This window comes from Pelophylax lessonae (assembly GCF_965119305.1).
Source record: "Pelophylax lessonae genome assembly, chromosome: 1".
NCBI classification, from domain to species: domain Eukaryota; kingdom Metazoa; phylum Chordata; class Amphibia; order Anura; family Ranidae; genus Pelophylax; species Pelophylax lessonae.
The window spans coordinates 821,508,096-821,652,274 of NC_138768.1; the positions used below are offsets into that span (position 1 = coordinate 821,508,096).

The window sequence follows — 144,179 nt, forward strand, 5'->3', positions numbered from 1 at the left end:
CATTAAGTCCATCACTTCCTTGGCCACCCTGTGCCCCTAGTAGACACAGGGTGACTTACAGATAAGAGGGGCCTAGGGGGCTGAGAGTGGGATTTCTCAACTTCTCGAAGGTAAGCTGGGTTCCATGGGCCCCCCAACCAAAGTGATCCCCGTCACTGGAGTATTCTACCAAAAAATACATTTTTGTTGCAGCGGATGCCTGAAATCTGAATTGCATCTTAGTGCAGACTTCTGTGAAAATCAGTGATCCAATCACACAAGCAGGAAATTATGTTTCTGGGGTGTGTTCTGTATACATTCTGTGTACAGAACAGCTCCAGGTAGCTATATTGCATTGCACTTTACAGAAAATTACAGCACTGCAGATTGAAAAGGAAAGGTAATTTTTAATAACATTCAATTACAATATGACTTGTTTCGTAATTGTAAATCCCCTTTTTTTTTTCTTTGCTAATTTTTTCCCCACGAAAGTGGAGTTACCCTTTAAGACACTTTTTTTTACAGTTTTTTTTTTTTAAGCAATGCAGTGTGGTCACCATGTAACATAAAACATGCTTTAATTTTATTTTATTTTTATCTAAACTAAAGAATATACGTGCCCTAAACAAGTTCATTAACTAGGGCAGTGAGATTTATAGCCAAATGGGACAAGTAGTCATCCCCCATTCAAAGCCAAAGCTGTGTCACTGAAGTTTATTGGGTGTCATTTTGAAGTTGATGCTTGTTTACTATTTTATGAGGGATAATGACCTTGGTGGAATGTTTATGTTATATTTTAAGTGAATACTCAAGGTTAAAGAACAAGAAAACTTGTAAATGATGTGAATGTATCTGTACTTTCCTGTATATAAAAATAGGAGTTTTAAAAGGTTATCCAACCCTGTGTGTTTGTTCTTACTGTCTGTGATTGCCTATTAAAGAATACATGCATACACATTTCTTTTTCTGGGACTTTTTGTGTTTTTTTTTTTGGGAAGAATTTTTGGTTTCATAGCTCTTCATTATATGGAATACTTCTTTACTTATGAATTATTCTTTACCTCCTATTTGCAATTTAGCGCACTAGGGAATATCCCAACGTATTCCTTAATTTTAGCAGCAGCTAAAAGGACCCTGCAAACCCAGTAGGGAAATACAATTAACATAAAAATCATCGCTAAATACCCCAGTCCATATAAATGTCTTTCCAAAAGTTCTCAATCTTTCCAAGTCCAGGGTAGACCAAAGACTTCAACACCATCCTCTATGGTTATGAATCCCTTGTAGTGCTTCACTCAAGAAAGTGAATAATCTCGAAAAAATAAAAAAAAAGCTATATAGTGTTGTAGGTGTAACCCAACTTGTGTATCAACAATGGATCACAGGATGTGTTCTTATATATGTACCCTTACCCTTACCTGCCTATTTCTCAAATAAAGCCTTTTCCTCTGTGCTTTTATCTCCCCTCCAGAAAATTCTTCCTCCCCTTCCTCAAAATGGGTATCACAAGCTTCCAAAAAGGAAGCATAAGCACATAGTGTAATAATGCAAATCACATAATCACCACTAATAATAATCCTTGCAACTCCCAAAAGTGCGTTTATATATGTGTATATTCCTTTCCACTGTGTAGTTATTGGTGCATATAGAGTGCATCCGGAAAGTATTCACAGTGCTTCACTTTTTCCACATTTTGTTATGTTACAGCCTTATTCCAAAATCGCTTAAATTCATTATTTTCCTAAACATTCTACAAACAATACCCCATAATAACAAAAAGAAAGAAGTTTATTTGAAATATTTGCAATTATTAAAAAAACAAAACAAAACAAAAAAAAAAATCCCATGTACATAAGTAATCACAGCCTTTGCTCAATACTTTGTTAAAGCGCCTTTTGCACCAATTACAGCCCCTTTTTGAGTCTGATGCTACAAACTTGGCACACCTATTTTTGGGCAGATTCTCCCATTCTTTCCAAGCTCCATTAGGTTGGATGGGGTACATCGGTGCACAGACATTTTCAGATCTCTCCAGAGATGTTCAATTGGGTTCAAGTCTGGGCTCTGGCTGGGCCACCCAAGGACATTCACTGAGTTGTTCCATAGCCACATTATGTTATTATTATAGCCACATAACATACAAGACTAGCCGACAATAGCTTGTATAAGATCTGGAATTTTTATTTGACAAACTCACACAGAATATGTACCACACAGGAGAACATCCCCCTCCTGGTCATATTACCCTAACAACACAAACTGTAACCAGAAACATAATTAACATGCACTAATTAACTAGTCACTTAATCCAGCCTGGATAACTAGACTATTCAGCCCCTACAACAGTAAATACAAAGGACACATTTTTACAAGTATAAACACATCCCACAAGGGTTTGCTAGCAGAGACAATAGGTGTTCAAATTACCAATTAACCATGGCATCCACATCTAAGCAATGCTTTCATTAATCAGAAATTGCAGACAGCAAGGCAACGGTCTACAACTGGCTATATGGCAAAGCTCATATAATGTCCCATTTGAAGTAATCCAAACCACTTTCTCAGTGTCCATTAAGTAGCTGTCCATCATTTTCTTGGTCACTATGTGGCCCTAATAGACAAGGGGTGACTTACACATAAGAGAGGCATGGAGAGCTGAAACAAGGGTTTCCCAACCTCTCCAAGAGAAGCTAGGTTCCACGGAACCCCCCCCCCCCCCAAAGTCACTCCTGTTACATCTCTCCCCTTTAGGCAGGAGACTAACAAAGGAGGAGACCCCAGACGGGTTGACTTCGAAGTTATTCTGTGGTTCCAGTCCCCCAAAGGCCATACCCACACAGTACCTCAAACAAATTGTTTCAAACATATCATTACTCACCCAGTCAACCTCTGCCTCTCTCATAGAAATTACCCGCCGCTACGGGCCTCTCTCTCCATCTCTTTGGAGTCCCATCTGCCACTGGAAAGAAGACAGGGCTCTGTGTCCATTAAGTAGCTGTCCATCATTTTCTCGGTCACTCTGTGTCCCTAATAGACACCGGGTGACTTACACATAAGAGGGGCATGGGGAGCTGAAACAAGCCACACTTTTCACATATTTATTTGTACCTCATTTTAAAAACCATTTATCATTTCCTTCCACTTCACAATTATGTGTCACTTTGTGTTGGTCCATCACATAAAATCCCAATAAAATACATTTAAGTTTTTGGTTGTAACATGACAAAATGTGGAAAATTTCAAGGGGTAAGAATATTTTTTCAAAGTATGTTCCTCAATAGCCACAAAGGACATAAACTCACTTTGTGCGGACCAAATGCCTTTTGCAAACCTAAATATTACCTTTAAAACATAACAGTGACATCATCACTGGACTGTACTTAGCCTGTGCAGAGAGCAGAGCTGGGGGAGTAGGATCCACCAACTACAGGCTGCCTGCAGAAAACTACTGGAGGGGGCGGAGACAAGACCAGTCACTCTGCACAAGGAGAGAAAGCAGCAGTGACTGGTCCTTATTACAGGAAGCTTACAGGTAAGGTTTCACTCTGGATTACTGCACAGATCTGGAAGAAATACACAGAACTCACCAAGAATCAATATGAATATACAATACATGCCTCTTGTATTTGGGCAACATTTGCTTTATCCCCAAGTACAGCTTTAACTATACAGTAGGCGGGTATGTGGCATCTTTTCAAAGGCCCTCCTGCTTTATCTGAATTTTATGTAGCACCCTCCTAGGTAGGTGCTAGGAAAAGTATAGTTGTGGCCCTGTCTGCTTATCAGGGGGGCCTGATCTGTTAGCTAATCTGTCACATGCCTCCAGGTGTGACCTGTTGAGTCTGGGGAGTCTCCCTACTGTATCCAATGAGGGATATTGTTGGGCAGTGGAGGAAACCTAGCCAATAGCACACCAGGGTTTAGGACTGTCCCAGTGGGCGGGGTTTGCTGCAGTGCACCCTGGGATTGGAGATAAATCTGTGGGGAGCATGACAGAGTGTCCTTTGGCGGGAGCATCAGTCCCAGGAGGAGGTGACGGCTGTCTCTCCTTCTGTAAAGTGTGAAGGTGGTCCAGGCAGTCGGCCTAGGGACCGGAGGTTGAGCTGGGCTGCAAGGGATCCAGAGCTGCCGACCAAGTGGAGCTGCTGGGCAGAAATCTTCAGGAAAATCAGAATTGCAGGCATCCCAACCTGCAAAAACTCATTTCAGGGAGGTGGCACTCTGCGCCAGCGCCGGCACCCCCCCTCCACGCCCTTCCCGCACCAGGACTGCTCTATTTGTTACCCCCCCCCTTTTCCTAATCCTATGCACTGCTTTTTGGCTTGTCATCCAAAAATCACTATGATTAATACTACTACTTCCTACACTGTTTCAACCCAGTTTAATTAACTAACACACACCTCCTACTTCACTTCTGGTTTCTAATGATCTGACCACTTAATAATAAGTTGTACTACAGGAGGAAGAGGTCCTATGTGCCAGGTACAAAGATGCCTGCACCACTGAGGACACTACAGACGATATCACTACACCTTCTAGAGCCATATAAGATTTATAAAATATGACAAATACAACTTCCCAGAAGCAGGAAGCACCACAGATATGACCTGGAAAGGATTGTACTCCTCACAAATCACCAGCATTATTACCTCATATCTCTGTAGGAGGAGGGTAGAGGAGGACAGATTGCACAGTCCGATCTTCTGCCGCTGCTTCCTGTGGCTCCTGTCACAGGCAGAGTGCATTTCATATCACTCCACCTGTGACAGAGCCGGAACTATACAGGAAGCAGCGGCTCTGTCACTGGCTCAGCAGACAAAGTCTCCCGCCGTAGCCGGGAGATCGCACAAAGCTTGCGGGTGTCCGTGAGCCGCCCGCCAAATGCGGGAGACTCCCGCAAGTCACGGGAGACTTGGGATGTCTGGAATCGTGAGTACTCAAGGTCTGCCCAGGGGTCTGCCTAAGAGAGAGGACCACTTCAGAGAGGTCAAAGGGGGCGCAAAGGAAGGGCCCTGAAGTGTTCAGCAATACAGTTTGCTTCAAAGTCAGCTACCTCAGGAAGGAGAATCTTGGGGAGCTTAAAGGGACTTTTCCTACAGTCAGAGGTGAAGTTCTAGTATCTGGCCTTGCTGAGGCGAGCATCAGTCAGTGTTAACCAGCATTAGTAGAGTGTTACCAACGTCAGAGGCGCTCTAAATAGTGCCAAGTAGCATTAATCAGTGTCCCTGCCTAATTGTACATAGGTCAGTTGTTGGAGTATCCCACGTCTCCCTCCTCCCATCCAAGTTAGCAAATAAACCTTAAAAACCAAAGAAACTGGACTGGTTCTTGTCTGAGGTGCTCACACTTGAAAACATGTCTGAAAGTACTGATGTTGCTAGCGGTAAAGTTGCTAGCGGCAAGTTTCTCACATGTGCAGCTAATACGGCAGTCTCTTATCTAATGACTCTGTAACTTTTCTTTTCAATGACACAATGATGGTGCTGGGGGTAGTGGTGGGTTTAGACTAGGGATGAGGTTTGTATGCGTCAATACCCTGGGTTTGAGCTGAATCTTGTGGACGAAGAGGTCCCACTGAATTCATGGGCAGATTTAACCCCCGGTTCACACTATTGTGATGCGGGAACCAGCATGATTACAGTGTGAGTTCCCGCATTGCATCTGTCGCAGGCAGTTCACACTGCCCTCTGCGAACCGCTGCAGGTGTCAATGCAAAGTTAATAAAACCCCCAGATCGGTTCGCAGATCACAGTGCGAACCGTTTCCATAGTGGGGAAAAAAAAAAGGTTCCTGCAGAATTTTCGTACAAATGCAATACAAGTTCAGCCATACAAACTGCATGGCTGAATTTGCATTGCACAGACATCGCATGATGAATGAGTTCACAATAGTTCAAACCCAGGCTCAGGGCCAGTTCACACTGGTGCAATGCGGGAAACCCTGCAAATCCAGTGCAGGTTCCCACATCACACCTGAATCACCAGCAGTTCACACTGCCCTCTGCAAACCACTGCAGGTGTCAATACAAAGTTAGGCTCAATTCACACTTGTACAACTCCAAAGTTGAGCCGACTTTCCAGTGCAACTTTGACAACTTTAGATGAGTGCAACTTGGATATGACTTTGACCAGTGATAATGGACAACGTTTGTACACAAGTTGCAGTGTAGAACATTCAGGTATGACTTTCATGCAACATCTGAGGGTTAACATTGAAGTCTATGGCCCTCAAGCCATAGTGCATGAACTACTCTGAAGTTGCTGCAATTTTAAGTCGCACATACATGAATGGTTATCATTGGAAAACATGGTGAACCACTTGTCATGCAACTTTGATGTCCTAAGTTACACAAATGTGAATGGAGCCCAAATGACAATCCCAGATTGGTTCACAGGTCACAGTGCGAACTGTGAATTCGGACAGGATTCGTATCGCATGGGTGTGATCGGATTCTGGTGCGGACAAAAAAAAAAAAAAAAAAGAAGGTTTTTGGTCCGAACGCAATGCAAATTTAGCCAGTTTGTATGGCTGAATTTGCATCGCACATACATCTCATGTGATCTGCACAGCAATGTGGTGCGAATCACATTTGATGTCTGTCATCCCTACAGTGTGAACTGGCCCTAACAAGGATCATTTTTTTTTTTTTTTACAGCATGATACACTGCATTGCCAGCATTCTTAGAAAGCCAATGATTGGACTTTTGGATAAGGATAAGGGCAGTAAACAGCCATAGTGTGAGCGTATTGGAAGCTACTCAAGAAACGGTTAGGGAGAGCTGGCAAACTAAATACGGAGAGATTTGGGTCGAGTAGGAAACTTAATTTAATTGCTAGCGCTTTGGGCAATCAAACTTATTGTCCCATTTTGTTATTATTGGGGACTTTGTCTGTAATTTTCTTTTCTTTTTTTAATGCGGTTGATTTTTGCTGCCGTCAGGCTTTCTTTTTACAAAAAATGGGCTTTTGTTTCAGAGGTGCATTTTACTTATTTTATAATGATAATTTTTTACGTTTTGGGCGCTCATTGGTTACTTACCATCTTTTCTTGGAGGTGCCTTTGTTCTCAACACACTGCTTCATTTGAAAGACAGAAAAAACTAAGTGCAAGAGTAATGTGCACCCAAACCACCTCATATTATATCACTCACATATCTCTATAGTAAATATAAAATTTAGGCATACACCTGTTAGACCTATTATCCCTGATTAAATCCTCTGCTGTATCCTAAAAGTTTTTTTTCTTTATAACAAACATGTCATACTTACTTGTTCTGTAAAATGGTTTTGCACAGAGCATCCCCAATCCTCCTCTTCCCTGGTCCCCCACTGGCGCTCATGGTACCTCCCTCCTGCCAAGTGCCCCCAGAACAAGAAGAGGGCAGTGATGGCTAACCTTGGCACCCCAGATGTTTTGGAACTATATTTCCCATGATGCTTCACTACACTGCAGAGTGCATGAGCATTATGGAAAATGTAGTTCCAAAACATCTGAAGTGCCAAGGTTCGCCATCACTGCTATAGGGGCTCCCAAGCAGGCTAGCTTCCGAGCCGTTGTTTTGCATGTCTACACACACACACACACACACACACACACACACACACAGAGAGCCATGGCTCAGCCCCACCCCCTCTCATTGGCTGTGATGAGGAGGATGAGTCCCCGGAGAGCCGAAGCTCTCATGCACATCACTGGATCGCGATGGCACTCAGCTAAGTATCAGGTGGGACTGCTGCACAGAGAAGGTTTTTTTTTTTTACCATCATGCATAGAATGCATGAAGGTAGAAAACCTTGAGCCTTTAGAACCACTTTAATTCTTGTAGTAGAAACTGTGCTCCCTGTCTAATACATTTAGGCCTAGACTTAATAAAATTGTCCTGCTGATGGCCAATTTTACACTGCTGTGACATCTGCACTTTCCCTAGTCATGTAATAAAATACTTTTGCCTGTACTCTCTCTAATGCATGGCAAGGCAAGATAGTTTAGTATCAGCGAGAACAGGGACAGCCTCAGTGAACTGTTTTATCTGCTGATCTGTTAGATGAAAAATGGTGTAGCTGTGTTTAGAATTAGGCAATTCCATTCAAACTCATGTTAAATAGGAGTCACTACACACCTGCCATCATTTAAATTGCCTGATTAACCCCAAATAAAGTTCAGCTGTTCTAGTAGGTCTTTCCTGACATTTTTGCAGTTGTATCCTACAACAAAATGCCATGGTCCGCAGAGCTTCCAAAGTATCAGTGGGATAAAGGATACAAAAGAATTTCCAAGGCATTAGATATACCATGGAACACAATGAAGACATCCCCTCCCGCTCCTTGTAATGACAGCCACCATTACAGGACAGCAGATCGTCGGCTATGGACGCCAGTACCAGAGTGATGCCTCTAGCTGCAGGCATCACTCCGGTACAGCACTTCCCAAAATATTGGTAACCTCAGGGGCTGATTCGATCTATTGGGGCCCCCCGATAATCGGTGTTGCCAATCGGTCGATCCCTAATTTGTAGTTTTCTAATCGATCTGAACTCATTGTGAAGAGAAGCTGGTTCTCTTATATTTGAAGTTACAATTTTCTATTCAACTTTCAGAAAACAGCTATATTCTAAAACACATAGGGGGTCATTTACCAAAACTGGAGAACGCAAAATCTGGTGCAATTCTGCATAGAGTCCAATCAGCTTCCAGGTTTTATTGCCAAAGTGTAATTAAGCTGAAGTTAGAAGAGGATTTGCTACCATGAACAGCTGCACCAGATTATGACTGCAACCGTTTTAGTAAACCTCCCCCAGCGTCTGAAGAAAATCTGTAATACCTTACATTAAGTGGGGTTCAATATCATTTTCAAATTTGATTAAAATAATTTGGATGCAATTGTTATTTGATTCGTTTACTACATTGGTTTCTATTGTAATTTGGGAGCAGCCGAACAAACATTTAAACATTTCATGTGAATTTGGAACTGCAGGTCTAGTCTGAATAAAACGGACTGTCATATCCAATGACATGAAACATCCCATGCTCCCGTTACCCCAGAGACCGTATACACTTCTAGTCTACAGCTTAGTAGCAAGATTTTTTTTTTTTTTTTTTAAATGAAGAAATATACCAAGTTTATATATTAAAAAAAAAAAAAAAAAAAACCAATGTGATTTGCGGAGAAATATACGAGACAGATACACAAACTTCCAGTCCAGATAGGATTTGGGGGGGAGATCCCCCCCCCCCCAAAAGATGAAAGACTTCAACAAAATTCCCTTCCCTATTCTGAACAAATAGTTTGGAATCCTTACAATTAGGCCAACGCACACAGTTTATTTTAATTAATGCTTTATTTTACACAGTAAATATAATAAATGTTGCTCTCCTAGGAGACTCTCTTGCTGACCCTTGTGTAGACGATGTCCTTTACAGTCATAACCTGAAAGACAATATAAAGAGTTCATTAGTCAAACTTCAGCCATAATTTTTTTATAGTTAAAAGTAAACCCCTTTTGAATTTTTTTGCCACCTGACTCCATTGGGGAAATTTCCCCGTCTCAATGGCACTTGTTCTGCCTCACCTAAGTATTTTTTCTTTTGTACTGAACTGTATCAAAGTTACTATTGTTTGATGTATGGTGGGTTTGGACCATTACAACTAGTTTACAGTTTGGTTTCTTCCTGTCCTTCCTCCCCATTTACATTGTTAAAGCGGAGCACCAGGCTCCTTTAGAAGTCAGCTGCTGACTTGTTAGGACCCTTACCTGTCCACAAATCTAGCGGTGTCTTCACCCGAGCCTATTTTTCAACTGGCTCCTGGGTGCTGCTGCCTCCATCTCAGCTAAGGGAAACCGACATGAAGCCTTGCAGCTTCACAGCCGCTTCCCTACTTCGCATGCCTGAAGCAAACACAGACAGCAATAATAAAACTTTATGAACTCCATGAGTCACAGATCAATATGCATCCAGGTTGGTGGATCTACTAACTTGCCCACAATCGTTTCCCCAATTTCTTGGGATATCTGCATAGTAGGGACATGCTACATGTGCACACTTTTGCAATGAGGGCCCATTTATCTATGAGAGGAAAGTGTGAAGTTACCTAGATCTAGTTAAAAACCAAGGACACAAGTTGCCCTTTCTTCTGGTCATAGGAACAGCAAAATCTCACATTTGTTAGCAGTATTGGGAGATTCCCCCTGGAATTAATGTCAGCATATTTGGTCAGGGTTCTAATGAGGCCCCAATGTTACGAATTAGGATTTTTGAATGACAACATTTTTGTCTTTGTTAACTTTCTTAACCTAGTAAAACCCTAAATAGTTTTCAGGTCTTGGGAACCCCTTCTAAAACAATGCCCCTAAATTGGTTTTCAGTGGGAAGAATGTCCCCTTCCGGGTAGCTAAAAAGATTAGTGTCATAAGCCCCGTACCAAATGTCGGCTGAACGATCAGCCGTCTTTTGTCCGGTGCTGTCCTGTCGGCTGAAAAGTGCTAAAGACTGCACACGAATTTTGTCGGCCAACAACAGCCGACTGCAGAAGTGATGTCATGTGATGGTTAACTTTCCGTGTGTTTTTTCTTCTCTGAGCATGCCCAGTCTTGCTAATCTGCTGTTTGTCGGCCGAATTCTGTACTGACTGGCGAACAATCGGCCGTTCTGGTGACGGCCAACAAATATTTTAAAGTCTGCACGACAGATTCTGTTCGGCCGAAAATGCGCTGTTGGCTGTCGGAAGCATCATACTAACAAGCCTACAATCGGTCGGCGGCCGAATATCGGTACGTGTGTACGGGGCTATACCCCGACTGTGGTGTTGGCCCTGGAACTATGCAGACAAAATAGTAGTTCAGTCACAATTCAAGGACCCCCCCCCCCCAAAAGTGTCAGTTAGGGTGTCCGATCTGTCTGCCACAGTCCAAAAAAAAAAAAAAAAAAAAAACTTGGTCTAAAATGTTATTTTGGATTAATTTATTTTTGTTAAGGAATGTTATATAGCAGAATGTGAAAATATTGTTTCTCAAAATTGTCGCTCTTAGTTTATAGCACAAAAAAAAACCCCGCCAAATTTGGGTACAGCGTCGCACGACAGCGCAATTGTCCGTTAAAGTAACGCAGTGCCAAATCGCAAAATAGAACCTGGTCATTAAGCAGGAAAACCTTCGGTCTTAAAGTGGTTAAAGATGTATACCAAGCTTCATTTTTGCTTCCCCCACCCAGAGGTCAGGTTTGGACCTTTGCACAAATCTTACATTCGTTAGAAGATCGCCAGAAATTTCGGTGGTGGAGGTTACGCCTTTCAGTTTCACAACAAGCTTGCCACCCTCTAGATTAACGGTAGACTGAAACAAGAATAGAGAATACTTGGTTTCATATGAATTAAATATTTAAAAATGTAATAGAATCAACTTAAACACACGATGGGAGAAATATGGGGCAGACCTTGGTCTGGAAATGCTAGCTTTCTGGCCATGGCTGCAGTGCTTACAGACATTAGAACAAGCATGCAGATCAGGAATATTAGTAGTAGGATCTCCCCATCTGCGTACCTAGTCCAGGTCAATGATCCAGAAAGCATTGAAGCCATCGGATGAACATTGTGACCAGGCAATGTGCATTTTCATCAATTGCAGCCTGCATATTTATCTCGGTATAGAGGTCATTTAAAAAGCAATTTACACAGACTGCAATTTCTATATATGGAGCATCAGAAACATTTTCTCTACAAACAGTGATATATGTACATGCTTAAGAAGCAATTTAACATTGTTTTAATTTTGCCTCTTATTGTACTATATTTGTTGTGCTGTACAATTTTTTTTTTTTGAAGAAAACATGACAGGGGTTATGACTCTACCTTATGCTACCCAAAATAAAGAGAAAAAAAAAAAAAAAAAAAAAAGTTTTGCCTTCAGTTTTACTTTAACAAAATGATGCAATATGGAGGACAAACCTAAGCAATTCATTCCATTTATAGCCAATCAGGCACTAAATAGTAAATCAAAATGAGATTGTATACCGTAATCAGATTTTATATATGGTCAGCCTTAGATTTTCCAAAACAAAGCAGAATAAACTATAGCTTTGAATGTAGCCTCACATCCGTACCTTAATCTTATCGTCGTTTAGTGTTTCTAACTCGGTCTCCTCGCCAATATTGAACTCATTATGAAGAACTTTGGGTCCTGTGGTCACTGTGATCACAAAGTGATTCCCGGTCTGCTTAATTTCTGTTACACTCTTCACATCTTTTCCTTTCTGGATTAACTCGTCTGGAAGACCTGCAGAAATACAGAGATCCCGTGATCTTCAGACAAGATTGTCTACAGATGTGGATGACCAAGCTGATACCGCTCAGCACTTTTATATCCTAAACGACCATCCAGTTGCAGCAGATGGCAGCCTCTCAAAGCTTTTTACAGGCTACCAGCAGTAGGGCTTGACAGGGCTCCTCAACCTTCCACCCATACCCAAACGCTGGAGCCTCATGCACCGGGGTCAAGCACCCAGTGTGCATAAGTCTTAAACGTTCATGCATTTTGCATTCAGAGTATTTAATCTGGATGCACAGCACTCTACCCACTCCAGCTAAACTGAAAGCACCCAAATGCAGATAAAACCACATTATGAATTATACCAGTTAAAATCAATACATGCATTTACGGTTTATGAAATGTCCTAAAAATACATGCAGTATAATCACGTGTCCATGTGAATAAGCCTAAGGCCCCTTTCACATGGGCACCATCTATTCCATCTCATCTCAGCAGGGTATCCAGGCCAATCCTCTGCCGAGTTGGTAAAACACGATAAATGTCACATATATGATCTCTGTCAATTCTAATTTTCCTCCACCTTGTGATGGGAGGGGGAAAAAACAAAAAAAAAAAAAAAAAAAAACAGACCCATGTAATCCCAATGGGTGGCCGGATGCAAGCAGACGACATCAGCTCAGTAAATTGGACTTGGATGAAGAGTTTTTGCGTTTGGACAAAAGGACTTAAACGCACCCTGATGCGGTCAGATTTAGATGGACGCAAGTCCACCCATAGGGATACACGGCAGTCTGGTTTTAATCCATGTATGGACAGCTAGAATGCCCATGTGAAAGGGGCCTAGAAAGATAGCCTACTTTACTTCTCTCCACAATGAGAGACTGCCATAACACTGGATTCTTGTAGCATGTAATCAGTAGTGCAAATTTAACAAACCCAGCATATAAACATATAGTTGGCTTGGTTTGGGCTTGGTGCTAAGCATATCCTTTGAATCTCAAATTTCTTACAAATAGAAGTACTATTACACACAGGGCTTCTTTCCCCAGCAGGAATGCAAGGGGGGGGGGGGGGCAGTTCCAGTACTGAATGTATGCAATGGCAAAGGGTGTGATGGAGGGTCTACAAATGCTGACTGCTGGGGTATCCATTTTTTCTTGGCAGTCTATTATTACTGGGGGCTACTGGAAAGAACTACTCTGTTTAGGGGGAGGGGGGTCTACTGTTGCTGGCAAGTCTATTAATGTTGGCCGCTGGGAGATATGTTGCTGCTGGGGGTCCATTTCTGCTGGCTGCAAGGAGAGGGGGGGGGGTCTAATTTTTATTTCTCCTCTGATTATTACCAAATTTCATACAAAATTACTAACACTACAAAATTCTACCTGCCTCTATATTCTCTAAAAGCGACCGTACAGGTAGCTGGGTAGGGGGTGGAACCAAGGGGCAGTGCTCAGAGGTGGGTAGAGGGCAGAGACAAAGATTTAGAAGACGGGGAGGTCCTGCACTTATTCTAGGGAAAAAAAAAAAAAAAAAAGTCCTGACTACACATTACCCCCCACATATCTATGCTTTGCTTTTATGTTGTTGGATACTGTGCCGTTCATTAAGATCACAGTCTAAGTAACTTGTGCATTGATATTATATAGAGTAATCTTTTAGAAATGAAAAACTAGCTAGAGGTAATTTCCAGCCAATTACTAAGGATTAAGGCCAGATTGATTAGAACTATGTGTGCGCCATCACAGGTATATTCAAACATGCTGGCAGCTGCTAATAGCAGCACGGGTTCAATCAGCGACTTTATTTGTATCTGACCCCCGACCCCTCTTTACTTGGTGGTGTTCCAGGGAAATAATTGAAGGCAAATTCCAAGAAACTTGAAAATGATGCCTTGCAGTGGGGCACTGCAAGGGTTTACTGTTCATTTAGGCCTAAGGACTTACTTTCCCAATACTCCACTCCCCCACATTGCTAGACCAGTTCCCGCATCTTCCACTCTACACTCCTGCAGTCTAAGGTCCTGATGTTATCAAGACCAATGAAGGGTCCATGATGGCACAGCAGGGCAGTCTATTAGCAGACCATGAGGAAAGGCTACCTGCCAGGGGAGCGGAGGATCAAGAAAAAAAAAAAAAAAAAAAAAAACAAAAAAAAACAAAAAACAATTTCTAACTCTTCCCCACTATACCCAAAAACCAACAACAGATTTTGGGCTAACTTGTTTTCCAAGATCATAATAAAAAGATGCTAGTTACATGCATTGGCATAAGCATACTGGATATGTGAAGCCACACACTACTACCAAAGTGCCCCTGCTAAAATAGTCCTATATACACTCCCGATCTATAGGGAGTAGTGGTATGAAGGCATGTTAAAAATGGGTGAACCGAGTAAAATCATTTAATTGCATGCCATTGCTGAGCCTGTCATCTACTAGGACCACCAGATTTTTTTTTTTTTATATCCTGGATCCCCCCCCCCCGGGACGTTCTCCCCCTTGCATTCATATTTTTGGCACCCAAATGCATTACCTTACATTAAACCTCATCTGCCATGTAATTGCCCACCCCATCATTTTGTGCAGGTCGTCTTGCAAGGTTTCCACACCCTGCGTAGAAGATATTGCCCTGCTTAGCTTTGGATCATCTGCAAACACTAAGATGGAGCAGTTTAGGCTACGTTCACAGCTTGGCGTTGCTATTTACAGGCATTTTTAGGTTGACTAGTAACCAATGGAAAAAAAAATTAACGCCTGTAATCTGCCCAAAAAGAAGCTCATGTACTTTGAGTGTTGGGCATTTTGCTTAAAACGTCGGAACGCTCAGATGTGAACAGGGGCCATTGAAATGAATAGGATTTGTCTTGTTGGGTGTTTTGAGCTGATCCTAGAGCAGAAAAACTCCCCCAAAACGCCTACATGTCAACTTAGCCTTAAAGAGGTAACATCACTTAACTGTTCTTCAACAATACTTCCCATTGCATTTCTGTTTTTCATAAACAACAAATCTGCAAAATGCAGGTCTTTACCAACTTCAACCAAACAAGAAAACAGAAGCTAGCAAACTCCCACAAATGTAATCCCATGGCTGGCCTTCTATTGTATTTCCCATGCAACTTAATGAAATAATACAAATAATAATTGAGACAAAGTTGAATATCCTGTTGGTATTACCAATGGCTTTCATGAAAGGCTCAAAGTTCTCCTGGGACTGCAGCTCAAAAGTTCCTGCAAAAGCCATCTTAGAAGGAAGGGTTCACTGATCTTCTATGGAGAGTCAGAGAGAGAATGTGTCACCTCTCCCTTCACTTCTCCTTTATAAGAATCCTATGTAATCTCTTTGATCAGCAATTAGGTGATGTAATCTGCTTTACAACTAGGTTCAAACATTAACACCCGCCTTGCAGTGCATTTCTTATGCTGAGCACTTTGCCATCACTTCTTGTGATAAAAACAGTTAGACTGTCACTTGCACACCCACCCAGCATAGAAGAATAAAGCATAGACGCTAAGCGTACAATACAGGGCGTATCATATGACACTTCTACAGACACCAGGGAGAAATGACAAACTTAGAAACCATTCAAGGTCAATGCGAAATGAAAAGAAAGAAAAGAAAAAAGATGTGTACCTAACAACATTTGCTAATGCAAACATACCATGTGGTAATGGCAACAAGCTTTACACTATTATGGGGTTAATTACTAAAACTTGAGAGTGCAAAATCTGGTGCAGCTGTGCATGGCAGCCAATCAGCTTCTAACTTCAGCTTGTTCAATTAGGCTTTGACAAAAAGAGGAAAAAAAAAGAAAAATACTGGAAGCTGATTGGTTTCTATGCAGAGCTGCACCAGATTTTTCACTCTCCAGTTTCATATCGGGCCAGCTCACACCAAAGAAATGCAGTCCAGATGCATTTCAGATGCTTTCCTTCGTGTGCTTTTTTTTGGCGTGTTTTTGATGCAATCCACTGCATTTTTCCCCCCTCTTTTTTTTTTTATGGGCCATACACACTATAAGATTTTTCTGAAGACTTTTTCCTTTAGATTTACCCAAACAATATAATATGAGGTCAAACCTAAACACTTTCAATTTGTATGCAATCTGGCAGGCCCTTGCACTACATAGAAAAGGTAAATCTGAAGGAAAAAGTCTTCAGAAAATCTTATAGTGTGTATGGCCCTTTAGTCCCAGTTCACACTTCTGCGATGCAGGAACGCTGCGAATATGCAGCTTTGTTCCCACATCGCATTGCACCCCTGGCAGTTCACACCACCTTATGCAATATGCAGGGGGTGTCGTTAACTTTTAATTGAGATCGCATATCGCAGTTCGATCTGCAAGTTCGCACAGAATCGGATAGCACTAGTGTGAACCACCATGCGATCCGATTCTGCTGCGAATAATAAAAAAAAGGTCATGTGCGTTTTTAGTGCAATTGCGGTGCAAATTCAGCCATACAAATTGTATGGCTGAAATTTGCACCGCACAGGGATCGCATGTAATTTAGGAGCAGTGCGCTCCGAATTACATGCAATCTCTGTGATCGCACTAATGTGAACCGGCACTTAACCTTAAATAAGGACATATGCTTTCCAGTGCGTTTTTGGTGTGTTCCAACTTCCAGTGCATTTTTTTATGCGTTTTACAGCGTTCCAATACAGGAAAAATGCAGGATGTTCCATTTTTTTTTTCTGGAACTGGAACACACTGGAACTGCAAGCACTGGTGTGAACTATGCCATTGAAAACCATATAACCTACTTTCCATGCGTTTTTTATGCAGAAAAAAAAAAGTACTGGACTGCTTCTGGTGTGAACTGGCCCTAAATCAACCTCAATCTTGGCAAAGGTATATACAGGCATACCCCACATTACGTACACTCACTTTACATACACTCGCGAGTACGGACACAGCTTGGTCAGCTTGACATGGCACTTCTCCCGGTTGGTTTTAACATTGGCATCTATAGGAAATCTTGGTCGGCTTGGTAAGGTACTTCTCCCAGTCTAACGTTGACTTCTATGGGAAATCTCGGTCAGCTTGACATGGCATTGCTCCCCATCTAAAGCTGGATACACACTATACAACTTTTGTGGTTAGATTTCCTTTAGGCCTCATGCACACGGGGCATTAGAAAAAACGTGCTGCAAAGCTAGTTCTGATGCCGGGAAAAAGCAGCTGTAAAATGTGCTTTCAGTAGCTTTTTCCATTTGCGTTATTGCACATTTGGCCAGCGTTTTTTCTGCCTCCATTCAAAATCAATGGTTTCCTATGGGAGCCTTTTGATTTGAATGGAGGGCGCATCACTGGGGTTCCCCCCAAATCCATACCAGACCCTTATCCGAGCATGCAGCCCGGTACGGCAGGAAGGGAGAGGGGATAAGCGAGCGGCCCCACCCCCCCTGGACCATACCAGGCCACATGCCCTCAACATGGGGGGGTGTGGGTGCTTTGGGGCAGGGGGAGCTCTGCACCCCCCACCCCAAAGCACCTTGCCCCCATGTTGATGAGGACAAGGGCCTCCTCCCCACAACCCTGGCCGGTGGTTGTGGGGGTCTGCGGGCAGGGGGCTTCTCGGTATCTGGAAGCCCCCTTTAACAAGGGGGGCCCCCAGATCCCGGACCCCCTCCCTATGTGAATGAGTATGGGGTACATTGCACCCCTACCCATTCACCCCATAAAAGGCAGTGTATGTAAATAACGACAGGAGACGTTTTGGAAAGTTTATTAAAAATCTTCATCCTGTCTTCTCCACTCTGGTCTTCTCCCTCTCCGCTCTTCTCCCCCTCCGCTCTTCTGGTCTTCTGCTCTTTTGCCCTTGGCTCTTCTTCTTTCTCCGGTCCTCCTCAGACGATGTCTCCGGTGATTATGCCGGTCTCCGGTCTCTGCAGCTTGTTATATAGCCATTGTGGGCGTGGCCGCCCGGTGACGTCATCAGGAGACCCCGCCTCCTTATGTCACAGATGACGTCGTCTGTGACATAAGGGGGTGGGGGCCTCCCGGTGACGTCATCAGGATGCCACGCCCACAATGGCTATATAACAAGCTGCAGAGACCGGCATAACCACCGGGGACAGCGTCAGAGGAGGACCGGAGGAAGAAGAAGACTAGAGGAGGCAAAAGAGCAGAGGGCAGAAGAGTGGAGAGGAGAAGACCAGAAGAGCGGAGAGGAGAAGACCAGAGCGGAGAAGTTCGCTGCCATTAATAGTAATAAAAATAAAAACAATAAAAATGTGGTAAATCTTTCCTGTAGTTAGTAAACGCAATAACTTTTGCGCAAACCAATCAAAATACGCTTATTGCGATTTTTTTTACCAAATATATGTAGCAGAAAACAAATTGACCTAAAACGTTAAAAAATTTAAATTTTTACATTTTTGGGGGGGAATTTCATATAAAAAATGTGAAAAATATTATTTTTTCAAAATTGTCGCTCTTTTTTAGTTTATAGCGCAAAAAATAAAAATCGCACAGGTGATCAAATACCACCAAAAGAAAGCCCTGTTTGTGGGAAAAAAGGATGTCAAATTCGTTTAGGTACAGCGTCGCACGACCGCGCAATTGTCCGTTAAAATCACGCAGTGCCGAATCGCAAAATAGGGCCTGGTCTTTGAGCAGCCAAATCTTCCGGGGCTGAAGTGGTTAAATAAGGACATATGCTTTCCAGTGCGTTTCTGGTGTGTTCCAGAGCATTTTTGATGCGCTTTACAGCTTTCCAGTGCAGGAAAAATGCAGGAGGTTCTACTTTTTTTTCTGGAACTGGAACACACTGGATCTGCAAGCACTGGTGTGAACTATGCCATTGAAAACCATATAACCTACTTTCCATGCATTTTTGATGCAGAAAAGAACCCGTACTGGACTGCTTCTGGTGTGAACTGGCCCTAAATCAACCTCAAGCTTGGCACATACAAAGGTATATACAGGCATACCCCACATTACGTACACTCACTTTACATACACTCATGAGTACAGACACAGCTTGGTCAGCTTGACATGGCACTTCTCCGGTTGGTTTTAACACTGGCGTCTATAGGAAATCTTGGTCGGCTTGGTAAGGCACTGCTCCCAGTCTAACATTGACTTCTATGGGAAATCTCGGTCAGCTTGACCCATACAGATAGTGTATTTACATGCATTTATTGCTTGACTTTAACCACTTGCCTACTGTGCACTTAAACCCCCTTCCCATCCAGGCCAATTTTTAGCTTTCAGCGCTCTCACACTTTGAATGACAATTGCGCAGTCATGCTACACTGTACCCATATGACATTTTTATCATTTTTTTCACACAAATAGAGCTTTCTTTTGGTGGTATTTAATCATCTCTGGGTTTTTTATTTTTTACAAAAAAAAAGAATAAAGACAGAAAATTTTGAAAAAAAAAAAAGTTTTTCTTATTTTCTGCGAGTAAATTTTGAAAATAAATAAATTTTTCTCCTTCACTGATGTGCGCTGATGAGGCGGCACTGATGGGCACTGATAGGCTGCACTGATGGGCACTGATGAGGTGGCACTTATGGGCACTGATGAGGAGCTACTAATATGCCGCACTGATGAGCACTGATAGGCGGCACTGATAGGTGGCACTGATAGGCGGCACTGATGAGCACTGATAGGCGGCACTGCTGGGCACTGAGAGGCGGCACTGAGAGGTGGCACTGCTGGGCACTGAGAGGCGGCACTGATGGGCACTGATAGGCGGCACTGATGGAAACTGGCGGATGGCACTGATGGACACTGACGGGTGGCACTGATGAGCACTGATGGGCGGCACTGATGAGCACTGATGGGCAGCACCATCAGTGCCCACACTCAGTGCCCTTAGTGCTGCCAGTCAGTGCTCATCAGTGCCTAGATGAGCAGGCACTGATGGGCACTGACTGGCAGCACTATGGGCACTGATTGTGGGCACTGATGGTGGGCACTTTGTGTATGTTTTTTACCTTGTGTAATCAGGGCACTGGTGATCAGTGCCCTGATTACATTCTTCTGTGTCCCCAGCGGCTGTCGGCTCCCCCTCCTTCCTCACACGCAGTCTCTGTGTGAGGAAGGAGAGCTGGCGATGAGAGATGATCTCATATGTTTACATATGAGATCATCTCTCATTGCATGGTCCGATCACGTGGTGAATGGCCGCTGTGATTGGCCATTTACCACGATCTGTGATTGGCTGTGTCCAAGGGACACGGCCGACACAGATTTTCCCCGATGCGCGTTTGCGGGAGCGCGTGGGGAGCCTGTTTCTGGGAGGCCGTTTAAAGACGGCCTCCCGGAAATTCGAGTCCGTGCTACAGCCGTACTTCGGCTATAGCGCGGACCGGAAGGAGTTAAGTACATTTTCATTTAACATACATGCTCTCTGGTCCCATTGTGTAATTAAAAGTGGGGTATGCCTGTACTGTACTAAGATGCAGCACACAACAAGGTTACCCACCCTTGAGAAAGGGGCATGTGACCCTGAAACATTGGATTTGAAGTCTCAATCCCTCTATGCTTCCTATGCAATTGGTAATTGTTATCAATTTGCATTCTTTGCTGTATGGTGCACCTTGTATTTACCCTTGAATATGTATAAGTGGGCAGCTGATCTGCCTAGTCACTGATGGGAGGAAGGAGCAGAATGAGCTCAGATACCGTGTCACTGCTGGTAGGAGGATGCAGGGTAGTCAAGCTGCTAAGCTACTAAAGCCCCGTACACACGTACCGATCGTCGGCCGAACGATCGGCCGTCTTTTGTCTGAGGGCTGTCTTGTCTGTTGAAAAGTTCAAAAGACTGCACAAGAATTTTGTCCGCCGACTACAGCCGACTGCAGAAGTGATGCCATGTGATGGTTAACTTTCCTGTTTTTTTTTCTTTTCTGAGCATGCCCAGTCTTGCAAATCTGCTGTCTGTCAGCCGAATTCTGTATTGACTGGTGAACAATCGGCCGCTCTGGTGTCGGCATACAAAAATTTTAATGCTTGCACGACAGATTCTTTTCGGGCGAAAGTGCGATGTCGGCTGTCGGAAGCATCATACCAACAAGCCGAAAATCTTTTCGGCCGACAATCTGCACGTGTGTACGGGCCTTAAGTCACTGCTGGCAGGGGGAGCAGAGTTAGCTGAGCTGGTGAATCACTGATGATGAGAAAAAAATGAGTTGAACTGAGTCACTGCTAGAACGGGTAGATTGCTGAGCTTCAAAATCACTGCTTGGAGGAAGGAGCAGGGTGAGCTGAGTGGCTGCCACTACTGGGTGGGGGGAGCAGGTGAGATGAGATTGCTGGAAAGGGAAACAGGGTGAGCTTAGCTGAACTCCGAACAACTTGAATGACTTTGGAGCTTTTGCTATGACCTTTGAAGATAATTTACCTTCATTACTTAAATGTGTCTGACAACACCTTTTTCTCCACTGGAGTGTATAAAAATACATATTCAGTTTTCTTAGTAAATTGAGATGTTTATTGTATTTTGCACTGGTAGTCAACAGCAGATGGAACATATTTTACAAGGGAATGCACTGCACTTCAGCCCTGCAGTGTATGACCACACTTTTTGAAACAATGGCACATACACTCACCAGCAACTTTATTAGGTACACCTTGCTAGGACCGGGTTGGACACCTTTTGCCTTCAGAATCACCTTAATTCTTCGTGGCATAGATTCAGCAAGGTGTTGGAATCATTCCTCAGAGATTTTGGTCCATATTGACATGATAAAATCACGCAGTTGCTGCAGATTTGTTGGCTGCACATTCATACTGCGAATCTCCCATTGCACCACATCCCAAAGGTAAGGTGACCAGATTTGTAAAATGAGACATTTATATATATTTATTTTTTTTTGGCAAATGGTAAACTATTTTATAAGCATAATTTTCTCAAATGATATATGCAGTGTATGTGGTATGTGTTTATGGAATGATTGTATGATATATACGTTATTTCTCACATTTCGTCCATGGGATAAAAAAAAAGATACTTCTTAGAATTTTTTGAGATAAAACTACCAAATGTTATGAAGATAAGGTAGAGAAAAAAACAGAGTGCAGAGTTCAGGAGTGCATTACATAAAGAATGCAGGGCTCAGGCGTGCGTTATAGAAAGAATGCAGGGCTCAGGCGTGCGTTATAGAAAGAATGCAGGGCTAAGGAGTGCGCTACATAAAGAATGTATAGCTAAGGAGGAGTGCGCTACATAAAGAATGTATAGCTAAGAAGTGCGCTACATAAAGAATGTATAGCTAAGGAGTGCGCTACATAAAGAATGCAGGGCTAAGTAGCACTCAGGAGCGTGCTAGATAAAAAATGCAGGGCTCAGGTGTGTGCTACATATAGAATGCAGGGCTCAGGAATGCGCTACATAAAGAATGCAGGGTTCAGGAATGCGCTACATAAAGAATGCAAGGCTCAGCTGTGCCCATCTCCACAGCCTGACCAGTGCTCAGCAATGCAGCCTCACTAGTGGCCAGCAATGTAGCCTCACCAGTGCCCATCCAATGCAGCCTTACCAGTGCCCATCCAATGCAGCCTGATCAGTGCCCATCCAATGCAACCTGACCAGTGCCCATCCAATGCAGCCTCACCAATGCCCAGCAATGCAGCCTGACCAGTGCCCAGCAATGCAGCCTGACCAGTGCCCAGCAATGCATCATGACCAGTGCCCAGCAATACAGTCTCACCAGTGCCCAGCAATGCAATCTCACCAGTGCCCATCCAATGCAGCCTGAGCAGGTCCCATCTATGCAGCCTGACCAGTCACCAAGAATGCAGCAAGACCAGTGCCCATCCAATGCAGCCTCACCAGTGCCCAACAATGCAGCCTCACCAGTGCCCATCCAATGCAGCCTCACCAGTGCCCATCATCCAATGCAGCCTGACCAGTTCCCAGCAATGCAGCCACCACCACCAGCCTGAACTTTTGATACAAGGCAGGATGGATCCATGCTTTCATGTTGTTTACACAAAATTCTGACCCCACCATCTGAATGTCACAGCTGAAATTGAGACTCAGACCAGGTAACGTTTTTCCAATCTTCCATTGTCGAATTATGGTGATCCTGTTCAAACTGTAGCCTCAGTCTTCTGTTCTTACCTGACAGGAGGGGTACCCGGTGTGGTCTTTGCTGCTGTAGCCCGTCTGCTTCATGGTTCGAAGTGTAAGCCATTCAGAGATTGTATTCTGCATACCTTGGTTGTAACGAGTGGTTATTTGAGTTACTGTTGCCTTTCTATTATCTCAAACCAGTCTGCCCATTCTCCTCTGACCTCTGACATCAACAAGGCATTTTCTTCCACACAACTGCCGCTCACTGGATATTTTCTGTTTTTACCACCATTCTCTGTAAACCTGAGAGATGGTTGTGCGTGAAAATCCCAGTAGATCAGAAATTTTTGAAATACTCAGACCAGCCGATCTGGCACCAACAACCCTGCTACGTTAAAATCCCTAAATCCCCTTTATTCCCCATTCTGATGCTCAGTTTGAACTTCAGCAAGTCATCTTCAGCACATCTAGATGCCTGAATGCATTGAGTTGCTGCCATGTGATTGGCTGAGTAGCAATTTGTGTTACTAAGCAATTGAAGATGTGAACCTACTACCTAATAAAGTGGCCGGTGAGTGTATATTAACTGATCATTGCAAAGTCCTACTAATTTAGGAAGGCTCGGACAATGATCAGGATGGCTATGAACAAATTTAGACCCCCAGTAGAGACTTGGAGCTAAGAGATCTTGTGCAGATCTGTCTACTTTGCAGAATTTTCCTAAAGGCGTCCATCGATGGATCGAAATTTGTCAGGTTCAGCAGGAACCAGATGAATTTCAATCCAACTGTGGGCTGGCTGGTTGTACTGAAGTTAATCTATTGATTGACTTCAGTACAACCAGTCTGTCTGGGTTTTTTCTTGTGATCACTGCTGGCGGCTATAGCTGCCTGCATTGATCATTTTATTCTGCTGGTGGGGAAGGATCCCTGCTGGCAGAACACATCAGCTCTGTGGGAGGGATTCCCCCATCGACATTGACTGTGTTGATGGAAATTGAGCAATTTTCTTTCCTTAAACCCATTGTTGAAGGAAAGAAAATTGCATAATGTATGGCTAGCCTTAGTCAAATAACCTTGACTTATGCTCTGTCTGAGGTGTTTAGTTGAGAACACAAATTTTGGAAGAGTGCAAAAAAAACCTACACAGATCTGAAAGTGTTGGCGTACCGAAGGGTGGAAAGGGTTTATGGCAGCATGAGCTGGATTAATGCCAAATGGTGTCCACAATCTGCTTCTAACGGAAATTCTAACACCCATTAGTACATCTGTACAGTTTATAAAGTGCATTTGATTTTCATTATCTTTCATGAAAGTACAAGTTCGACAATGTCCGGTCATCTGCTGGCAAAATAGGCTGGAACTTTTCTGTTTCCCACTTCCACTATCTTCCTCTCTATCCATTCCCTATACTCCTCTCTGTATTCTCATTTATTTTCTTTTACCTTCCATTTACATTCTTCCTGCTTCTGGTATCCAGCTTCCTTCAGCAGTTCAGCTCCATTACGATAGTTTTAATTGACCTATGAGGATCTTATAGGACTTTGGCAATGAGACAATATGTGTTTCCCAGCTCAAGCAAAACTTAATAATTTGATACCTTTGTTATTTCACATGATTTTTTTTTGCTTTGTCTGGAAATTTTGGTAAGATGAAAATAATTGTAGCACCCTCTAGTGTGTTACTAGTGTGTGTGCTGGAAAATGTATGTCTGTCTCATGCTTAAACCTGTGAGTCTTTAATTGGGTCATTGGTTTACTTTAGTTGAGGGCTGGGTGACTCATACAGACAACTCTCTGGTGCCTCCCACTGGTTCTGGAAAGTTGGAGAACATTCTGGAAGCTGGAGAGCTGAGGCTAGGAAGGTTGTTCTGCATACTTAGAAGAGTTTGGCCAATCCCCGGGCAGTGGGCCTGGCATGGGGCTAAGCCAACCCTTAAATATGAATGAGTCATGCTGGCAGGAGTCATTGGGTGGAAGATAGAGATGGCCTGCTGAGGGGACTGTTGGTGGCCCTTGAGGCGAAACCTGTAGTCTGGGGGGGAAGGGGGCGGTGCTCTGCTTTGGGCTGGGGATCAGGTGCTGGTCTGAGAGGATCCTGACATCAGGAGAAGCTTGGAAGGAGTCTTCCCTGAGAGGCAACGGGAGCAATGAGGACCGTGTAAGTACTACATCACTGTTCAGGAACCTACAAGGGGAGAGACTGCCACACATAGCCAGTCTCTCTGGAAGATAGGGGTGTGCTTAAATCTTCTTTGACCTTGGCCTGGGAGATCTCTGGAAAGTCAGTCAGGTAGACTGGTGAAGAGACTCAGTAAGGTAGACTGGTGAAGAGAGTCAGTAGGGTAGACTGGTGAAGGAGCAGCAGGCTGGGCTGGTGGAGAGGCAGCCAGACGGGCTAGCATTTCCTGTGGTTGGTAGAGCTAGGATTAGTGTCTACAAAGAGGTGGGAGGTACTCCAGGATGCAGTCTACAACACTTTCTAAAAGGACTTTTGCTTTTCTAACAGAGACTGTTAAGCCGGGTACACACTATTAGTCAGCTCCAGTCGGAGCCACTGTACTAACCATTCAAGGTTAGTTCAGCGATCTCCCTCGCTGAGCTATTGTGTTCTGACAGGGGGATACCCCCCCCCTGCCAGAACACTTCAGTCAGCGCTCTCTGCCATTGGCTGAGAGCGCTTATCGGGAGTCGATCTGATGCCGGTTTTTCAGCATGCTCATCCAACAGAAGGGGGCCAAATAACCGGCTTCTGTTGGACAGACCAACATACACACGGGCCGAATGTCAGTTGGTGTTTTTGAACCGGCCATTGTCTGCTGACATTCGGCCCCTGTGTACCCTGCTTTAGCTTCCAAGAGAGGAATCAATTAGTTCTGTACAGAGTAAAGGAGAAGAATCAATCGAAGGTGTACATAGGGAGGAAGTTGTCCATGGTTTTATTGCTATTAAGTTGGGCATCCTATAATTCCTATACTCATCCAAATTATTACTCCTAATAAAACATAAAAACAAAGCTCAAAGACTGTTTTCTGTGTCTGGATGAAAGCTGTAAATGCTACTTACCTGGCTGTGTAGATTTGGGGAACCCTGTCATCTGCAACCCCTACGGAGGTAGTAGTACTACATAACTTGTCTGCCTTAAAGTTTCTCGGCATTTATATTTCTGAAAATCTCTCATGGTCAACAATCATGAAAGGCAGTTGTTAACAAAAATCACTGCAGCACCTATATTTTTTGAGATTGCTCAAGAGAAGAGGTCTAGAGAAGAAATTGCTAGAGATCTTCCATCGGTCAACTATCGAGAAAGTACTGGGGTACTACATTTCCATGTGGTACTCCAGCTGCTCAATGACTGATAAGGTTGCCCATCGGAAAAGGTTGTGTGTACTGCACAGAAAATCAAGGGGTGCAAACTTCCTTCTTTAACTAAAATGTATTAGTTCTATTGCCTCAGTAGAACACAAAGAGTAGTGAATGATCCTTCTTATCCTTGCCATCAGTTACTTGAATTTTTGCCACCAGGTAGGAGTTTCAAAAATGTTAAAGTGATTGTAAAGTCTATTTTTTAATTACAATAACAAACTTGTCATACTTACTTGGTTTTGCACAAAGCAGCCCCGATCCTCCACTTCTCGGGCCGCTGCCAGGCACTCCTGGCTCCTCCGCCCCAACGAGTGCCCCCATAGCAAGCTACTTGTTATGGGGGACTCATGTGTGCCTGCTCCTGAGCCTTGCTCTGTATATCCATAAGAAACACAGAGTGGGACTCGGCCCCACCCCCTGTTTCCTCGTCACTGGTTGTGATTGACAGCAGCGGAAGCCAATGGCTCCCACTGCTCTATCTCAGCCAGTGAGGTGGGAGCAGATGCGTAACTAGAACCTTTAGGGCCCCAGTGCAAAAAACCATGAAGGGCCCCTCGGACCCCTGGCCGGGGCCCTTCCCTTCAAGCCTGGGGCTCTTCCCACTGATCCTGGGGCCCTTTACTCTCATTGTGGGGCCCTTTATTATGGTCCTGCAGCAGGACCCTTTCACAAGTTCTGCAGTGGGCCCCTTTTCTGCCATCTTGGTGCCTCCCCACGGTGGTGGAATACCAGGGCCCGGTGGCAAGTGTGACCTTTGTGATCCTGGAAGTTCACCCACTGGAGTCGGTAGTTTTTATTTTTTGGTATTTTAGTTATATTATTTTTTATCATTTTATTTTATTTTTATTTTTTTTACAATGTCACTGACTATGATGTCCATTCAGAAAAGGAAGGAGCTGGTTAATTACATATTTACTGACCCCTTCCTCGTTCTCTATTGTGACACATACCCTGCAGCAGCTGGCAGGAGGGGGGGGGCACAGTGGTGGGGTGGGGGACCAGGGGAGCACACGGGGGCCCAGAGACAGCAGAACACAAGTGAACTGGATAGGAGGAGGGGGCAGCATACAGAGGAACCAATCTCCTCTATTTTCCTCTTGCAGCTACAGGAGGAAAAAGGAGGACAGTGATTTCTCTTCCTGCTGCCCCCGCCGCTCCTCCTATCCAGGTGTACAGGGGAGCCGCACAGGCCCCCTGGAGCATGGGGCCCGGTTGCAATTGCAACCCCCTGCACCCCCTGTAGTTATGACCCTGGGTGGGAGAGAGTCAGGAGAGCCTCAGATCTTGTGCACATCCTTGGATCCAGATCAGGCTCAGGTATGTATTTAGGGGGAGCTGTGGAGGAAGCTACAACAGAAGGTTTTTTCTTTTTACCTTACTGCATAGATTGCAGTAAGGTAAAAAACTTCTGCCTTTACAACCACTTTAAGGTTAGGACATTGAGGACAAATTGATTCAAGGACCCAAGGGCTACTAACGCAATAAATGAGAAAACGTCCCAATATAGGGTATGGCATGACCTTGTTATTATAATGTTTTTGTTTTATTTATTTATTAGTAACGTGAGAAGTGGCAATGCAATTTCGTTGTAAGTTTATTTTAAAATGACCATAAATGCCTTCCTATCTTGTCTTATCTTATCTTGGTCAGATGGCAAGGTGGCTAGAAGGAACACATACATGTAGTACAGGGGTAATATAAAGACCATGACCTCCAAAGAGTTAAAGAACAAATTTAGTTTATTTTCCAGTTGTTCTGACAGTTTTAAAAGAAAATTATAGCAGCCAGGAGTCAGGACACTCCCCATGGTAAATGGCTTGTACAAGTCACCTTTAGTCTATATCAACACAGACAGCCATAAAAACTGAAGTTTACTGTATGTATCAATGTCACTCAAGTGATGAGGAATCGTTTACAAGGCATGCAACCCTTAACATTCTCAAATTCATGTGTCAATGGTACTTAAAAAAAAACCTGCCATCAGAGGAACATAGAAACTGACCTCTCCTTCTGGAAATGGTAGTTGCCTGGATTTCATGCTGACCTTCGAGCCTCAATACATTACAAGTTTTTAAATAAGGACTTCTAACTTTCTTTGACTTTCCTGATCTGCAAACTTGTTGTGGGTTAGTGAAGCCAATGGTGAAGAATATCAGCCAGGGATTATAAAAAAAATTGAGTTTGGTTGAAAAGATCAACACCGCATCCTTAAATACAGTATCTCACAAAAGTGTCTACACCCCTAACATTGTTGTAAATATTTTATTATATCTTTTCATGTGACAACACTGAACAGATGACACATTGCTACAATGTAAAGTAGTGAGTGTACAGCTTGTATAACAGTGTAAATGTGCTGTCCCCTCAAAATAACTCACAGCCAATAATGTCTAAACTGCTGGCAACAAAAGTGAGTACATCCCTAAGTGACAATGTCTAAATGTGGCCCAATTAGCCATTTTCCCTCCATGGTGTCATGTGACTTGTTATTGTTACAAGGTCTCAGGTGTAAATGGGGAGCAGGTGTCTTAAATTTGGTGTTATCGCTCTCACTCTCTCATACTGGTCACTGAAAGTTCAACATGGCACCTCATGGCAAAAAACTCTCTGAGGATCTGAAAAAAAAGAATTGTTGTTCTACATAAAGATGGCCTAGGCTATAAAAAGATTCCCAAGAACCTAAAACTGAGCTGCAGCGAGTTGGCCAAGACCATACAGCGGTTAAACAGGACAGGTTCCACTCAGAACAGGCCTCGCCATGGTCAATCAAAGGAGTTGAGTGCACATGCTTAGCGCAAAATCCAGAGGTTGTCTTTGGAAAATAGACATATAAGTGCTGCCAGCATTGCTGCAGAGGTTGAAGGGGTGGGAGGTCAGCCTGCCAGTGCTCAGACCATACGCCGCACACTGCATCAAATTGGTCTGTATGGCAGTTGTCCCAGAAGGAAGCCTCTTCTAAAGATGATGCACAAGAAAAAACGTAAACAATTTGCTGAAGACAAGCAGACTAAGGACATGGATTACTGGAACCATGTCCTGTGGTCTGATGAGACCAAGATAAACTTACTTGGTTCAGATGGTGTCAAGCGTGTGTGGCAGCAACCAGGTGAGGAGTACAAAGACAAGTGTGTCTTGCCTACAGTCAAGCATGGTGGTGGAAGTGTCATGGTCTGGGGCTGCAAGAGTGCTGCCGGGACTGGGAAGCTACAGTTCATTGAGGGAACCATGAATGCCAACATGTACTGTGACATACTGAAGCAGAGCATGATCCCCTCCCTTCGGAGACTAGGCCACAGGGCAGTATTCCAACATGATAACGACCCCAAACACTCCTCCAAGATGATAACTGCTTTGCTAAAGAAGCTGAGGGTAAAGGTGATGGACTGGCCAAGCATGTCTCCAGACCTAAACCCTATTGAGCATCTGTGGGGCATCCTCAAACGGAAGTTGGAGGAGCGTAAGGTCTCTAACATCAACCAGCTCCGTGATGTCGTCATGGAGGAGTGGAAGAGGACTCCAGTGGCATCCTGTGAAGTTCTGGTGAATTCCATGCCCAAGAGGGTTAAGGCAGTGCTGGAAAATAATGATGGCTACACAAAATATTGACACTTTGGGCCCAATTTGAACATTTTAACTTAGGAGTGAACTCACTTTTGTTGCCAGAGGTTTAGACATTAATGGTGTGTTGAGTTATTTTGAGGGAACAGCAAATTTACACTGTTATACAAGCTGTACCCTCACTACTTTACATTGTAGCAAAGTGTAATTTCTTCAGTGTTGTCACATGAAAAGATATAATAAAATATTTACAAAAATGTGAAAGGTGTACTCAGTTTTGTGAGATACTGTGTATATATATATATAGAGCTAGAGTGTTATTGCGCTTAGTAGACAACACATATAGTAGTAGGAAAGAATAGCTCAGTCCCAACGCGTTTCGCCTGTTTCGGCTTCTTCAAGGGTTCAAGGGATATGTATTGTTTGGAACAACTAGAAAATATAGAAACATGTACATAACATACAATTTAAAAACAATAAACATTTGTATATATATATTTAATTACGTTGACCACTAACTCACAACTGGTATGAGAACAGAGCATTTAACGATAACAGATAACAAAGATGCATGTGCAATTCATTCCGACCCAGTCAGAAATGCTAGAAGGTATGTGGATGCAAACAGACGGACCAGGAAAAAAAAGGGGGGCCCTACCCCCAGGCCCCAAGCACAAACCCCAGAAAACAGGGGGCGAATGCCAGGAAGCGCACATTGGATTGAATCAAGAGCCAAAGATGCTAGTGAAAGATAAAACAGAAAACAAAACATAACTAGATGTTTGCTTATATATTTCTGTGAGTCCATACCACTTATCCCAACAGAGAGGGAACTTTGGACTGTGATCATCACAGAATACAGATAGCAAAAGACTACAATCAAGGCTCTACTAGGTAAACAAATAATCCTGCACTGACACGTACCTCCTATATATGTCCGCGAAAATCCCCTGTGTGGGTACCTACAAAGTCCCAAAATTGAATCTGGGGAAAACATGGAGGCATGGAGTCAGTACTCAGTCATAGGAGCCCCTCCATCAGAGCCATATAGGTCAAGCCAACACTAGACAACAACGCTCATTGAAAAATTACCACACTGCCAAGGGGGTTAGAGATACATGCCGCCATATAGGTCGCCTGGAGGAATGTGAAAGATCATTCGCTTTAAATAGGTAAACCTCACACCAAAGCGCTGTATTCCCATCACCGCCCCTCCCCCCCCCCCCCGCTCTGTCGTCATTATGCGTGGCCCAGGCGGCAGAATGTGCGGGACGTGTGGTTGTGGCTTTTTCTTTCTCGCTGCAGGGTTGTGGATAATTGTCTCCCGATCTTAGTTGGCGTCCCTCACCAATAATGGCCCCAAGTAAGAAAAAAAAGGTGGAAAAGGAAGGCAGCAAGAAGAAGAGTGTGAGTACAGTGGATGTTAAAAAGGAAATCATTAAGAAGTATGAACAAGGTATACGAGTGTCCGACAACGTAAGAATATATAACATGTCTATGCACAATATTAAAGAAGAAAGAAGAATTAAGGGAGCTAGATGCAGCAAAAGTAGTCACTAGACCATCAAAGCAATGGCTTCATGGCGAGCAGGGGATGGTTTGACAACTTTAAGAGGAGAAGTGGCATCCATAGTGTTGTGAGGCATGGAGAGGCTGCGAGTTCTGACGCTAAGGCAGCTGAGGCATTTATTGCCTGGTTCCAAAAGCTCATGGTTTCCAAGTGTTACCTGCCGCAGCAAATTTTTAGCTGCAATGAGACGGGGCTTTGGAAAAAGATGCCAAAAGGACCTACATTACAGCAGAAGAGAATGCAGTGCCCGGTCACAAGCCCGTGAAAGACCGTCTCACCCTCTTGTTTTGTGCTAATGGTAGCAGGGATTTCAAAATCAAGCCACTGCTCGTGTATCATTCTGAGAATCTACGAGCCTTCAAGAAATACACGGTGCAGAAGAGCCAGTTAAACGTTATGTGGCGGTTCAACAGCAAGGCTTGGGTCACTCGTATCTTGTTCGCTGATTGGATCAATGAGGTCTTCGGTTCTACAGTGAAGAGATATCTTTTAGAAAATAATTTGCCACTCAAAGTCTTGCTGCGAATGGATAATGATCCTAGCCATCCTCCAGGCCTTCATGACGACTTACTGGAGGAATTTGAGTTAATTAAGGTCAAGTTCCTTCCTCCCAATACCACTCCACTTATCCAGCCCATGGATCAGCAGTTAATTTCCAACTTTAAAAAGCTTTACACCAAAGCACTATTTCAGCTATGCTTCGAGGTTACTGAAGGAACAAACCTTAGCCTCCGAGAGTTTTGGAAAGATCATTTTCACATCATGAACTGCCGTAATATCATTGATAAAGCCTGGAATGAGGTCACCAAGAGAACTGTCAATTCTGCTTGGAGAAAACTGGGGCCCGATAGTGTTCTTGGACATGACTTTTGAGGGGTTTTCTCAGGAACAGGAGCCGCCAGTTATCGATGAAATTGAGTCCTTGGGGCAGACTTTGGGACTGGAGGTGAATGAGCAAGAGCTGGTGGAAGAACATGACCAAGAGCTGACCCTCGAGGAACTGACGAATCTATATCACGAGCAACAGCAAGAGGTTATAGAGGAGATCTCATCTGAAGAGGAGGAGGATAAAAAGGTAGAGGAATCCATCACTTTAAATGAGATTAGGGAGATGTGTAAAATGTGGGAAACAGAGCAAAATTTTGTAGAAAAGCACCACCAAATAAGGCTGTAGCAGTGTGAACGATAAATTTGTTTAACAACAATGCAATGTCACATTTCCACCAAATTCTCAAAAGGAAACAAAAGCAAGTGTAATTGGATAGGTTCCTTGTTAAAGTTAGTGATAGACGTCCTACATAATAACCACCCTCCTCCTCTCCTCTCTCTCATCTCCCTCACAGCCACGATTCTTTTCAAAGGCAAAGTGCAGGTTCATTTGTTTCATTTTTACAATACAGTATACTTTATACTGTACAGTACTGTATTTTGAAGTTCAGATTATTTGTTTTATTTTTACAGTACACTTTATACTGTATTTTGTATTGCCGTAATCATTTTTATATGAATAAATGGTTTTGGAACGAATTATCTGAGTTTCCCTTTTTCCTTATGGGGAACTTCGCTTTAATATAAGAGCGCTTTGGATCACAAGCATGCTTCTGGAACGAATAATGCTCGAAAACCAAGGTATTACAGTATAACTGAGTTAGATGGTTTCTACATATTTGCAGGACCACAATTAGGGCCTTATATACTGTATTACTTGTCTACCATATATTTCATCACCCATACATGGCTTGCTTTTGTATAGTTACTCCAAAGTACCATGGAAAACCCTGTCAACTCACATGTTAGTGACATGTGTCCATTGTGATGAAGGAAAAATAACTATTTAGAAATTCGTTCACACATTCAGGGATGTATATGACAACCCAGTGGGCCAACCCCAGGTCCAACCCATTGCCCGGCATTGCATACCAACTGCATTAAAGAGAATAGACATGCATCTTCCAATATATTTGTTAGGTACAATTCTGACATGATTTAATGTAATATTCATAATAAAATATAAACTATATTTTAATCACAAAGACATAACTGATTGTGGAACTAATATTAGGGACAGCGCTGATGAGATTAAAGAAAGGGCTTAAAAGTGAGATGTTCGTTTATCCCTGGGGGCTTTGTTGCCCCTAGCTGGAAAATAAATGTTGTCTCCAATTGTAGGAGGCATTTGTCTATGTCTCCACCCCTTGGAGACCCTTTCACGTGTTCGAGTGCAAAAAATCTCATAGAGCTAAGATCAAAGATCAAAACCATTTGTTATTTTAAATGCATAATCTCGAATACCTTTTTGAAATGGTCTTTCAGTTTTTCCTACATAGAATGCCTTACATTGGTACTCCATATAGTAAACTACCCCCATGATTTGACAATTTATCAAATACCTAGGGGTCCAAATTTGCCCATTTGGTAGACGAACAGTTTTAATTTTCCATATCCAGCTAAAATAATTACATTTGCAGCAGCTTTGCGTTCACCTCAGTTTAGTAATCCATGGGATAGTGGAGAGTTTATTTTCTAGGTGACTATGCGCCAGATGATCACGTAGGGATTTAGCCCGTCTATAAGTTACCTGAGGTCTTTAACCAATGTATTTGGTTTCTAATGCATTATCCTTTAATAGGTGCCAATGTTGTTTATTTAGATATGGTTCTGTGAGATATGGGTTGGCTCTTTTTCCTTTGGCTTTCGGTGGGTAAATAAGAGAGATTCACAAGATCTTCACAAGAACATAAATAAGTCACCAGGACCAGATGGCTTACACCCGAGGGTCCTTAAGGAACTCAGCCAGGTGATAGCCAGACCATTGTTCCTAATCTTTATGGACAGTCTACTGACGGGAAGGGTACCAGCTGATTGGAGAAAAGCCAACATGGCAAAAAAATTTAAAAAAGGGCCGAAATATATCCCTGGGAACTACAGGCCAGTTAGCCTAACATCAATAGTCTGCAAGCTTTTGGAGGGAATGATAAGGGACTATATACAAGATTTTAGTAAAAAAAATGGTATCATTAGTAGTAATCAGCATGGATTCATGAAGAATCATTCTTGCCAGATAAATCTTTTAACCTTCTATGAAGAAGTGAGCTGCCATCTAGATAAAGGAAGGCCTGTGGATGTACTGTTTCTGGACTTTGCAAAGACATTTGATACAGTTCCCCACAAACGCTTACTGTATAAACTAAGGTACATAGGTATGGGCCATAGGGTGAGTACCTAGATTTAAATCTGGCTTCAGGCGCGAGTCCCGAGGGTGGTTATAAATGGCGAGTACTCAGAATGGTCTGTTGTGGAAAGTGGGGTCCCCGAAGGATCTGTCCTGGGACCAATCCTGTTTAATTTAATTCTAAACGATCCTGAGGATGGCATAAACAGCTCAATTTCAGTATTTGCAGCCGATACTAAACTAAGCAGGGCAATAACTTCTACACAGGATGTGGAAACCTTACAAGAAGACCTCAACACAATAATGGGGTTGGCATCTACATGGCAAATGAGGTTTAATGTGGAAAATGTAAGGTAATGCATTTGGGTGCCCGAAATACAAATGTAAGTTACCCCCAAGGCGGTGATCCTCTGGGGGAATCTAAGATGGTAAAGGACCTGGGGGTCCTAGTAGATGACAGGCTCAGTGATAACATGCAATGCAAAGCTGCTGCAAGCAAAACCAGCAGAATACTGGCATGTATAAAAAAGGGAATTCACTCCAGAGATAAAATGATAATTCTCCCACTCTACAAGACCCTGGTCCGGCCGCATCTTGAGTATGCCATTCAGTTCTGGGCACCGGTCCTCAGGAAGGATGTGCTGGAATTGGAGAGAGTGCAACATAGCCAATAAAGGGAATGGAGGACTTCAGCTATGAGGAAAGACTACAAGTATTACTTCTCTCTGGAGAGGAGACGCTTGAGAGGGGATATGATATCAATGTACAAATACCGTACTGGTGACCCTAGCATATGTAACAAACTTTTCAGCAAAAGGGAATTTAAAAAGACACATGGCCATTCACTAAAATTAGAAGAGAAGCTGTTTAACCCTAAACTGCGTAAAGGATTCTTTACCATCAGAGCGGTAAGGATGTAAAATTCTCTTCCATAAGCAGTGGTATCAGCAGGGAGTATTCACAGATTAAAAAAACTATTAGATGGGCACTTTAATGACCACAATATAAAGGGGTATATGATGTACTATTGACAGCAAGCACACACACACACTCATCATAGGTTGAACTGGATGAACTGGTGTCTTTTTTTCAACCTCACTAACTATGTAACTATGTACCTGTGCCAAGACAAAATGTATCTCACCAAAGAAAACCAAGCGCTTCCACCCCCCCCCCAGGTAAAGGTTAGCATATGATGGGGCACATTTAGTCCCCATCGCAACTCCCTGCACCTGGAGCTAGTTGGCGCCATTGAAAATGAATACATTCCTAGATAGGTGTTCAAGTAGCTTCAAAACAAAGGTGTTATATTTCCACAGAGATCTATCTTGTTCCCTCAAAAATTCCACATTTATGTTAATCCTCTTTTTTGTGGGGTACTAAGCAATATAGCGCCTCAACATCTATTGTCACTAGCCAAGCATCAATCGGTACTGTGTTATCCTCACAGATATCCTCTGGTGTCTTGTACATATGAGTGTAAGGATATCACAGATGGTCTCAAATATTCATCAATTAGCTGGCTAGCCTTTTCAGAGATGCAACCAATTCCCAATACAATCGGGCGACTTGGGGGAGTCTCAGCACTTTTGTGCACCTTTGCCAAGGAATAGAAGGTGGGTGTGACTGGAAATGGTACATTTAAAAATTCATTCAAAAGTATTTTTGTTGCCCTCTCTAAATGCCATTGCAATAATATCTCTAAATTCCTGATGGAATTTATTGATATTGGTTTCTGGAATCCCTCTATACCAAGCCAAATTGTTTAAAATGGTCATGCTCATTTTAACATATTTTGACCAGTCCATGATCACCACACACCCCCCCCCCCCCTTTATATGAAGATTTAATGATAATATGATAATATTATTGTTTTTTTTTTTTATAGATTATGTAGGGTAGTCTGTTACTTTGCAGTTAAATGGTTAGCATTCATAGACGTATTTGTTAGAGATTTGATATCATGAAGTACTTTTTGGACAAAAGACCAAATGTGTAGGTTGCAATGCCAGTCACAGGCCCACAGCCAGAAAGACACAGGCCCACAGAGAGCAAGCCACAGGCCCGCAGCCAGCCAGCCACAGTCCCACAGCCAGCAAGCCACAGCCTGCCAGCCAGCCAGCAAGCCTGCCAGTGCCAGCCACAGGCCCACAGCCAGCAAGCCACAGCTTGCCAGCCAGCCAGCAAGCCAAAGCCTGCCAGCAAGCCTGCCAATGCCAGTCACAGGCCCACAGCCAGAAAGACACAGGCCCACAGCGAGCAAGCCACAGGCCCAGAGCCAGCCAGCCACAGTCTGCCAGCCAGCCAGCAAGCCACAGCCTGCCAGCCACAGCCTGCCAGTCAGCCAGCAAGCCTGCCAGTGCCAGCCACAGGCCCACAGCCAGCAAGCCACAGCCTGCCAGCCAGCAAGCCACAGCCTGCAAGCTACAGTCTACCAGCCAGCCAGCCTGCCAGTGCCAGACACAGGCCCACAGCCAGCAAGCTACAGCCTGCCAGCCAGCAAGCCACAGCCTGCCAGCCACAGACTGCCAGCCAGCAAGCCTGCCAGTGCCAGCCACAGGCCCACAACCTGCCAGCGGTAGCCAGCAAGACCACAGCCTGCCAATGGTAGCCAGCAAGACCACAGCCTGCCAGCGGTAGCCAGCAAGACCACAGCTTGCCAGCCAGCAACTGTAATTAAGGTAAGAGGAGCCAACTTGGCCTAGGTATCAGAGAGCTATGTTGTGTTGTTTTTTTTTGTGGGTGAGGCTGGAGGTGGGGTGGGGTGTGGGTGTGGATGGAGGCATGGCAAGGGTGTGTCTGGAGGCGGAACATGGGTGAGGCCTGAAAGGGACCCTTGATTTATTTTGCCCGGGGACCCTGAGGGTTCTCAGTCCTCCCCTGGCAACAGCCACCATTTTATTCTCCAGGGTCTCCTGTTTTCAGAAAATATACAATGTTTGGGGGTGCTTAGTAATTTTCTAGCACAAAATATTAATTTTAAAATGTATTTCAAAAATTTCAAAATTGCCCCCAACAGCAGGGGGTTAAGGGGGAAACTTAAAAGAAAGGAGACTTTTTGTCCACCAGGAAACTATATACAGTACATACATTGTCTTTCTCACCTACCCTTGGTTGTTTACTTATTCTTGTTCTTGATTTTTTTATTTATTTATTTCGGACAAAGGAACAGGTGTGTACCTAAATACAGCAAGGAAAAAGGCATGCAATACAATCGCACAGACACAGCTGGGGTTCCTTAAGCACAAATCACAGTTCTTTGGTGTAGTATTAAGATAGAGAATTACATAATCAGAGAATAAGAACAGACAAACAATATCCCTCTCTGGTAATGAATACTTTGCCTGGTATCTGGGGTTTATTATAATACATATCACACAATGCCTGCGCTCTAATTCCTAATCACCCATAAAACTTTCTAAAGCTGATGGATACATTTCTATCCCCAGGATAAATAATAATTAAAAAACAACAACAATAAACCAGCAGTATAAGTGAGATATAATAATAATGTGCGTGTGACATCACACAACTAAAAAATATCTGCTGCATTAAAAAACAATCATAAACAGTGCATGTTAATTTAGTGATAAGCCCTAAGTGTAAACAACATGTAAAAAAGTCTCCATACATAAAGTCAGTGCATAAATATACAGTATATGGCAATTAAACAATTTTTCAGTTAAATCGGAGTTCCGCCTGTTTTTGTGTTTATTAACCACTTTTGGACCGGAAGATTTTTCCCCTTTAATAACGGGGCCATTTTTTGAAATTCGGCATTGCATTACTTTAACTGACATTTGCGTAGTCGTGCGAAGCTGTACCCATATAAAATCGATGTCCTTTTTTTCCCCACAAATAGAGTTTTCTATTGGTGGTATTTAATCACCTCTGCGTTTTTTTTTTTTTTTTTTTTTTTGTGCTATAAATAAAAAAAAAGAGCGAAAATTCTGAAAACAAAAAATAATATTTTTTACTTTCTGCTATATAACAGTCCTAATAAAAATAAATTAAAAATCATATTTTTTCATCATTTTATGCCAATTTTTATTCTGCCACATATTTTTGGTAAAAAAAAATCCCAACAAGAGTATATTGATTGGTTTGCACAAAAGTTATCGTATCTACAAAATAGGAAAAAGATTTATGTAATTTTTATTTATATATTTTTTTGGGGTATAAACAAAAAAAGTGAAAATTCTGAAAAAAAAAAAACCAATATTTTTCACATTCTGCTTTATAACATTCCCAATAAAAAAAAATATTAAAATCAAATGTTTTCATCATTTTAGGCCACTTTGTATTCTGCTACATATTTTTGGTAAAAAAAATCCCAATAAGAGTATATTGATTGGTTTGCGCAAAAGTTATCACGCCTACAAACTAGGGGAAAGATTTATGTCATTTTTATTTAATTATTTATTTTTTTACTAGTAATGGCGACGATCAGCGATTTTTAGCGGAACTGCAACATTGCGGTGGACAGATCAGACACCTAACTGACATTTTTGACACTTTTGTGGGCACCAGTGACATTAATACAGTAATCAGTGCTAAAAATATGCACTGTTACTGTAATAATGACACTGGCAGGGAAGGGGTTAACACCAGGGGCGATTAAAGGGTTAAATGTGTCCCTAGAGGGTGCGTCCTAATTGTGTGGGGGATGGACTTATGGAATGAACACAGGAATCTGTGTTCCTAAATAGGAGGAACACAGGAGCCCTTTGTTCTTTGCTGAAAAGAACAGCGGTCTGCTGTGTTTACAACTACAGACCTCTGTTCTGTCTCCACGGGGAGCGATCGCGGGTGCCCGGTGGCAATCGCGGCCACTGGCCCGGCAGATCAGCTTCACCTCTAACGAATGGGCGCACGTGCGTGCCTCCGGTGGTGCTCGCGCGTCCCAACAAGCCCTCCCGTGAAGCGACGTACGGGTACTTCATTTCGCGGGAACCTGCTGCCCTGCCGCAGTACATGTACGGCGGCTGGTTGGCAAGCGGTAAAAGTCAGCAGCTACAAAAAGTGTAGCTGCTGACTTTTAATAAACACCTGTCCCAGGATCCAGTGATGTGGCAGGCGGGATCCTCGGTTCACTCCCTCTTCTCCCCACAGCGCTGGCATCACAAGTGTGGGCACCCGGCTGTGACAGCTTGTGACTTCACAGTAGGGTGCGCACTGCGCATGCATGAGTCGCCCTGCCCATCCTGAGTGGCAATCTTCTGGGACCTGTGATGTGTCCCAGAAGATTGCAGTGAGGGAGTGGGAGAGGAGAACTTCCACTTCAGCCGCCTAGGTGGCCCGAGTGGAAGTGGGAGCTGGGTAGCTGTCAAATCTAGGTACCCGCCTCCCTCAAAAAAATGACATGCCAAATGTGGCATGTCAGGGGGTCAAGAGGCCTTAAAAGCGGGAGTACCACTTTTGGGTGGAACTCCGCTTTAGTGAATCCACCATGTCAGGTATTTTTAATTCCTCGATCCTTCACCTCCATGTACAATATCTACAAATACAACAAACTCTCCAGATCTGAATGATATATTAAGGTCATATACCGTATTTTGGTAATGGGGTTACAGCTATATCGATGTATAAGGCCCCTTTCAGACGGGGGGACAAAAGCAGCGGATCCGCCCGCTCAGCGAGGAATCCCCACTGAGCAGGTGAATGATAGGTCCATGTCTGCTCCGCTTATGCAGAGTGGACAAGGAAACAGCCTGCTGTCCTCTATCAGTGGTTGGATGGAAACGGGCCACCTGTCTGTTTCCATCCGACTGTCATCTGATCCGATCTGCCAGATTCCCATCCGTCTGTTTTTTAGTGGACAGGATCAGATTGGATGTCGGCAGGTGTCAACAAACACATGCCCGCTGACATCCGCCACTCCATAGAGAGCAATAGATAGACTGATCGGGTCCGCCCGAAAAACTGACAGGTGGATCCGATCTGTCCATCAAATGTGACAAAAATGTACAACTTCAAAAAACTCGCCATGCCTCTTACTAAGTACCTTGGGCTGTCTACTTCCCAAAAAAGGGTAATTTGGGGCTTCAAGAAATGAGATAGGCCATCAGTATATCAGGATTGATCAATTTTCAAATATAGTGAATATACCATAGTTTGTAGACGCTAGATCGCTAAATCTTTCATACAGACTAAATATTATAGACTGATTTGGTTATTTTTACCAAAGAAATGTAGCAGAATACATTTAATAAAATGAAAAGGACATGAAAAAAGGATAGTTTGCAAAATTTTTATAACAGAGAAACTTTTTTTTTTTTTTTAATTTTCAGTTTTTGTTTTTTGTTTATATAGCAAAAAAAAAAAAAAAAAAAGAAACAACCCAGTGATACAAAAAAAACACCAAAAGAAAGCTCTATCTGTGTAATTTTTTTTATAAATTTAACTTGACCACGCAATAGCCAATTAAAGTAGCACAGTGCTGAATAAAAAAAATGGCCTGGTCATGAGAGGGGGAAAACCTTCTAGTGTGCGGAGACACAGCTGTCAGGTCTGTCCGTTCTCATCCGATCCCATCCGATCCGCTGGACGGATGGAAAATAGGGTTTCCCTCAGTCCAGATTTGATGGATCGGATCGGATGTCAGCGGACATGTCTCCGCTGACATCCAATGCCCCATAGAGATGCATGGGGCATCCGTTTAGATCCGCCAAAAAACAGACAGGCGGATCTAAACGGTCCGCATGCATGAAAGGGGCCTAAAGGTAAAACAAATCTAAATGCCTAAGCACAATTTTGAAACTTTGACATGTGTTATTAAAACTGTATATATCATCACAACTATTTTGTGCATCCAGGTGGATTATAGCTTGTTTCTTTTTCCAGGTCAAATCGGGCTTTTTTTTAATCAAATGTAGCTGTATATTTCTTGCTACTAGCATAACCTTCCACCAAAAAACAACCCAAATTAAATGTTCTTGCTCCAGATGATCGCAGCGATACCACATATGTATATGTTAGATGCTGTTTGTACCTGTAGTATAGCCCAAAACAATAGTGCCCATTTTGCTTTTTCTTTATCCTACCTAAAACACGCTGACACTAATTGACACTGATACTAACAAAATAAATAAATAAATACTGACCCTGACCTTGGCCTAAACACTAACCCTGGCACTGACCTAGATCATACCTTGATGTAGGCATTTTTTTAATTTTATTTTTTTAATATTATTTTTTATTTTATTTTACTAGACACACTTTTTTTCTGCAAGGAGAGAGAGAGAGAGATATGATGCATCCCTCGCCTCTATTTACAGAGAAAAACAAATGTGTGGGCTTCACAGTGACTGATCACTGTGTGTTATGTACCTGGTTGTCCTTGAATCGGGAGGTTCCCTGTTCCATAGCTTGCAGCCTTATCTGTTGTGCCACAAAGAAGCTCTGGAGTTTTTGCAGTGATTTTCCAGCCTGATGCTTTACTTTTGGACTCACTAGCTCCACCTGCTGCCAGCTGCAAACAATGTACAATTTAACCAGCTGTGAACAATGTACAATTTACTTAGCCTTCAAAAAGCAGGCTCCTCAATGTACAATTTACTTAGCCTTCAAAAAGCAGGTTCCTCAATGCCTGTTTGTTTGGAATATCTTCCTGGGTGTGCTGCTTGCTCTTTGATAGACTTTCGTGTATGAACTTTTGCCTGTATTCTTGACCCCTCTTCCGCCTGCCGAATCTGTACTTCACCGCCAGCTTGTGTAGGACTTCTGCCTGCCTGACCATTCTTTGGATTACGTTTGGATACCACTTTGCCAGATCTGTTGCTGGCCTGATCCCTGACTATGTTTTCTCCTGAATCCTCAGCACTCAAACTCCACTTCAGACTTTACCTAACAGGTACCTAACACTGTGATAGCCAATCAGAGGCTATCACAGTGATCATGGCCTGGGAATTTGGAGTTCCGGGTTCTGATCCTTATTAGGGGGTCCGGGACTCTCAGTGGTGCGCTCCCAGCACAAAGGAATATACGCAAATATGCGGCCCCTGTTCAAAACAGACTTCTCAGCTGTCATGATACTTCAGGAAAGTTGTTTATTTTCTTGAAGTAAAGCAAAACAGAACAAAACAGAAAGGTTTCACGCATCAAAAGGAGAGAGAGAGGTGTTACGTGTCTTCAGAGTGTAGGATGTTCTTTTCTCATCTCTGCTTGATCTGTAAATATAGTTGTCTTTTATACTGTATGTAAAGATGATGTCAGCAAAAAGTGTGTCCCAAGAAGGTAGTAATTCTAAATATAAAAGTAACACCCACTCTTGCATATATGGTTTGAGTTTATAGTAAGACACATAACTCCACCCAACATACTAACATAGAAACTGCGATTAAAAATACATACATAGCAAAATGGCTTCTCTGTTCTTCACAAAGACATATTGAAGTAACCTTCAAAACTAACATATTACATTGTAACATTCATATGTATTTCAGAGGCTTTTATCATTTAAAATAATATTAAACTCTAAATCTCTAACAGCCCCACAGAAAAAAGCCCAGTCCAGTGGGGCCGCATATTTGTGTATGATCGGCGTGAAGGGGTTAAGGTATTTAAAAAAACTATATTGCATTTTGACCACGAGATGAAGCTGGTGATCATGGGGATCCATCTATTAGAGAAATTACGGCCAAACTTTGTGTAGCATGCACAAATATGTGTGACATTTGCACAACAAATGTTTTATAAAAGGGCCCCTCTAAAGTCAAAGAAGATTAATCTATCCTTATCCACATATAACATACAGTAATAAAGAGATTCCAATAACAAACACGTTTCCCCCATCTGCCACATTTTACATCCGGTGGAAAAATAAATGCTATAAAATTCAGACGTACGAATGTCCATCAAACATTTGCTGTGAGTATGGCACAACAAATACTTCATAAATAGACCTTAGAAATCTTTATATACATTTTTTGTCTGTTTTTCTATTGCCCATGATCACCTTAAAACCTACAGAGATCATTATTATTGATAAACGTAACTATTCATTTTTATTTTAATATTTAATATTATCAAAAATCTAGACAGTTAGAGCATTGTGATTGTTCTGTACACAGCCCTATCAACATATACATATTGTCATAAAACTGAATAATCATATGTTAGGTCATGGATAGGACATATTTGTACATCACACTTAAACAAGGTAATTAAAGTTCAAATGTTCTATCAGAAGATAGAGTACGTACTTTGTCTCTTTATCAATCAGATGTATTATGGTTTGTAGCAATAAGGTAATAATTGTCTGACTTTGATCTCTTACCTGTGTGGACTAATGAGATCTATATTATGTCTTATCAGGTTCTGTGCTCTAGTAGACTGACATTTCCACGATTAGGAGACAGCTCTATACACATCAATGGTGCAGACATTCCCTTATCAAATTTCTGCAGTTCTTCATATCCAGGCCAAAGGTAACTTGATTAGCAATTCAAGGACATTTTATAGCATAGCACAGTTTGGAATAAATGACTCTTTAATATTAGGCTATACTGTATTTGCACAATACACCAGAGGATTTGGATGTGGATTCGGTTGATGGAATCTAAGAAAAGGATTCCCCTAGAGGTGGGACTTTATAGGCACTAATATATTGACAAATTTATAAATACAAAGGCATTATTAGAAAACAATTGTGTTTTATTGAAATAACAAATTACATATCAATTTAAAAAATAATGGCAAGTCGTGTACAGTACACGACTTGCCATTATTTTTTAAATTGATATGTAATTTGTTATTTCAATAAAACACAATTGTTTTCTAATAATGCCTTTGTATTTATAAATTTGTCAATATATTATTGCCTATAAAGTCCCACCTCTAGGGGAATCCTTTTCTTAGATTCTATTGTCCTTGGGATGTGGCACACTATTGTGGATTCCACATGAGCATACTATATGTAATTCGGTTGATGGAGTGCATGCCTGGAGAAAAAGAGGAGGAGACGCTGCACTCCAGGAAATGGCCCAAGTGTACAGAGAAGTGAAGATGGCTTCAGCTCAACTCCTCCCAGGCCATGCTTCTGATGCATTTTGCCCTTCCTACAGGGCTTAGTAATGGGGACCTAGGATTTGCATGGCCATGTCCACTGTCCTAAAATGAGGAATAATCCCAGTGTTGGGACAAGGTCATCTAGTGCCCAGGGCAAAGATGCCAAACAGCACCCTCATCCTTCCCCAAAATGTGTGAGCACCAAACAAAAATCCCCCCTCTTACAGTACTCCTGCCAGCTTGTAGGTAGGCACTCTCTACAGCAGCACCCCCCCCACCTCATATGATGCCACAGCGCCCAGGTCAGCTCTCCCTCCTGCCCACCCCTTGTGTCGGCCCTGAAAAATCCTCTTATGCTTGGAATATGTGATAGAATGAGGTCTTCACTGTGCTATGCAATGATTTGGTTGGAGAGCTTTTTTTTTTTTTTTGGGAGAGCTTTTTGATTGGTTTAGTCCATTCTCATCATATTCTCTATGGTTATACTGCCTTCCAAGGACTTGTTATGCAAAATGTGTAACCATAAAATGTGGCCATGCAAGATTTTGTAATGATAAATGAAGGGGGTATGAGCGTGGAAGTGCAATCTTTTGAGTTAACTAATCCCTGTTTTATGTTTAACCTCCAGTTTATATTACTATTTATATGAGTTGTTTTTCTTTTTTGTATGAATATGCAACTCATACAAGTTAATGGACATTTCCTACTGTGCATGTATGTGAGTTAGGGACCTTAGATTGTAAGCTCCTTGAGGGCAGGGACTGATGTGAATGTACAATGTATATGTAAAGCGCTGCGTAAATTGACAGCGCTATATAAGTACCTGAAATAAATTTCAACAACAGTTAAAGCAGAACAGAAAGCCAAAGAGAAGGCACCGTCGGTGGGGGAGATATGTGGAGCGGGGGGAGGGAGAGCCCCAGCGCAGGCGCCACCACCGCCCCCCCTCGGTGGGGGACATAGGGGGAGTTGGGGCGGGGGAGCCCAAGAGAAGACGCCGCCGCTCCCCCTCGGCGGGGGACACATGTGGGACGAGGGGAGGGGGAGCCCAAGCGCAGGGGCCGCTGCCCCCCCTCAGCGGGGGAGATAGGTGGAGCAGGGGGAGGGGGAGCCCAATCGCAGTTGGCGCCGCCCCCCCTTGGCGGGGGAGATAGGCACAGCGGGGGCGGGGGAGCATAAGAGAAGGCGCCGTGGCCCCCCCCTCGGCAGGGGAGCAATGCGGAGTGGGGGGGAGGGGGGGCCCAAGCACAGGCGCCACCACCGCCCCCCCTCGGTGGGGGAGATAGGGGGAGTCGGGCGGGGGAGCCCAAGAGAAGACGCTGCCTCTCCCCCTCGGCGGGGGAGACATGTGGGACAAGGGGAGGGGGAGCCCAAGCGCTGGGGCCTCTGCCCCCCTCGGTGGGGGAGATAGGTGGAGCAGGAGGAGTGGGGCCCAAGCACAGAAGGCGCCGTGGCCCCCCCCCCTCGGCAGGGGAGAAAGGCGGAGCAGGGGAGCCCAAGAGAAGGTGCTGCCGACCCCCCTCAGTGGGGCAGATATGCAGAGCGTGGGGAGGGAGATCCCCAGCGCAGGCGCCGCCACCCCTCGGCAGGGGAGATATGCAGAACGGGGGGAGGGGGAGCCCAAGTGCAGGCGAAACGCCCCCCTTGGTGGGGGAGATATGCGGAGTGGGGGAGGGAGAGCCCCAGTGCAGGCGCATCCACCCCCCCTTGACAGGGGAGATAGGTGGAGCGGGGGTGAGGGAGCCCAAGAGAAGGTACCGCGGCTACCCCTTCGGCAGGGGAGATATGCGGAGCGGGAGCCCAAGTGCATGTGCCGCTGCCCCCCTCGGCGGGGAGATAGGGGGAGGCGGGGCAGGGGAGCCCAAGAGAAGGCGCCGCCGCTCCTCCTCGGTGGGGGAGATATGTGGGACGAGGGGAGGGGGAGCCCAAGCGCAGGGGCCGCTGCCCCCCTCGGTGGGGGAGATAGGTGGAGCAGGGGGAGGGGGAGCCCAAGCGCAGTTGCCACCGCCCCCCTTGGCAGGGGAGAAAGGCGCAGCAGGGGCGGAGGAGCATAAGAGAAGGCGCCACGGCCCCCCCCTCAGCATGGGAGAAAGGCGGAGCAGGGGAGCCCAAGAGAAGGTGCTGCTGCCCCCCCTCAGCGGGGCAGATATGCGGAGCGGGGGGAGGGAGAGCCCCAGCGCAGGCGCCTCCACCCCCCCTTGACGGGGGAGGTAGGTGGAGCAGGGGGAGGGGGAGCCCAAGCGCAATCAGGGCCATCCGCCCCTTCGGTGGGGGAGATATGCGAAAAGGGGGAGGGGGAGCCCAAGCGCAGGCGCCAACGCCCCCCCCTTGGCGGGGGAGATATGCGGAGCGGGGGCGGGGGAGCTCAAGAGAAGTCTGGCGCCACTGCTCCCCCTCGGCGGGGGGAGATATGCGGAGTGGGGGGAGGGGAGCCCAAGTGCAGGCGCCGCCACCCCCCCTCGGCAGGGGAGATAGGCAGAGTGGGGGAGGGGGATTCCAAGCGTAGGCGCCGCCGCCCCCCCTTGGCGGAGGAAATATGTGGAGCGGGGGGAAGGGGCAGCCCAAACACCGCCGCCCCCCCCCTCGGCAGGGGAGATAGGTGGAGCGGGGGAAGGGGGAGCCCAAGTGTAGGCACCGGCGCTCCCCCTCGGCGGAGATATGCGGAGCGGGGGGAGCCCAAGCGCAGGCGCCGCCACCCCCCCTCGGCAGGGGAGATAGGCAGAGCAGCCCAAGAGAAGGTGCCTCTGCCCCCCCCCACGTGGAGGAGATATGCGGGGGAACCCAATGCCGCCGCCTTCTCTCGGTGGGGGAGATAGGTGGATATTTAGAGTGGGCGGAGGGGGAGCCCAAGTGCAGGGGCCGCCGCTTCTCCCCCTCGGCAGGAGAGATATGCGGAGCGGGAGTGGGGGAGCCCAAGAGAAGGCACTGCCGCTCCCCATCGCCAGGGGAGATATGCGGGGGGAGCCCAATTGCAGGCGCCACCGCCCCCCCTTGGTGGGGGAGATAGGTGGAGCAGGGGGAGCTCAAGTGCAGGCGCCGCCGCCCTCCCTTGGCGGGGGAGATAGGCAGAGTGGGGGCGGAGGAGCCCAAGAGAAGTCACCGCCGCCCCCCCCTCGGCGGGGGAGATATGCGGAGCGGAAGCCCAAGAGAAGGCACCGTTGGCCCGCCCCTCAGCGGGGGAGATATGGGGAGCGGGGGGAGGGAGAGCCCCAGTGCAGGTGCCGCCACCCCCCCTTGACGGGGGAGATAGGTGGAGCGGGGGTGAGGGAGCCCAAGAGAAGGCACTGCCACCCCCCGCTCGGCGGGGGAGATATGCGGAGCGGGAGCCCAAGCGCATGCGCCGCTGCCCCCCCCCTCCGCAGGGGAGCAATGCGGAGTGGGGGGGAGGGGAAGCCCAAGCACAGGGGCCACCACTGCCCCCCCTCGGCGGGGGAGATAGGGGGAGCCGGGTCGGGGAGCCCAAGAGAAGGCGTCGCCGCTCCCCCTCGGCGGGGAAGATATGTGGGACGAGGGAAGGAGGAGCCCAAGCGCCCCCCCCTTGGCGGGGGAGATAGGTGCAGCGGGGGCGAGGGAGCTCAAGAGAAGGCGCCGCCGCCCCCCCCCCCTCGGCAGGGGAGAAAGGCAGAGTGGGGGAGCCCAAGAGAAGGTGCTGCCGCCTGCCCTCAGCGGGGCAGATATGCGGAGCGGGGGGAGGGAGAGCCCCAGTGCAGGTGCCGCCACCCCCCCTTGACAGGGGAGAAAGGTGGAGCGGGGGCGAGGGAGCCCAAGAGAAGGCACCGCCGACCCCCTCGGCGGGGGAGATATGTGGAGCGGGAGCAGGGGAAGCCCAAGCGCAGGCGCCGCAGCCTCCCCCTCGGCAGGGGAGCAATGCGGAGTGGGGGGGAGCCCAAGCACAGGCGCCACCGCCGCCCCCCCCTCGGCGGAGGAGACAGGCAGAGCCGGGGCGGGGGAGCCCAAGAGAAGGCGCCTCCGCTCCCCTTCGGTGGGGGAGATATGTGGGCTGGGGTAGGGGGGAGCCCAAGCGCAGGCGCCGCTGCCCACCGGCAGGGGAGATAGGTGGAGCGGGGGGAGCACAAGCGCAGTTGCCGCCACCCCCCCTCGGCGGGGGAGATAGGCGCAGCGGGGGCGAGGGAGCCCAAGAAAAGGCGTCGCCACCCCCCCTTTGGCGGGGGAGATATGGGGAGCGGGGGCAGGGGGAGCAGGCGCCGCTGTGATGATGTTCACCATCACTGGGAGTGAGGGACAGATACTTGGGGGACGCTGAGAGAATGGTTTGGATGGCTTCATATGGGACAGTAATATTTGTTAGCAATATCTCTCAGGAAATGTATGAAGATGAATGGTTTCAGATTGCTAGAATATTGCAGGAGTGTCTCATAGACCCTTGCTAGATAGTGAGTGAGATGGGGTGGGGTTTGTTATTGGTAAGTGCCTGTATTCCATTGTTCTATTGTTTCTGTCTGCCTTAAGATAAACTTATTATGGGATCTGTATATGTGTATGTGGATTGGCCCAATAGAAGGCGCCGCCGCCCCATGCACTGGTCACGCCTATCCCATCCACTAATCATGTCCTGTCGATTAATGCCTCCCATCAAAAAATGCATCCAACGAACTGCGCATGCGCAGTACTTGACGTCACTCCAGCTGATATCTCAATCAGTTGGTGTGACGATTACACTGCCATGCGCAGTTTGTCGGATGCAGTTTTTCGACGGAAGACAGAGAGTGGAGGGACTAGAATCAAAATGTGAGATTCCCCCTCGCTATCTGCGCATGCGCACAATGGAAAATTATTCTTATTGGGCGGATTATTATTTGATATTCTTATTGGGAAATTGTGGGAATATTGTGAGTACAGAACACACAGCTCTGACTGGTGTTCTGTTAGAATACCGCACCCTTTCAGATTCTGCTACCGGAAGTGACGTACAGAATAGAACAACTTACTGCGCGTGCACCATGCGTTCCAACATGGTCGCCATGCCTTCCAATAGGTTTCATAATGTGACAGAACACGAAGCAGAGGTGGACATCTTCTTACATCCACGCAAGTCTTGAATTTTACATTTATTTTAGCAGTAAACTCACCTTATATACTGAAATAGACTACTTCACCACGACTGTGTGAAATAGTCTATTTCACTATATAATCAATTTGTCGTTGAGCAGTGCGGGGTGTACCAAGATGGCCGTCACTACCTGCCGGTTTCTCACTATACTTAGTAGAATACAATAATAATCGAAATGTAATACTGTTATTCAGTCTATAAGGTGAGTTTACTGCTAAAATAAATGTAAAATTCAAGACTTGCGTGGGTGTAAGATGTCCGCCGCTGCTTCATGTCCTGTCACATTAGGAAACCTATTGCAACACATAGCGACCGTGTTGGAACGCATGGCGCATGCGCAGTAAGTTGTCCTTACGGCACTTCCGGTAGCAGAATCCGATAGGTAGCGCTATTCTGACAGAACACCGGGACATATAAAGGGACACTCTGACGGGGACACTGATGTGATTCACCACCGACCACCAGACATTCAACACGACCCCCCCCCTCACCGGATGTTAAACACCGACCCCCCCCCAACACCCCAATCACTGGACATTCACCACGACCCACCGCCCCCAAACTGACCACATTCACCATTGACCCCCCCCTCATGATCACCAGACATTCACCAATCACCACCGCCCCCACCCATGATCACCGGGCATTTACCGCCAACCCCCCCACACCAATCACCGGTCACCGATATCGCGTTTTTGAGTTCTCGTCCGGATTAGGCAGAGCCATGTTGTGTGAGTGTTTTATCCACAGCTCCACAATTGAAAGTGATGCTTGAAAGTCTTTCTCGCTATGAAAATGAGATTTGGCTGCCGCTTGAACCGCAGGGTTACAGAAGTGAAAGCGAGGCTTGGTTTATTGGGTATACTATAGAGTGATGACAAGATGCAGCACTCATGCCCCGGAAGAAGTCCTTTTGCGATGAAACCGGTCGGGCTGAGTGTTATATACCTCTCATCATGTTACCCGAATGTTCAACTGATCATATTTTATGCTGTTTATCTTTTTATCTGACTGGAGTCATGTAAGTGCAATATATTGCGAATAAATTACCACTCGTGAGAGGGTTTTACACTTTTAGATCTTTTTCATTTATTGTGTTTAATACCATCATTAAGGACGGCCTGAGGCTAGATGACTGGAAGTGTCCTATGGCTGATTTAATACCGCTGCCATTTTGTCTCCTATGGTTGACCACTAATGGACGATAAACCAAAGCCTATGTGACCTTCCATAATAGAGGGTCCATACTCTGTGGTAAGAGTACATGTTTACCTAAGGTGATGGTGATTTCACGTGGTGAAGGAATTCCACTTTAAAGTAGTGAGGTTGTGAGTAGTAGGTTGTCACATCATTGGACACTTTTTTTCATCTTTTCATTTTTCAAATTTTTCTTGTGTTTCAACACTTGAACTTTTTATGCTTCATTTAATTGCCTTTTATAGCGCAACACATATACACTGCTCAAAAAAATGAAAGGAACACTTTCTGATCAGAGTACAGCATCAAGTCAATTAAACTCCTGGGATATTGATCTGGTCAGTTAAGTAGCAGAGAGGGTTGTTAATCAGTTTAAGCTGCTTTGGTGTTAATGAAATTAACAACAGGTGCTCTAGATGGGCAACAATGAGACAACCTCAAAAGCAGGAATGGTTTTACAGGTAGAAGCCGCTGACATTTTTCTCTACTCATCTTTTCTGACTGTTTTTCACTAGTTTTGCATTTGGTTAGGGTCCGTGTCACTACTGGTAGCATGAGGCGATACCTGGACCCTATAGAGGTTGCACAGGCAGTCCAACTCCTCCAGGATATCACAGAAGGTTTGTTGTGTCTCCCAGCACAGTCTCAAGAGCATGGAGGAGATTCCAGGAGATGGGCAGTTACTCTAGGAGAGCTGGACAGGGCCAAATAAGGCCCTTAACCCATCAGCAGGTCCGGTATCTGCTCCATTGTGCAAGGAAGAACAGGATGAGCACTGTCAGAGCCCTACAAAATGACCTCCAGCAGCCCAATGGTGTGAATGTCTCTGACCAAACAATCAGAAACAGACTTCATGAGGGTGACCTGAGGGTCCGACATCCTCTGTTGGACCCTGTGCCTCCTGGCTCGCACCATGGAGCTCAATTGCCATTGAACACCAGAACTGGCAGGTCCGCCACTGGCGCCCTGTGCTATTCGCAGATGAGAGCTGCTTAGATTAAAAGGCCCACCTAGCTTTTATATTGGTGATCTGGCAAACAGCTGCCCCAAAGCACTCACCGACCCACCAGTGGTGGTGGGATGACCAACATTTATGCTGTCAGTGTCAATCTTTGTTTCCAGGCTGTATTGGGAAGAGAGATATAAGCTTTACAGGATACCCAAACAGTGACAACAGTCCCTCTTCTTAAACTGAAAAAACTTCAGTCCCTCTAAGGGGTAACAATGAGCTAAGGTTTGGGCAAAACTAAGTTTGGCCCAAACTCATTGGAAACTGTCAAATGATAGCAGGCAACCAGCCCAGTCAGCTGTGGCTGTGGAATTTCTTGCCCTGCAGCTGCACATAACAAAGAGGCATGGAAGCTGGTCACATCATTGATATAACATGGCTACATGGACTTATCTTTGTTTCACTGGCACTATCGAAACATGTCCATGCTGCAATATTCGATCAATGATGTCACCAACATCAATGCCTCTTTGTTACGTGTGGGTTGGGGAACTCCAGGACCGCAGTTGATTAGGCCTATGGCCTGCTATTACTGTTTCCTGTATGTTCAGGCTCAAGTGAGTTCGGCCCAAACCTTTGCTCAACCCTACTGACTGGCCAATGTTATGTGTTTACACTGAGACCAGCAATTTCTTTGTGTGTGCCTTTGTGAATATAAATGTGAGTGGTAAACCATAAATGAGACAGGGATATCAAGGAACATTCTAAAGGGCCTTCTGATTGCATTGTAAAATCTATATAGTGAGGAGGAAAATGCAGACAGGAATAAAGTTTATGTACGTGTGAGATTAATAATGAGATACAGAGAGAAGAGAAGAATTAAGAGGGTATGAAAAAGATGGCAATGGGAGAGGGGAAAAGAAATGTACTGTATTATATATATATGCACCATGCACCAAAGGTTTAGCACTAGCCACCATTGCTCAAGTCGCTCTGACTTAGAAAAAGGTTCCTGCACCACTTTTGGTGCGTCATCAACACGGCCTGCATTGACTTCGGTTAAAGAAGTCGTATGCAAGCCACAGTGAAGTTGTGCAGGGATATCGGACTCAAAGTCGTGCGAAAGTCGCAAGACTTTTAACCACTTGCCAACCGACGCAAGTACATATACTGTGGCGGTCAGCCCCTCACAGGCAAAGTGACATATGGGTACGTCACTAGCCTGTGAGGCTCTGGGGAACGAGCGCGCACCACCGGATGCGCGCTCCCGCTCAGTCGTGGACCCCCCCGCACGTGTGCCCGGCGGATTCGATGTCCGCCGGGCACTCGCGATCGTCCGTTAGAGCGGGAAAAAGGCAGGCGGCTAATGTAAACAAGCCGCCTGTCATTCTCCCCTGTGTAAGAACAGTGATCATACAGTTCTACTATGTAGGACCGTTGATCACTGTTCCTACACCTCAAGCCACAGCCAATCGCAGTTAGAAGCATGCCCCGCCCTCTCAAAAAAAGTTAACCCCTTCACTGCCAGTGCCATTTTACAGTAACAGTGCATATGTATAGCACTGATTACTGTAGTAATGTCACTGGTAACCCCAAAAGTGTCAAAAATGCCAGTCAAGGGTCCTATCTGTCCGCCGCAATGTCGCAGTCCCACAAAAAAAAAATCGCAGATCGCCGCCATTACGCATTAAAAAAAAACAACAAAAATGACAAAAATCTTTCCCTTTGTTAGTAAACGCAAAAACTTTTGCGCAAACCAATCAAAATACGCTTTTTGCGATTTATTTTTTTTTTTAACAAAAATATGTAGCATAAAACAAATTGGCCTAAAATGTTAAAAAATTTAGATTTTTACATTTTTTTGGGGGGGAATTTCATATAAAAAAATTTGAAAAATATTGTTATTATTGCAAAATTGACGCTCTTTTTTTGTTTATAGCGCATGATCAAAAAATAGCACAGGTGATCAAATACCACCAAAAGAAAGCTCTGTTTGTGGGAAAAAAAGGACGTCAAATTTGTTTAGGTACAGCATCACATGACCACGCAATTGTCCATTAAAGTTACGCAGTGCCGAATCGCAAAATAGGCCCTGGTCAGGAAGGGGGTAAAATTTTCCGGGGCTTAAGTGGTTAAGTCATGGCAGTGTGAACCGGGGCCAATTGTATTCGGTTAATACAAGCAACGTAGTGCTTAACTTTGCATGAGAGGAAAAAGCAGTACAAGGAGCCAATCAGTTCACGTGCTGACAAGAAGCATGCTGATAGGAGGAGAGAGCAGAGGGACAGAGAGATAAGCTCCTTACTGTGCTGCTTCTCCTTTCACTGTCCAAGCACAGGCTGGAGCAGGTCAAGGATATTCTGGGCTCAGAGATAGTGGGTTGAATATTGCTGGCCATCCGACTAAGGACATCCAGCAGTAGAAAAAAGTACTGCAGGAGAAAACTCTGGATTAAAGCTGAATATTGCCACAAAAGCTGGTTTTGGTATTTTAACTTTTATTGGGCTATTTATTTTTATCGGCTGGAGTTCTACTTTAAATCCTTGACTAATGATCTCATACTTCTGGCCACCTTGGAAGATGTAATTCAATAGTTTATGGACTGTTTTTTAGACCCATCTCTTGATAAGATTATATACTCAAAAGTGATGGCAGATAATTCATTTGATAGAAATAAAGACCGTACAACAGATTAGATATTGGTTGGAATAATAACAGAACTGAGTATTTCAACGTGGCACAGGAAGACTAAAGGTTGAGGCCAGTCTCCCTGGTCTGTTCTTTTTCTTCCTTTTTTTTTTTTTAAAGAAGACTCTCATCACTTTTCCTGTGAGCGAAGACTCCTTACCTCACCTCTGGCAGAATCTTTAGCATCTGACACTTCTGTTTATATAGAATGCAGATTTCCAATTGCTATTGGACAGCTTGGACTCCAACAAATAACTGCATGCAATTCACTCAAATAAAGGACTAGAGACAATTGATTGCACACTGCACCCAGCGTACATGGCTATACATAAGTGATCCATTGCACACACATCTACAAATGTGTACACACAATGCACCCAGTGTTCATGGTTATAGATATGCTACTGCACGCAGTACACATGTTAATAGACAAGTGTAACGAACCCCCGACCCACACTGTGTTTGTGGGCTTCAGTATACGGCTTCCTACAGTCTTGAACATAGATAGAGATTCCAGCCGCCCTACATACAAAACTAGCCTGAACTTAGCTTGTATGTGTCTGAAAAACAACTGTTTATTGAAACACAGGCACAAACAGATATACACTGTGGGACAACCCCCCTCCCCCTTAGCAGCCAATTCACATACACATATACATCCCATAATAAGTTGGTCTTAAGGCAGACAGAACAACAATAGAACAATAGGATACAGGTACCTAACAATAACAAACCCCACCCCCGCCTCACTATCTAGCAAGCGTCTATGAGACACTCCTGCAATATTCTAGCAATCTGAAAATTCAAACCGTTCATTTTCATATATTTCCTGAGGGACAGTGTTCAGAAATATTATTGTCCCAAGTGAAAGAGCCCCTCACTCTTTCAACACAAACCACACATATAGAACCCAGGATAACTGGGGTAACACGAAAGGCCAGTGTAGTTGTACAGCAAGACTGATTAGTGCAGACCCGACTGGGTTTCTTGGTCACCCTGTGCCCCTAATAGACACAGGGTGACTTACACATAAGAGGAGTCTAGGGACCCAAGACAGGGACTTCCCAACCTCTCCAAGGCAGGCTGGGTTCTACAGGCCCCTCAACCAAAGTGAATCCCGTCACAACAAGCTACTGCACACAGAGCACATGGTTATAGCAATGGCAGATTTAGACCTTGGGGAGCCCCTCAACATAGAAATGAATATTAAAGGCAATATTTTTTTTTTTTGTAAATAGGAAACATGTTATATTTACCTGCTCTGTGCAGCGGTTTTGCACAGAGCAGCCCGATCCTCCTCTTCTCAGGTCCCTCACTGGCACTCCTGGTCCCTCCCTCCTGCTGATTGTCCCCAGAGCTTGCAATTGGGGCACCCGAGCAGGCGTGCTCCAGAGCAGCTGCTTTGCGTGTCTATTCACACTCAGAGCCGCGGCTCAGCTCCACCCCCTCTCTCACTTTCCTCATTGGCTCACTGGCTGTTATTGACAGCAGCAGGATCCAATGACTGAGAGATACCTAGCAAAGCCGAGGCTCCTGTGCACAGCGCTGGAGAAAGATCAAGCTCAGGTAAGTATTTGGGGGGCTGCTGCACAGAGAAGGTTTTTAACCTAAAGAATGCATTAAGCTAAAAAAAACCTTAAAGGAGTTGTAAAGTCAGAAGGTTTTTTTTTTTATCCTAATGCATTCTTTTCATAAAGATAAAAAAACCTTCTGGGTGTAGCAGCCTCCCCAGCACCCCCTAATACTTACCTGAGGTCCTTCTCTGTCCAGCGATGTCCACGAGTCCCTTGGCTGTCTGGGGACTCTCCCTGTTGATTGGCTGGGACACAGCCCCAGTGTCATTGGCTCCCACGGCTGTCAATCAAAGTCAGTTAGCCAATCAGGAGAGAGAGGGGATGGGGCCGAATGGCAGCTCTGTGTCTGAATGGACACACGGAACTGCAGCTCGGCTTGGGTGCCCCCATAGGAAGCTGCTTGCTGTGGGTAGACTTGAAGGGAGGGAGGGAGGGGCCAGGGGCAGGAACGACGGACCCGAGAAGAGGAGGATCCGGGCTGCTCTTTGCAAAACCAAATGCACAAAGGAGGTAAGTATAACATTTTTGTTATCTAAAAAAATAAATAAATACGAGACTATAATACGAGACCCATTTCCTGATTGGCCGAAAGGCAAACCTTTGCCATTGGCCAAGGAGGAGGACTCGGGAGATGCGGAAGACTGAGGAGAAGCCGCTGCTGCATCAGGTAAGTGCACTGGTCACTCTGCACGCTAGTCACTCTGCATTGATGGGGGGCACGCTGCGTTCCCTCTGCATTGATGGGGGGCACGCTGCGTTCACTCTGCATTGATGGGGGGCACGCTGTGGCCACTCTGCATTGATGGGGGGCACGCTGTGGTCACTCTGCATTGATGGGGGGCATGCTGTGGTCACTCTGCATTGATGGGGGGCATGCTGTGGTCACTCTGCATTGATGGGGGCATGCTTTGGTCACTCTGCATTGAAGGGGGCATGCTGTGGTCACTCTGCATTGATGGGGGGCACGCTGTGGTCACTCTGCATTGATGGGGGCATGCTGTGGTCACTCTGCATTGATGGGGGGCACGCTGTGGTCACTCTGCATTGAAGGGGGCACGCTGTGGTCACTCTGCATTGATGGGGGCACGCTGTGGTCACTCTGCATTGATTGGGGGCATGCTGTGGTCACTCTGCATTGAAGAGGGCACGCTGTGGTCACTCTGCATTGATGGGGGCACTCTGTGGTCACTCTGCATTGAAGGGGGCACGCTGTGGTCACTCTGCATTGATTGGGGGCATGCTGTGGTCACTCTGCATTGAAGGGGGCACGCTGTGGTCACTCTGCATTGATGGGGGCACTCTGTGGTCACTCTGCATTGAAGGGGGCACGCTGTGGTCACTCTGCATTGATGGGGGCACACTGTGGGCACTCTGCATTGATGGGGGCATGATGCGGTCACTCTGCATTGATGGGGGCACGCTGTGGTCACTCTGCATTGATTGGGGGCATGCTGTGGTCACTCTGCATTGAAGAGGGCACGCTGTGGTCACTCTGCATTGATGGGGGCACTCTGTGGTCACTCTGCATTGAAGGGGGCACGCTGTGGTCACTCTGCATTGATTGGGGGCATGCTGTGGTCACTCTGCATTGAAGGGGGCACGCTGTGGTCACTCTGCATTGATGGGGGCACTCTGTGGTCACTCTGCATTGAAGGGGGCACGCTGTGGTCACTCTGCATTGATGGGGGCACACTGTGGGCACTCTGCATTGATGGGGGCATGATGCGGTCACTCTGCATTGAAGGGGGCATGCTGTGGTCACTCTACATTAAAGGGGGCACGCTGTGGTCACTCTGCATTGATGGGGGCACGCTGTGGTCACTCTGCATTGAAGGGGGCACGCTGCAGTCACTCTGCATTGAAGGGGGCATGCTGTGGTCACTCTGCATTGAAGGGGGCACGCCGTGGTCACTCTGCATTGAAGGGGGCACGCTGCGGTCACTCTGCATTGAAGGGGGCACGCTGCGGTCACTCTGCATTGAAGGGGGCACGCTGCAGTCACTCTGCATTGAAGGGGGCACGCTGTGGTCACTCTGCATTGAAGGGGGCACGCCGTGGTCACTCTGCATTGAAGGGGGCACGCTGTGGTCACTCTGCATTGAAGGGGGCTTGCTGTGGTCACTCTGCATTGAAGGGGGCATGCTGTGGGCACTCTGCATTGAAGGTGGCACGCTGTGGTCACTCTGCATTGAAGGGGGCACGCTGTGGTCACTCTGCATTGAAGGGGGCTTGCTGTGGTCACTCTGCATTGAAGGGGGCATGCTGTGGGCACTCTGCATTGAAGGTGGCACGCTGTGGTCACTCTGCATTGAAGGGGGCACACTATACTTTGATTACTGGAGGCCCCTTTCACACTTTCCTGACCTCAAAGTCATGCAATTTTTTGCCGCAAAGCAATGCCTATTACATTTTTCTGTTTGCGTCCCCCCCCCCCCCTCCAAAATTTGGAGCACCAGCCGCCACTGATACTGCATATAGTATAATGGATACAGACGGGATACTGCACATAGTATAATGGTTATAGACTGGGTCCTGCACATAGTATAATGGATACAGACGGGATACTGCACATAGTATAATGGTTATAGACTGGGTCCTGCACATAGTATAATACATATAGACAGAATACTGCACATAGTATAATGGTTATAGACGGGATACTGCACATAGTATAATGGATATAGACAGAATACTGCACATAGTATAATGGTTATAGACAGGATACTGTAAATAGTATATGGATATAAACTGGATACTGCACATAGTATAATGAATACAGACAGGATACTGCATATAGTATAATGGTTATAGACAGGATACTGCACATAGTATCATGGTTATAGACAGGATACTGCACATAGTATCATGGTTATGGACAGGATACTGCACATACTGCAGTGGCGGCCCATGCATAGGGGGCGCCAGGGCGCCGCCCCCCTTAAAAAAAAGGAAAAAAAAAAAAGTGAAAAAAAAAATACAAAGTTATAGAAAAAAAAAAAAAAGAAAAAACGGTTCGCCGGCCTATGTGGTGGCTAAAAGGGGGGTGGGGGTTACGACCCAGAAAGGCGCCGATTGGCTGCCTTCTGGGGGCGTAACCTGGGCGCAGGAAACCCCCACCTTCGTGATATCCTGGCTGTGATTGGTACAGTCTCCAGTCTGGACCAATCATCATCCAGGACATCTGATCGCTGACGTCGCAATGGGGGCGGTGCCGGTGCGTGCGTCAGTCACTCACCGTCACCGCCGCTCACTTCCCGCCGGTTCCCGCCGCAGAAGAGGACGAAGGATCGAGGAGGGGAGAAGCCGCCGCCGATAGCCGAGCCGCCGCCAGGTATGTACATTGGGTTGAAGGGAGCACGCACGCTGGTCTCTGCAATCATTGGGGTACAATGCTGTGGCACTCTGCAATCATTGGGGTACAATGCTGTGGGCACTCTGCAATCATTGGGATACAATGCTGTGGGCATTCTGCAATCATTGGGGTACAATTCTGTGGCACTCTGCAATCATTGGGGTACAATGCTGTGGGCACTCTGCAATCATTGGGGTACAATGCTGTGGCACTCTGCAATCATTGGGGTACAATGCTGTGGGCACTCTGCAATCATTGGTGTACAATGCTGTGGCACTCTGCAATAATTGGGGTACAATGCTGTGGGCACTCTGCAATAATTGGGGTACAATGCTGTGGGCACTCTGCAATCATTGGGGTACAATGCTGTGGCACTCTGCAATCATTGGGGTACAATGCTGTGGGCACTCTGCAATAATTGGGGTACAATGCTGTGGGCACTCTGCAATCATTGGGGTACAATGCTGTGGGCACTCTGCAATCATTGGGGTACAATGCTGTGGCACTCTGCAATCATTGGGGGACAATGCTGTGGGCACTCTGTAGTGATTGGGGACAATGCTGTGGCGCTCTGCATTTAAAGGGGCTCGCGCGCTGAACTCTGCATTGATGGGGGCACGAAACAGTGTTCATTGCATTGAAGGGGGCACAGCACAGTTGCATTGAAGGGGGCACGCACGCTGAACTCTGCATTGTGGGGGCACACCACAGTGTTCATTGCATTGAAGGGGGCACAGAACAATGTTTATTGCATTGAAGGGGGCACAGTGTTTATTGCATTGAAGGGGGCACAGCACATTGTTCATTGCATTGAAGGGGGCACAGCACAGTTGCATTGAAGGGGGCATGCAGCTGAATTCTGCATTGTGGGGGCACAGCACAGTGTTCATTGCATTGAAGGGGGCACAGCACAGTGTATATTGCATTGAAGGGGGCACAGCACATTGTTCATTGCATTGAAGGGGGCACAGCACAGTTGCATCGAAGGGGGCATGCACGCTGAACTCTGCATTGTGGGGGCACAGCACAGTGTTTATTGCATTGAAGGGGTCACAGCACAGTGTTTATTGCATTGAAGGGGGCACAGCACATTGTTCATTGCATTGAAGGGGGCACAGTTGCATTGAAGGGGGCATGCACGCTGAACTCTGCATTGTGGGGGCACAGCACAGTGTTCATTGCATTGAAGGGGGCACAGTGTTTATTGCATTGAAGAGGGCACAGCACAGTGTTTATTGCATTGAAGGGGGCACAGCACAGTGTTTATTGCATTAAAGGGGGCACAGCACAGTGTTCATTGCATTAAAGGGGGCACAGCACAGTGTTTATTGCATTGAAGGGGGCATAGCACAGTGTTCATTGCATTGAAGGGGGCACGCACGCTGGTCTCTGCATTGAAAGGGGGCACGCACGCTGGTCTCTGCATTGAAAGGGGGCATGTACGCTGGACTCTGCATTGAAAGGGGGCATGTACGCTGGTCACTGCATTGAAAGGGGGCATGTACGCTGGTCTCTGCATTGAAAGGGGGCATATACCATCTCCTGTACCATGACCTGTGACATGCCTATACCATATCTGTGCCATGCCTATACCATCTCCTGTACCATCACCTGTGCAATGCCTGTACCATCACCTATGCCATGCCTATACCATCACCTGTGCCATGCCTGTACCATGACTTCAAAGTCACGTAATTTTTTACTGCCTTTTTTGACGCGAAGCAATACCTATTACATTTTTCTTTTTGCGCCCCCCCAAAAAATTTTGAGCACCAGCCGCCACTGGCACATAGTATAATGGTTATAGACAGGATACTGAACATAGTATAATGGTTATGGACAGGGATACTGCACATGGTATAATGGATACAAACAGGATACTGCACATAGTATAATGGTTATAGACAGGGATACTGTATATAGTATAATGGATACAGACAGGATACTGCACATAGTATAATGGATATAGACTGGATACTGCACATAGTATAATGGATATCGACAGGATACTGCACATAGTATAATGATATAGACAGGATACTGCACATAGTATAATGGATATAGACTGTATACTGCACATAGTATAATGGATATAGACAGGATACTGCACATAGTATAATGGATATAGACGGGATACTGCACATATTATAATGGATATAGACGGGATACTGCACATAGTATAATGGATATAGACAGAATACTGCACATAGTATAATGGATATAGACGGGATACTGCACATAGTATAATGGTTATAGACAAGTTATTGCATGCCGTAAAGCTCTGATATTCTTGGCTCATTCGTTACTGTGCTTGCTACCATTATTATTATTATTACGGTATGTTGTCTATTGTTGTAGAGAAAGGATCCTCCTACTGGTCAAAAACGAAAATTACATTGCAAGTAATTACACTACATTTCAGTAGGTTTCTCAGATATGGGCTATTCAATCTTTTTGCAATCTGTGTCCCATTGGAAAGATTTCTCTTCACTTCTAGTCTGTATACCGTAAAAATTGAAAGACTTCTCCATTATTCTTGTTTTGGTGACAATTCAGAATGTTGGGGTTTTTCCTCACTCCTGGTCCTAGTAACCATGGGCGTCAGGACAATAAATGAGAGTTGTGATTTTATACACAAACAGCAATAAAAACCTAACAGGGGTTCTAGTTCTTCATCACTTTATTCAAAGCAGAAAAAAAGTTTTGGCTTTGGATATTGTATTCCTATAGTGACATCTAGTGGGGAAATAGCAGCATGCAACCCACATTTTTTCTTTACTACAGTTGTATTAGGTTCTAGGCCAATAAAACACCGCCTGCTAACCATATAGGATCCAGTGATATCACTGAGAACTGGCACACTGTAGTACATCATGGCTGGAGTTATCTGGTATATAGCGTGTATACAGCTGACACCTGAAAATTCAGCCATCAAGTTGGTCATGATCCCGGAGCAAAAGCAGCTGGACACGCATTGAATTACACTGTCCCTGGCCTACTAAACTAATTAGTAGGTCACCCTTGTTTTATTTTTGCAGGAGAGTTGATAGAAAATTTTAATGTTAAAGGAAAACTGGATTGGCAGAATTACAGTGGCTGCCATTACTGAATTCTCACTTTGAAAATGCTAATTGCCTGGCTGATATGTCATTCTATGATATGAATCACTAACTCAAAACAATTATGCAGATGAGAAATTCTGACTTTCTCCTGGCTTTACTCAGACTAGCAATTTAGAATGTATTTTGGCAAAAGACAGTGAAGTAAATCACATTTGGAGAAGGAAGCCTAGTTTTTTTCCCTTTTGTTCTATATTGGCTTTTCAGTCCAAAAGACCCCAAAAAAACTTGAATCTGGACTCCATCCCTACACATTTACACTTTAAAAATAAATGACCTTTAATGCAGTCTGTCCTATGTGTGGCTGCTGCTTAGTTGTTTAAAATGTGTAGCTCCATTAACCCTGCACAAAGCTGTAAGCGCCAAACTTTCAGCACATAAACTTACAGTTCCAAAGGGAGTGCTGAGCTCACTGCAGAAAAATACCGGGGGGTGGGCCGAGACTAGACCAGTCACCTTGCACATGAAGAGAGAGCAGAAGTGACCAGTCTGAATTACAGGAAACTTTCAACTGGATTACTACAGACCTGGAAGAAATACATAACGCACACCAAAATTCAAGTAAGAATACACATGGCTTTTTGACTTAGACTTTTGCTTATCCTGGAATTGAGATTTAAGGATCCAGGAAATCCTAATACAAGGAGAAGATAATGTTCAAGAGCCTATTTATTAAAAAATAAAAATTAATCAACTTTTGTTTTTTATAAATATGTATATGTATATATATATATATATATATATATATATATATATATATATATATATATACATACACGTGTATATATATATATAGAATATATACTGTGGAAAACAAACACCTGACGCTTGGAAAAGTAGGTACAACTTCTCATGAAATAGTGTGCACATTCACAATTATCAGAAGCCGTAGTGATGAAATTTCCTCTGCTGATCAGAGGCGTAACTAGAATATTCAGGGCCCCAATGCAAGAAACCCTAAAGGGCCCCTCTGGTCCCCCGGCCAGGGCCATTCCTACTGATTCTGGGGTCCTTTACTTCCTTTAAAGGACCCTTTATTACAGGCCCTCTTACTGCAGCCTTGGTGTCCCCCCATGGTGGCCGAACACCATGGTCGGTCGCAAGTGTGACCTTTGTGACCCTGGTAGTTCCACCACTGGTGTCAATGGTATTTTTTTATTTTATTTATTTTTTTACAATTTTATTATTTTTATTTTTTTTTAACTATTTTTTAGGACCCCCGTTGGGGGCTTTGGTGAAATATCAGGGGTCTAAGCAGACACCTCAATCTCCATCTCTGCAGTCTCAGTAGCACAGAATGAATGAACAGGAATAGCTCTGTACAGAGCTTCCCATTCATTTATAAACTAAAGCATAGTAAACATAGATTACTATGCCTCAGCTATGAACGAAAAAAATTAATCGATTGACTTAGGTACAGCCACCATGTTGGACTTCTATCATGTGATTATTGTCAACAGTCATAGCCACTAGCGATAATTTTTGTGTTCTCCAGGCAGTGGTGGCTCGCTGCCCCCCCACCAGAAGAACACAATACAGTGTTCTACTAACTGTGTTGATGAGGGAATTGAGCAATTTTCTTTCCTAAGGTAGGCATAATCTATAGCTTACCTTAGAATGTAAAGTCTCACGAGCAGGGACCGCCTAACCTTCTTGTCTTTAATTGTATTTGTAACCATTCTGTCATCCTATATTTTGGAATGCCCTGCAAAATAGTTTGTGCTAAAAAAAATCCTGTATAATATCAATAATATTAATAATATCTATTTGTTCACCCTCTTCAGTAAAGGAGTTTTCCTGAAACCACACAAAACTTTTTGCTCTGTTATCCAGATTCCATGTACTTGAAAGCTAAACTCCGGGCACAAAAACTTTGAGTTGAATTTACAGTATTTGTTTTATATCATTGATTTATATCCATGTTGTGGGCACCAAATGCCTTTGCAAACCCAGATATTAGCTTGAAAATGTAGCGTACCCTCTCTGGAGCCGCTGAGTATTTTGGGTTCCCTGTTTGCTTCTGAGTCTAGTTGAGTCACAACCCCTGCTAACACCACTGTAATACCTTAGCCAGATGTCACCCTGGTTATCACAAAAAGGATAAACAAAACTGAACAGTGCCACTTTAAATAGATCCAATCGTCCTGCACGACTGTGAGTTTTAACATTAACTCTTCCACCAAGAGGTGAGCAAAAAAGAGAAGAACAAGGGTTTAACACTCTGATGATTTTGATAGGAAATGTCTCATAAAGAACCAATCACAAAATAAGGGAAGGACTCTTCTGCCGGCTTGAAGGGGCCCTTATGTTGGTGCACAGTAGGGATGTAGTCTCTTTGGGTGAAAAATGGTATTTCCCCAAAGATGGTGAAATAGCAAGCAGAGTTTCTCTTTAATTGATGGCGGCAGCCCTGGAAAGTCCCTTTTAGAACCTCAGATGATTATAGAGGTTGCTTAGACTGGAAAGGGATGGGAGCCAAATTTAGCAGAAATGTGTCCCTTTAAGTGCAGAACTGGGCTTGTGAATCTTGTTCCTTCCTTGCGCAGAATTGACCTGAAGTGGGATGCATCCAAAAGTCATGCCTATTAGGGAAGCAAAAGCTTTAATGCCAATATCCTGCGTAAAGTGCATCAATGGACAGTTGATGGAGATAGGCCACAGCACTGAATGGGCTATGGAGTCTGTGTCTTATGTCACAGTCTGTACTATAGAAAAACCTGAGCTTACGTAATTGGCAATACCAAATAAGCTTGTAACATGTGGTGACGTGGAATGGGTTAGGAACCCTCTCACCCAGTCCTTCGACGTAACAGGGCCAATCGATGGCCTTGACATTAGGTGGCCCTCTTTTTTATGTCCTCCCAAAGACTAAGTTGTTACAATGGTGATGACCCGATCTGTCTGCCTGCAGTACCGGCTATCCTTCCTCTCAACATGATCAGCGATCTGGAATTTCTCTCTCAGCCAGGGGCGGGCTGGGCCGGGGGGCAGGGTGGAAATTTCCCCCTGGGCCGATCTGATCCCCCCCAGAAAAGGCCGCTCAGTTTCTTCCTTAAAGTTCACGATTAGTATGCATTTATTGTGACTGGTATGGCCCCCGGAGACCCGGTTGCTAGATCACCAGCCGCTTGGCGTCTAGCAACCAGTGACGTCACGGACGGTCTCCAGAGGAGGAAAGTGAGGCAGAGTGCAGAGGACCTATCATACAAAGCGGATCGTCCTCAGCGCCGATTACTGGCTCCACCTGCCTTTGGCTCCTCCCTCCATCTTCCACTGTCGGGCCGCTGCAGAAGAGGAGAAGAAGAAGAAGAGGTGCGTGCTTACAATGGGAGCTTACTTGCCATTGCCACTGACACTGTGGGAACAGCAGCATTTGTTGCTTCTAACGACATTCACTGGCCGGTGATGTATGTAGTTAGAAGCTCCATTCCTGGTTTCTGTCTCTCCCCCAGTCCCCCTTCCCCCGAAGTGTCCTCCTGCACTCTGATCTCTGTCCCCCCCTCTGATAATTAGTGCCGTGCAATAGGAGGATCGGGAGGCGGAGCACACTGCAGGAAGGGAGAGAGGTCAGCTGAGTTTGTTCTAGGAGAAGTCTGGAGGTAAGCTGCAACATTTCTGCTAGGAGGATTTGTTTTGCAGTGAAGGGTCCTAAGTAAGAAGTAGAAGAGAGTGTATGTATGTATGTATGTATATGTGTGTGTGTGTGTGTGTGAGTATGTAAGTGTGTGTGTGTGTGTGTGTGTATATGTCTGTGAGTATGTATGTGTGTGTGTGTGTGTGTGTGTGTGTGTGTCTAAGATAGCAGCCCCCCCCCCCCACCCCAGAGAGCTGACAGACATTTCCCAAACTGACACACAGCCCTATCTATACCAACAAACTCCAATTACTATGTCCAGTTAGGCCCCTTTCACACGAGCGCTCCGATCAGATCCGCCTGTCAGTTTTTTAGGCGGATCTGATCGGATCCTCCATGCAGCTCTATGGGGCAGCGGATGTCAGCGGAGACACCTCCTCTGACACCCGCTGCCATCCGCATCCGATCCTGTCCGTGAAATCTGGACGGATTGAAACCCTCTTTTTCCATCCGTTCAGGGATCGGATCGGATGAAAGCGGACAGGCGGTCCGCTCTCATCCGATCCCCCATAGAGAGCAGCGGGGGCTGTGACACCTCCCTCTCCGCACTGCAAGCGGAGACGGAGCTGTCATCCGCCGGCTCAGCGGGGATCGGCGGATCGATCCCTGCTGAGCAGCACGGATCCGCCTACGGAGGCGGACCGTGTGAAAGAGCCCTTAATGTGGATTTAATTTATGACCATCCTTTTTAACCCTGTGTCAACCAAACTCTGTACAATCAAAAACTCACCACCTAACTAAACACTCTATAGGTCCTTCCACACGGGCGTTTTGTCCGGCGGACTCTGTTTTGCTCAGCGGGGATTGATCCGTTGATCCCTGCTAAGCAAGCGAATGACAGGTCAGTCTCTGCTCACTGTGCAGAGACAGACCTGTCAGATCCCCGCTATCCTCTATGGGAGATTGGATGATAATGGACTGCCTGTCCATCTTCATCATATCCAATCCTCCAGACGGATGGAAAATAGGATTTCATGGACAGGATCGGATAGCAGCGGTGTCAGCGGACATGTCACCACTGACATCCACTGCTCCATAGGGGTACATGGAGTGTCCGATTAGGTCCGCCTGAAAAACTGACAGGCGGACCTGATCGGAAAGCCCTACTGTCATACCCTCCACACTTGTCTCCTGTACATACTGCCCACTGTCATACCCTCCACACTCCTCTCCTGTACATACCGCTCACTGTCATATCCTCCACAATCCTCTCCTGTACATACCGCCCACTGTCATATCCTCCACACTCCTCTCCTGTACATACTGCTCACTGTCATATCCTCCACAATCCTCTCCTGTACATACCGCCCACTGTCATATCCTCCACACTCCTCTCCTGTACACACTGCCCACTGTCATATCCTCCACACTCCTCTCCTGTACATACTGCTCACTGTCATATCCTCCACACTCCTCTCCTGTACATACCGCCCACTGTCATATCCTCCACACTCCTCTCCTGTACACACTGCCCACTGTCATATCCTCCACACTCCTCTCCTGTACATACTGCTCACTGTCATATCCTCCACAATCCTCTCCTGTACATACTGCCCACTGTCATACCCTCCACACTCCTCTCCTGTACATACCACCCACTGTCATACCCTCCACACTCCTCTCCTGTACATACCACCCACTGTCATACCCTCCACACTCCTCTCCTGTACATACTGCTCACTGTCATACCCTCCACACTCCTCTCCTGTACATACCGCTCACTGTCATACCCTCCACACTCCTCTCCTGTACATACCGCCCACTGTCATATCCTCCATACTCCTCTCCTGTACATACTGCCCACTGTCATACCCTCCACACTCCTCTCCTGTACATACTACCCACTGTCATACCCTCCACACTCCTCTCCTGTACATACCGCTCACTATCATACCCCCCACACTCCTCTCCTGTACATACCGGTCACTGTCATACCCTCCACACTCCTCTCCTGTACATAGTGCCCACTGTCATACCCTCCACACTCCTCTCCTGTACATACCGCTCACTGTCATACCCCCCACACTCCTCTCCTGTACATACCGCTCACTGTCATACCCTCCACACTCCTCTCCTGTACATAGTGCCCACTGTCATACCCTCCACACTCCTCTCCTGTACATACTGCCCCACTGTCATCCCTCCACACTCCTCTCCTGTACATACTGTCCAATGTCATACCCTCCACAATCCTCTCCTGTACATGCTACCTACTGTCATACCCTCCACACTTGTCTCCTGTACATACTGCCCATTGTCATACCCTCCACGCTCCTCTCCTGCACACAATACCCACCAGCATACCCTCCTTAGCATGTGTCCTTAGTCCCTTTCTTTGCATCAAATGTGAGACTTCAGGGATCTGTTTAGACCCCTGTTATCTCATCAAAGCTCCCTGCTCCCACCAGCATTGTGAAAAATAAAGTATAAAATCATTAAATTAAAATGAAAAACTAAAAATGGAAAAAAAATAATTGTAAAAAAAAAAAAATCACACCAAAATGTGGCATAATTTATCCACACCCACTGTGTGCCGCAATGCACTATGCACACCACAGGTCACCATCTCCCTGCTAAATGTCCCAGGGCAGTACTTTTCCCAGGGGCCCATGATGCTGGTAAGGTGGCACTGACCTCATTTCTTTATTGGGTCACCAGCTTTAAGTCTTCTGCCTGTCTGCACGTTCATGAGCTTCATGCCCTTCCACGTAGGCCTAATGCATTAATGTTGCATCATATTAGCAGCCATCTTTAAACCTGGGGGCCCCATCATCTCCTCTTGCCCGGGGGCCCCATGAGTTGTCAGTCCGCGCCTGCCTGAAGACAAATTCCTTGTTTGGTGAACATGCTGGCCATACATTCCAAAGCTAGAGAATCAATGACCGGCAGCTCTGTGTACAGATCTCAGAGCACCTCCAAGGAAATGTACATCTATGGAGGTTCATTGCACAGATGAGAACACCGGTCTGTCTGCGTTCTGATCCGTACATTGGGGTCACAGATGTACAGTACATTCTGGGAGGTGTTTGGAGTTCCATGCAGGCTGCCGCCTGTCATTGATTTCAGCTGGTGGGCTGCATAGAACATCTGTGCACCCCACGAAGGTGTATGGATTGGATGTATGGATCAGTGTGGAGGGTATGGTGGAGAGTATGGTGCACGGATGTATGGATCAGTGTGGAGGGTATGGTAGAGAGTATGGTGCACGGATGTATGGATCAGTGTGGAGGGTATGGTAGAGAGTATGGTGCACGGATGTATGGATCAGTGTGGAGGGTATGGTAGAGAGTATGGTGCACGGATGTATGGATTGGTGTGGAGAGTATGGTGCATGGATGTATGGATCGGTGTGGATGGTATGGTGGAGAATATGGTGCACGGATGTAAGGATCGGTGTGTAGAGTATTGTGCACGGATGTATGGATCAGTGTGAAGGGTATGAGGGAGAGTATGGTGCACGGATGTATGGATTGGTGTCGAGAGTATTGTGCATAGATGTATGGATCGGTGTGGATGGTATGGTGGAGAATATGGTGCACGGATGTAAGGATCGGTGTGGAGAGTATTGTGCACGGATGTATGGATCAGTGTGGAGGGTATGAGGGAGAGTATGGTGCACGGATGTATGGATTGGTGTCGAGAGTATTGTGCATAGATGTATGGATCGGTGTGGATTGTATGGTGGAGAGTATGGTGCATGGGTGTATGGATCGGTGTGAAGAGTATGGGGGAGAGTATGGTGCACGGATGTATGGATTGGTGTCGAGAGTATGGTGCATGGATGTATGGATCGGTGTGGATTGTATGGTGGAGAGTATGGTGCATGGGTGTATGCATCGGTGTGGAGGGTATGGGGTCGAGTATGGTGCACGGATGTATGGATTGGTGTCGAGAGTATGGTGCATGGATGTATGGATCGGTGTGGATTGTATGGTGGAGAGTATGGTGCATAGGTGTATGGATCGGTGTGGATAGTATGATGCATGGGTGTATGGATCGGTGTGGAGAGTATGGTGCACGGATGTATGGATCGGTGTGGAGAGTATGGTACATGGATGTATGGATCGGTGTGGAGGGTATTGTGGAGAGTTTTTTTGTTAAACCTCCTTTGTTGCTATTAAAATAAATTATGATACCACATTGTATCAAATTTGTCTTACTATATAACATCAATATCCGTTTTAAAACAAGGTGGGCATGGATGGTGAGTTAATTCGGTGGTTCAATGGGCCACTTGACTGGACTTGCCCCCCAGGCCTAAGGCTGCCAGCCCTCCCCTGCTCTCAGCTCTCTTGCCCAATCTGATTCTGCCTGTGTCCTCCTGGATCCGCACTACCTTCTCTCTCACGTCCTGACTCTGTCAAAGTTTCCTCCTTTTCTCCCCCGAATGTTCCCGGGCTTTTCCTTTTTAATGGCTCTCGCCCCTTACCTACTTTTCTGGGATCTGTATTTCAGTTCCAGCTTATCTCAGTGAAGAAATCCTGCTTGCAGCAAACAAGTCTCAACATTCTTAGCATTGCTATACTAGATCCTGTATTAACTAAATGGCAGAACACTGCCATCTTATGGCCAATTAGCTTCCTGAAACCAGTAACAATGCAGTGTGTTACATAAACATAGTGGCAAACTCAAGACTGTGGGGTACATAGCCTGTGCAAATAGCAGAGCTGTAGGAGGGGCCATGCAGTTCCCCCCAGCACAGGCTGCCTGCAGATAACTATAGAAGACAAGACCAGTCATCCTGCACACGAAGAGAGAGCAGAAGTGAACGGTCAGAATTTCAGGAAGCTCTCGCACAAAGGCAAAATTTCACTCTGCATTACTGCTGAGATATGGAAGAAATACACAAAGCAGTGAAGGGTAAATGGTGCATAAGGGGTAAATGGCGCATAAGGGTTAAAGCACCACCAGGTTAATAAATAATAAGTTCAAACAAAAAAACACTACAATATATAGTCAGAAATTTCCATAACACTTGTAGAATTTGAACCCAAGCGTTAGAAGCAGACTCTGTGGATAGAGAAATTGAGAAAAAGAGAGGAGCACCAACTAAGTGTAATATTAAAACATTTCCATTTTATAAAAAAAAATTAAACAGTTTGTATAATGTGTAAAAATACTTGCTCATCAAATAGAGGTGACTGCTGGCATCTCAGTATTATAATAGAAATTAGTCAACAAAGCTGTTATGAATCAATATGATTCAAAGTAGCTTTACTTCTTTGCTAGTAAGCTGTGATTGGCCCACAGCTATCAATTGGTGCCCGGGCCAATCAGATACCTGGGCCAATCACAGCTCTCTGTATCATGTGATTAGCTATAGCCAATCACAGATCACTAGTATTCACAGCTGTCATAAACCTATTCATAAAGGTTGAAAGCATTGCCAGTATTATCTCCATGACATTGAACTACAGTACTCTGATGAAAGTATTTAAAAAAAAATTTAATTAAAACATTTCTTTTTTCGTTTTTTTAACATGCTGTCTGCAGTCTGTGTCCCTGATCACCGCCACACAGGTACAGTATGTAAAAAAAAAATTGTGAAAAAAAAAATGTTATTTAATTTCTTCATTTCCCAAAGAATATAACAAAAGTTAAAGTTTCAAAAAACTTGCCATGTCTCACACTGTCAACTTTCCAAAGGGGTAATTTGGGGGGATTTGTACTGTCCTGACATTTTAAGGGCCTCAAGGAATGATTGATCATTTTTCCAAATATACAGTATATACTATATTTTGTGGATGCTTTAACTTTCCTACAGACTAAACAATATATGCTTATTGAGTTTTTTTTTTTTTTAAACAGACATGTAGCAGAGTACATTTTGGCCTAAATAAAGAAATTTGATTTTATTGGTTATGTTTTTCATTTATATCGCAAAAAATAAAAAAACTCAGTAATGAAATACCACCAAAAGAAAGCTCTATTTGTATTATAGGAAAAAATGATAAAAATGTAATTTGCATACAGTATTGCCAGTTACAATAGCACAGTGCTGAATAGCAAAAATAGAATTTTTGTAAGAACTTACCGTAAGATTCTTTTCTCTAAGTCCTCTGACAGTTGCCGCCCACTCATACAGTCTGTACGTCTGGGTATTGGCCTTTTCCACAGGAGTAAGCCAGGCAGAAGATTTTGTTAGAATATTCACAAACCTTTGTATAGACACACCTACAGGGGGCTGTCCCTATGGTCAATACCCCCAGCTAGCTTCATTCCCAATTCAGTTTGGTAGCAAGCAGTATAGAGATCCACGAACACCAAAAGAGGGGCGGGGGCAGCGACTGTCAGAGGACTCAGAGAAAATAATTTTACGGTAAGTTCTTAACAAAAATTATATTTTCTCTTACGTCCTCTGACAGTCGCCGCCCACTCATACAGTCTGTACGTCTGGGACGTCCCAAAGCAGTGTAGATGTGAGGGGTGGGAAAACGTAACCGTCAAAAAAGGCAACGCAGCACCCAGGTCAGAGGAAAGAACCTTTTCTGAACCAGAAAGGTAAAACACCGGGCAACAAGAAAGCTCAACAGGAGCGAAAGCCCAGGAAAACAAAACCAAAAAGGGGAAAACCCCCAACCGGAGGAGACAGGCCAAAACTATCCTGTCTCCCCTAATGCACTGCCGCACTCAAAACTTTGGGGCCAAAAGAGGCATCCGCTAAAGCCAAGACATCAAGTTTGTAAAACTTTGTAAAGGTATGCACGGACGACCAGGTCGCCGCTTTGCACACTTTAGTCACCGACGCCAGATGGCGGAAAGCCCAAGATGCACTAATCACTCTGGTAGAGTACGCCGTGACAGGGAAAGGTGGAACCTGGTCCCTAATTGAATAGGCCTGCACAATCGTCTGCCTGATCCATTTTGAAATGGTTGCCGCAGACCAGTGTTAATTTCGTCGACTAAAACCGACTAAAACGTTTTCGTCGACTAAATTAACACAATTTTAGTCGACTAAAATATGACTAAAACTAAAACAATTCAGATGACTAAAATACGACTAAAACTAAAATGGCATTTTACTCATAAGACTATAACTAAAACTAAATAAAAAATTGACATCATCAAAATTAACACTCCTCTGCTGGCAGAATTGTATAAAGTACTCAAAACCCATACTTGAGTAAAAGTACAAGTGCTCGATCAAAAAGTGACTTGAGTAGAAGTGGAAGTGCTCAATCAAAAAGTGACTTGAGTAGAAGTACTAAAGTATTCAACATTTTTTGTACTTAAGTATTGCAAGTAGTTTTTTTTTTTAAATTGTGCTACTCAAGTACTGAAAGTAAAAGTATCAGTAGTTTTGAAAAAAAAAAATGCTACTTAAGTACTGAAAGTAAAAGTACAAGTACTGTGTTATGTAGTTATTAAAGAAAGAAGTCAAAAGTTTGAACATCATATTGTTTTTTATTATTTCAAATGCAGCTTTTATTTATACATACAGTAGCATTTATTTTCGTATGCGCTGATAATACACATGTTTTGATCTTCATGAAACCTGCCATCTACTGTTCTGGCAGTGGTAATTTTTATAATAGTAACTATGCAGCACAAAAAAAATATCGGAGTAGAAGTATTGAAATCATCGAAAAAATGTAGTGAAGTAAAAGTGGAAGTAGGAGAAAAAAATTCTACTCTAGGAAAGTACAGATACCGCCTTTCGGTACTTAAGTACAGTAGTGAAGTAGTTCTACTTAGTTACTATACATCTCTGTCTGCTGGCCATTTCTATATCGGCGACACCATTCCATCCAGAGCCTGTAATAATAGCAAATTAAAGTTTAAACATGTATTGCACCACCGCATACGCATAAGTAAGGAGCATCTACTAAGCTGCTGAAAACTAAACAATTAAGAAAAAGGCTTTTCTTATATTTTTCCCTAATATTTAATGTTGGTAATATATTCAGGTAATATGTGCAATGACATTACAGCCAAAGGAGTTTACAGCAGTGTTAATTTCGTCAACGAAAACGTTTTCGTCACCGGCATTTTTCAACTGACGAAAACGAGATGCAAAGTATTGCACATTTTCGTCAAATGATGACAACTATGACGAAAATCAAATCAGTTTTCGTTAACGAACGAAAACTAAACGAGAATGTGAGGCAGGGACGTTCACCCAACTTCCGGTTTTCACAGAGCTCCGCCTGTGTGGCGTCTGGCGTGGCGTGCCCCGTGAAGTCCGACAGGAATAGTGGACTACTACAAGAGAATCGACTCGAGACCAGTCACCTGACCTCACCAAAGCACTGCAGCTGCAGCACTACAGCCAGACTCGCCAGGCCTGACTCATCACTCAGCACTGGCACCCGGCCACCACCACATCCAGAGAGGAGCACCCACTGTGAGTTAACAGCCAGGCCAGCTATTACTGCCTCCCTGAGTCCTCTCAGACCACTCACCAGTCACCACTGGCATCCGATTCCGCCATCCATCCAGGACTGTGTGCATGCATATAGGCCGTTGAGGCCGGCCCATCCTGTTCAACAACTTCAGTTCAGAGTCAGACCAGAGACCACCCTTAAACCTGAGACCCCCATCCAGCACTCTGAGCAGCACTGTGTGCACTCACTGCACTGACTGCAGGCAGCAGCATTACAGTTTCCCTCTCTGACCTGACCATGAGATGACTAAAATGAGTTTTAGTCGACTAAAATGTAGGACGTTTTAGTCGACTAAAATGTACTGGAGTTTTAGTCGACTAAATACGACTAAAACTAAAACTCTTGCAGAAGACTAAAATTGGACTAAAACTAAAATGCCATTTTAGTCCTAAGACTAAAACTAAATTGAAATTTGCTGCCAAAATTAACACTGCCGCAGACGCAGCCGTACCCTTCCGAGGTCCATCAGGAAGGACAAAAAGACAATCCGACTTTCTGAAGGATTCAGTAGACGACAGGTAAACCCTGATCGCCCGTACCATATCCAAGGAATGCAAGGCAAACTCCTTAGGATGCTTAGTCTTCGCACACAGCGAAGGTAAGACAATGTCCTCGTTGAGATGGAAATCAGAAACCACTTTCGGAAGAAAGGACTGATGAGGTCGCAAGACCACTTTATCCCTATGAACAACCAGATAAGGGGAGCGGCAAGACAGGGCCGCCAACTCCGACACTCTGCGAGCAGATGTGATCGCCACCAGAAAGGCAACTTTTCGTGACAGCACCGGCAGAGGAATCTCCCGCATGTTCTCAAAGGGAGGACATTGCAAAACTGACAGAACCAAATTCAGGTCCCAAGGAGGCAAGGGTGCCCCCCCCTGGAGGGAGCCAAATGACGCACCCCTTGAATGAAGGTGCGGATCAAGGAATTTGACGCCAAAGGGCGCTGAAAAAGAATGGCCAGCGCAGACAACTGGCCCTTAATAGTGGGCAGCGCTATAGTGGGCTTGCGCTGCTCCACATCCGTTTGCAGGAAAGCCAACACTCTCGCCACTGAAAAGGAGCGGGGATGGAACCCTTGCAACTCACACCAGGCGAAATAAGCCTTCCAGGTACAATAATAAATCTTACCTGAGGAGGCCTTCCTGGCCTTGAGCAAGGTAAGAATGACCGCCGACCAGAGACCTCTGTCTCTCAAGACATGGCTTTCAACAGCCACTCCATCAAAGCCAGCGACTGTAAAGCAGGATGGAAGATCGGCCCTTGAAACAGAAGATCGTCTCTTAGTGGGGGCCGCCAGGGGGGCTCGACGACCATTTGCATGATGCCCGCGTACCAAGACCGACGCGGCCAGTCTGGGGCCACCAGAATCACCAACCTCGGTTCCGAGACCAACCTGTGGAGGAATCTGGACAACAACTGAATCGGAGGAAAGGCATAGATCAGTCGATACTGATGCCAAGGCACCACCAACGCGTCCGAGGCATCTGCCAGAGGATCGCGCATTCGTGCCACGAACCTTTCCACCTTGTTGTTGAGACGAGACGCGAACAGATCCACATCCGGGGATTACCACCACGCACACAGCATCTGAAAAACCTCTGGGTGTAGGGACCATTCCCCCTGGTCCAGGGTCTGGCGACTCAGATAGTCCGCCTGCCAATTCTCCACACCTGGAATGTGAACTGCCGAAATCGCCGGGACCTGCGTCTCGGCCCAGGACAGAATCTCGGCCACTTCCTTGGCTGCCCGGGCACTCCTGGTGCCCCCTTGGTGATTGATGTAAGCTACCGCAGTTGCGTTGTCCGTCTGTACACGCACTGGGCAGCCCCGAAGACGATCCGACCAACGGAGCAAACAGAGCCTGATTGCCCGCAGTTCCAAGACAATTATCGGCAGGGAGGATTCCCCTTCTGACCAAGTGCCCTGGGCACATAACTTGCCCAGAACTCCGCCCCAGCCTGACAGGCTGGCGTCTGTGGTGACCACAGTCCATAGCAACCGACGAAAGGACTTGCCTGCCGTCAGAGCCAAAGACTGAAGCCACCACAGGAGATCCGATCTCACCTGTGGGCTCAAGGAAATCCTCCTTTCTAAAGACTGAGGATGCCTGTCCCACTGGACCAGAATCTCTGCTTGAAGAGATCTTGTGTGAAATTGCGCAAATGGGATCGCCTCGAAGGCCTACACCATCAAGCCCAGGGACCGCATGCAGGTCCGCAGCGATGAGAACTCGTTGTCCTGACCTGACCTCGTCATGCAGGATCCGGAGCTTGGTCTCCGGAAGAAAGACCTTCGCCTGGACGGAGTCCAGAATCATCCCCAGGTAAGGGAGGCGAATAGAAGGGGACAAAGTCGACTTCTGAAAATTGAACTCCTGGAGCGTCTGAAGCGTGATTGACAGATTGCGCAACAGAGTGGCACTGGAGCTCGACCTTAATAGGAGATCATCCAGGTAACCGAGGATGGCAATCCCCTGTACTCTCAACAAGGCTAGAATAGGAGCCAAAACCTTGGTAAAACCCTTGGAGCCAAAGCGAAGCAGAAAGGCAACGCCACAAACTGATAGTGCTCCTCCGCTATTGCGAATTGGAGGTACCTCTGGTGACCCTCGTAAATAGGGATGTGTAGATACGCATCCTTGAGGCCGATGGAGGCCAGAAAATCCCCTGGACTCAGGGATGCCACCACCGACCGGAGGGACTCCATTCTGAACTTCTGAACCCGCACAAATCGGTTTAAAAACTTCAAGTCCAGAATCGGACGCACCTTGCCCTCCTTCCTGGGCACGGTGAACAGATTTGAGTAAAAACCCCGAAATCTGTCCCGCTGAGGAACCGGGACAACCACCCCTTGTGCGAGGAGATCCTGAACCGCCCGATGGAGATCTCGGAAATGATCGGGGGTTAAATGAAGATTTGAGGGAAAGAATCTGTCTGCTGGGCGCGATCTAAACTCGATCTTGTACCCTGACCGAATGAGTTCTTGAACCCACCTGTCCTGAATCTTGGTCAGCAAAGGTTCGGGAAAATAGCGCAGACATCCCCCCACCCCTGAAACGGGTGAGGACTGAGCCGCCGTGCCAAAGTGGGCGGCGTTTGACTTGCCTGCCCAGGGCTTCTTCTGGCCACTAGAGGCCTTGAAGGACTTACCTTTGTCTTGTGCCTTGAAGTCACAAAAGGACCCCTGGTTAGGTTTAAAGGAGGGACCCTGCTTGCCGCTGAATGATTTTCCCCTGGACACCTGGGGCAACAGAGTGCTCTTGCCCCCAGTGATCCCCTTGACCAGTTCATCCAGAGAGTCCCCAAAAAGACGACTCCCTGCATAACGGATGTCAGACACTGTCTTCTTGGAAGATTGGCTGACTAGCTTTTTAACCAAATGATGCGATGAATCGCAACTGTGACTGCTGAAAGTCATGCGACTAAAGGGGCCTCATCCAAGGCCGCGTCACACAGGTATAAAACAGCCTGACCCATTTGATCCACCATCTCCAAAGCAGCAGGAGAGGGAGTCAGCAATCAATGTGCGCTTAAGTGCCTTGGCCCACTCCACAATGGCCTGAGAGACCATTACCGAAGTGAACATGGGTTTCAGCAAGGAACCCGCTACCAGATAGATGTGGCGGGAAAGAGTTTCCAGCCGCCTATCCGCCGGTTCTTTAAACATCGGGGAATCCTCTGTGGGCATTAAAGTGGCCTTATTTAACCTGGACACAGTGTGGTCCACCTTAGGAGCCACAGTCCAGCGAGAATCCACCGGATCCGCAAAGGGATAGCGGTACTGAAATCTCCAAAAATTACACAAAATTACGTTTCAAATGACACCATTGTTCATTCACAGTTTCGTGAAACTCTGCGGGACAAGGAAAAACCTGACCCGATTTTTGGGCTTTGCGGGTCCCAAAGGAAGACCGCTTACCCGACAGGTGGGGCTCATCATCCAAATTTAAAGTGTCTTTAACAGAGCAAATAAGTGTGGACACCGCAGCGCGTTCCCTTGCTGATCCGGAGGAGGAAACCTCCTCCTCCACCTCCAACTGAGAGGACTGAGACCCCTCAGGGGTACGCTGTCCGTGGCAACCAAATCTCGCTCTGAATCAGAAGACTGAGAGGGCATAGGTCTTTTCTTAGAAGCCCGGTCAGCCATCAACAAATCCACTTTTGACGCTAAAGTCGCAAGTGCAGCAGTAAGTGAGACTATAGCAGAGGATTCAGGAGTACCTGAACCCTCTACCAGATCTGGGGGGAATTTGCTATCCTGGGACTCCATAATAGCAATCTCAATTTAAATGACGCTGGCCCTTTAAATCTGTGATTTCCGCGGTCCCCACCGCAAATGCACCGCAAATGGAAAGCAAGTCCTGTGCTACAGGAAACTGCAAAAAAATGAATGCTAGCAGGAATGCAGGCCAGGAAACACAATAACAGCCCTCCACAGAGTGCTATACTTGCCACGCTGCTGAATCGATCTGAATGTGAAGAAAGAGGAAGTGACCTCACGCCTCTAGAGGCAGACACAGCCCTGAGCCACAAAAAAATGGTCGCCAATACAAGTCTATGGGATAAGCTCTGGGAAAATGGCCGCTGTCCACATAAGGACATCTTGCCCACACTAAAGATGGCGCCCGATCGGCGCCAACAGTATAGTAGAAAATGGCTGCTGCCCTCACTATGAGGCCAAACAGCCTGCCCACGCCTAAAATGGCGGCTGCGCAGTTTCGCGCCGATTGCGGCCCCCACACACCATGTACTGTTTCCCAAATAGTTGCACAAGCACCTCAGGGACATAGGAGACCCCCTCAACCCCCCATACAGCGGTGGAACCGCCACAACGCCCCCACAGGGACCGGTAAGGGACACACAGGGACCGCACCTACAGACATGAGGGGGATATTACAGAACCCGTACCAAACTGCCATCCCCATAAAACAGAGGGCCCACATACACCCCCGACCCAAAGACAGAGGGGTAGCATGGTAATCACCGGTCCAGCGAAAACGTGGGTACCGCTCTGTGACAGGAAGCCTCCCACTCTGAGTGGTGGAGACGTCAGCCGAAAGGACGCTAGCAAAACGCGGGCATACCGCAGTTGAGACATCCCGGCGAAGATAACAAACTTTGCAAACTCATCCCTGAAGGTAGGGACATGTGTCGTTTGCGAGGCCTGGGCGTACTACAACCTGCTAACGCTCGATGGCAGGCTGGGATTCCATAAGGCTCTAGAATAACCAGTGCGTTTCCCAGCTCCGCAAACGATGTAGTCTTCTAAGTCTGACTAACTAAGCTCAGGAACAAATAAAAAGCCATCTTTTAAAAGAAAAACACTTTTTCAGAGAGAAAAAACAGAAAAAGAAGAAAAAAGCTGAGCCCAAAGCCACAGCTAGGGAAAAGCCTGGCCTACTCCTAAGCAGCTAGGCAGAACAAACTGAATTGGGAATGAAGCTAGCTGGGGGTATTGACCATAGGGACAGCCCCCTGTAGGTGTGTGTATACAAAGTTTTGTGAATATTCTAACAAAATCTTCTGCCTAGCTTACTCCTGTGGAGAAGGCCAATACCCAGACGTACAGACTGTATGAGTGGGTGGTGACTGTCAGAGGACGTAAGAGAAAAATGCCCTGGTCATGAAGGGGGTAAAACCTTTCTGGAGCCTAAATGGATAGGGTTGGTATGGGTCCAGTTTAGGTTTGGTAAAAATGTGGTATAGAATTGGTATTGATGCGGTATGGGTTGGGTGCACTTGATGTCTTGCTCTCAGTCGTTAATATCTGTTAGCAGTGTCAATAATGGGAAAATAGTGCCAATTCAAAGGATGCTACTGTGGATGCTTGCTGTAGAAGTAGTGGGGGCAGCAGTGCAGGATCTGTGATGTGGGCAGTGCTGCACTGGCCCCCGGGGGTCCTCACTCCCAGTGTCAAGTTTGCATCCTCGCTGGCTGGTGGATACTTGGAGAAAGATGCTTTCTGTCTCTCTGCATCAAGAGGCAGAATGTTCATGGGTAGTTTAATAAAAAATCTTCTCTCCACTCCTCCTACTGCACAGTGTCTATTGGGATCTCTAGTCCAAAGAGTCTATGGGTCCCATAATATAACTAATGTCCCAAACTACAACTCCCAGGATTCTCAGCACTCTGCATGGAAGTCTATGGGTTTGCTTGGCTTTAGCTCTCCCCCGGCTGACCAGAGGAGAATGGTGCAGCATAACAAAAGTATCTCAGTAGAAAGTGAAAGTAAACTGATTGATAATGGGGAAATAGCTCCTTCTCCATGTTTCTTTAACCTAGCACCTGGTTATTTGTATATAAGTGAAGGAACAAATATGAAAAAAGGTAATAAAAAAGACACATTTTAAATATACAACTTCACAAAAAATCAGTCATTACATTATATCTCACATATGTGTAACACCCTCCTAGGTAGGTGCTAGTAAGAAAGTATAGTTTTGAGCTCTGTCTGCTTACCAGAGCGGCTGCAGGTAAATCTATATTGTTATCTTTCTACCAGAGAGCAGGATCTGTTAGTGAGGTCTGTTCGTTGTGCTCAGTGTGTGATTCATTCAGTCTAGAGAGTGTTTCATGCTGGTCAAATAAGGAGGCATGTTGGACAGTGTAGGAAACCTGACTAATGGGTGCATAGGCTTTTGATAGAGTCATAATGATTGACAGAAGGCGGGCTGCCTCCGTGCATGTTGGGATACTGTATAAAAGCCAGGAGCACATGTGCTTGGGGTCTTTCATTGGAGAGTGGAGTCCCGGGGGGAGGGGTGGCTGCCTCCTCCTCTGTAGAGGTACCATGCGGTCTCAGGAGGTCGTTCTGGTCTATAGGAGCTGAACCCAGAGTTCCAGGGAAGCTGACTGAGAGGGGAGACACTGAAGGGCCTGTTTCTGCAGTATCATAAGTAGAGGAACTCGTGTCAAGGGGTCTGACCTGAGGGGGGGGGGCCACCCCTGCTCATAGGATAGTCAGTGGACAGGTGTCAGCAGAAAGAGGAGCATCAACCGGTCTTTGCCAGGGTTCTTATTGGTAGAGATGTTTCATGTACAAAGTTGAGCCAAAGGTTTGTTTTCAGATTTTTTTTCAAATATTTTATTTATTGAGAAAGGCAGAACAGTGGAAAAATAAAACATAAGTGCATCTTTGACAGAAAGATACCCCAATCACAAAGTGTACAAAATAAACAGTCAAAACAGTGTTCAAATAGGTGCAAGAAAAAAACATAAAACTAGCCCCCACATCCGGGAAACCCCCCCCCCCCCCCCACAGATCGTGTCTGAACCACAGCAGAGTAAGGCTCCTGAAATGGTGTAAAAAATATCAGCAGGGTAATAAACTTTTCCAACTGTCACTTCCCAACCTTTTTAGAGTGTCAAGGACACAAGAGAAAGGAATGCAGAGCACAGAGCATAAACTCAAAGGGAAAACAAAGAATGTAGGAAACAGAGAGGAGCAAAAAAAAAAAAAAAAGGAGGGGGGGGCAGAAGGAGAGGCATGGGGAGACCTCGACATGGATGGCCACCTAGGCCCTGTCTCTAGGCACACATCAGGGACCTCCCCTTGTCAGATAAGACAAAAACGTTCCAGTAACCCCATATCTTTTCATAACACTCCCGTCTGTGCTGCGCCGACCTTTCCAGATTTTAGCTCAAATTAACACAACCAGTTTTCACTTAAAACTTCCAGACAGTATGAAGATTTGCCCCATGTTTCATGTATCCTTGTTCAAACCATTTAATGAAAATCCTTTCCCTGTAGAATTTTCCCACCCCCTCTACCTGTTGAGGTGCAAGGTGAAGAAGAAATTGTGGAAGAGAACGTTCTTGATTCCAGGATCTTTGGAAACAAATTATAATAACTGGTTTAATGGGAAGGGTATGGGCCAGAAGAAAAATTTTTATGACAAAATTCCACCAGAGGTTTTCTTCTAAACCTGGCCCTAAGACATCCAAGGGACGTCCTAGAAGGAGGTACTGTCAGGTCTGGGATCTGAACCCAAGACCTCTGCTGTGTCTGGCAGTAGTTCTTTTTGTGGATCCACCTGAGATGCTGCACAGCTCCCTGACTGATCCCTTGAACAAACTTATTTTCTTTCTTGTTTCTGGTGAAGCTTGAACTCCTTGCTAATCCCATGAACTTCCTATTCAAGCCATGCCTTTGCAGTTTTTGTTTGCCAGATTATTGTGCTTATCTCTAGCCAATATCTTGCTCCTTACGCTCCTGCTGCTGTCTGCATCTTCATTACTATTCATTATCAACCTTTGGCTTGTTCCTTGACTAAGCTTCCACTTGATCCAAACCTGCAACCATTTGTTACTGATCTTTGGCCTGTTCCTTGACAATGCTTTAGCTTTATCCCAACTTGCAACCACTTGTTACCATCCTTTGGCTTGTTTACCAACAATGTATCTGCTTGATCCCTACCTGCTACATCTGCTACTGCGCCCCAGCTTGCTCACCTCTTGGTGGGGCAATCCTGAGGGCTGTGACCTGGCACTAGCATGCAAACCCATCTCTACCAAAAGGGACTCTGGTGAAGACCGGTTGATGCTTAACTTTAAACCTTGGGTGAGCTTGTGTCACCTGCCAGGGGAATCTGCTAATCTATTTATTCTGCTGGTTTCTGTGTGAGGCTTTTCACTGCTACATCCAGGGATGCCAACCACCTGAAAATTTCTGTCTAGTTTGTAAAAATCATCTGGTTTTTAACTGTCCATAAATGTCTGGGAATGGGTTCCTAGTGCCTGTAACAAATATGGATGTGCACTTCCGAAGCTGGCTGAAAGCTGCTCAGGCCATGCAGGAGGGTGCACCGCGAGGCGGCCAGGGGTGAAATTTTTGTGGAGCAGTCTCTCTGGGGGCAATAGATGGAGTAGTCTCTCTCAGCCTGAGGGCAATAAATGAAGCAGTCTCTCTTAGTCTGGGTGCAATGGAGGCATGGAGCAGTCACTCTCTCTGAGGCAATGGAGCAGTCTTTCTCTCTCTGGGGGCAATGGAGCAGTCTCTCTCTCTCCCTCTCTACAGGCAATAAAGCAGTGTCTCTATGTCTGGGGGAAATTAATAAAGCAATCTCTCTCAGTCTGGGGGTGATGGAGGCATGGAACAGTCACTCCCTCTCTAGGGGCAATGGAGTACACTCTCTCTCTGGGGCATTCTCTTGCAGTCTGGGGGAAATGGAGCAGTCTCTCTCTGGGGACAATGGAGCAGTCTCTCGGTCTGTTTAATTTTTTAGAATGTTTTGGGTGGGTTTAGTTGGCATTACATTTTACTTGAGGGTTTACCGCCTTCTTTTTGCAGTTATGAAGAAAAAATTCCCCTGGGTGGCGGGACTTTAAGGGCAACCAAACAACCAAAAAATAATACAAGTATGTAAAAATGATATAAGTTTATTAGTTAAACACAATAAAACCGCATACAACTGTGCATCCATAGATAGATACTATAATATTAAAAAACAAACATCTATACGGCTAACATGGTAAATCACATGTTGCAGAGGACCGAGAGATGAGTGCATGAATTCCAGAGAAGACCTGATGCGTTTCGGGCGTGACCTTCTTCAGAGGTCAACTGGAACTCATTTCTAAATATTAGTGAAAAAGATATACATAAGTAATTCATAGTAATATAGATATTCACAGTATATCTACATACATTGCATCTGTTGTCACATAAAAGTAGGAAATGTAAGTAATACGCACCACTCTAGTCACTTTACACTGGTGTACAAGGCCGTATCTAACTGTTGCCACATTTAACTGTGGCGTAGCACAAAAGGCGCCGATTATGGCCGGGGCAAGTAAAAATTTTCAAGATGTATGACTGCATCTGAGTAAAGTAGTATGTGAGTAATTCTCAAATGCTGGGTGGACACTGCCTTGCACAAGGATCCCAGGGAGCCCACACTGGACGTCTGTGGGAGTGAAATAAGTAAAAGGTTTTCCAATGTCAGATTAATGCTCGAGGTGATATATATTTCATGAATAAATACCTGTTGAATACATACAGTATTTTAATCACAGGTAACTTGTAACACCTTGGATAAAGACAGATATATCCGCATCGGACAGCAGGCAATGGTCTCGGGGGAGACCCCTCTAGATGTAAATGTAAAAGAAATATATTTTAAAAATTATATGTGAAGGGTCCAAATGTAAGGAAGTATGAGAGAAATGGGGGTAAAGAAACCACGAAAAGTGCCCAGAATTTGAGCACAATGTGTGTGAAATAGACAGAGTACCCGATAGGTAAGTGAAAAGTAACAATAAAAGATTTGGTCAGGGGCTTGTATATAGTGTCAATAGTGTATGAGAAAAGCACTGTAGAATCAAAAGTGCAGGAAGAGGAAATCCAGTCTAGCCAGGTTGAATATAGTATTATACTCAACATATCAAATGCCCATTAAGCTTAAATGAGTGTAATATACAGAGTGACTGATCAATGGTAGAACCAGGAGATAAAAGTTTAAGGGATCAGAGGTGAAAATGAGAGAGGGTCCCAAATCGAGTGCCCATTGAGCTTACATGAGTGTGATAAGCAGAGTGACCGATCAGTAGTAGAACCAAGAGGTAAAAGTAATGTTTAAGGGATCAGGGGTGAAGATGAGAGAGAGTTCCAAATCGAGGGCAAGTTTACCTGCTGCAGAGAGATAAAGTGGCGTGCTTCCACCGGCTCACCGAGACTGCAGGAACCGCCGTAGCTGGTTAAAAAGATGCCCGCGCATGCGCGATCAAACTAGATCGGGCTTGCGTACAGTGGGGGCCAATGGGGTCCCCCGTGTCTGGAATGCACGGCACCTCCCACAAGCCAGGGCAGGCCGCGTCCTGCGTTCCAGGCACGTCAGTGCACACAAGAAACCCAGCGATGCGCGTGCATTACCCGAAGGGGCCTGCACGATCAGCTGGAAGGGGAAGGGAAGGTGGAAGTCTGCCCCCTGGGTGCACCGGGTTGAAAAACAGATGCAAGGCAGTGTTAAAAGTATACACAGTACATCAGATGCAATGCTTACAATTGATAATATACTAGTCTCCTACAGTTTAATGCAAATCGCAAATATAGAGACCTGTAATAGTGAGATGTATAAAATACATTGGAGTAGAGATGGCCTTGCGGTTCGCCCGGCGGTCGGTTCGTGGCGAATTTTGCTTGTTCGCCAATTTGCGAAAAGTCAGACTTTTGCCGATGTTCGCAAACATGTCCGCGCCCCATTTTCTTTTTCATTTAGAAGAACTTTGACCCATGACACAGCCATCAGGTGGAACGGGACAGCCAATTAAAACATTTCAGCACATGGACAGTCCCCCTACCCTATAAATAGACCTGAGCTGTCGGCCATTTCACATTCTGCTTTTTGCCAGCGTAGGGAGAGGTTGCCTGTGCTCATGAGGGAGAGATTGCCAAACACAAATAGCTCTGTGAAGATCCACAAAAGTCCTTTCCAGGGCTGGTATTTTGGTATAGGTCTACTGGTATCTTTTCATGTTAGGGGCAGGTATCCAGTCTGTGCTTTAGGGGCAGTAAGAGATCGTCAGCAGTGACACAAATCGCTCTGTTAATGTCCACAAAAGTAATTTAAAGGGCTGCAATTTTTGGTATTGGTGTGCAGTGCACTATATAGGGGGGAAGGGGGGTAATCCACGGTATAATATACCTTGTAGAAAGCATATTATAGTGGATTAGTATACTATTGTGCACTGTGCAGCATTGTGACAGGCGTGATGACTGAGCGTTGCTGCAGCTCTGACGGGAATAATAAAGGGGCACTCTGACCGCAATATTAAAGGGACACTCTGACGGGAATATTAAAGGGGCACTCTGACCGCAATATTAAAGGGGCACTCTGATGGAAATAATAAAGGGGAACTCTGACCGCAATTTTAAAGAGGCACTCTGACGGGAATAATAAAGGGGAACTCTGACCACAATATTAAAGGGGCACTCTGATGGGAATAATAAAGGGGCACTCTGACCGCAATATTAAAGGGACACTCTGACGGGAATATTAAAGGGGCACTCTGACCGCAATATTAAAGGGGCACTCTGATGGAAATAATAAAGGGGAACTCTGACCACAATATTAAAGGGGCACTCTGATGGGAATAATAAAGGGGCACTCTGACCGCAATATTACAGGGGCACTCTGACTGCAATATTAAAGGGGCACTCTGACGGGAAAAATAAAGGGGCACTCTTGACTGGAATAATAAAGGTGAACTCTGAGCGGGACACATAAAGGGGCACTCTGATGGGGACACGCTGGATGTAAAGGGGCACTCTGACGGGGACTCACTGGATGTAAAGGAGCACTCTGATGGGGACATGGATGTAAAGGAGGGACTCTGACAGGGACACACTGGATGTAAAGGAGGACTCTGATGGGGACACGGACACAGGCTGAATGACGACGGGGGACACGGGCTGCATGACAGCAGTGACATGGGCTGAATGACGGGGGAATACAGACTGGATGAGGGGGGACACAGGCTGGACACACCTGTCAGAGTGCCCCTTTATATCCAGTGTGTCCCCGTCAGAGTGCCTCTTTATGTGGGCTATACAGGCCGAAACTTACTTTTGTATCCTCTGAATGCGTAATGTACCTCCAGCCACCAAATACTATGTTCTTAGCTGTCAGGTAAAAGCATGTGGGCTAATTTTTGGGGCCTGGATTGGCCAACACTTCTTTATCCTGTGAATGCCTCATTTTTCAGACTGGAATTGAAAATCAATGGGTCTGTAAAGGTTCCACCAAATTGTGGAATGGATGCGGACCCATTTTACAGATGTGTGAATGGACCCTATATGTATTAGACATGTATTTACTGGCTGCTGTCAGTTCTGGCTGATTTATGAAAAAAAAAAAATGTTTTGCTGTAAAAAATAAATAATAATTTTTTTAGGGCAACTTTTCCATAGTTACATAGTTACATAGTTACATAGTTAGTGAGGCTGAAAAAAGACACAAGTCCATCCAGTTCAACCTATGATGTGTGTGTGTGTTTGCTAACCGTACATTGTATACCCCTGTATGTTGTGGTCTTTAAGGTGTCCATCCAATAGTTTTTTGAAACTATCAATGCTCCCCGCTGATACGACTGCTTGCGGAAGAGAATTCCACATCCTTACTACTCTTACAGCGAAGAACCCCTTACGCACTTTAAGGTTAAACCGCCTTTCCTCAAGTTTTAGTGAGTGGCCACGTGTCTTATTGTATTCCCTTACTCTGAATAGTTTGTTCCTTATGCTAGGGTCGCCAGTACAGTATTTGTACATTGATATCATATCCCCCCTCAATCGTCTCTTCTCCAGAGAGAATAAGTTCAGTGCTTGTAGTCTTTCCTCATAGCTGATGTCCTCCATTCCCCTAATTATTTTTGTTGCCCTTCTCTGGACTTTCTCCAGTTCCAGCACATCCTTCCTGAGGACCGGTGCCCAGAACTGGACAGCATACTCCAGATGTGGCCGGACCAGAGTTTTGTAGAGTGGAAGAATAATCTCTTTATTTCTGGAGTGAATCCCCTTTTTTATACAACCCAGTATTCTGTTGGCTTTGCTTGCAGCGGCTTGGCATTGCATGCCACTTCCAAGCCTGTTGTCTACCAGTACCCCCAGGTCCCTTTCCATCCTAGACTCACCCAGAGGTTCCCCCCCTAGTGAGTAGCTTGCTTTCTGGTTACTGGCCCCCAAGTGCATTACTTTACATTTTTCTACATTAAACCTCATCTGCCATGTAGTTGCCCACCCCGTTATTTTGTTCAGGTCTGCTTGCAAGATTTCCACATCCTGTATAGAAGATATTGGCATGCCTAATTTAGTATCATCTGCAAATACTGAGATTGTACTAGATATCCCCTCCTCTAGATCATTTATGAATAAATTAAACAGGATTGGTCCCAGGACAGAACCCTGGGGGACCCCACTTTCCACACCCGCCCACTCAGAGTACTCCCCATTAATCACCACCCTCTGGACTCTCCCCTGGAGCCAGTTCTCTATCCAGGTACTCACCTTATGGTCCATACCTACCTTCCTTAGTTTGTACAGTAAGCGTTTGTGGGGAACGGTGTCAAAGGCCTTTGCAAAGTCCAGATACACCACATCCACAGGCTTACCTTTATCTAAGTGGCAGCTCACTTCATCGTAGAAGGTTAATAGATTGGTTTGGCATGAACGATTTTTCATGAATCCATGCTGATTACTACTTATAATACCGTTTTCATTACTAAAGTCTTGTATGTGGTCCCTTATCATCCCCTCCAAAATTTTGCAGACTACTGATGTTAGGCTGACCGGCCTATAGTTACCCGGGATATATCTCGGCCCCTTTTTAAATATTGGTACCACGTTGGCTTTTTTCCAATCAGCTGGCACCATACCTGTCTGTAAACTATCCTTAAAGATCAAGAATTCCAATTGCAATACTTCTGTTATGACATTGTCTATGTGCTGGGACTATTTGTGCAAAGCTAGTAAGTCTTTCGTGGCTGCAAAAATGACCTAAAGGTTTTTAAAGTTTGCCTCCCATTAAAGTCAATGGGGCCCGCTGGGAACTTGCGGTTCGCAGACTTTTGAGAAAATTTGTGGCTGGTCACTGCATTGATGGGGGCACGCTGGTCTCTGCATTGATGGGGGCATGCTGGTCACTGCATTGAAAGGGGGCATGCTGGTCTCTGCATTGATGGGGGGCACGCTGGTCTCTGCATTGATGGGGGCACGCTGGTTTCTGCATTGAAGGGGGCACGCTGGTCACTGCATTGATGGGGGGCATGCTGGTCTCTGCATTGAAAGTGTGCACGCTGGTCACTGCATTGATGGGGTCACGCTGGTCTCTGCATTGATGGGGGCACGCTGGTCAATGCATTGAAAGGGGGCATGCTGGTCTCTGCATTAATGGGGGCGCGCTGGTCACTGCATTGAAAGGGGGCATGCTGGTCTCTGCATTGATGGGGGCACGCTGTTCACTTCATTGATGGGGGCACGCTGGTCTCTGCATTGAAAGGGGGCATGCTGGTCTCGGCATTGATGGTGGCATGCTGGTTTCTGCATTGATGGGGCACGCTGGTCTCTGCATTGAAAGGGGGCACGCTGGTCACTGCATTGAAAGGGGGCATGCTGGTCTCTGCATTGATGGGGGCACACTGGTTTCTACATTGATGGGGGCACGCTGGTCTCTGCATTGATAGGGGGCACACTGGTCACTGTATTGAAAGGGGGCACGCTGGTCTCTGCAATGATGGGGGCACGCTGGTCACTGCATTGATGGGGGCACGCTGGTCACTGCATTGAAAGGGGGCACGCTGGTCTCTGCATTGATAGGGGCACGCTGGTCACTGCATTAAAAGGGGGCACACTGGTCTCTGCATTAATGGGGGCACGCTGGTCTCTGCATTGATGGGGGGCACGCTGGTCTCTGCATTGATGGGGGCATGCTGTTTTCTGCATTGATGGGGGCACGCTGGTCACTGCATTGATGGGGGGCACACTGGTCACTTCATTGATGGGGGCACGCTGGTCTCTGCATTGAAAGGGGGCACGCTGGTCACTGCATTGATGGGGGCACGCTGGTCTCTGCATTGATGGGGGCAGACTGGTAACTGCATTGAAAGGGGGCAGGCTGGTCTCTGCATTGATAGGGGGCACGCTGGTCACTGCATTGAAAGGGGGCACGCTGGTCACTGCATTGAAAGGGGGCACGCTGGTCACTGCATTGATGGGGGCACGCTGGTCTTTGCATTGATGGGGGCACACTGGTAACTGCATTGAAAGGGGGAACGCTGGTTACTGCATTGAAAGGGGGCATGCTGGTCTCTGCATTGATGGGGGCACGCTGGTCTCTGCATTGATGGGGGCACGCTGGTCTCTGCATTGATAGGGGGCACGCTGGTCACTGCATTGAAAGGGGGCACACTGGTCACTGCATTGAAAGGGGGCACGCTGGTCACTGCATTGATGGGGGCACGCTGGTCTTTGCATTGATGGGGGAACACTGGTAACTGCATTGAAAGGGGGAACGCTGGTCACTGCATTGAAAGGGGGCATGCTGGTCTCTGCATTGATGGGGGCACGCTGGTCTCTGCATTGATGGGGGCACGCTGGTCTCTGCATTGATGGGGGCACGCTGGTCTCTGCATTGATGGGGGGCACGCTGGTCACTGCATTGAAAGGGGGCACGCTGGTCACTGCATTGAAAGGGGGCACGCTGGTCTCTGCATTGATGGGGGCACGCTGGTCTCTGTATTGATGGGGGCATGCTGTTTTCTGCATTGAAGGGGGCACGCTGCTCACTGCATTGATGGGGTGCACATTGGTCACTTCATTGATGGGGGCACGCCGGTCTCTGTATTGATGGGGGCACGCTGGTCTCTGCATTGATTGGGGCACGCTGGTCTCTGCATTGATGGGGGCACGCTGGTCACTGCATTGGGGGGCATGCTGGTCTCTGCATTGATGGGGGCACGCTGGTCACTGCATTGAAAGGGGACACGCTGGTCTCTGCGTGGATGGGGGGCACGCTGGTCACTGCATTGATGGGGGCACGCTTTTCTCTGCAGTGATGGGGGCACGCTGGTCACTGCATTGATGGGGGCACGCTGGTCACTGCATTGAAAGGGGGCACACTGGTCACTGCATTGAAAGGGGGCACACTGGTCACTGCATTGAAAGGGGGCACACTGGTCACTGCATTGAAATGGGGCACGCTGGTCACTGCATTGAAATGGGGGCATGCTGGTCACTTCATTGATGGGGGCATGCTGGTCACTGCATTGAAAGGGGGCACGCTGGTCTCTGCATTGATGTGGGCACGCTGGTCTCTGGTCAAAACTTTGTCGACATACATAACCAAGTGGCTCCCTATGGTGGCACACAGAGAAGAGGAGGAGCCCAGAGGACTAGTGGGGGCCCCAGAGGAGGAAAACTATTGCATACAGCAGGTATGGCATTTGTTATTAAAAAAAAAAAAAAAGAACCTTTAAAATCACTTTAAACCTGTTGACGCAGTGCTGGGGTTGGACAAAGATCTCCCAGCTGGAGTCCCAGACAGCAGTGACAGCTCAGCAGGGGCAATATACTGCACATTCCACCCAAAAATAGTATGAGAGATTATTTAAAACAGTCCTCCAGCGGACATGTGTTTAAACATTTCTTGATAGTTAGGCCAAAGGAGACAGATTTTTTTATCATGATTTTTATTTTATTTTTTTAACCATTGAACCATTAAAGCTTGTTCCTTTAGGAGAGTTTCTTGCTGAATGTCTTGTAGACAATTCCATTGTAGGTCAAAATCTGAAAGAAAAAATAATATACAATTGCAGATTATTTGTTAACAGCAACTGTTTTACAGTGTATATTCAGACAAGGAGGTCATAATGCTTAGCAAAAATGTTCTCCCCATGGAATTTACCTAAAGCAAAAAGTAAAATGAGCCCCTAGGGGTGTTTTTTCTAATGCATCCTAATGGGCAAAAATACGCTGTAGCTGTGGCTCCCACTATGTGCAAGAGAATAAAAAAAAAAAAAAAAACTGGGGACTAAAGTCTCTCTTGAATGCTTGGGTGCTATTTTTAACCACTTCAGCTCAGGGAAGGTTTTACCCCCTTAATGGCCAGGCAATTTTTGCGATACCGCACTGCGTTGCTTTAACTGACAATTGCACGGTCATGGGACGCTGTACCCAAATACAATTGTCCCACAAATTGAGCTTTCTTTTGGTGGTATTTAATCACCTCTGAATTTTTTTTTTTTAAGCGCTATAAACAAAAAAAAGAACGATAATTTTGAAAAAAAAAGCAATATTTTTTACTTTCTGCTTTAAAACATTCCCAATAACATTTTTTTTAAAATTGAATATTTTCATCATTTTAGGCCATTATGTGTTCTGCTACATATTTTTGCTAAAACAAATCATTAACAAGTGTACTGTATATTGATTGGTTTGCACAAAAGTCATAGCGTCTACTTACTATGGGATACAATTATGGACTTTTATTTATTTTTTATTGTTTTTTTCTAGTAATGGCGGTGATCAGCGATTCTTAGTGGGACTGCGACATTGCGGGGGGAGTGGATGCACTAGAGGAAAAGAGAGATCTGTGTTTCACCTTAGCTGAAACACAAGATCTCTCTTTTCCTCCCTGGCAGAACAACAGTGTGCCTTGTTTACATAGGCAGACCGCCGTTCTGTCATTTCACCGAACGATCGACGGGTCCCGGCGCACATCTCGTGCACAAAATCACGTACATGAACATGATTTTGCACAGCTGGGCTGCCCTGCCACAGTATACTGTATATGCGGCAGGCAGTCCGGAAGTGCTTAAACAGTGCGGCCATTGCACTTTTTGTCTTAGCACCTTTTACATGTGCCCAGCCTCAGTGGCTGCCTCCAGCAGTGTCTGCTTCCATATGAAACGTTTAGCTCATCGATAATGCCAATAACTGATACCAAGCAGCAATAGCTCATTTTTGTGATTCATATGTTTCTGAAGAATTAGTTTGTTGATTTTATTTTAAGGTGAATATCTGGTGGGGCTTAACTGTTCAACAAATGCTTCATTAAAAAAAAATTTAATAAAAAAAAAAAAGTAATTTTGTAATTTTTCCTCTTAACTAAAACCTATATCCAAATCTGAAAATGTGCTCATTATCTAAAGGTGAAATTTACAATAAAAGTGAATGAGTAAGGGATTGTTCACACCAGGCAACACATAAAAACAAGCCAGGCTGGTGTCCATTCTGTTCAAGCAGTAAGGGGCATTGCTTTGTGTTTTTATAGCCCAAGGCACTGTTTACCTTTTATAAATTTGATAAAGATGTCAAAAAGTGACATTATATTAATTTCTATGCACCATAGCTCAGCTGCAGTACATAGAGATGCCCAGATGAATGGAAACCCTAATGCGGTTTGGAAGAATGCAGACATGTTGCCTTTTTCTGCACCTCTCTGCTCCATTGTGGTGATTGGCAGTGATTCCTTCTCGCCCTCCTTAGCAAATCAGATAAAAGACATCACTTTAAAAAAGTAAAATAAAGTCGACATACAATTATTATAGTTCCCTATAAAGCTGAATGCCGGGTAAAATAAAATTGGGCCCTTGCAGTGGGACACCCCTCGGACTACAAGGGTTTTTGCCTGGGGGGGAAATAATAGGCAGTTATTACCTAATCCCTCACTCCCCTGGCAGATGGCGCTCTTTATCACTCTCCTATGCTCTGGGTTGTGGGCTGACCCTCAGCATCCTCACTAAGGCCTCATTCACATGGGTGTACCTATTTGTACACCTGTGCAAAGGGCCATCTTTGCCCACATCGCATGGGATGCACAGGTGTTCCTCAGACAGTCAAAGTCATGTCTATTGGAACGCAGAAGCTGCACAGACATAGCCAATAGTTCTGCTGTTTTTTGACAGTTGTGTTGGTGCGTGTCCCCCCAACACACACTGTCCATGTGAATGAAGGACTACTGGTCCTGCATTGCGCATGACGACATCAGAGCTCCTCTGACCAATGGGCCAGTGAACAGAAGTGGCTTCAGGGTACTGGTCATGCATCTGGGAAAAATAAGGTAAGTATAACTGCTTTTTCTGTTCCCCCCTACACAAAGCCTCACAATGGGAAAAAAACCCTGTCAGGGGTTATAACCTTCCCTTACTCTATCAAAATTAAGAAAAAAAAGTTTTGCCTAAAGTTCTACATGAACACTTTCAGGGGGAGCAAAGGTCAGTTTTTATTTTCACTGGGGTTCAGCTTTAAGTGTGACCTAATATATGAAAAACATGGAACATGTACATTGACAGTATGAAATTCTGTATTCCTTTGTGAGAAAGATACATATTCTTGACCATAACTCCCTTTATTGGTTGGGCATTCCACTTCAGTTTCACATTGGTTGCTACAGGCCGTTCCGCCTGCAGGCACTTTAATGAATAAGGCCAGACTGCTTTATACGTGTGATCCACATGTATTGGTATTCAGTTAAAAGAAGCACATTATTCTTACAGTGATGAGAACATCTCCAGAGACTTCAGTAACAGAGTGGATATCCTTAATCTGCCCAACCAGCTTGCCATCCACTAGATTAACGACAGCCTGGGAAAAACAAAAAAATAAAAATAGTACATGTTTGTGATTTTTTACATTTCATTTTCAATAAAGATTTATTTTTTAAAGTAACAGAATGAATATAACTGATTTTCACAGACAACAATTAAATTAACAATTTGTCCATTTGAGTATTTCGTCAATCAGTATAAAATACCATCATCGGCTTATCTGGGATATCTTCAAATCTGTGCGTTCTTACAGAAAAATATTCTTCCCCTATATGTTAAGTTACCAATATCTATATATAAGTTGTATCAGGAGCCGTCGGAGACTGCGAATGGTATTTCAATTATTTATGATATATTGAATAATCATAACATCTATTTTAAAGCACCTACTGTTCTAAAATGGGAAAAATTATTGGGGACATTTTTTCCCGAAGCTAGTTGGTTAAAGGCTTTTGCTGCTACATATGTTTCATCAAAATGTATTAACCATTGGGAATTATATCAGAAAACTTTAAATTTTTGGTATTTGACCCCATTAAATTGTCCAAATTTTTCCTTTCAACTTCAGCATTATGTTGATGACATTGGGGTGAACAGGGGACGCTACTCCATATAATTTGGGAGTGCAAATCAATTAGAGTATTTTGGAACAATATATTTTCTATAATTTCAGAAATTCTTGAAGACACTCTATGATTCCTAGCCCTGAGATGGCTATCTTGCATTTAAATATTCATGAGATTCCTTTAAAATATTGAGTAGTGACGTTACATCTCCTATTAGCGGCAAAACTCTTAATTACAAGAAGATGGAAATCTCAGGAGGTACCATCCCTATCTGATACCCTTGTATTACTTAATCAGCAGTGTGAGATGGAAAAAATTATGTCTATTATAAGTTCGACGAAGAAAAGATTTGGAATTAGATGGAACCCATGGTTAAATAACATAAGATGTACAGTGATAACGGATTAGCTTTAGTACGTGTATCGATGTAGAGGTTGTTCAGTATCAATGAAACGTATTGATCATATAGTTAAGTATGAATGGACTATGGGGGAAAAATAATTTGTTTATTATATGGTTGACGTCAAGTCATGATAGAGTGAAGATAATAGACATATATATATATATATATATATATATATATATATATATATATATATATATATATATATATATATATATATATTGTGGCAGTGCAACTAGTGGTGAGCAGGTATTTCTCCCAGGATTATCAACCAGGCAGGTTGAAAGGCTCCAGGAGGACTGTTTTACTGGGAAAAGACTGGGTTTGCAGTTTCCCCTATGGTGGATAAAGTCCAGTTGGGGACCTGGAGTCTGGAGATTTCCAAGCAGTTTCTGGGTGGGAGGAAATCTCCAATCCTGGGACCAGGTCTTAGAAACAGCCAGCCTAAAAGGATCTTGGCCTTTTAAGACAGACAGGACCAGTGTTCTGGGCTCCACCCTCCCGAGGAGTCCTGGCGTGCAAGGGAGAAGGGTGCATGTTTGCACGGTACAAGTAGATGGGGAGCCTTTGGGCTGGAACAGCAAAGGAAGCTGGAGAAAGTGTGCTAACGGAGGCACAGTGTCTTTACAGAAACTGTGTTAGATGGCCAAGAGGGTCGAAGCCTAAAGCCTGAGCAGCCATGCTTCTAGAGAGCCAGGTGGCTTTGGATTTTTCGTTTACATTATTGCTGTGGAAAGCTGAAACCCCTGCATGGGCAACTGTTATGTTATTGGACTTGTGTTTCTTTATATTTTCCTTTAATAAAAGTGGGCCAACAAGCCCTTAAACAGCACAACTGCGTGGACTAAGCTCACTGGTAGGCTCTGCACTCAAGCTAAACACCCCCGAATATCTCAATATATATATATATATATATATATATATATATATAGAAACTCTTTACTTAGTGACTGAATCGACTAGGAAGAGAACTTCCCTGTTTCCTATTCTTTCCCTTGCTTTTCCTTCCTCCTCTTCCTTTTTTTTTTTTTTTTTTCTGATTGATAATATTATTGCAACATTTTTTATGTCAGATTTTTCTTTTGGAAATGTTTGTTATTGTTTTATGGGAAAAAAGAGAAAAGATTATAATAAAGAGATATTGAGACTAACAATTAAAAACAAATGAATATACACAAGGGGCATAAACCTTTCCGAGCACAAGGTAATCTGTAGAGTTGCCTAAAGCCTAAGTTTAGCTTAAATCAATGATATAAAAATCAGCACAAAGGAAATAACCTATAGTTAGTATGATGTGTCCCTTGTTCTGATTCTTGTTCTCTTCCCAACCCCTGCTGCTGTAATCTTCCAGTGCCACGGGGGTTAATACACCTAAAGGGCTGTCAGGAGCTTTCATCAAGAGAGAACCACTATGCCCGCCCTTTCCTGCCAGATTCACCATTCATGAAAGCTATACTAAAGCTTCTATGATAACACAGGATTTATTAATGGAGGTGGCTGGGCTATCAATCATCTGCATGTTCCTCATTCCTAGGTCCTCTGTCATTTATGTCAAGCTTTGAAGTCATTGGCGGTTTAAGTCCTAAAAGGACATTATAGGCTAGGAGTTTGTATGTTCCTCCCATGTGTGTGCTCCCTTCTGTAGCAGATACAATACTGTGTTTCTAACAAGGTTCCAGTACACTCTTCTTATATTGATGATCAGCTTTAATTTAAACCATGAGTTAACATTATCATTTCATCCTCTAACTCCTCCTGTTGGTGTTCTTACCTTAACTTTCCCAATCAGTGAATCCATCTCAGCCTCCTCACCGATTGTGAACTCATTGCGTAGGACACTGGGCCCTGTGGTCAATGTCATCACAAAATGATTTCCAGTCTGGACGATTTCTGTGGTAGTCTTTAGATCTTTAGCTTGTTGGATTACATCATCAGGAACCCCTGGAATCAGTAAAACATTCTTGTTTTGTGCTTTTTTTTTTTAGAAACCACAAACTAGCCCACAAGTATGCATTTAAACTGGCATTGGTCACACATCTAAGCATCCACACATGTATTTCAGGCTTGATTCAGGGTTGCCATGACACTGCAACCTGCCGGTGCTGGTATAAAGGAGATTGTGGGAACAGGTCATCCAGATGAGCAGCAAGCACATATGCAGCTGTCTTACCTTGCTATAAAATAAAGGTAGAATAGGTATTAAGTATAATATGGCCTTTCTCAACCCTTTTAAAACTGAGGAACCCTTGAAAACCTTTGTATTTTCAGGAAACCCCTGCTAATAATTATGCTGTACTATATCTACTGTACATTAGCATGATGGTCATTGGGAAGAAAGCTCCTTACATTTTTGGTCAGTGTGAAGAATTCCCCCTTCAGATAAAAATAGCATTTTTGAAAGTGGTTACTTATCTGAAAGGCAGAAATATTTTTTTTCTTATGAAACACCTAACAACCTCTGGAGGAACATTGGGGTTCCAAAAAATGCTGATTGAGAAAGGCTGGTGTAACTCATGGACATGTGGAATGGTCATTGTCAACAGTTTGACTTCAACAGGACTCTTTGCTTTAGGTGAAAGGGTCTGGCTGCTACACCTTGACCCGGGTAGGGCTGAGGGGTGGAGTAATGTTGATAAATAAAACCAAACCAGTTTTGCTATATGACGTCCTCCCGGATTGTGCCTCGCAGATGGCTGTGGCCCAATCTGTCACCAGCTGGGTCCATCTGACACAGCCGATGACTGAACAGTTGAAACGGCCCATTGCCGGTGTTCCGTGAAAAAACCATACCCGTGAGAAAACCATACCCTCGTCACTTCCGGTGCACCTACGGAGGGTATGGATTTCTCACAGTACTTACACTTGCCGCGATTACATTAAAACAGCTCCTCTGCAACATAAATCATCTCCGCTCCTTCCCCTCTCACTTCCCTGCTCTCAGCTAATAAATATAAAAGCGCATCACGGAGCCGAGAGCTCCGACATTTCAAATTCATACAGCCGCCGCCGCTTTTATATTTACTAGCCGACATCAGGGAGGTGACAGGGATAGCAGAGGAGATGATTGATGTTGCAGCCGAACTGTTTTTATGTAACCGCCGCAAGTATAACATTACACACAATACCGTGATTATTTCATTCCCTCCGAGCATGCGCACTCCTGAACTTCACAGCTGTTCAATGGTGTTTTCGGGGCTCTGAGCATGCGCACTGTTACGCTGCTCAGCTGTTTCGGACAGGAAGTGACGAGGGTATGGAAATCTAACGAGGTATGGAATTCTAACATTACACCGGTACTATGTGACTGCTGTGACCAATGATAGCAGATCACATGACAATTTTTTTTAAAAAAAGGATGGATTCCTTTCATGCCATCTATTGTGTACAATTGTGGTGTTAGCTGTTATTTGTTCATAATGATCACATGATACAGACAGGGCAAATCACCGCCCATCTGTACCATGTGATTAGCTGTAGTCAATTACAGCTAATCACAACAAAACAAACTGAATGAATCAATATCATTAAGTAAAATGCTTGCTTATAGCAAAGAAAAAACAATACTGATCACTTCCCCAGAGTATTAAACCTGTATTGCTCTGGTCACAGTGTGTTAAAAAAGATAAAATAAATAAAAACGTAAGAAAGAAAAAAATTGAATTGTCACACTGGTTATATGATAACACTGTACTGCACTGGTGACAGTACATAAAAAAAAATGCAAACATTTTTTTTTTTTTCTCAAAAAAATCTCTAGGACCAAAGAACTCTAGGACTGCTCAGGGACCTTAATCTGCATTTAGTAAAGGCAGCCAAAGAGAGGAGACACCATCAACCTACCCTACAGCCTCGGCAGCCACACTAACCTTAACACTTGGGATCCCATGCAGAGTGCCAGACTACAGCCTATCATACTCTCCGTCCAAGTTGCTGCTAGAACCCCCAGCACTGCTCTGAACTGCACAATCCTAAGACTTCAGCAAGCAGTTATAGCCATCTCCCTACAGGACTAACTCTTACAGGTGCTGTAAGGGTTAACAAAGCTTCTCTGCATCTCAGCAGCTCTGTTTTTCCTCCGATCTCTGTACCTTGCATGGATCCATTCTGTGTGTTGTATGACACAGGAGCCCTGTGCGAGATTTCTGCCCTGGCTGAATCCATAGATCTTCCTAAACTGCTGCAGGAGCAGCTCCAGCGATACACTTAACCTGAAAACCTGCTGATACAAAACCGTAAGGATCTGAGGCCTGTGAAAAACAAGTAGGATACTTATCCACTCCACACGTCTCCAAATTGCTCACCACACTGTCTGTTCCTCCTTGAGGTTTCGACAAACCAGGGATGCTCTATACCACTAGTCCTATTTTGTAACTCATTACCTAGCCTCTCCCACTCCACTGCGTCCAAAAATCATTATTTTCTTAAAACTATTTTATTGGGTGCAGGATTATACAGCATCCATAGACGAGTCAACGTCTTTAAAGGCCCCAAGGTAGCCCGCAGAAGACTAACTTTGAAGAGGCCTAGGCTTAGCTCCTTCATCGCAAAAGCCCATAGGCTTGGGCAGGTGAATATAGAAAACCCGGAAGGCACATTTGGTCTAATCAGGGGAGATTTGGAAGAAGGGCCAGAAGACAAATTCTACCCTCACGACTCTTCCCTACCTGTTGAGTGAAAGGAGAGGGTCAAAGAATAAATCATGAAATGGTGGGAAATTTTTTCAAAGATTGACTATAATGTTCATTCAGAGTGAGAGCCCGAAAAATCCTACAGGGAGATTTTATTTACAACAGCTTACCGTCCTTCTCTCTCAGCAGGGAGCGATCCTTGGTGCCCGGTGGCAATCACGGCCACTGATCCTGTGGATCGGCATTCCTGCTGCCTAGTGGGGGCCGAAACGTGCCTCTGGCAGAGTGCGCTCGCCCCCCCAGCACCATGCGCGTGACCCATGTCACTATGTCATTTCGCGCAGCTGAGCCAGCCTGCCACAGTAAAACTGCGGTGGGCAGTCGGCAAGTGGTTAAGTGTGCAGCATATAGATTTTAACTACTACTGTTTCTTTTTGTTTTTGTCTTTTTTTTTTTTTTTTAGAGTGTGTGTTTTTTAATAATGTGGATGTGTGTGGGATACATTTATGGTAGTTATTTTCATTGATTGCATAAACACACTGACTTAAAAAGTCTAACTCCTTCTCTTCTTTCCAACTATTTAAAATATTTTAATGTGAGAGGAAAGTATGAGTTATACTGTGATTTGCAAGTCAAATATAGCTTTCTAGTTTTGGATGGAGTGGGGAAGCCCTAGAACCTTTGTCAGGTTTAAATGTTGTCTGTGCCCTGATATAGACCATTCCTCTTCTCTGTAGCCTCTATAGCTGTCTAAAGCTGGCCACGCACTAGAAGATTTTCAAATGAACATTTGTTTTAACATTCGTACGAAAATCTGTGTGAAAATTCTCAGTATGTTCAAAGACTTGATGAATGTCATTCAAAAGTACTTCAAAATTTAATGTGCGATTTTGAAATTAATGGACTTTCCCAAATGAATAATAGATGGGAAAAAAACAACAGGGGCTTTATTTTGTATGGATCGCTACAGGCTCTACAGGCCGTTTTGGAGCCGTGTTTTTTATATAAAAAAAAAAAAAGTTCTGGCTTTAGATATACTTTAAAACAGACCTTTACTAACCTACTTTTAGATATTTGAAGCCTTCCTTCCCTCCACATATTTTTTTTTTATACATGCTTTCTCCCTCCCTCTATTCTCATCTAGGTGAGAATGACTTCTACGCCAGTCCAGATGCTTCCTGGGATATCAGTGTCAGATATTAGAGGAGACACATGCCTACTGTACATAGAGCAGCTGGAGGAGGACAGATCTGGAGGGGTCAGCTGCAAGAACCCAGAAGAGACACCCCATGATGTCAAAAATATAGATGACATTACAGATCCCAATGTACAGTACAGTGGGGGATAAGCAAATAACAGCAGGTCAATGCTGGAATCACTTGGCAGGTAAATATGCTTTTTTAGCTCCACCCAGCAGACAAGGCCGGAGGATTATAAAAGCAAAATGAACCCCATAGTGGGTGAGGTTTCTCTTTAATGTGTGTAAATTCACAAACATGCAGCATGTCTTATATATTTTTAAAATACTCTAAACAGAAGAGCATAGATGCAAATAATGCATGCAGAACAGGGGGGGGGGGGGGGGGAGGTTTCCAGACTTGTCTTGACAGGGCAAGGGTGGAAGCCAGGGGATTTAAATGTGCCACATATGTCAAAAAATTCTTTCCATATTCAGACCATATTTCAAAAGATAATTTTTTTTTCTCTATTTAAAGAACATTAAAAATAGACAGACACATATATTCATTAAACATTAGTACAAATACACAAAACATTTGAGCAGGAATACTTAGGTTTAACAAAGCCCACATGGGGAATGTGACACAGTATGTGAGATGGTGCTGGAACTACGCGTTTCGCTTGTGAGTGCTTCCTCAGGCTCCAGCTGTCTTAAAATATTTTCAATACATATACAATCCTTATATCTGACGTAGATGCATTCAATCAGATTGACCAATATAGTTGTGTATTAATATAGACGGCTCTCATAAAGGAGAGAAGCAGGTCCGCTACACCAAATAGCAATTGCTTTTTAAGCTAGATTCGATGTGGTGAGTAAGTAGTAAAAAGACATGGTCTCATATATATCAACAAAAACGGCATCTGTACATGAGCTGTGCGTAATGGGCAAGAAAATGTATCCCGGGCACTGGTAGGCTGTTTAAAAATATGTTTAGGGTTTTTTTTCCGGTTTTGAGGGAGTATAGTGATGGGTTTCATATAGTATTTTGTCCCATCTAGCCTAGACAGGATAAAGCCATCCCACTCCTGGAACTGTATGAGACATGGTCTACTATGTAAACAGTCTATTCCGTGTGCCTTCGGGTGTTAGACGATGTGCCATTTTGGTGATATATATGAGACCATGTCTTTTTACTACTTACTCACCACATCGAATCTAACTTAAAAAGCAATTGCTATTTGGTGTAGCGTTCCTGCTTCTCTCCTTTATGATAGCCATCCATATTATTACACAACTATATTGGTCAATCTGATTGAATGCATCTACGTCAGATATAAGGATTGTATATGTATTGAAAATATTTTAAGACGACTGGAGCCTGAGGAAGCACTCACAAGCGAAACGCGTAGTTCCAGCACCATCTCACATACTGTATCACATTCCCCATGTGGGCTTTGTTAAACCTAAGTATTCCTGCTCAAATGTTTTGTGTATTTGTACTAATGTTTAATGAATATATGTGTCTGTCTATTTTTAATGTTCTTTAAATAAAGAAAACTTTTTTATCTTTTGAAATATGGTCTGAATATGGAAAGAATTTTTTGACATATGTGGCACATTTAAATCCCCTGGCTTCCACCCTTGCCCTGTCAAGACAATGCTGGAAACCTCCCCCCCTGTTCTGCATACTCTATTTTGGGGAAGGTGCCGACAACTACTTATGCCTAGTCAAGCCAATATCTCCTCCTTCACAATTTATAGATGCAAATAACCTGGTAAGAATAAATATCTATTTAAAAATAATTTTCATGCTGTAAAATCTATTCATTTTCCTCCAGGACAGTGAACAAGTTTGACCAGGCCCAAAGTCTGTGGCTTGTCCCATCACAATATGAGTCTGCCTACTGGTCAGAGAGCACAGGCAAATGTTGGTTTGTGGAACTACAACTTTTTTTTTCTATTTTTTTTTTAAATGTCTTTTTTTGTTAATATATCAAGTGTACAATCATACAGCACAACAAAACAGAACAAAAAGTCTAAATAAAAGACAGTCGCCCATACAGGGGTAGTGAAAACAGCATAAAATATTCCAGGATCTACGTGACTATGGTGAGTCTAGGTATGGCTCAAGTCCTAAAAAGGTAACTTCTCATAAATACCAGAGATGCTAATAATCACCTCATACCTCCACTGTACACATCAAAAATAGAGGATGACAGAAGTGTTATGATTTATCTAACATAGAAGCTGTGGTTGGGTCAGCCAACCATTAGACCATACTTTATCATATTTCTATAGACAGCCCCTATTAACATAGGTATGTTTATACAAAGGCAGGTTAACATTGACCAAATATTTCCAAAAGGAAAGGGAGGAAGGAGCAAACTTCTTCCCAGACATAGTTATGGCCTTGCGGGCATAGAGAAGAAGTAAGCTAAGCATGGTCCTTCCTGCCATCATGGGAACTACGGTAATTCCTCCACTAACCCCAATATACACAGACTAACAGAAGGCTTTAAAGAAATCTTAGCAATGGAATTGATAATAGAAATCACCTCCTCCCAATATTTGACTATAACTGGGCAGCTCCAAAAAACAAGCCAAAAGTCAGCAGGGGAGTGATCACACCGCCAACATTCCTGATAAATCAAAGGGTTCATTGTATGCAGCCTATGCAGAGTAAAGTTAGTCCTATGCACAATTTTAAAGTGAATTAGCTTGTCTCTTTGGGAAACCAAATGACGAAAAGGAAGATCCCAAATATCTTCCCAATCCTCATCATCGAGCTCGGGCATAACCCTCTGCCACCTCTGCCAAAGAATGCAAAGGGAGGGAGACCTTAACTCCAACTTTAGAGGTGCATGTTCCCTTTACATGGTTAAGAGCAGACACAGAAATAGAGATGCCTACCGTATACCAATATCATCTGTATCCTCTTTTATTTCCAAATTTAAAATTGTATTTTTTTTACACAGATCACAGGTTCCCAATAATGGTAATGCATAAATAATAATAACAATAATAATAGACGTTAGAGAACACGTTTATTCTTACCAATCGCTTTCATGAAAGTCTCAAAGTTCTCCTTTGTCTGCAGCTCATAGGTTCCTGAGAAAGCCATTGTAGTAGAAGGTCTGTTCTCTACCAGAGGGTCACAGAGGAGTGTGTCACTGTCACCCCTCCATTCTTCTTCTTATAGGCAGCCGTTCTATACTGATATCAGTAGTGAGATTACATCACCGGCTCTACAACACAGTTTAAACATTAACAGCAACTGTTTTGCATGGTCAGGCAAAGCCTTAAGTATTTACTTCTTGTGATAAACCATGTTTGGTAGCATTAGTGACTGCAGCCTACATAGAAACATAGAATAGCTTGTCTCAGAAATATCTATAAATGGAAATAATATTAGTTTGGGTTAGTTTTAAAGCAGAATTTCAGTTTAAAATATAAAAAAAATAAATAAATAGACCAGCACTTTAAAAAAAGGAAAGGGCAACTTCTGCTGCATACCTCACCATCTCTCTGGTGCTATCCCCTACAGAGCTGTGAAGAGAGACCCCACTCCAAGGCAGCCTGTAGAGCCTGTAGAGATTCCTGGCTTCTATATAAGCCTGGGTGCCTGCCTGATCCGTGGCCAAAAGAGCATGTGGAAAGAAGAAGTGGCTGAGGGCACTTCCAGAAATAAAAGCACTATTTTATTTCAAATCCATAGGAACAACGATGTGACACACAAGGTACATACTGGTAAGCAGACGCATTTCACATGATTAAGCACAGGCGTGTGAAACGCATTTGCTGACCAGTATGTACCGTGTGTGTCCCATGGTTGTTCCTATGGATTTGAAATAAAGTAGTGCTTTTATTCCTGGAAGTGCCGCCAGCCTCTTCTGCATTCAATTACTGTTCCCCACAGACTTTACCACTTTGAGGTCCAGTGACCACCCTCTTCTGTATAAAATGATGGCAAGTGTCCATTTATCTACATCCTGCAAACCCAAGTTGTCACTGTCCAGCCCATGACTGTCTCCAGACCTGCCATACCACTATTATCCCTAGAGGATGAACAGCTGATCTTGATCTGCTAAGCACGGGGGTCGGTGTATGAGGCATATCCATGCTATTAGACTGAATACCTGTGGAGTCCATTACATTATACTGCTATTATCCCCAGGAGGGACAGCTGATTATGACCCACTGGGAGACAACAAAAAAGAGAAAGGGGCGCACCGACCTAATGCATCACCACTAAAAATGTTTATTAAAATAGTATAAAATAAGCATTATACTCACAAACCAGATGTGAATATCGCACATAACAACATGTTCAACATAGGGTCTCCAAGGTGGCCAGGGTACTACGCAATGCTGGATGGCATGCTGTGTACCACATAATAAACCACTGCAGCCCAGCCACAGTGGTTTATTATGTGGTACACAGCATGCCATCCAGCATTGCGTAGTACCCTGGCCACCTTGGAGACCCTATGTTGAACATGTTGTTATGTGCGATATTCACATCTGGTTTGTGAGTATAATGCTTATTTTATACTATTTTAATAAACATTTTTAGTGGTGATGCACTAGGTCATTGCCCCCCTTTCTTTTTTTGTTGTCTTGACTTTCAGTTGTTTTTGGACACCCTTGGTCCTGAGGGGGCGGCAAGACCAGTAGTCATATCCATCTAAGCCCGTTGGAAGTGTTCCTCTTTTTTCCCCACCATTGTTTTTCCACTAGAGCGCAGGAGGTTTATTTTGCATCTTGGAGTTTTATGACCCACTGATAACAGTGGTCCTACTGTGAGGTGAGAGGCTTGGCATCATGGGTGAAGGAGAAGCACGGAGCACTTTAAGTTTCCTTTTTCACATTTGGATCACATTGTGGACTTTTTTCACATATTTATATTCTGATTTATTTGCCTTGTTTTTATGTATTTATCAGTGATTTTTTTTTTTTTAGCAGATGCACTTAGCACTTTAATGTTTTACATTCACTGAGTGGTTTACACAGTGGAATGTTTTATATTGTACTTCTTCAGTTTATTGATTTACATCTATTATCTTGATTATGTATACTGCTACGTATCTTTGGTAAAAATAACTCAGATCAGTGTATATTATTGGGTCTTTTTGAAGGTTATAGAGTCTACAAGCTATAGTGCCAATCATTACAAATTGATCACACCTGATCACACTTGATGTATTGACAGCCTCATTTAATTTCTTGAGACACTTACAAACCAGGACAGTACAAATACCCCCCAAATTACCCCTTTTTTGAAAGTAGACATTCCAAGGTATTTAGTAAGAGGCGTAGTGAGTTTTTTTATTTATTTTGTTCCCCACACTTCTGTTTTTCCACAACATTATATTAACAGGTTATTGCTCTCACATGGCATATGCATACTTGCAACTACACCCCAAAATACATTCTGCTACTCCTCCTAAGTTTGGTGATACCACATGTGTGAAACCTTTTTACAGTCTAGCCACATACAGAGGCCCAACATGCAGGAAGATCTAGGGACATAAATTACACATCTAATTTCTTGACTACCAATTACAATTTTGAAGGCCCTGGAGCACCAGGACAATTACTAAAGCTCACCAATCAGCAGAAACATGAGCTGATATCAGAGATAGAGGTCTGACTCAGCAGGAGTTCTCAGACCTCTGTAGAGGGACCACTGCGTTTATACAGATGTAAAGGGTCCCACTCTGCAGCATGTTGGCAGGGGACAAGCTTTTCTCTTCTACTTTTCACATCTTTTTTTTAGATGCACCTAAAATGTATTTAGTATTTAAACTGAAGATTCAATTGTGCTTAAAGCTGTGGACACTGGAGGCTGTAGTTACTATTGAAGACAGTAGGGTAAAGTAGTGGCACTGTTATTGACAATTAGAATCCTACAATCAGATAGAGGAATCCTATTCGATGCTCAGTTTGTAATTGTGATTTTATTTAACCCATTTTTGTATTGCCTTTGCTTCGTAGTTTCCATTGCACAAAGCAGGTGAGTAAAACTTATTTTTTCTTTTAGAAAAAGAATATCACCTTTATAACCACTTTAGGAATTAAAGCTAACTGTGAAATCATATTTCTCTTTGCAGTGCTCATGTGAACAACTAGGGGTCTATTTTTAAAACAATTGTGTGGCGAATAATACCTGTAATGTTTGTAATAGGTGTGTAGTGCTTACCCCAGGAGGAGCTGCTTAGTATGATGGGTTCTCTGTTCCTCGCCATGATTCTGAAAAAATGCGTCGGCCCCTCTGACACACCTGGTTAGGTAATGAGATGCTGCAAACAACTATAAGCTCAGTTAGTAATACAATATAACACTTGCAACCGTATTCAAATTTAGGAAAGAAGCACCAGGCTATGTAGTAGTTAATAAAATAAATATATTATCACCAAGCAAAAAAACAATTCACAGAAAACAATGAATAGGTAAAGGAGTCCATCTGGATGCAATAAACTAACTGAAGAGAATATAGTATTAGGCCAGTGATGGGGAACCTTGGCACCCCAGATGTTTTGGAACTACAGTACATTTCCCATGATGCTCAACTACACTGCAGAGTGCATGAGCATCATGGGAAATGTAGTTCCAAAACATCTGGGGTGCCAAGGTTCGCCATCACTGTACTAGGCTAATAGGGCAGGTAATCTAGATCACCATGGTGCTAAGCAAACCTAACCTGGTATAAGCAGTAAAGAGCAGCAAGAACAGTAAATCGTATAAACAAATGAACAGCATAATAGGAAAAAGTCTCACAAAACCCCTCTACAGCAAGAGGCAAAAAAGGTCAAAAAGAATAATTTCCCTTTTTTATACTTCAGTTATTTTATACTAATAAAACTAATCCAATATTTTCTTTTAAAGGTAATATAGCCACTTGAAGATCAGTGATGTACCTGTATTTTGCTAGATTTTAAGTGGGTATACCGGGATGATTTTTAGAGCTGACAGTCGACTCTCTTAGAAAGACAATCCAGTGGCTAACTAGCCACTGGATCACTTTTACAAGCAGTGAGCGGGGATGTCCCCCCTTCCTGCCACTTCCATGGCTTTACCGGGATATCCCATCCCACTTGGAGTCCCGACCACCTGGCACCTCTACCGGCTGATCATAGGGGCAAACAGCGACCGGATCGGATCTGTTAACCTCTATAATATAGGAACCTGGAAGTGGTAACCGTACATCACTTCCGGTTTCCCTGGATGTAATCGGTGCTGATGTTAGTGTGATCAAATGCTTTTAAGGGCAGAGGGATCTGGAGTCTTTTAACCCCGATCTTCCCATAAAGAGTGCCTGCCACTTCCTATTGCTATCACAGAGGATATTTATATTCCCTGTGATAACAATAAAAGTGATAACAAAAAAAATTGTGACAGTGTAAAAATAAAAGTGCTCACGCTAAGGTGAATGCACGCGCGCAAACAACGATCCTGCCATGCGTGAGGTATCACCATGAATGTCAGATCATGGGGAAGTAATTCTAGCACCAGATCTCCTGTGTAAATCTAAAGTGCTAACCTGTAAAGGCTTTTAACCACTTTAGTTCCGGAAGGATTTGCCCCCTTTCTAACCAGGCCCTATTTTGCGATTCGGCACTGCGTTATTTTAACGGACAATTGCGCGGTCATGCGACGCTGTACCAAAACAAAATTTATGTCCTTTTTTCCCACAAATAGAGCTTTCTTTTGGTGGTATTTGATCACCTGTGCGATTTTTATTTTTTGCGCTATAAACAAAAAAAGAGTGACGATTTAAAAAAAAATATATATATATTTTTCACATTCTGCTATATGACATTCTCAAGAATTTTTTTTAAAAAATCTAAATTTTTTAACATTTTAGGCCAATTTGTTTTCTGCTACATATTTTTGGTAAAAAAAAATCACAATAAGCATATTTTGATTGATTATTGCGTCTACTAACTACGGGAAAGATTTATGTCATTTTTATTGTTTTTTTCTTTTTACTAGTAATGGCGGCGATCTGCAATTTTTTGCGGGACTGCGACATTGCAGCGGACAGATCGGACCCCTAACTGACATTTTTGACACTTTTTGGGGGACCAGTGACATTACTACAGTAATCAGTGCTAAAAATATGCAATGTTACTGTAATAATGACACTGGCAGGGAAGGGGTTAATACTGGGGTGATCAAGGGGTTAAATGTATGCCTGTATGCTTACTGACTTGTGTGTGTGTGTGTGTGTGTGTGGGGCGGGGTTCTGTAACAGGCACAGACATCACAGTTTCAGCATAGCTGAAACTGCTGATCTGTCCCTGCCTGTCAGTGAGAAGATCCGCCTGCTTTGTTTACATAAGCAGGTGGGTCTTCTCTCCGTTTACCCGACGATCGTGGGAGGAAGGCGGAAATCGCCGCCTCTCCTCTCGCGGCCTGACTCCCGCTGTGTCTAAACACAGAGGGAGCGTGTGCCGCCGAAACCCCTTCTCCTTCAGTCAGATAGTACTACGTGACTGGACCCAGGGGAGATGCACTGCCGCAGTAATATTACTGTGGAGGGTCGGCAATCGGTTAAAGCGTCACCTATAGATAGTAAAATTTATGACGTTTGTCACCCTTGCACGGGCGTGTGCAATTTTAAAGCGTGACATGTTTGGTTTCGGTTTACTTGGCGTAACATCATCTATTAAATTTTACCAGACAAGGAAGGATGTGCTGGAACTGGAGAAAGTCCAGAGAAGGGCAACAAAAATAATTAGAGGAATGGAGGACATCAGCTATGAGGAAAGACTACAAGCACTGAACTTATTCTCTCTGGAGAAGAGACGATTGAGGGGGGATATGATATCAATGTACAAATACTGTACTGGCAACCCTAGCATATGGAAAAACCTATTCAGAGAAAGGAAATACAATAAGACGCGTGTCCACTCACTAAAACTAGAGGAAAGGCGGTTTAACCTTAAAATACGCAGGGGGTTCTTCACTGTAAGAGCGGTAAGGATGTGGAATTCTCTTCCGCAAACAGTCGTTTCAGCAGGGAGCATTGATAGTTTCAAAAAACTATTTGATGGGCACCTTAAAGACCACAACATACAGGGGTATGCAATGTGTGGTTAACAGTAGACACACACACACATCATAGGTTGAACTGGATGGACTGATGTCTTTTTTCATCCTCACTAACTATGTAAAAATTGGTTATTATATTGTGTTTTTGTGCATTAAAAAAAGTGACAAAAGTGTATTTTCCCAAAATATTGCCACTGCGCAAATACCTTGTGACATAAAAATTGATTCTCTAGGGCCTCTGCTTAAAAAATATATAATGTTTGGGGATTTTAAGTAATTTTCTAGCAACAAAAACGGATTATTATATGTTATGAAAAGTTTCAGAAAAGGGCCCGGTCTTTAAGTGGATAGAGATTGTTTTGACTTTTTTATTGTTCATGCAAACATAACACTAAATCAGTGTTTGTACGCTATATTAAAATATCTGACATTAACACATCAGGAGTCCCAAGAGAGAAGATCTTTTTACTATAGCAGCCTTTCTCACCCTTTTTTTTAACATGGAGGAACCCTTGAAAGAACTTTCAGGTCTCAGGGAACCCATGACAATAATTACTATGTCTACAGGTCACAGTACATTAGCATGGCGGTCAGTTGAAAGAATGCCCCTTACATTGGTGGCCATTGGGAAGAATTTTTCTTACGTTGGTGGTCAGTGGCAAGAATTCGCCTTACATTGGTGGTTAGTGGGAGGAATGCACTTTACATTGATGGTCAGTGAGAAGAATTTTCCTTACATTGGTGATCAGAGGGAAGAATGTCACTTATTGTGGTGGTAAGAGGGAGGAATGTCCACTACATTGAAGGTCAGTGGGAAGAATACTGTTTACATTGGTGGCCATTGGGAACAATACCTCCCTACAGAACTCAGATAGGCTGAAATTGCTAATTGCTCCAATAACCCCTTGTGATTTATAGAGGAACACTAGGGTTTCCCATAACCCTGGTTGAGAAAGACTGCCATTTAGACTGACAGGCAATTTATGGATTACGGAGTTGGAAGTCAACTGAGTTATGCATTTCAAACTGGTAAGGTTCTTCTTTCATATCTTTCAAATGAGTGTTCATGATGAGGTGGTCCAATAACACCTTCTTTCATAAACTCCAATCTCTGTGATGCCATGAAGTCAGGGCCGGAGTGGGACTCATTTTCAGCCCTGGAGTTTCGTGCCTTAGACCGGCCCACTTTAGTTCACGACTGACTATATTAAAATAATGTAATTAAAACCTCAGAATATAAGTTTGCAATGGTGCACTGTTCTCTACAGCCTTGTAATTCATTGTATTTTTCAAAAAATATCATCATTTCCAATTCAGTGCAAATACAGCAGTAGCCTTCTCCACCATGGATTCCCCCAGATCCTTCTCCGCCATGGATTCCCCCAGATCCTTCCCCCCTAGTATGTATGATGCATGCATATTCTTACCCCCCCAAGTGCATAACTTTACATTTATCAACATTAAACCTCATTTGCCACATAGTTTTTTTTTAAATATACAAAAATATCGGCCAATATCGGCCAAAGCCGATATTCAATGGCAAAAATATTGGTATTGGCAATAAAAAAACTATATTGGTCGATCACTAATTCATAGTGCTGCCAAAGCAGCCTATTCCATGTTTTAGCTTAGTATTAAAAATGAGATTAAACATTGCAGTGATATAAAGTGGGTAACTTTTGTAATCTGTTCTCCGGCTATAGCTCAAATAAAACCTCTACCCTGTACAAATTTCTAGAGAAATACACAGACATGCAACTATGTAGAATCCACAGATCGCTTTCAGTTTGGTGAAAGGTGACGGTTACATTCGGTCATGTATGGTCTATGTGCCGGTTACATTCGGTCATGTATGGTCAATGTGCCGGTTACATTCGGTCATGTATGGTCTATGTGCATTTGATCAAGGACCTCAAAAGCACCTAAGCAGCATCCATTGGAGGCTTTTTTTCCAATTTTGCTTCAGTAAACTACCAAACCCTGCAACTGTGCTACAGTCAGAAATTAATTTACTTCACCTTAATCTGAATTTTATGTATTTCTAAGAATTATGCAAAAATCTAAGATTCATGCAAGCTCCCATTGCATGCTTCTTGTTACTTGTTCCTGTACTGTGCAGTTGTCTCAGGGACACCAAAATGAATGATGGCAACAAGAGGACCTTACAACTCAGGGGCAATATCTCCTTATTCAAGGCCATCCTTCACCTCACCCTCCATAAAATGCTGGTTAAAACTGCAAAAAAAAAAAAAAAATATCCCCTAAATACCTGTAGGGGAAAAAAAAAATTAGCCAATTTACTTACCTTTCCCCCAGCTTCCTCCAGAGGTAGCTAATCAAGGAGGACATCATCTCCTTCAATTGAGGAATTTAAACCCTCTTCCACTATGAATGCTGGGCCCCTGCCTGTGTGTGCCTGATGTCACTGGTTGCTAGACACCAGGCGGATAGCAACCAGTTCAGGAATCACACAGTGTGCGTTAAATTCTGGGACACTGCTTTGTCCTGGAATAAAACTGCCTTCAGTGTCATGCTACATGACAACCCCCCAGATGTTGCGCCCGGTGCGGCCGGACCCCCTGCACCCAGTGCCGAGACAAGGTCATTCAGTGCCCAGGGCAAACATGGCAAGCTGTGCCCCCCACCCCATCTATAGATAAGGCTAATAATGGTAGAAGGTTTGTTTCAGCCAGTAGGGAGGCGATACAACGGCTCCTACCTCGTGTCAAATGCTCTCTGAAGAGCAATCTGCATGATGGTTGCTTTTCAGAGACCAAAACACGTGTAACCTTAATTATTTATTTTTTACAAATGTTTTACATTATTTATATTGTTTTGAGAATTTATATGTACAGTGTATATATATACTTTTTACATTTTTAACTGCCCTGTTGGGGGGCTTTTATGAAATATCAGGGCTCTAAACAGACCCCAGATGTTTCACTTTTGAGACACCATGTGGTTTGGTGCATGTGATAGCAGATGTGTGGGGTGCCATTACCAATAAATGGCACTGTCACACGTCTACTAATGGACAATTCATTTCTGTGTGTGTGTCAGGAAAGCCACAATCTTGTGACTGACCTTCCAAGGTGTGAACCTCGCCTTATAGTGGGGTCACACCGGTGCGCTGCAGTTTGGTCACAGTGTGATTGTATGAGCGTTTTACCTGGATTTTAGGTGCACTTCTATTGAATTCCATTACACAGTGCCTTTTCTGAAACCGCATCAAAGATGCAGCATGCAGGACTTTGATGTACTTTCATGAAAACGCACTTTGTAATAGAAATTCAATAGAAGTCCACCTAAATCCAGGTAAAACGCACACACAATCACACTGTGACCAAACCGCAGTGCACAGGTTATTAGGGATAGGTATAGGTATGGGGGGGTAGGTATGGGGGGGATAGGTATAGGGGGGAATAGGTATAGGGGGGGGATAGGTATAGGGGGGTAGGTATGGGGGGATAGGTATAGGGGGGGTAGGTATGGGGGGGATAGGGGGGAATAGGTATAGGGGGATAGGTAAAGGGGGGGTAGGGATAGGGGGGATAGGGATAGGGGGGAATAGGTATGGGGGGGATAGGGATAGGGGGGATAGGGATAGGGGGGATAGGGATAGGGGGGAGGAGGGCAGGTCTGGGTAATAAGAACATGTGTTAATGAAGAGCAGAGTGAAGGACTGTAGAGAAAGTGCTAAGGCTGCATTTTAGGACAGGACTGGGTCAGCTAAATGGCTGCTTAGATAGCCCAGAGTTGGGACCAGAGGCTGCAGGACATGCAGTGCAGATTTATGGAGTGGACAGCTGAAAGAAGATGGTGAAGGGTTAATGTGAACAGGACAGGAGAGAGGAGCAGTAGACTCAGTGCTGACTTACTATTGTGTAGGGAAGGTAAAGAAAGACATGCTGCCGACAAAGTGAAAGTAAACAAGGAGGAAGATTCAAGTGACCTGGCTGAAGAACAAGCGGGGGAGGGGAGCTTGTAAAGAGTAGAGTGATAAACAGCAGAAGAAGAGATAAGGCAGAGGTGAAGTGGATGGAATGAACAAGTCCGGGGATCATACATTGTACAGTGACAGGAGGGAGAATGATATTCACCCCTGTCAGGCAGGAGAAGGCAGAAGCTCCCAGTGCGTCCCCCCTTCATCACAGATATGGACACGTCCAGGGCAGATGATACTTGTAACTTTTGGCAGTACACCGGCCCTGCCTGCACCCCAAATGGACCAGCCCATCTGGAATTCTCCAGATGCTCCCGATTAGCCAATCCGGGCCTGCATGAAGTGTGTGACAGATTCCAGTTATATGGCTAAAGATGTGACCTATGTGGATATAAATACTGGAGTATTTTTCTAACACTCATCTGAACTGCGGAAGCCACTTGGATGAACAGTGACAAGTCTTGAACTTTACAGAATAAATCCAGGTGAATGTGACTAACTACTACAATCTATATTGTGACTTTGATATACTATAACCTTCAAAGACATCCCTTGATAGTGAAGAGAAGAGAAGCAGAGTTGATTGGCTTTTTCATGACCTACTACCTTAGCCAGGCATGTCCAATTGCGGCCCGCAGGCCGCTTCAATACGGCCATACGGGTAATTTGGAAAAACCTATTGTGACCCCCTGTGAATCCCTGAGCACTGCCCAGGACCCCTGCGATCTCACAATGCCGTGGGACTGCACGTATGCCATATTAGTTGTTTTACCATTAATTTTATACATCCTCATAATATATGCTACTGTTTTGAATGACTTATACTCAAAATGATGCCAATTCCATTTTTTCCTGTTACTTGTGAATACACTATTGTTAACACCCACCGCCCACCCCCATCAGCTTTATATCCCTTGCTCAATATGGCCTTGGACTTAGCCTGATCAGGGAGCATTAAAAAACACAAATAAATCCAGCACTAGTATGAGAGGACCAGCGTCCTCTCCGTGATAATTGGCATAACATCTGGGGGTTAAGAAGCAGCTGTGCGGGAACAAAACGCACCAGGAATGATGTTCAAAAGTATCAGTCACACAAGGGTTAACCACATATAAGCACTATATGAACCCACCGATGATGATTACTGATGGCAGCAATAATAGTCATGAATGATGCCAATGTAGTAAAAGAACATTGAAAAGTTGTCAGGGCAACCATACGAGAAGCATGCCCTCCTCACACTCCGCTAGCTCCCCTGCATTGGGTCACTGCACATGCCGCTCTCCACCAGCGGCTCTATAGCGCTTCAAGCCTCATTTTGGTCTTCCTTCCCCCAGAGTCTGACGTCACGTCCAGGTCCCCTTCCCGGTCAGCACTCATCATGGGTGATTGGAGCAGCCGCAGACAGCGATCCTCCTTGCCTCCTATACCAGGCATTGTGTGACCCCTTTTTCACCCTTCCCTGTCCAGGATTGAGGCATTCCATTATCTCCTCAAAGCCTGAGCAAGACACAACTGTCCACACTGCTGCATTGTTCCTGGCTGTTTTTTTGCCTTCGCGCACACTGGATGGTCAAACTGTAAGTTTTTAACCCTTATTTTGGCTTCACCATTGCAGATCCAGCTGGGGTGGGTTACTGTATTGCTGTTTTATACATACATGGAACTGATTTTGAATAAAACTTTTCAATGTTCTATTTACTACATTGGCATCATTCATGAATATTATTGCTGCCATTATTATTCATTATCGGTGGGTTCATATAGCGCTTATGTGTGGTTAACCCTTGTGTGACTGATTACGGAGCACGCATGCTCAGAATTGAGATAAATACATTGTAAAATCTCAGTTAATGCCAGTTGGTCTAAATCAGTTATAAATATATTTGGACACAACATGTATACTTGGTGTTATGTTCCTGTTCATATTTTGTTAACTAAAAAGTTGACAGACAACCTTTATTACCAATAATATGTAATGTACTTTACAATGTTCCTGACATATTTCAGCTTCCTGGATTTTTTTTTCATCTGGCCTTCAGATATGAAAGGCGGAGTGATTTAACACCTGTTTAGATTTGTCATTCATGTGACGAAATGAAAAGTATGCCGTTGGCAATAAACTCTGCATAAAATAGTTAATTTGCATTTAATTTTAATGGTCCAAAGAATGTCAGGCAAAATGGTCGGCCCTCACGCATGTTCACTTCATCAAATCTGGCCCTCTTTGAAAAAAGTTTTGACACCCTTGACCTAAGTGAAAAATCACATCTAGCAGTTCATCAGGACATTGATATCCCCACACCAACCACTACACTACTGTGATTGTTTGCTATCCAAATAGAGCAATATTATTGTGCTTTTCATACATTGATGATGATTACTGCAGAAGAATTCAGATCACATGGCAGTTCATGAGTGTGCACAGTAAAGGCAAATTTGTACCCAAATAAGGCCATCCACAATGAAACCTTTAGGTTTGTGAAAATATAGTACATGCCTTGTTTCTGCCTCTTTGTCAGTCTGATGTATTACTTTATATAGCAATGAAGTGAGGTGAGTCATTTTGAACTTTATGACTTGTGAGAGCTGTTAAACTAAATATCATGTGTTATCAGCTTTTCTGCTCTATTGGAAATCAAACAGTTATGTGATTAGCAGGAGGAAGTTCTTTACATTACACTGAAGTCTAGGTATGGCAATTTTTTACATAGTTACCAATAACTCTTAAATATTTGCAGAACGAAAAAATGTGTTACATTTTGATTTGTTATTTAAATAATTTAGTTTAGGTAATTACTTTTTTTCATTTATTCGATTAGAATTTTCTAAATTCAGTTGAATTTAATTAAATTCAAATTTATTCTATTGGCGTTCAAATCGCCATTCCAATTTATTCTAATCAAAATTTGAATTTCGGAAGACAGTTATATTCTTTCTTTTTTGTTCTATTCTTTAAGTTTTAATCCAATCTATTCTATTTTAATTCATTCTATTCTAATTCAGATTTATTCTATTCACAATTCAAATTTCGGAAGACATTTATATTCTTTCTATTCTATTGATTTTATTTTCTATTCTTTTCTTTTATATTATATTCTATTCTTTATTTTCCATTCTACTCATCTAATCTAACAACAGAGGAAAACAACAACATTTATAAAAGCAAAAGACTGCAAAAGCTTGAGCAGATTAGCTGTTAATTGTTGCAGCACAATATACTAAAAATACAGGTATACTGGACAGTCACGAAAAATACTTTGTAAATATTTAAAATGAACAGACACACCAAGAAGTTTTGATTAAAAGCATAAAACAATACTTTATTGGACATCAAAATACATAAAGTTTCATACACATACATAAACATTACACAATATAACAAAACCTAAACATAAACTTTGACTCCAAGTCAAATAATAATTAGCTCTGGCAGTTGCTTACACTGGACATCTGGAACAGGACAATGACAAGTTTTTGCTGCACCCTTTCTTTCCACAGCTCCAAAAACAACCCCCCCCCCCATGCCAGGGACTCTATTTATGGTCCTGTATACTGGATACCACCCAAGGGATGTAATCATTCCTCTTGACCACTCACAGGTCGTTTTGTGAGTGATGTCCACAAGACATGGTTGCACTTCTCCCAAAACCACATAGTGAATTGAATATGCGGCAGCTATCTTTAAACACACAACAAGATATTATTACTCATGTATGAGGACATTTGTCATGTAACAGTTAAAAATATACACAACTGATACAGGAAGATGGTTAATTTATTTTATTCTATTCTATCGTTTTATATTATATTCCTTTATTTTCTATTCTATTCTATTCTAGTCTATTATTTTCTATTTTATTCATTTTTTATTATTATTCTATTTTATTCTATTCTATTCTGTTTTATTCTATTATAATATTTTCTTTTCGATTCTTTTCTATTCCTTAATTTTCTCTTCTATTTTTTTCTATACTTGTTTTTAAATTTTGTTCAAATTAGATTCAAATAGAATTTCAGACAAACTTTTGTTTCATTATTTCGGATTTGTTTATTGTAATTCAGAAATTTGTATATTTACAAATCTCTGAATAACAGAAAAATGAGTCCACATAATTGACTATGAATATTTGATTAGGAGTTACAGCTTGTAAGCTCTAATGAGCAGGGCCCTCTAATTCCTCCTGTATTGAATTGTATTGTAACTGCGCTGTCTGCCCTTCTGTTGTAAAGCGCTGCACAAACTATTGGTGCTATATAAATCCCGAATAATAATATTATTATTAATGCATCTTTTGTCAATTGGCTTATTCTGGGAAGATGTCTGCTTTTAATGCTTGAACGCTTGCTGACTTTTGCATACAGAAAATCAGTAAAAGTACCAATTCCAAGATGTTTATCAAAGGCAACAATCCGATTCACAGACACTTTTGAAATCTAAATGTGATTAATGATATGGGTAGGAGATATAGAGGAAATTAATTTGTTTCCACTCCTACAGACTTCCTACTAACCCTGTGAGGTGCTTGGTGTGTGATTTGGGTGCTTAGCGCTCTATAACTGGAGGAGGCAAATGCATACCTCCCAACCTTTTGAGATAGGAATGAGGGACACCTATTAGCGAAAGTATGTTGTCATAGGACACACCCCTGCCACGTCCCCTTAAAAGGAGGATTATACATAAAAGCCCCCAAGTGTTTTTTTTTTGTTGTTGTTTTACCACTACTATTCCTTTATAGTGGCTTTTGAAATTTACAAATGCAGCAATTTAGAAACTGGGTGAAAGGTTAAGCACTGAGAAACACGGGACGATCGTCATTCATATAAGTACTGTCCCTGGTATTAGTTTAAGCCTAGATTCAGACTATTGCGGTGCGGGAAACCCCACGATCTGTGCATGTTTTCTGCACAGAATTTAACACACTCCCCTTACGATTTGCAGCAGGTGTCAGTTTAATAGAGATGTACCGAACTGTTCGCCGGCGGACAGTTCCCGGCGAACTTAGCATGTTCGCGTTCGCCGCTGCGGGCGAACATATGCGATGTTCGGTCCGCCCCCTATAATACATCATTGGGGCAAACTTTGACCCTGAACTTCACAGTCATCAGGCACATTTCCAGCCAATCAGCATACCTCCCTCCCACACCCTCCCACCTCCTATAAATAAGCAAGGGCAGCATCCATCTTAGATCATTCTGAAGCAGTGTGTGTTAGTGAGAGCAGGGAGAGCTGCTGCTGCTGCTGCTGCTGTTAAGCTAGGGACAGTTGTTAGTCAGTGTTCCTGGTCTTGCAGTGTTCTTGGTCCACTACTGCTGTAAGGACAGCATCCTGACAGCACCCCAAAAAGCCCTTCTAAGGGCTGGTATTTGTGTAATTTTTATATATATACATATATATATATATATATATATATATATATATATATATATATATATATCTAGTGTCCCCAAAAGCCCTTTTAAGGGCTGGTAATTGAGGATTTTTTTTATTTTTATATATATATATATATATATATATATATATAGTGTCCCCAAAAGCCCTTTTAAGGGCTGGTAATTGAGTTTTTTCTTTATATATATATATATATATATATATATATATCTATTGTACACTGCAGTTGCCTGCCCGCTGTGTGTGAGAGGCCACAGACCCACCACAGACTGTACTGTGTGCACACCACACTCATTTCGGGTGGCACAGGCACAGTACCTTGCATTTTAAAAAATATTTTTTCCTCTGTCATAATTGCAGTGAGTGCTGTGTCAGGTCCACAGAGTGTACTGTACCCACTGCAGTGCACTGCCCACCACTGATATATATACGGTGGCACAGCATCTTGTTGCAAATTGAAAAAAAAAAACATATTTTTTATTATTGCAGTTGCCTGGGCTGCCAGTGACTGTCAGGTCCACAGAGTGTACTGTGCCCACTGCAGTGCCACTGCCCACCCACTGCCCACCCACCACTGATATATACGGTGCCAGGCATGACTTTTTTTGGATTAGTGTCTGGGGGGGGGGTCTAAAAAGCGTACCTGTGAAGTTTCAGCTCTGTAGCATGTCCAGAACCAGAAAAAAAGATCATATAGGTGTAAAAGGGGTTCCCACCATCCCTGCTCTACTGAAAAATTATCTTTTTTTCTGGTTCTGGACATGCTACAGAGCTGAAACTTCACAGGTACACTTTTTAGACCCCCTAGACACTAAATCACACAAAAAAGTTCTTAAAAAATGTCATTTTTGATAGAGAGCCAATTATAGGAAAACTTAAAAAAAAAAAAAAACTTGAAAAAAAAAAAAATTGTTTGGATTTATTGTCTGGGGGGTCTACAAAGTGTACCTGTGAAGTTTCAGCTCTGTAGCATGTCCAGAACCAGAAAAAAATAGAATTAGGGTCAGGGCTAGGGTTAGGGTTAGGGTTAGGGTCAGGGCTAAGGTTAGGGTTATTTTTAGTGCTTAGGGTTAGAGGGTTAGAGTTAGAGGGGTAGGGGTAGGGCTACTAACTCTAACCCTAAGTATCTCACCGTAACCCTAACCCTAGCCCCTAACACTAAACCTAACCCTAACCCTCTAACCATAACCCTAACCCTCTAACCTTAACCCTAACCCTCTAAGCCTAGCCATAAAAATAACCCTAACCCTAACCCTAACCCTAGCCCTAACCCTAATTCGTATTTTTTTCTTGTTCTGGACATGCTACAGAGCTGAAACTTCACAGGTACACTTTTTAGACCCCCCAGATGCTAAATCCAAAGACATTTTTTATTTTTTTTTTAATTTTTCCAATAATTGGCTCTCTAACAAAAAATTACAATTTTTAAGAACTTTTTTTGTGTGATTCAGTGTCTAGGGGTCTAAAAAGTGTACCCGTGAAGTTTCAGCTCTGTAGCATGACCAGAAAAAAATTAGAATTAGGGTTAGGGTTAGGGCTAGGGTTAGGGTTATTTTTAGTGCTTAGGGTTAGATGGTTAGGGTTAGAGGCGTAGGGGTAGGGTTACTAACTTTAACCCTAAGTATCTCACCGTAACCCTAACCCTAGCCCCTAACACTAAACCTAACCCTAACCCTTAAATCCCAGTTCCTGTCCCATTTTGGTCGGTTTTGGTCTGTTTGCGGTTGTTTGCGGTGCGTTAAACGGGGAGTTTGGTCTGTCAGAGTTTGGTCTGTCACTGTGAAGCGGGCATAACCCTTACACTACCTGATCGATACAACATCATACCTGATCGTATACACACACTGGATGTTTTAAAGCACGTTATTCCAAACAATTTAGGAATGTTAGGTGATTTATGCCCTTTATGGAATAAAACCCGACTCTGCGTCAACTACGTAATTTTCCATGGGAGTTTTGCCATGGATCCCCCTCCGGCATGCCACAACTTTTCCATTACTATTGTGGCCAGAAAGAGTCCCTGTGGGTTTTAAAATTCGCCTGTCTATTAAAGTCTATGGCGGTTCGCAATGTTCGCCGGTTCGCGAACATTCGCCGATGTTCGCGTTCGCCGTTCGCGAACGGCGAATTTTATGTTCGCGACATCACTACAGTTTAATTTTAACGACATCCCAAAGGCAGGTCACAAACAAAAGTACCATGTGATCCAATTGCAGTTCGGTTCTAAAATTGGTGCATGCACAACTTTGGCGCAATGTGGTTTGATTTGAGCCTATTCAGTATGAATCGCATGTGATTAAAAGAGGAATGCGGTGCGATTGACATGTGTATATCGTGAACCAAGGCTTAACAAAAAAAAAAAAACCCACTAAACTTCAGCTTTAATTTATACATTTCTATTTTCTTTCTGTTACCTATGTAACTGTATCTAATGTTTTTTTTTTTTTTTTTGAATCAGATCATTTTTATTGACAAAATAAGTGATACAATAAGATGAAAACAAGAGACATACAATGAATATTGGTTTGACCAGCATGTACAATATGACCGTGTAACTAAATAGGATTGTCCTTTTACATTTCCATTTAAGGTCTCTGTAACATTATATATGACTATGACATGTGTAGTCCAATCTTCAGTAAAAAAAACAATATCAAAATCATTTAGTCTAAAGCAGAGATGTATAGTAAGTAAGTAGAACTACTTCACTACTGTACTTAAGTACCGAAAGGCGGTATCTGTACTTTCCTGGAGTAGAATTTTTTTCTCCTACTTCCACTTTTACTTCACTACATTTTTTCAATGATTTCAATACTTCTACTCCAATATTTTTTTTTTTGTGCTGCATAGTTACTCGTTACAATTATAAAAATTACCACTGCCAGAACAGTAGATGAAAGGTTTCATGAAGCTCAAAACATGTGTATTATCAGCGCATACGAAAATAAATGCTACTGTATGTATAAATAAAAGCTGCATTTGAAATAATAAAAAACAATATGATGTTCAAACTTTTGACTTCTTTTTTTAATAACTACATAACACAGTACTTGTACTTTTACTTTCAGTACTTGAGTAGCAATTTTTTTTGCAAAACTACTGGTACTTTTACTTTCAGTACTTGAGTAGCAAAATTAAAAAAAAAAACTACTTGCAATACTTAAGTACAAAAAATGTTGAATACTTTAGTACTACTCAAGTCACTTTTTTGATCGAGCACTTCCACTTCTACTCAAGTCACTTTTTGATCGAGCACTTGTACTTTTACTCAAGTATGGGTTTAGAGTACTTTATACAACTCTGGTCTAAAGCGGTGCTCATTGCGAGTATCTAGTGTTTTAATCTCCAGCGACTGCTCACTGAGCAATTCCAAAGTATCAAAGTATAATTTCTGCAAGATTTATCTTTATGGGTATACAGTACATGTGATTAATAGTGCAATGTAAATACTCTTTATCTTCATATGTTAAAGATTACAGCATTGTGTTTCTATATATAGAATTACTGGTTTACCAATAGACATGCCTTGAATGGTAAAAAAGTTGTCTGAAGCGATCTCTATCATAATTACCTGTAATGGTATTCTAACAGAAATGTGTCTAGTCCTTGAATCTTAGAAGAGATGTCAGAAACCACTAACTATACTTTAATGATATACTAACTGAAATGGGACCTCTCCTTGAATGGTAGTAAAGTAATAACATATCCTGTGACCTGTGACTTCAGCATGCTGCATCACCAGTTATTAAAGTAGGACAGATCACTGTTAGTGAATATTATGAAATATGCTTTGTTGAAAATTTGTGTAAATCTGAGTTTCAATCTTTTTATGGTATTTACAGTTGCGGCAAATTGCTAATTTCAAAATTGGGTTTAAAAAATAAAAACATAAACTCAGAAAGCTCTTTCCAAAAAGCCTAGCAGAGAATAAAGGACCAATAACCAATATTGCCTGTGGTCTCCCTGCATCTAATCTTTCCCCTATTACCTCTACTACTTGCCATGCTTTGCTCTGCACTGTGTCTCTGTGTGGGGGCAGCCATCTTGGTAGATGCAGGGGTTTGCCTCCCCATGTAAGTTACTCCAGTAAGGAGAACAGGAAGCAACATAATAAGGATATCCCCAAATCTCTCTCATGACTCTCTCATGAGACTTATCTCTTTTGAGAATTTACTAGTTTATGAGACTAAAAACACTTACAGGTATGGTAATGGAAATGCAAACAAATGGCCACTGCCCCCACCTTTAACTGGCTTTGCAGCAAGGAGCACTGGATGGGCAACGTATGTCAAATAAAACCAAAGAAATTTCCAAGCTCCACTTACTGGCTAGCCTGCGTCCAATCTAATTGCCCTGACAGTATGCATTAAAAACAGGGATGTGTGGCGCTTACAGCACCCTTCTAAAAAAGAATTTACGTTTTATTCAATACCGTATAAAAGTTATTCTAGAATTGATTTTTTTGTTATACTTCATGCCCAGTTACAAGCAGTAAAAAAATCAGATATTGATAGTATTACCTGGTCAGATCATGCACTTATATCAATAATATATAGCCTAACATCGAATCCTTTACAGAAACTGCGTTTTTGGAGGTTGAATGAGAGTTTACTACAAAAAGAGGAGATATTGAAGGATGTGTCGGAGGAGATGAAAGTCTTCTTCGAGATAAATGACCAACCTAACTGCCACTTGGGGACCTTGTGGGAAGCTCATAAGACAGTGATGAGGGGAGTCTTAATCAAGCATGGAGCACGTATTAAAAGGGAAAGAAGCAAACAATTGTCGCGACTACTAGAAAAACTTAAATTGTTAGAAACAGAACATAAGCAAACACCATCAGGGACAGTACTGACAGAACTGACTATGATTAGGAAGCAGATAACAGACCTATTACAATACAAGGCCAAAGCTGCCATACAAACATGTCGTAAATTGAATTATGAAGTGGGAAATAAATGCGGAAAACTCCTAGCTAGATCTGTACAAGTACAGAAATTAAGATCTTATATACCTCATATTGTATCGTCAGAAGGGATTAAGAAAACCTTACCAATACAAATTACGGAGGAGTTTGAGAAATTTTATGCTTCATTATACAACTTGAAAGAAGCGCCTCCTTCCCAACAAGATATTGAAAGTTATTTAATACAATCACAATTACCTAGGCTATCGGAAGAAGATCCAAAATCCTTAGAGGTCAGTATCACCCTAGAGGACATCCAGCAAGCATTAAAGTCAATGAAACCTGGGAAAGCGCCAGGACCTTATAATAGTATTGTGTCTGAAGACACAATACTATTATACACTGTTTCATATCCTTGGTCCGTTTCTGGTAAAATTGTATAACGCAACAGATCTAGACGGGACTTTAACTAGAGATACACTTACTGCTCATATCTCATTGATATTAAAGGAGGGTAAAGATCCATCTTCATGTAGCAGCTATAGACTAATATCTTTATGAAATGTAGATTTAAAAATATTTGCTAAAATTCTGGCAAGTAGACTGGCAAGACTCTTGCCAAATATAATACATCTGGATCAAGTGGGTTTTATGACATCGAGAGAGGCGAGAGACAACACTACAAGAATCGTTAATCTGATACACATAGTAAACGAAAAGAAATCGCCTTGTGTAGTATTGAGTACGGACGCAGAGAAGGCGTTTTATCGGGCTGGATGGCCTTTTCTGTTTTTGGTGCTCAAGTATATTGGATTGGGGAAATCGATGCTGGATAAAATAACCAGAGTGTATACAGATCCAATAGCCAGAGTGAAAGCTAATGGGATATTGTCAGATGTCTTTCCGATAAGAAACGGCACAAGGCAGGGGTGTCCACTGTCACCCCTCCTGTTTGCCTTGTCATTAGAGCCCTTCTTATGCAGGGTTCGTTTGAACCCGGATATTGAGGGAGTGAAGATAAAAGAAAAGCAATATAAGATCGCTGCTTATGCTGATGATTGTGTGAGACCAGGGAGTTTATTACGTACTCTATCAATCTCATATGGCTTACTGACAAACCCTATTCTCTTTGTCTAACCCGAGTATCTCACTGCCGAATCTGATACAAGAGTTTAAAAGATATGGAACTATGTCTAACCTAAAAATAAATTTTGGGAAGTCAGAGGCAATGGGAGTGGGGATACCCGCTGCACAGGTAACTATAATAAAAAACAGTTTTGGTTTTAAGTGGAATGACTCGGCGGTGAGATACCTGGGGACATATATATACCGGCGAAGCTGACACGGGTCTATGAGCTTAATTTTTTCCCATTAATAGCAATGACTGGGAGACTTCTTGAACAATGGCATGGAGGGATGCAGTCATGGTTCGGTAAATGCAATCTACTGAAGATGACAGTATTACCAAAATTTCTATATCTTTTGCATGCGTTACTTGTTAGGATACCTAGTAGTTTCTTTAAAGCAGTGCATTCCTTATTTGTGAAATATATTTGGTCCCATAAAAGACCACGTATAACACATAGAATCTGAAAATTACCAAAAAAAAAGGGAGGCTTAGCGTTCCCGGATATACGGGCATACTACCAGGCCACTCATGTGAGTAGAATATTGGATTGGTGGCATCATTTTAAGTCCAAATTATGGGTACAAATTGAACAAGCACAAACGGAAGTAAACTTAAAAAGAGCTATATGGTTCTATCAATCCCTACCAAAAAGTCTGAAATCCCACTTAATAATAGGAAATACAATACTCATTTGTACTCAATCGAACATATATTCTAAACTAACAACGCATGAATCACCTCTGTTCCCAATATTGGGTAATCCCCAATTTACTCAAGGCTTAGATTTACAACAGTTTACCATACTGAGGGAAAAAGAACAGGAACAAGCCTCATCATTTTTGATACAGAAAAAGTGGCCCTCAGTTACCAAATTGATTGATAGAGATGGACCATACAATCTGCCTTTTTGGCAGGCAATTCAATTACCCCACTTCCTGGCCTCAATACCGAACCCGGAAGGTTTCGGAAGAATACTAACAAGATTCGAGCAGTATTGTATGAGACCAGGGAGTTTATTACATACTCTATCAATCTCATATGGCTTACTGACAAACCCGGGAGATCAACTGGAATTACCATGGGTGAGAAAGTGGGGATCAGATCTGAATTGTAATTTAACAGATGAACAGACTCAGAGGATATTGAGGTTTGCCTTTAAACCTTCGAGTTGTACTAGAATCCAGGAGATGAATTATAAGACTATAACAAGATGGTATACTACACCCGAGAAAATACACAGCTGGTATCCACGAGAAACAGATCTATGCTGGAGATGTAGAGAGGAAGTAGGTACATTATACCATATTTTCTGGACCTGCTCTAATATAAAGCCCTTCTGGTTGGGAGTGAAATCCATAATCCAGAAATTTACAGACTATGAAATAGAGGAGAATCCGATCTTTTTTCTGTTTCATGTGTCAGATATACCAGCAGGTAACTATGAAAGATCTATTATTCCTCATCTACTAAACGCTGCAAAGGCATGTATCCCAGATTATTGGAAAAAAATACAGCCTCCCTCAGTATCCGATTGGATACAAAGGATAGAGGATAATAGAAGAATGGAAGAATTATTTGCCTCCTCACAAAATAAACAAGAAAAATATAGAAAAACGTGGGATTTATGGAACCACTTTATTATTTCTGATGAAGGGAAAACAATTTATAGCAGGATAACAAGAGAAAATAGGATTGAAGGAAATAGGAAAGAGTGTGTCCTATCCATCGCAGGTCACCAACGTGGGAAAGTTTTGAGAATTTTTTTTTGTTTTTTTTTTTGTTTTGGGGGGGAGGGTTGGATATAGTGGGGTTTGATCTAAGTTGTTTAATATATTTTTTTTCTTCTTTTCTATATATAAATAAATAAAGGGAATGTAAACAAAATGGTAGATACAGAGATATTCGCTGTGATGGGATGGGGGAAGAATAATCAAAGAATGGTAGATAAGAGGAAGAGAAAGAAATGAAGTGATAGATAAATTGTTTTTCTCCCCACCTCATAATATTGCAAAAGTGATGTAACATTTATTTGTTAAAATGGAGATGTATCAAACCTAGTTGTTATTTTTATTCCTGAATAAAAGATAATATTTGAAGGAGAGTGAAAAAAAAACAAAAAAAAAAGGAAAAAAAACAGGGGGTTAGTTTGCACACATTTGCAAATACATGCATAAGGTATAAAGCCCTGTCAAGGCACTGCATTTTCTGTAGTCCCTAACTTTAATTTCTTAGAGTCTCCACAGTGGAAGCACATGCATTTTAATGGATAGGTAGAGGGCACACTACTTAAAGGCTCAGGAGCACACTGAACACCCAGCACATTGCACTATGGCAGCAAAGGTGTCAAGTGCATTGCCTGACCAATATATTAACAATACAAACAAATGGCCACTGCCCCCACCTATAACTGGCCTATGCAGATAGGAGCACTGGAAGGGCAATGTATATCAAAAAACAGAAATTTCCAAGCTCAACTTACCAACCAGCCTGCAACCAACTGAATTGAACTGTCTAACAGTATGCATTAAAAACAGGGGTTTAACCACTTAAGCCCCGGAGGATTTGGCTGCTAAAGGACCAGGGGTTTTTTTGCGATTTTTTACTGCGTGACTTTAACGGACAATTGCGCGGTCGTGCGACGCTGTACCTAAACGAATTTGACGTCCTTTTTTTCCCACAAACAGAGCTTTCTTTTGGTGGTATTTGATCACCTGTGCGATTTTTTGATCACGCGCTATAAACAAAAAAAGAGCGTAAATTTTGCAAAAATAACAATATTTTTCACATTTTTTTATATGAAATTCCCCAAAAAAAAAAGTAAAAATCAAAATTTTTTAACATTTTTCGGCCAATTTGTTTTATGCTACCTATGTTTGGTAAAAAAAATCGCAAAAAGCGTATTTTGATTGGTTTGCGCAAAAGTTATCGCGTTTACTAACAAAGGGAAAGATTTTTGTCATTTTTGGTGTTTTTTTTTTTTAACGCGGCGATCTGCGATTTTTTTTAATGGCGGCGATCTGCGATTTTTTTTCCGGTACTGCGACATTGCGGCGGACAGATCGGACCCTTGACTGACATTTTTGACACTTTTGGGGTTACCAGTGACATTACTGCAGTAATCAGTGCTATACATATGCACTGTTACTGCAAAAATGACACTGGCAGGGAAGGGGTTAACTTTATTGGACAGGGAGGGGTTAAGTGTGTCCTAGGGGCGTGCTTCTAACTGTGTAGGGACATTCCTATTGGTGTAAAAGCAAAGATCCACCGTTCTACATAGTAGAACGGACAGATCTTCACTTTTACACAGGGAGAACTGACAGGCAGCTTGTTTACACAAGCTGCTCTGTCTTTCTCCCTTCACAGGAGCGATCGCAGTGTGACTGGCGGACATCGAGTCCGCCGGTCACACGCACTGACTTGCCTGTGAACGAGCCGCGGCGGGCGCGCGCCTCGGCGGGCGCGCGCCCGCCCGCGATAGGCTCGCAAGTCAGTGACAGGCGAGTGACGTACCGATACGTCACTCTGCCTGGCCGGGGCTGACCGCCGCAGTATATAGTCGTGCGGCGGTCGGCAACCGGTTAATAGACTAAACCCCTGTTTTTAACGCACACTGTTAGAAACACAAGAATGGAACATCAGAGAAACGTCAAGTGTTTGTTGCCATGCCTAGCAACAAGTTCCAACAGAAACCAGGAATAATGTGCACCGACAATGGGGAGAATACATAAGCAAAGAAGTGGCCTCATGCCTGAAGAGACAAGGAATAGTACACCAGACAACCACACCATACACTCCTGAACAAAGCGATGTAGCAAAAAGGAAAAATTGCACTCCTATTAGAGTTGAGCAGACACCTGGATGTTCGGGTTCGACGGGTTCGGGAGAACTTCGCAAAAAAGTTCGAGTTCGTGACCTGAACTTGACACCAAAACCGAAGTCATTGGGGACCCGAACTTTTGAGCACTAAAATGGCTCTAAAAAAGTAATGGAAAGGGCTAGAGGGCTGCAAATGGCAGCACAATGTTGTTAAGAGCATGGTAAGTGTTCTGCAAACAAATGTGGATAGGGAAATAACTTAAAATAACATAAAATACATAGAAATAATAATCTTGATGTAGAAGGACGAGGTCCATATGGAGTAGGAGGTTGAGGTGGCAGTGGATGTGGCAGTTTAGGTGGAAGCTGCAGCGGTGGAGGAGGACGAGGTCCATATGGAGTAGGAGGTTGAGGTGGCGGTGGATGTGGCGGTGTAGGTGGAAGCGGTGGAGGAGGATGAGGTAGCCAACACTGGTTTTTAATTTTTTTTTTTTTTAATTAGGGTACACCCCAAAAGAGTGAGAAAGATCAAAAATACAACAATGGCTGGGTAAGGCCGGTATACATGTCTATTCTGCACAAGGTACGGACAAGTCCTGTGGGATCCATGCCTGGTTCATTTTAATGAATGTGAGCTTGTCCACATTTGCTCTGGACAGGCGGCTGCGCTTGTCTGTAATAACGCCCCCTGCCGTGCTAAATACACATTCAGATAATACACTGGCTGCAGCAGTGGCGGTTTTAGGCACGGGCGAACGGGGCAGCCGCCTGGGGCGGCATTTTTTCATACCACGTGGGGGGCGGCATGCCCGGGCCGCGGACCGGTACCGGTCCGTGGATCAAATGGTACCAGACCGCCCGAGCCCCGTTCGCCCATGCCTAAAATCGCCGCAGCCGAGCCGAGGAGCAGAGCATTGCTCCCCCCCGAGCCCGCCCATTGTGTGACAATAGCGAATGAAAATTCGCTATTGTCACACTGATCCTCCTCCTGGACAATCAGGGAGCGGGTCCTCCCGCTTCCTGATTGGCCGAAAGGCAAACCCCATGCCATTGGCCGAGGAGGAGGCGCCGCGGGAGGACTGAAGAGACGTGAAGAGAAGTGACTGTGAGGTAAGTGCACGGACGGGTCGGGGGGAACGCTGGCGCTCTGCATTGAAAATTGGCACTCTGGCATGCCATCTCTACATTGAAAGGGGGCATTGCTGTGGCACTCTGCATTAAAGGGGGCATTGCTGTGGTGCTCTGCATTGAAAAGGGGCATTGCTGTGGTGCTCTGCATTAAAGGGGGCATTGCTGTGGCGCTCTGCATTAAAGGGGGCATTGCTGTGGCGCTCTGCATTAAAGGGGGCATTGCTGTGGCGCTCTGCATTAAAGGGGGCATTGCTGTGGCGCTCTGCATTAAAGGGGGCATTGCTGTGGCACTCTGCATTAAAGGGAGCATTGCTGTGGCGCTCTGCATTAAAGGGGGCATTGCTGTGGCGCTCTGCACTGAAAGGGGGCAATGCTGTGGCACTCTGCATTTATTGGGGGCAACAATGCTGTGGCACTCTGCATTTATTGGGAGCATTGCTGTGGCACTCTGCATTTATTGGGGGCATTGCTGTGGCACTCTGCATTTATTGGGGGCAATGCTGTGGCACACTGCATTGATTGGGGGCAATGCTGTGGCACTCTGCATTTATTGGGGGCATTGCTGTGGCACTCTACTTTTATTGGGGGCATTGCTGTGGCACTCTGCATTTATTGGGGGCAACAATGCTGTGGCACTCTGCATTTATTGGGGGCAACAATGCTTGGGCACTCTGCATTTATTGGGGGCAATGCTGTGGCACTCTGCATTTATTGGGGGCATTGCTGTGGCACACTGCATTTATTGGGGGCATTGTTGTGGCACTCTGCATTTATTGGGGGCAACAATGCTGTGGCACTCTGCATTTATTGGGGGCATTGCTGTGGCACTCTGCATTTATTTGGGGCAACAATGCTGTGGCACTCTGCATTTATTGGGGGCAATGCCGTGGCACTCTGCATTTATTGTTATGTTGTCATGTTATCTTTTTTTTTGGGGGGGGGGGGCGCCGGGAGGGAGTCTTGCCCGGGGAGCAATTTAATGTAGAACCGCCACTGGGCTGCAGGGCAGGCCAGCACCTCCAAGATGTAAAGGGCAAGCTCAGGCCATATGCCCAATTTGGAGACCCAGAAGTTGAAGGGGGCAGTCCTGCTAAGATGTTCCATATCAGCTGGTGGTGCTGGTTGTTGCGGAGTGTTGACAAAGCTTTTCCACATTTCGGCCATGCTAACTCTGCCTTCTGAGGTGCTAACGGTGCCCCAGCTGCGTTGGCTACCTCTTCCTCCTCCTCTGCCTTCGCCTTGTGCTTCCACTGTGGCCCCACTGTCAGGTGGGAATGCCACCAGCAGCGCGTCTACCAGCATGCGCTTGTACTCAGGCATCTTACAATCACACCAATTATTTGAACTGGTGTGCTACACCAATACTCCCCCCCAATGCCACATATTGAAGTGGGGTGTTCTCTGAGTAAGCTTTTTCAAGTGTATTTGTGTCATGCAACAATATTGCTTAGTTTGCTGAGTGAAGTCTGGTACACACAGCGCCTAACTCACTGGCCAATTTTTTGAACGGGTGTGCTACACCAATGCTGCCCCCCCCCCCAATGCCACATATTAAAGTGGGGTGTTATCAGAGTAAGCTTTTTCAAGTGTAGTTGTGTCATGCAACAATATTGCCTAGTTTGCTGAGTGAAGTCTGGTACACACAGCGCCTAACTCACTGGCCAATTTTTTGAACTGGTGTGCTACACCAATGCTCCCCCCCCCATGCCCCATATTAAAGTGGGGTGTTATCTGAGTAAACTTTTTCAAGTGTATTTGTGTCATGCAACAATATTGCCTAGTTTGCTGAGTGAAGTCTGGTACACACAGCGCCTAACTCACTGGCCAATTTTTTGAACTGGTGTGCTACACCAATGCTGCCCCCAATGCCACGTATTAAAGTGGAGTGTTATCAGAGTAAGCTTTTTCAAGTGTAGTTGTGTCATGCAACAATATTGCCTAGTTTGCTGAGTGAAGTCTGGTACACACAGCGCCTAACTCACTGGCCAATTTTTTGAACTGGTGTGCTACACCAATGCTGCCCCCAATGCCACGTATTAAAGTGGGGTGTTATCAGAGTAAGCTTTTTCAAGTGTATTTGTGTCATGCAACAATATTGCCTAGTTTGCTGGGTGAAGTCTGGTACACACAGCGCCTAACTCACTGGCCAATTTTTTGAACTGGTGTGCTGCATCAATGCTCCCCCCCCAATGCCACATATTGAAGTGGGGTGTTCTTTAACAGTATAAATTTCTAAGAGTGTATTTTAGTCCTGCAAAAATTTGGCCTCTCGCTGTGTAAACAGTGCTACACACAGTGACAACAGTTACTGGCCAATTATTTGTAGAACTGGTGTAATAAACCTGTGCCCCCCCCCCCCCCCCCCCATGCCACATATTGAATTGAGGTGTTATTTAACAGTATACTTTTCTAAGATTGTATTTTAGTCCTGCAAAAATTTGGCCTCTTTTGCTGTGTTCACTCTGCTACACACAGTGACAACAGTTACTGGACAATTATTTGTAGAACTGGCGGACTGACGGACCGGCAGATAGGGAGGAGAGGCAGGCAGAACTTGCATTGCAGAAGAGGTAGAAAGCAGACTGCAAATGTAACAGGAGCGAGCCATCAACCATGTACAGTCACATCTGGCGCTCCCAGGACGCCGGCACATGGCTCCGCAGTGTGGGCTTTTATAACTGTGTCCGTTGCTGACACCAGTGTTGCCATCTGCAGCCTTTGCAGTCAATGCATAAGTCGCGGTAAGCCCAAAACTCACCTAGGGACAACCGCCTTAAGAAGGCACCTGAAATCCCATTACCAAGCCCAGTGGGAGCAAAACTGTCAGAACCCACAAAGCCACACTCCATGCTCTCACCATCCAGCCTCTTCTCCTTCTCCTCCCCCTTCTCCTTCTGCTGTCTCCTCACAGTTGTCCAACACTCCACCTTCCATAATGCCGTCGTCACGTTTTTCTGGAAAAAGGCAGGCTTCTGTGACTCAAATGTTGGAACGTAAAAAAAGGTGTCAGTTCAACCCATGTGAGCTCATGTTTGTGGCCTAAACAGCCCGCCACCAACTTTTGTATACTGTGAAAGCCTACTGTACCTCTAGCCATCATATACTACGTTCTTTACTGTCAGTTCAACCCATGTGAGCTCATGTTTGCGGCCTATAGAGGCCGCCACCTACTTGTGTATACTGTGAACGCCTACTGTACCTCTAGCCATCATATACTACGTTCTTTGCTGTCAGTTCAACCCATGTGAGCTCATGTTTGCGGCCTAAACAGCCCGCCACCAACTTTTGTATACAGTGAACGCCTACTGTACCTCTAGCAATCATATACTACGTTCTTTGCTGTCAGTTCAAACCATGTGAGCTAATTTTTGGAGCCTATCTGAGTATACAAGTGTATTTGTGTCCTGCAACAATATTGCCTCTTTTGTTGAGTTAAGTCTGATACACACAGTGCCAAACTCCCTGGCCACTTGTTTGAACAACTGGTGCGATAGACCAGTGGCCCCCCAATACCACATATTGAAGTGGGGTGTTATCTGAGTATACTTTTACAAGTGTATTTGTGTCCTGCAACAATATTGCCTCTTTTGCTGAGTTAAGTCTGGTACACACAGTGCCAAACTCCCTGGCCACTTTTTTGAACAACTGGTGTGATAGACCAGTGGCCCCCCAATACCACATATTGAAGGGGGTTGTTATCTGAGTATACTTTTACAAGTGTATTTGTGTCCTGCAACAATATTGCCTCTTTTGCTGAGTTAAGTCTGATACACACAGTGCCAAACTCCCTGGCCAATTTTTTGAACAACTTGTGTGATAAACCAGTGGCCCCCCAATACCACATATTGAAGTGGGATGCTATCTGAGTATACTTTTATAAGTGTATTTGTGTCCTGCAACAATATTGCCTCTTTTGCTGAGTTAAGTCTGATACACACAGTGCCAAACTCCCTGGCCAATTTTTTGAACAACTGGTGTGATAGACCAGTGGCCCCCCGATACTTTTGTCACAGGGTAATTTAAAAACATGACAGGCAGAGGAAGAGGCAGACACTTACGCAGAGGTGGTAGGGGTAGGGCAGGAGCAGTAGGCCGGAGCCAAAGTTTGAAGTTTCAAAAGCCGCGTGCAATTACGTCAAAGGACACACCAGACTTGGTTGAGTGGCTCACTCAGCCTTCCTCTTCTGCACCCTCCTCATCCTCTCTATCTGCACCCTCTTCACTCTCTGCTGTGTGCACCCCCAAAGTCACCACCACAAACACCACCACCACCACATACCCTCCGCTTGAGTCACTGGAATTATTTTCCGATCCATCACAAGACATTTGCAATGCGCAGCCATTGTTTGCATCGGATCAGGAAGAGGAGGTAGCAACAGCCGCCACTGAGCAGTCTGACGACAGTACCCAGATCAGCCCAAGGAGGTTGGTCCCCGCTGTTGCTGCCTACTCCGAGATCTCGAATGTTAGTGACCGGGAAGGTGACGTGGATGATGACGTGTCTATGGACATCACGTGGATGCCCACAAGAGAGGAAGAGGAGGGGAGTTCAGAGGGAGAGACGGACCGGCAGATAAGGAGGAGAGGCAGGCAGAACTTGCATTGCACAAGAGGTACAAAGCAGACTGCAAATGTATCAGGAGCGAGCCTTTAACCATGTACAGTCACATCTGGTGCAGAAGGGCATTCCAGAGCTGTATGGCCATGTTCAGCGGCAAGTGAATATATCTCTGGCACACAGTGTTGGTGCCAAGATACATCTGACCACAGACACATGGTCTAGCAAACACGGGGAGGGAAGGTATATAATTTTTACTGCCCACTGGGTGAACCTTCTGATGGCCTTCAAGTATGTAACCCGTGGCACCCGTGTAGATTTAGTTGTACCGCCACGGATTGCATGAAGGCCTGCTTCTTCTTCTCCTCCTCCTCCTCCTCCATCCTCCCTCTCCTCCTCGGCTGACTCCTCCTTTTCCGCTGCTACCGTCTCTTCCGCTGCGCCGCTCAAGATCCCCAGAACCTATTCCACATGCCAGGTGAGACGTTGCCATGCTGTTCTGCATCTGTTGTGCCTGAAAGCCAAGAGCCACACTGGTCCTGCACTCCTTTCAGCTTTGCGTTCACAGGCAGATCAGTGGCTGACACCGCTGAATTTGACAGTTGGTAAAGTGGTGTGCGACAACGGTGCCAATCTGCTGAGCGCGCTGAAACAGGGCGAAATAACACACGTGCCATGCATGGCACACGTCCTGAACTTGGTGGTGCAGCGATTCGTTGCCAAATACCCTGGGGTCCAGGACGTCTTGCGGCATGCCAGGAAAATCTCAGGCCATTTCAGAAGATCTTACCCAGCCATGGCTCGCCTTGCTGACATTAAGCGGCGACACAACCTGCCCAGCAGGCGTCTTATTTGTGACTGCCCGACGCGATGGAACTCAACATTGCATATGCTTGATAGGCTGCTTCAGCAGAAATGTGCAGTTAACGACTACCTGTACGAACTCTGCGGCAGGACAGGTAATGGGGAGCTTGGGTTTTTTTCACCTCGCCAGTGGCTGCTCATGCGTGACACATGCAGAATTTTGCAGCCATTTGATGAGATCACCAGCAGGAAGATGAGGAAGTCGCAATGTTGGATGAATTCCTAGTGGGTGCTACTCCATCTGAGACAAATCAACAGCAGGAGTCTGTAGAGGAGTCAGAGGAGGATGGTGCTGGGGGGGGGGGGGGGTTGAGAAGGAGCAAGAAGAGCATGCTTTAAACCTTTCTGGGATCCCTGGTGTTATCCGTGGATGGGGGGAGGAGAACGAGGACGATATTATCCTGGATGATGAGCTGGAAGCAGGTAACTACACCGCTTCCAGTGTAGTGCGAATGGGGGCCTTCATTCTCCAATGTTTTAAGGGGGACCCCCGTATAAAATGCATAAAGGCCAAGGACCAGTACTGAGTGGCAACGTACTTAGACCCCCGGTACAAACAAAAAATGGCGGAAATGTTACCACAATCAGAGAGGGCGGTCAGAATGCAGCGCTTCCAGGCCTTGCTGCGGGAAATGCTGGATTCTGCTTTTGCGTGCGCTGGCAGAGGAATTTCCAGTCACAGAGAGACAGTTGCGGGTAGCAATCCAACAGCGCCTGAAAGAAGAGGGCGGTTTGAAGATGTCTTGGTCACTTCAGATATGAGATCCTTCTTTCAGCCGAACCATCGACAGCTGTACTCCGGATCCAGCAACAAGGAACGCCTAGACCGACAGGTGTCCCACTACATTGGGTTAACGGCCGATGTGGACGCTCTGAGGAATGATGAACCCCTGGACTACTGGGTGGGCAGGCTTGACCTCTAGCCAGAGCTTGCACAATTTGCAATGGAAATGTTGGCTTGCCCCCCCGTCCAGTGTCCTGTCCGAAAGGACGTTCAGCGCAGCAGGGGGGATCGTGACCGATAAGCGCACTCACCTAGCTCATGACAGTGTAGACTACCTCACATTTATAAAAATGAATGAGGCATGGATCTCTGAGGAATTGAACACTTGTGACCAGTAGACCATGTTTCATTGAAATTACTCATGCCAGGCCACAAATATCCGCCAGACCGCCATCCACCCACAGCAGTTCCTGGTCCTTGGCTTCGCTACATACAGCGGTATAAAGGGCATTTCATATCCATTCAATGGTACATTTTTGGGGCCTTTCAGGGCCGACAATAATTTTTTCTGTGAATGCCTAATGTATCTCCAGCCACCAAATGCTACGTTCTTAGCTGTCAGTTAAACCCATACGGGCTAATTTTTGGGGCCTATACAGGCCGACACTTACTTCTGTATACTGTGAATGCCTAATGTACCTCCAGCCATCAAATACCATGTTCTTTGCTGTCAGTTAAACCCATGTGGGATAATTTTTGGGGCCTATACAGGCCGACACTTACTTCTGTATCCTGTGAATGCCTAATGTACCTCTAGCCATCAAATACTACGTTCTTAGCTGTCAGTTAAACCCATGCGGGCAAATTTTTGGGGCCTATACAGGCCGACACTTACTTCTGTATCCTGTGAATGCCAAATGTACCTCCAGCCATCAAATACTACGTTCTTTGCTGTTAGTTAAACCCATGTGGGCTAATTTTTTGTGCCTATACAGGCCAACACTTACTTCTGTATCCTGTGAATGCCTAATGTACCTCTAGCCATCAAATACTACATTCTTAGCTGTCAGTTAAACCCATGTGGGCTAATTTTTTGTGCCTATACAGGCCGACACTTCTGTATACTTTGAATGCCTAATGTACCTTCAGCCACCGAATACTACGTTCTTAGCTGTCAGGTAAACCCATGTGGGCTAATTTTTGGGGCCTATACTGGCCGACACTTACTTCTGTATCCTGTGAATGCCTAATGTACCTCCAGCCATCAAATACTACGTTCTTTGCTGTCAGTTAAACCCATGTGGGCTAATTTTTGGGGCCTATACAGGCCGACACTTACTTCTGTATACTGTGAATGCCTAATGTACCTTCAGCCACGGAATACTATGTTCTTAGCGGTCAGGTAAACCCATGTGGGCTAATTTTTGGGGCCTCTACTGGCCGACACTTACTTCTGTATCCTGTGAATGCCTAATGTACCTTCAGCCACAGAATACAATGTTCTTAGCTGTCAGGTAAACGCATGTGGGCTTATTTTTGGGGCCTGGAATGGCCGACACTTACTTCTGTATCCTATGAATGCCTAATTTTTCAGACTGGAATTGAAAAACAATGGGTCTGTAAAGGTTCCGTCAAATTGTGGAATGGATGCGGACCCATTGTACAGATGTGTGAATTGACCCTATATGTATTTGACATGTATTTACCGGCTGCTGTCAGTTCTGGCTGATTTATGAAAAAAATATGTATATTTTTGTGCTGTAAAAAAAAAAATTTTCGGGCAACGTTTCCAATTGCAATACTTCTGTTATGACATTGTCCATGTGCTGGGACTATTTGTGCACAGTTCGCCCATCTCTAGTTATAGACTGGATACTGCACATAGTATAATGGTTATAGACAGGATACTGCACATAGTATAATGGATATAGACAGGATACTGCACATAGTATAATGGTTATAGACGGGATACTGCACATAGTATAATGGATATTGACAGGATACTGCACATATTATAATAGATATAGACGGGATACTGCACATAGTATAATGGTTATTGAAGGGATACTGCACATAGTAAAATGGATACAGAAAGGATACTGCACATGGTATAATGGTTATAGACGGGATACTGCACATAGTATAATGGATATAGACTGGATACTGCACATAGTATAATGGTTATAGACGGGATACTGCACATAGTATAATGGATATTGACAGGATACTGCACATATTATAATAGATATAGACGGGATACTGCACATAGTATAATGGTTATTGAAGGGATACTGCACATAGTAAAATGGATACAGAAAGGATACTGCACATGGTATAATGGTTATAGACTGGATACTGCACATAGTATAATGGTTATAGATGGGATACTGCACATAGTATAATGGATATAGACGGGATACTGCACATAGTATAATGGATTTAGACAGGATACTGCACATAGTATAATGGTTATTGAAGGGATACTGCACATAGTAAAATGGATAAAGAAAGGATACTGCACATGGTATAATGGTTATAGACGGGATACTGCACATAGTATAATGGTTATAGACAGGATACTGCACATAGTATAATGGTTATTGAAGGGATACTGCACATAGTAAAATGGATACAGAAAGGATACTGCACATAGTATAATGGTTATAGATGGGATACTGCACATAGTATAATGGATATAGACGGGATACTGCACATAGTATAATGGATATAGACGGGATACTGCACATAGTATAATGGTTATAGATGGGATACTGCACATAGTATAATGGATATAGACGGGATACTGCACATAGTATAATGGATATAGACGGGATACTGCACATAGTATAATGGATATAGACGGGATACTGCACATAGTATAATGGATACAGACAGGATACTGCACATAGTATAATGGATATAGACGGGATACTGCACATAGTATAATGGATATTGACAGGATACTGCACATATTATAATAGATATAGACGGGATACTGCACATAGTATAATGGTTATTGAAGGGATACTGCACATAGTAAAATGGATACAGAAAGGATACTGCACATGGTATAATGGTTATAGACTGGATACTGCACATAGTATAATGGTTATAGATGGGATACTGCACATAGTATAATGGTTATAGACAGGATACTGCACATAGTATAATGGTTATAGACGGGATACTGCACATGGTATAATGGTTATAGACGGGATACTGCACATAGTATAATGGTTATAGATAGGATACTGCACATAGTATAATGGATATAGATGGGATACTGCACATAGTATAATGGATTTAGACAGGATACTGCACATAGTATAATGGATTTAGACAGGATACTGCACATAGTATAATGGTTATTGAAGGGATACTGCACATAGTAAAATGGATACAGAAAGGATACTGCACATAGTATAATGGTTATAGACGGGATACTGCACATAGTATAATGGTTATAGATAGGATACTGCACATAGTATAATGGATATAGACGGGATACTGCACATAGTATAATGGTTATAGATGGGATACTGCACATAGTATAATGGATATAGACGGGATACTGCACATAGTATAATGGATATAGACGGGATACTGCACATAGTATAATGGTTATAGATGGGATACTGCACATAGTATAATGGATATAGACGGGATACTGCACATAGTATAATGGATATAGACGGGATACTGCACATAGTATAATGGATATAGACGGGATACTGCACATAGTATAATGGATACAGACAGGATACTGCACATAGTAAAATGGATACAGAAAGGATACTGCACATAGTATAATGGTTATAGATGGGATACTGCACATAGTATAATGGTTATAGATGGGATACTGCACATAGTATAATGGATATAGACGGGATACTGCACATAGTATAATGGATATAGACGGGATACTGCACATAGTATAATGGATATAGATGGGATACTGCACATAGTATAATGGATATAGACGGGATACTGCACATAGTATAATGGATACAGACAGGATACTGCACATAGTAAAATGGATACAGAAAGGATACTGCACATAGTATAATGGTTATAGATGGGATACTGCACATAGTATAATGGTTATAGATGGGATACTGCACATAGTAAAATGGTTATAGATGGGATACTGCACATAGTATATTGGATATAGACGGGATACTGCACATAGTATAATGGTTATAGATGGGATACTGCACATAGTATAATGGATATAGACGGGATACTGCACATAGTATAATGGTTATAGACTGGATACTGCACATAGTATAATGGTTATAGATGGGATACTGCACATAGTATAATGGATATAGACGGGATACTGCACATAGTATAATGGTTATAGACTGGATACTGCACATAGTATAATGGATTTAGACAGGATACTGCACATAGTATAATGGATATAGCCTGAATACTGCACATAGTATAATGGATATAGACTGGATACTGCACATAGTATAATGGTTATAGACGGGATACTGCACATAGTATAATGGTTATAGACAGGATACTGCACATAGTATAATGGTTATAGACGGGATACTGCACATAGTATAATGGATATAGACTGGATACTGCACATAGTATAATGGATAGAGACTGAATACTGCACATAGTATAATGGATATAGCCTGAATACTGCACATAGTATAATGGATAGAGACTGAATACTGCACATAGTATAATGGATAGAGACTGAATACTGCACATAGTATAATGGTTATAGACTGGATACTGCACATAGTATACTGGATATAGACAGGATACTGCACATAGTATAATGGATATAGACAGGATACTGCACATAGTATAATGGTTATAGACAGGATACTGCACATAGTTTAATGGATATAGACTGGATACTGCACATAGTATAATGGTTATAGACAGGATACTGCACATAGTATAATGGTTATAGACGGATACTGCACATAGTATAATGGATATAGACGGGATACTGCACATAGTTTAATGGATATAGACAGGATACTGCACATAGTATAATGGTTATAGACAGGATACTGCACATAGTTTAATGGATATAGACTGGATACTGCACATAGTATAATGGATATAGACTGGATACTGCACATAGTATACTGGATATAGACAGGATACTGCACATAGTATAATGGATATAGACAGGATACTGCACATAGTATAATGGTTATAGACGGGATACTGCACATAGTATAATGGATATAGACTGGATACTGCACATAGTATAATGGATATAGACTGGATACTGCACATAGTATAATGGATATAGACGGGATACTGCACATAGTATAATGGTTATAGACAGGATACTGCACATAGTATAATGGTTATAGACAGGATACTGCACATAGTATAATGGTTATAGACGGGATACTGCACATAGTATAATGGATATAGACGGGATACTGCACATAGTATAATGGATATAGACAGGATACTGCACATAGTATAATGGTGATAGACAGGATACTGCACATAGTATAATGGTTATACACGGGATACTGCACATAGTATAATGGATATAGACAGGATACTGCACATATTATAATGGATATAGACAAGATACTGCACATAGTATTAGGGCCGATCCTAGGGTCACAGGCGCCTGGGTGCAGAAATGTTGCACATGGGCGTGGTCATCTTACTAACTCCTCCCCTTTACAAATGTTTCTATGGCAATGGTTTACACACAGAGATGCTCCCCTAAGAAGTCTTCCTTACCCCGGGACCCTCCCACGATCTCTAAACAATAAACAAATTACAGTAAAAGAAGCAGAGTACTCTAATGGGAACTGGAGAGGGGTCTCTCTAATGGACACAGAGAGGGCATCTGTTAGAGAGTCTGTTAGACAGAGTCCCCAGACAGGAGATGGTAAGAGACTGCAGACTTGATACAAGAGATGATCAGAGACTGCGGATATGATACAAGAGATCAATGCATTGCAGCCTCATCAGTGCCCACCAAATGCAGCCTCATCAGTGCCCATCAAATGCAGCCTCATCAGTGCCCATCAAATGCAGCCTCATCAGTGCCCACCAAATGCAGTCTACCAGAGCCCACCAAATGCATCCTAGCAGTGCCCACCAAATGCAGCTTACCAGTGCCCACCAAATGCAGATTACCAGGGCCCACCAAATGCAGCCTACCAGTGCCCACCAAATGCAGCCTACCAGAGCCCACCAAACGCTGCTTACCAGTGCCAACCAAATGCAGCCTACCAGTGCCCACCAAATGCAGTTTACCAGAGCCCACTAAATGTAGCTTACCAGTGCCCACCAAATGCAGCTTACCAGTGCCCACCAAATGCAGCCTACCAGTGCCCACCAAATGCAGCTTACCAGTGCCCACCAAATGCAGCCTACCCGTGCCCACCAAATGCAGATTACAAGTGCCCACCAAATGCAGCTTACCAGTGCCCACCAAATGCAGCCTACTAGTGCCCACCAAATGCAGCTTACCAGAGCCCACCAATGCAGCTTACCTGTGCCCACCAAATGCAGCATACCAGAGCCCACCAAATGCAGCCTACCAGTGCCCACCAAATGCAGCCTACCAGTGCCCACCAAGTGCAGCCTACCAGTGCCCACCAAGTGCAATCCTACCAGTGCCACCAAATGCAGCTTACCAGTGCCCACCAAATGCAGCCTACCAGTGCCCACCAAATGCAGCTGACCAGTGCCCACCAAATGCAGCCTACCAGGGCCCACCAAATGCAGCTTACCAATGCCCACCAAATTCAGCCTACCAGTGGCCACCAAATACAGGTTACCAATGCCCACCAAATGCAGCCTACCAGTGCCCACCAAATGCAGCCTACCAGTGCCCACCAAATGCATCTTACCAGTCCCCACCAAATGCAGCCTACCAGAGCCCACCAAATGCAGATTACCAGTGCCTACCAAATTTA

At 44.1% G+C, this 144,179-nt stretch overlaps 1 protein-coding gene across 2 annotated transcripts; it reads right to left on the reverse strand.

Moving 5' to 3' along the window:
- Nucleotides 1-9,314: 9,314 nt before the first annotated feature.
- Nucleotides 9,315-104,851, reverse strand: FABP1 (fatty acid binding protein 1; the record flags this gene model as incomplete). 2 transcript variants are annotated; one of them, XM_082243821.1, is made up of 4 exons in its annotated part: nt 9,315-9,406; nt 11,220-11,309; nt 12,076-12,248; nt 104,785-104,851. In XM_082243821.1, the coding sequence occupies 4 exons, from the start codon at nt 104,849-104,851 to the stop codon at nt 9,353-9,355; spliced, it is 384 nt and encodes a 127-aa protein (XP_082099947.1). In that variant the 3' UTR covers nt 9,315-9,352. The 2 variants fall into 2 exon arrangements, with proteins under 2 accessions (XP_082099947.1, XP_082099946.1); XM_082243820.1 differs by lacking the exon at nt 104,785-104,851 and adding an exon at nt 15,415-15,491.
- Nucleotides 104,852-144,179: the final 39,328 nt, after the last annotated feature.